This window comes from Carassius auratus, chromosome 38, assembly GCF_003368295.1.
Source record: "Carassius auratus strain Wakin chromosome 38, ASM336829v1, whole genome shotgun sequence".
Lineage (NCBI taxonomy): Eukaryota > Metazoa > Chordata > Actinopteri > Cypriniformes > Cyprinidae > Carassius > Carassius auratus.
The window spans coordinates 15387539-15531717 of NC_039280.1; the positions used below are offsets into that span (position 1 = coordinate 15387539).

Sequence of the window (144179 nt, forward strand, 5' to 3'; positions counted from 1 at the left end):
CCTCAGGCATCGGTGCATGGGGCCGCTCAAACCATTTCTATTGTATCCATTTTCTAAGCTCAGTCTGATAGGCCACGAAGAGCAATTGCGACTAATCATGTAATGGCAGATTAGCACCTGTTAACACCGTCGTTTTTTGGGGTTAAAATATTTTGGAAGAGCTGTGGACAAAAAGAATTTGGGCTGTAAGCAAACTAAGGCTCCAGGTGTCATTTATATAGACTGCTGTACGGATTGAGCTTCAATACATCATCCAGGGGTAATTGTGTCCGTTGTGTATTTGAGAGAATAACGTAAGCTAGGGTTAAAGTGAAATCTGTCATCATTCACTCACCCTCATGACATTGAACTTAAGGACATAATGTACTCTGAAAGAATATGCTTTGAGTGCAAACTGAATGTAAATGTTTTTAAGGATGTTTATGAAAATATATTCGCTTGAGTTTATATGAAATACAAATACTTGAACTTAAGAGTGCTTTTTTTCATCCACTTAAGTAGGATTTAATACATCTTTATATTTTTATTTTCACAGTTACTGCTATTGTCCGTGAAATATGGTTCCAATGTATTTCATGAAAACATTTATGGTAAACTTTATACTTTATTTCTGATGAAAGTTGTATATCATGATGAAGTTGAAAAGTCAACACTTCAAAAGAAAAGAAAAGTCAACAGATTATTTAAACAAAATGATTTCATGAAGTTGAAATGTCAACACTTCAAAAGAAAAGAAACGTCAACAGATTATTTAAACAAAATGATTTCAAACGGACTTTAAAGTAAAACATTTAAAAAGTGCACTTAAGATGCAAGTGTTCTGTGTTAAGAAACAAAAATTTGAAATGTCCGTCTTTGAGTACACTTAAGTAGCCTTTTATTTAATTAATACAAAACTATCTGCAAGTAGTTTTTTTAAGTAGTCTTAAGATTTGAAGTACACTACAAGTGCACATTTAATACAGTTAAGCATACTTCTTTTTACCTCTTAGTGTAAATACGTAATCATTGCTGTTCTAAATACTTAAATATAGTTTCATTTTACTTCATAAAAGAAATGTGATTAGCAGATACCAGATAATTTTGGAAAGATCCTGTCGAGTAGAACTAAAGTGTTTTTCATTTTCAAAGTCAAATTTTATTGATGAACTTTCACAATTACAGGCAGATCTCAAACGTTCATTAAACATACTTCTCATTTGCCAAGTCGTGCAAAGAGGTCATGAAACAAGTATTATTGAGACAAGAGAGGCTCCATCTGTCTCTGATCAATTTGTCTTGTTAATAAGTCTGGAGAGGAAGCCAGGCAGACTTTAATTTCTTTAATCCTCATTTGGAACATAGTATAAAAAGACATGACATTTCTTCAGTCTATCTGTCTGTCTGTTTTTATTTTCAATACTAATTATTATGACAAAGGCAACCTGTTCAGACTTCAATTACGTTTATCCAATTTTCAGTTTTAATTTCATCTTAGTGCCCCATGACATGACTTCACTGTACCATGAACTGAAAAAAAAAAAAAGATCAAAACCTAATTAAACCACCGACCTCCAACAATATATGCAATTATCCAATCGAGGAGCAGTTCTTTTTATAAAATGCCATACTTATATAAGTGTTAATAATAAGCTTTCATTATTTCAAAAGTAGTCAGCCTTTGTGTTATAAGTTTTAATATATTCTGTTCCATAGCTCTTTAATGGTGGTTCATACTCGGATTATGTTTTATTTATATTTTGCATGTTTTATCGGATGTAAATTAACAACACTTACGTTTGTAAATCTCGATGCTATTTTAAAAAAAGAAATGCAAACTCAAACTGTATTATATGTAATAGTTTTGTGCTGTGATGATATCTGTCAGAAAGTCTTAAGAGACTTATACAGCTTATCACAATGCCTTTGAGGATCCAAATGTTTCTTTCTTTGTCTCTGAAAGCTTTTCATTCACTTTAAGGCAATTGAGGCATCCCGGCACTTTTGCATGGTGTCGCGCTTGAATAAAGGCCACATGCTTCAACACTCTTTGAGTCATTGTTTGGGTGCAGTGCTTGGTTTAAAATGGTTTAAAATAGAGTCCATACCAATAGGTGCTAAATAAATGTCTTGCATGATTAGGCCACATATAGGCCTACTTTATTCAATGCCAAAGGCAAATAAATAAAAGCAGTTGTTAAATTAAAACCATGATTGAAAGTAGGATTTTTGCAGGTGGTGTATATTGTAGATGTGTTTTCTTTTCAGTTCATTTGAGTTTTGAGATGTAAACATAAGGGAGCAGCGGATGTTTACCCTGCGGTGAGATATTGATTTGCAGTGCTCAGTGAAACATGAGTGTGAGCACAAATGCACAGACTCCACTGCTTTTACTTTGTGTGACAATTCATTTTTAAAGGATGCCTCTCCCAAATCAATTTCAAATGCTGGTCCGTCATGCCAGAAAGCTGTACTTCTAGGTCGTTGTCACACTATTGTTTAATTTCATTGCATTGTATGTACGTCCTTTAACACTAAACACTCATATTTGCATCTATCCAAACTGGTTTTACTTGCACATTATGTTACACATGGGGAAAAAAAAGCATCTGGCAATAGACAAGAATAACTATATGTCGAAGAAAGGTTTTTGTCATGTATGTCATATGCTGCTTGTGTATTATTTTTGCAAGTGAATATTTTCTTTCGTGAAGGTAAATGTGTGTATTTGTCATCCTATAAAAGAAAGTTTTTTTTTATGTAAAACATTTGTTTTAGATATGCAATCGATTTGTGTTGTCATGATAGAAATTCCAAATTTTGTGTAATGTCTAATTTTTTCCCACGTTTAATATGCTGCATGTGAAGGAGAATATATTTGTATTATTTGTATATTTTTATTATATATATATATATATATATATATATATATATATATATATATATATATATATATATATATATATATATATATATATATATATATATATATATATATATATCTGTGTGTGTGTGTGTGTGTGTGTGTGTGTGTATTTCTAATAATAAAAATGTTGTACCCGTGTGTGTGTGTGTATGTGTATGTTTTAACATATACACTCAAATTATTAGTTTCCTTTAGGAAAGAGAATGCATTTATTTGATAATATATATATATATGATAATAAATATAGAACAATGTTTTAATAAACAACATTTTTTTAATTTGTGTAGATAATTTGACTAGTCTAATTTTGTCCCAAAATAAATCCTATTGTTCTGAATGTCATATGCTGCATGTGTATTTTATGCAATACAACTGAATATGATTTTCAAAGGATAATGCTTCGGTATGTGTTTTCTATTTTTTAGATTCAGCTTCTTTTTTTTTTTTTTCTTTTTTTTTTTTTTTGCAGTTGATTAGTTTTGTCATGATAGAAATGCTATCAAATGTTCTGTAATGCAATACCAAATAAGATTGCAGTTTATGTTTTTAAATCCTAGGATGGGTGAGTTCTTGTCTGTTTGTTGTCTAGGCTGAGGTGCAATGGGAGATATAAGGTTGCAATAGCTGTAAACCTGAGCAAGCTCCCCGTCACGTCTCTCCAGAGGGATGACTCTCACACACTTACGTAGTCTTTTGGCATCATTCCCTCGGAAGTACAAGGCATGGCACCAGGAATTCCCCCCCGTTACAGGATAGTGAGTGCCACTTGATGGAAGCCCCTCCAAGACTGTAGGTCAAACCGATCAGTGACAGGCCAACGAGAACATCTATATCTCCCTGCCTCCCGCGCTCACTTCTGTTGTTTAACGTTGCCATGGATCTGAGGTTGCGTTGCTATGCCACAAGGACATTGTGTTTTCAACCAGCCCAGTGTGGTGAGTGCTATTTGCTTTCAAAGCATGGGTTATTCATAAAAACAAATAATCATTTATTTTAGGTTTAATGAGACAAAGCAGGCTACACCAGAAAAAGCTTGTTTTATAACAACTGCACTCTTACATACATTATATTACAGTCATAGACTCCCTTTTTTTATAACACCACACAAATCTATTTACTCAATGGCTTTTTAGTTCATTCTTTAAAAAAAAAAAGTCCTAATTTTCAGAGCTTTTCTTCTTCCGTATTTATTTAGCTTTTCATCTGAAACTACTCACTGCTAGGTTCCGTCTCGTCGTCTTGCAACAACCTTTGACCCTTGACCTCTGACCTCAAGTGAATGGAATTCACAACAAAGATTAAAATTCCTCAAGGAGGAACATGCTCCTCTCATCATTAATACACTACATGTCCGATTTCTTTTTTTTGTTTTTTTTTTGTTTTTTTTTTATCACATACAATACAAAGTCCATTATGTACATCCTCTCGTCTGTACTGATGGTGAAAACAGGTATTTCGTTTGGCTGAGCGCAGTGGAAGTGTTTAGGTCCTCTTTTGTAATTCTCTCTAATCATGCAGTGGACAAAAGCTTTTTAAACAGTTGGTCGGTTCAGCGACAAAGTCTCGACATGTTATCGCATGAGTCCTGGTCCATTGTGAGGCTCCTTTCCTCGTGAAGCTTATTCCTATTCTGTCCTTTCAGAAACTATAACAAGTTCATGATGCCTCGGAGTCAAATGTGGGTTTGGCTAGACAAGAGCTTGAAATTCGGGTTGGGTTTTTCGGAGAGTGCTAGACGTTGGGACTTCATACTGGCCGGTCCACAGCATACTGGCAGGGGCTTAGGTTGGACACGGGGTTCTGCACGGCCGGGTAAGCGAAGTTGGCGTGCTGTTTGGCCTTGAGCCGGAGGCTGGCCAGACTGGAGTTACAGGTGTCTCTGTACATGTACGGACTGGCCGTGGTGGCATAAGGGCAGGCCGCTGCCGACACTGCCGCAGAATTGAGGGTGGGGCTGTTCAGGTTGTTCAGGTTTCCCAGGTTATTGAGGCCTGAGCCCGGCACCCCTGCCACCGCCGAGGGCACCATGGAGGAGGCCATGTTCATGGAAGGGATGGAGCTGGGCGAGGAGAACATTGGCTGGGACGACAGCGGGCTTACATTCATGGAGTTGAAGAAAGGAAAGCTTTTGGCTGACAGCGGGCTGCTGGCCAGGCTCTTGGTGGCCCAGTTGTTGTAGGAATATCCCGAGTACATGTCGTCGTAGGGCTGCATGAGTCCGTTGAATTGGGCGCCGAAGCCATTCTTGCACAGCTCGGCTTGCTGGTTCCTTTCACGCTTTCTCCATTTGGCGCGGCGGTTTTTAAACCACACCTGTTGGAAAGACAATGAGGAAGGCGTTAAAAACAGGGCTTACGACGGATGTGCATTTAATTCATGCAAAACAACACATTTTGAATACACATTCATAGTGTGCTCCTAATGCCAAATATAAAAGACAGAACTTTAATATTCCGATTCGAGCAAGAAAAGTTCCACCAGGCAGAATTTAAGTGCTTCATTTATTAAACTAATTTATTCACTTATTATGAGTTTCCCCGGTGAGAAATGTCATTAAAGAGCTTCCCTCTCATTTAGTCGATTTGATATCCTATTTTAAGGGGATATTGGGTGGATTAAAGTTTTAAGGTGAAAATTTAAATGAATATATTTCATTTAGCTCTCTGAGAAATTATAAAGCTGTTTTCTTGTCTGTCTTTTCCCTTTGAAAGTGTTCACAGACTGTAATTAGTAAAGAAACACAGGGGAGGAAAATAAGAAATTAAGAACTCCTTTGAATTATTTTTAATGCAATCCTTTATGTAAATGTTTTGCTTTAAAAGTAACATCCATTATATGACAGTGGCACCAAAAATGCCTTCCCCATAACTCATGGCATTTTTTAATATTAGGAACTTCTAAATAAATATGAGAAAGACATAAACAATCATTTATGTTATATGTGACTCAAAGTTAATGTCTTCACATACAAAATTAAAATAAAATCTTAATAACTATATATGATTTCTGCACTTGTGTGCGTAATTATACTTGTGATTCAGCCTGTTTTCTGGGAATATTTTATGACATCTTTTATCCAGTGTACTGTAAATGATACCAGTTTATATTGGGAGAGAGGGAATACCCTCCTCTGTGAATGTTCCACTGACACTTCGGCAATGGTGTTTAAAGGCTTCCAAAATAACTGAATGCCAAATATAGTTCAGCGGTCGGTGTGTTCATTCTCTATATTTTTGGCATACAGGTATTTCATTATATATTAAATGGCAAGAATTTGTACTTGAAGCTATAAAGTTTATTTATTGAAATATATGGTTCCATGAGGAACCTTTAAAATCTACAGAGCCTTTCAAATACACAAATGTGTCCCTGGACCACACAACCAGTCTTTAGTGTCAATTTTATGAAATTGAGATTTATAAAGCTAAATAAATAAGCTTCCAATTGATGTATGGTTTATTAGGATCGGACAATATTTGGCGGAAATACAACTGAATACAACTGAAGTCTTAGCAAAGTTTATTACTTATCAAAAATTTAGTTTTGTTGTATTTACAGTAGGAAATAAGCTAAATATCATCATGTAACATGATCTTTACTTAATATCCTAATGATTTTTGGCATAAAAGAAAAATCAATCATTTTGACCCATACAATGTTTTTTTGGCTATTGCTACAAATATACCCAAGCGACTTAAGACTGATTTTGTGGTCCAGGGTCACAAATTATCTTTATGATGGAAAACATTTTCTTTCGATTATTCTTCACACTAATTTTTTTTTATTATTTTAAGACCTGTTCAATGAAAAGTGCAAGGTGCTTTGCTGTGGAACCTTCATTCAGCATCTCCAAAGTTCTGTTGACTTAAAATTACAAAATCGTGAGTGAATGGTTAACAAATGTACATCCATCCTCTCAACATTGGTATAATGAAAGTCAAAACCAGCATCAATTGGAGAAGAACCCTTTGCAGTCATGTGTGGTCCATTGTGGGGGTTTTTAAAGTATCCTGGGTCAAGCTGGCATCAGGTCAGAGCCATGATTTAGGGTTTGTGAGTTTATTAGGAGCACATACTCTATCAATTGCGTAAATCAATATGACAGCAGAAGCATGCGGAATATGTGGCACAGGGTTCCAGCTGGGATTACTGAAATACATGCACAGTTCAGGAGGCCACTGACAGACATTAGGAAAGGGGTATCTCTACCTCTGTTGTTCTTTCAAAATAACAACCAAGACTGTGTGCTATGTGACCTTTCCTCTGGCCAACATGAATGTGATCCATTAGATGCGCGCCAGCCGAGGAGGTAGCGATTGTATTGTCATGCATCAGAACGGGAGCCCACCTGCTCTCTTTGTGAACATCACCCATCAAACTTCTGCTTTTTGTTGGAACAGAAGGTCACAAAACTTTTCTAGGCTTTTCTAAGCATGTTACATCACAGATCTCAGTTTAGCAGTATTCTGGAAACAGACAAAAAAAAAAAAAAATGCCACAGCCAATACCAAAGCCCATGTCTAGTGTTTAAGTGTTCCTGAAAATCCTGGAATAGCCCGGGCCTATAATTTATGTCCCGTGGTTCAAAAGGATGCCCTTTCATTACACACTTTCCAAATGCACTGTATAGTGACAGCATAGTGAACATAATTTCTTATCTTTGTCAGTCAGCGTGTCAACTCGGTGTGGTTTTGGTTATAGCATCTGCACATTTTTCTGAATGTACTATGTAGCTATGCAGTGGTTTAGCTTGGCAGGGACACGTACCCGTACTCTTGCTTCTGTGAGGTTGGTCCACACAGCGATCTCCTCTCGCGTGCTCATGTCAGGATAGCGGTTCCTCTGAAAGGTGGCTTCAAGTTCCTGGAGCTGCTGGCTGGTGAAGTGTGTCCTTTGCCGGCGCTGTTTTTTCTTTAAAGAGCCGTCCTCTGGGTTCGACTCATCTGTGTGGTTCTGATGGGACTTCTCTGTGTCTGTATGGGTCACAGGAAAAGGCATAAATAAAACACTCTTAAACCGGAATGGTTCCTTGAAGAACCTTTAACATTGTACAAAAGCTTTTATAGTGGATTTAAATTCTTTAGATTGTAAAATGTTCTTATAAGAAAAAAATAAAATAAGGAACCTTTATTTTTAATTATGCACATATACACAAGTCCCACTATTATAAAAATATAATAGATTACAAAATAAGATGTGGATTAACATATATGTGTTAAATACAAAAAAGCACTCTGTTTCTGTTTGGTTTGAAAACAGGACAAGATCAACTGCGGTGTTTTTTGTATGTCTGATGAAAATCATCCCACTGTGGTGTAGAGTTCTTCAAATTGCAAATTCAAGACCCCACAGAAAGGGCTAAATTAGCTGACCACATAATCCTGGGATCAGCCATTAGTGACAGGGCAGGTTTGGGGCTGTTTGGCAAGAGCTTAACTCTCTAGGAGCAGTTCGAACTAATCAGCAAGCTTTCCAGGACTCAGCAGGGCCTCTAGAAAACCACCAAGACATCATGCTGCCATCTGTCAGTCGACAGATAGGCTATACCCTTTAACTCTTTAAAACATTGTCTATTAAGAAGAAGGCACAAATTTTAAATTTTAAAAATAACAAGATCAATACTTTTTAAGTTAAACTAAAAAATAGTTTATTTGAGTTATTGTAACTTGACAACATGGCTGAAGGATGAAAGAAGAAATGATGAGAAATAAGAGAAACTGTGGGTTTGTAGGTAGGTTATCTCTATCCTTTCAGTGACAGAACGTGTGTAAGTAAATTAAGGAGAGGAACACTGAACCTTCAACACCGACCCGCTTTTCTTCAGTCCTTTTGTGTTAAATCTGTTACATATTGTTCATAAAAACAGATCAGATATATATTTATAGGCTAAATACCGTCAGAAGCAGTTGACTGAAAATACACGTGTTCACTATTCGTTCAACACCTCAACCAAAAACCCCGTTGTATTAAATTAAAATTAATATATTATTCAGAATGTTTTATTTTATCACTATGATGTTCAGACTGAATTTAAATTCTTGATTGGGGCCATGTTTTAAAATAAAGATTTGAGTAATAATAGTACTAATAATAACTTTTTATAAATAGAGTGTAAAGATGGCTAGATTTAACATCTCTTTTACTACAAAGCATGCGCTTTTCAGAAATGTGGTAAGGCTTCTGAAAGAGTAAAAAGTCTAAATAAACCCATAACAAAGTAGGCTGTAAATAAAAGGTGGAAATGCCTGATTATAATTAAATAGCTAAATCTAGCCTAATAGTGTTTAACTGAGTGAGTGGCGTTCACTATTTTTGTGCTGTTCATTATTTATTAACGGGCGACCGCTCTTTATAGCATGTTTCTAAAAATGTAAACGTTACAAAGCCACAAATTATTCGTGATAGATTTATGTTAGGCGCATAGCTATCTTCTAGCCTACTGATGTAAATTGCGATCAAACTCAAAACGTTGTTTTATTTTATTCATTTTTTTTACAGGAGACCTTCGTTGCTAGGTTTAAAATTATTAAAAGCAGGTTTAACATCGCTTACTCATTCTGTTAATATATTTTAACAGTGAACCTAATTTTTGCACCGACCTCCGCGTTGAAACTGTCAAATTGTAACGCGTTAGTCTGTACAGTTTAACACAGACTGCCTATAAGCCTATTAACAGTAATTTAAGTCGATAAATAGACGTTTTTCCTAGTTTGTTTATGAATACACAATCCTCTGTCATGCAGTGTCTCAAGTGTTTATCTCCTTCAGACCTTTGCTCTTTTCACAGGTGTTTAGGTTTATTCGTATAGGCCTACCGACTCAATCATTTGGATACCAAATTTGAGGCACAGAAATGAATAATTTATGCACCGTTCCATCAGCACGTGACTGGCTAGCCGGGATCTTCTCCTTCAAATGACTGTCATCAGTAGGCTTCACAATGCACACAGAAAGACTGTCCAACATCTGTAAAACGTAGACCTAGATTCAAATGACCTAAGATTATTCAAAACTACAACCAAAGATGCGGCGCTGTTATTACTAGCCCAACTCAACTCGAACACGAATTAAGTGGGGAAGAACGCAGTGTGCTCTAAAATACTCGACAGAACGAGCCTTCAGATGCTTCAGTCACGCATTTAGGTCGAAAAGCTGGATGTGGACTATATCTCAAAACTAGAAAATGAGGGTGTGCATAACGATTAATATTTATTTAACTCCCTACTTATTTACAAAATTGCTTATTCTGTACATAGCATATTGACACAGTCTTAAAAATAAGGGTTGGCATCAGTGGTTCAACAGAGAGCATTTATCGTCCAGGAAACCTTTCATTCCAAAAAAAAAAAGGTTCTTTGGATTATTAAAATGTTCTTCACACTAAGAAAAAAATATTTATTTTCAGAACTGTCACTGAAAGGTTCTTTATTTAACCTCTTCTTTATTCAATTCAATTCATTTTCAAGCTTAGACTAGTGTCTAATATATGAATGCGTTGTTGTGTTTTAATTAAAGATGAAGATGAACTGACCACTGTTGTCCTGGCCTTTGCATCCCGGATCATGCTGGGGAGTCCCGGAGTCTGAGAGAGACAGTGCCGGGCTACGAGCCTCACTGTCCGTTAGAAGGTTAAAATCCATCACCTCGACCGCCAGGCTCTGCGAACAGCACAAAGACATATTTACATTAATGATGATTCACCAATAAAGGTACACGAGCTCAGGCTATTGGCTAATACACATGAGACTGCATTGTTTGCTCAGGTTCACTGTGACGCAGCTCATCTTATTCTGACTTGTAATCACTAGGCCTAAATAAAAGATACTAAATACTTTTATGCATAGATTTTTTGATTTAGCATGTTCTGTTCTTGTTAATCCGAATTCCTTAAATATACATATAGCCTAATAATTCACGATTGATCAAATTCACAATTGACTGGAAACTCAAAGAACCCATTTAACAGAATAGAAATAAACAGGTTAAATGGATGGAAACATATGTTCTGTTATATAAGGTTGTAATGATGAAAAATAATTTTCACAATCTGACTGTCCGTTTATCATAAACAATGTTTTTGTCAATTGACTTCGATGTTATTATTATTATAAGGTCTATTAATAATAATAATAATAATAATAATACATCTTTATTTAGGCCTATTTATTTATTTTTACTGTTAATTTTTATAAGAATGGTACAAGCGAGACGAAAACAGTGTAGCCTAATTAAACATTAATAAATAAACCCATGACTAGACTAAATCAGAACAGCTAGATAGGCAACAATAAACCTAATCCACAATACGAATGATTTGCATGTTTCATCGTATCAAATTAGATGTAGTAATGAAGGCCAGCGCATTGTTTTGTGTTGCAAATCTCTAAAATGTCAGGCGGGGTTCATCCGTGTACAACTGTCTGAAGATGTTTTGGACACCGAGCAACAAACGTTGAAAATTACGTGAAGCCTCGTAATAGAGCCTAAAATAACAGCTTGTTTATTTATGCTACACCCTAGAGATTTAGAAACATAATCACTAGCCTACTGCGTCTTGAAATCTGTGATGTGACTGAATGAAGAGTGAAAACGGATTAGAATTCAGCAAAAAGCACTTAAACTCGCGCGCGTAACTGAAGGCTTTTATGATTTCCTGTATTTTGTTTGCTTTTGGATTTCACCTCTTTTGAATGACTCATAAATTGTTCAAATCGTAAAGGTTGGCTGATATTTGCATAAAATAAATATAAAAATAAAATAAAAAAATTGCCTTTTTCTCCACACTTTTGACCTCCATTTTTTTATTATTATAATTTGTTTTATTATTATTAAACCTCTTCATCATTACGAACTCACACACACACACAACATGCATGCTTATTCCCATTTTACAACAAGTATCATAGAGATAGCTGAAACGTATCTCATAGAGATACATGGAAATTTTCTTATACTCTATCAATTAATCAAAAAAGAAGCGCAGGTTTCTACTTTTCCCTGAATCTGAACAGCGCGTAAAAACGCTCATAATAAAAGAACGGATCGGTCAGGTTCACTTGCTTTCACAGACACCAAAGGGCAATAAATACACGCACATTCAGTTAAAATCTACTCTAAACGAGAGAATAAAAACATTGGTTAAAAACTAATTTAAAATGATAATCCACTGCGCATGCGACATGATAGGCCTGAATTTACTTGGCACATCCCTTCAAGTGGGCCTTTAATTTAATAAGAATAATAATACATCCTATTATACTTCTATTTATTCACATGTTTTTTTATTATTATTGTGATTCTGCAGTAAGTTTAAAACTGATTTTCAATTTTATTTTGTTATTTTTTTAGTGACAAGTAAATGAGCGCCCCTTTTCATCGCCCATTTTTCTCACAGTGCACTACTGTGCATGTACACCATGGCAACATTTCAGCATTATTCCTGCATTTAGGGAGTTAAATAAATGTTGATATTGGAGAAAGTTGTGACCTTAGTTCAGCACCTTAAGACCTGACAGCTCCCACAAGGACACGCTTAAAGTTCTACTTAAAACGAGCGACACAATATCGGCCATTATTACACAGCGTAAATTATGAACGCTTTATCAACATTATTTGAACCTAGGCCTACTGTATTCAACAATAGTGTCTCAATACATACACCAGACCAGTTATTCACAACATACTTTCGTTAGTTAGTGGAATATTAATGAAAAGTTAGTAAAATATTAATTCAAGTGTATGTTCACTATTATAAATGGAATTTCAGAACGTCACCACTTCTTTCTTTCTAGTTTCAAATACATGTCAAACCAATAAAACCTACTAAAACATGGAAACCTCCATCAATTCAGAAAGCAGATTTCAGTAACAAACAATGCCATATAGTGATCACGGAAGTGTTCAGTATTCATGAGGTGACAGACCCTGAGGATGTTGAGATTATCAGTTGTGATAAATAGACGACAGGCTAACATGTTATATCACTGATTTTGAACACTTTCTGCACTTAAAACTAGTGTTTACTGCAAATCACATTTCCAAGTATGTTTTGTTTTTAGTTGATAAACAGTGAAATTCTATTACATATTGTGAAAATACAACAGAATATTTTTAGTAGATATGTTATCAATAAAAAAAATGCAATAATTTAAATTGAAGAAAAGCGTGTTCATTGTATACATCAGACTGTTGAAAGATGTTCTGAAAACACTTAGGCCTAGATACTCAATATAACGAATACTTAAAAGAAAACATTTGCATAACAAATATGTGCTTTACCAAAGCAGGGTGTCCTGTTAAATTATAATGATTTGTTTCAGAGCACAGGACAGCATGCCATTTGATTTCACAGATTTTACAGATTTATATGATGCGGGCAAATTTAAATTAGTTAATTAATTCATATTCATCAGAAAAAATATGATTTTTTTCTATATTCTACATACATTGATCTAGCAGTACACTTTCTTGCTCCATGCACCTTGTTAATTATCAATCAAAATGTATTTTTTATTTATTTATTTATTTTATAAAATACGACCAAATCTAATAAATCTATGCATTTGAATCTAATTGACAATTGATGTAACTTGCCTTGTAAGTGCAGCTGGCCTGTGGGGAGGCTACCATGAGAATGCCGAATTACAATCTGAACTATAGATATACTTCAACACATACCCAGAGTGACTTTGGCAGGCTGCTCCGATGTTGTATCTTTTGGCCCGAGCTATAGGTGATGTAAACTGGTTATTTCATCCTAAGCAAGGTGTCAATGCACCCCCCACCCCTGCCAGGACTTATGACATTATTACATTTCAAACTCTATCAAGGGTCCTCTTAGGATAGTGGGCCAACAAGGCCAGTGATCAAAGACTCCATGCAAATGCCACAGATGAACTGATAGATTTCTTCAATGTAAAAAAATGGAGAGACCAAAAGGGAAAGTGACCAGGTTTTTCTCACCTTGGTTTATCTCATGGTTATGTATAGAACTGGCTTATGTAACCAATTGTCCATAAATATCTGGAGGGTTTATTTTCAAATTGTTAAAGGTTAATATGGACTACAATAATAATAATAAAGTATTTATGATATTTATGATAATTTTATATGCTATTATTATTATTATTATTATTATTATTTTAATTTTCTGTGAAAAAAAAGTTTGGCTCAAACTTTATGTCTCTTTTTGGAGGTGCACATCATGTGTTGATGCCAGTTGGAGAAAGGAAATGTAAGATGGTTTTGAGATATTCGTAGGCTGGAATGCATGTCAGTGAGGGGGGCAGTTCATATACACGACATCAATCTCATTAAAATATATATCTCTAATAAGAGAAGAGATAATGGAGGTAAAATCCTCTCGATTTTCAGAAGATTGCTGGGTCCATCTGTTGTTTCGATGGAGGCAGACATCATACATTTCCACGGGCTGCTGCATTATCTCAGGAATTATTCATAAACGCGTTTAGAATTAATTCCTTGGATTAAGAGTTGATTAAGATGTGTGTCACTTTGCTGTCTGAGAACTTATTAAGGGCCCACTCGAGCCGGCGGCAGATGGAATTTCTACCCAGTGTTTGTAGATGTTAATTTCTCCCCTCCTAACACCCATTTGCATTTGGCTGTGTATGTCTTTTCCTGCACGCACAGCTCCGATTATCCGTGTGCGGCGAGACGATCTTCGGGAGGAGATGCTAAGATCGGTCGGGTTTATTCCATTACACCGTGCGCACGCACTATTCACGTCCGACTGAGAGATAGATAGCTACAAATGTTTTTGGTAGGCCAAATGAAATGTGCAAACATCACACCCACAACCATTCTTGAGATGTTTTTTTTTTTTTTTTTTTATTAAAAAAAGTAGTTAAGGCTATATGTTTTTTGAGTAATTTTATATGACTGCAGCTGAAGCAAAATCATATGCTTGTACTTTGTGTATTATAGGCAACATGAGACATTATTGGCTAACCAAACACACGAGCGTCACCCATTCTGTGCGTCTGTGCGCGTGGTTTAACAATGTAATATATATATTAAATAGATAGCCTATGTAATAGATAATAAACTTTAAGATATCTAAATGTAGATATTTCGATTTTATGGTTGACTTTTGAGCATTTGTTTTTAGTTGAACGATATTTAGCGTTTCTAAAATTGGCTAAATAAATATTGTTGACAAATATTCAACAGCCATTTATCATAAACGATCTACAATTGAAATACTGGAATAAAAAAACAACTAAGACAAAAAAAAAAAAAAAAAGGATCCTAATCGGATGCATTTTTGATCTCACGTTTTTGATACTCTCACAAAAATGTTTCAGTCAATCTTGTTTGACTATTTCGCCGCATGTAAATTTGTATTAACAGGTGCGTTTGTCTGAGTATTTTTTTTTTTTTTTTTTTTGCAGAACCGAAATGCCCCCGAAAAACTGTATGAAACTTATTGTAATCTGCGCATGCCATTGTTCATTAATAACACATTTGTAAAGCAAACTGTTTTAAAATAGGCTATAGCTAATATGATTATTTTTTATACAAAATAACTGATTTCACTTGGCGCGGGTTGGACTCTCGGTTCTCCTACGGCTTCGGAGCACCTGCCACCCATCAGTTTGGGTAGGCTATATTGTATAAACATTTTCACTTAGCCTATAACAGACAATCCCGAAAAACCCATGTAGGCGATACAACAAAACAGAAAGAGAAATTCGGAGATATTTTGGCAGAGGTTTTATTTTACTATTGTTGTTTTTGTAATTCAATAGGCCTATATGAGTTGGCTGTATACAGTTGTAATTATTAAAAGATAGTCTTGACAAAAGTTTTACTAATCGCAGACAATTCAACAAATTTAGCTGAAGGCACAAACTGGTTTAAAGTCAACTTTAACAAAAATCAATATAAGCTAACAGAGTAGCTAATTTAAAACATTTAAAGTCTTCACAAGACAGCGTTTAACTTAAAAAAATGTATCCGTGTTACAAAGATTTAAACAGGGTTTGTTAAGTCAAAATAATAGCTACTGAACTAATGGAGACATCATGTAGCCTAGAAACTTGCTTCGGTGTTTTTTTTGTCAGTGTTAACAAGTCGAACAATAGTACTGATAATAGTACAATAGTACTATAATCTATATTTTAAATAGTATATAAATAGAACTATATTAAATATTTTAACCGTAAAATAAAAACAATTTAAGTATTCTAACCTTAAAGACAAGATATAACACATTTTAAAGTAACCTGTAACCCTATAGTTTAGCTTCTGTACGTGCTGCACTTATAGGTTTGTACACTCGGTTCAGCCGGACATCATCACATTAACTTCAGACAAATGACAAACGACACTCGCTCGCTCGTGTTTCTCCGCGGTCAAAGCTGGCTCTTCGTGAGCGATACATGTGCCACGATCCTTTCTGTCTAACGCGACAAGTCTGGACTCAGGTAGCCTGTTTTTGAGAGACTGGAAGGAGACAACATCCCCACGACTCCCCTGTCGCATGAGAGCACATATCATCAGCACCACAGTGATTTTTGTCATGCATCTACTCACATGAATCCCGGTCTAGTAGAGGTAATCCTCGAAAAATGGACAACTTTTTGCGTTTACGCGTGTTAGCTGCTTTTCAGAAACGACGCAGTCGTTATGTAGAAAGTTCCTTAGGATGAGCAAACGAAACGAGACAGTTTTCCCTTTCTCTCTTTCTCTCTCGGTGTTGTCTGTCATAAGTTTTTAGCGGAGAGTGAAGGTTAGATCCCCATGCAGAGGGGGACTGACTTTATGCTAAATATCTCGTGCGACAGGTCCGCAGCAGAAAGGAATGCCCACCCCTTGACTCTCTCTCTCTCTCTCTCTCTCTCTCACTCTCTCTCTCTCTCTCTCTCTCCAGACCTTTCTCTCTTTCTCACACAAGCGCTCGCTGAACATACACACAGTAAATCAGAACCTCGGTCAATCACCCCGAGCTCACTCGCGTAGCTTCTTCAAAACCTTAAGATTTAAAACATGAACATTCTTGTAACTCATCGCGGTGCGTGCTAATATATGTGTTATAAGGCGTCGTTCCTTGCTCAGTAGCCTAAATAGAACGTTTTGTCTTCTCAACATTCTTAAAATAAAGGTTCTTTATTTGCTTATGGAACTTTTTAACGGTCTGCGAAAAAGAATTCTTCAGATTATTACTTGTTCTTTTATTAAAAACTGTTTACTTCTGTCGAAACAGAGGTTGTCTTTTGGATCCTGTATTTTAGACTGAATAGTTCATACCAAAATCCATCTATTAATAAAAACAAAAACAAAAAACGAATTAGGCTAGTTTAAAGCAGATATTTACACTATAGATGACTCTTTCTTGAGGCGTCATGGTTTTATTTATTTATGGTTATTCATCAAAAAAATCTGCGTGATATATTTAGACTTTTAGCTTTTTCTGTCTCTTTAGGTAGAACACTATAGCCTACAAAAGGCTCAAAGCAGACACTTAAGTCTTAATAAATACGATGTATTAGGAGTTCACGGTTCAGCACCTAACGTTAGTTACGTACATTATCCTAGACTGTAGCCTATAGCCTAGCCTACTCTCGATGACAATTTGATACATAAAGCGACTATGTAGCCTTTAGATTATAATAATGTATCACATGCAACACTTGAAGTCAAACAATACCGCCCTCCTTGGGCAACATTTCTGAATGTGGAAAACACATGTGTTTTTCTAAAGATTCTGTATTTTTATTTTATTTAGTGGATATATGCTGTCCGTGTTAGGAAACAACTTTACCTTTGCAATATTTTTGAAACGCTGACATAGTGTACTGTAGGCTACAATCATCTGAAGCACTGTAACACAGTTAGTTCTTCTTCAGTTGCGATCTAACAATAAATATATGATTGGAAACGGCATTGCTTATTAATTGTCTCCAATGAACTGCACTATTTGCACTCTTGTAGGTTGTGACAGAAGAAAATAAGCCCGTGTTTGTGAACTCTCAACGCCTCCGTCTTGAGGACACCTCTCTTTCGTCATCACTGACACTCAACCAACCCTGTTTGGACTGACTTCGCCGAAGTCCCGCCCCTATTTTAATAATACGCTAACAGGATAACATTAATGTTACAATTATAAACATTCCAATTGGATTTTTAATGTATAACTGGCAATCTCAAAAGTATGCCATTGATGTGTGACTGTATATGTCCAAATAACGACATAACCTCTTTAAAACCCCACGGGAAGTAAGGTTCCAGACTCGAAAGATCATTGGCTGAAAACAGCTGTCAGTTGACAGGAAATATCAAGGTAGTGTGCGCCTGCACCATTTCCACGTCAGTAAATTTGCCTGTGGAGGAGATTACCAACCGGTGACAGAATACCTGTCTATTGCTTTTACAGAGAAACATCAGGGCATGACAACACTACGTGGAGCTGTCTAAAATGTAAGCCTTTATCCAACGCAGTTATTGAAGCATTATTATATGTCTGAACGCATTTGGTCGCTTGCTAAACTAGTTAGCCGAAATGAGTAGAAATGAATCTGAACGCCATTTTGGATTCGTGTGTTTTCATGTTTTTCTGATTTGACAGACGCATACACGTAAAAATAAGAACAGACTCTTATAAAACACAACGAGGGAGCCCTGAGGACACATTTAAAATGATTGTTTGTTCTGGTTAACAGCTGTAACGTTAGTCAGTGTGACAAACCGCTTGCTAGCTTGTTGACAGGATGGTTAGCTCCATCATCAACTGTGTTGTTTATTCATAAGTCTCTTCTTGTCTAAATTCATAGTTGCTTCTCGAAGTAGAAGATTTGTGGAAGACAGCTGAAGAAATGTGATGTGCAGGTCGCTTAGCATGCTATATTTTGTTATTGACAAGCTTTGCCAGCAGGCTCGCTGAGGATATTGGCCTACTGATCAATTCAGCTATAATCACTTCAAGACTCCTCATCAACCTTTGTACATCACATCACGTGGTGAAAAGAGAAAGACTGTTTGTAATGAAAGGATGCTGGTATTGTGAATGCTGCTGGAGATAACGGAGTGTCATGAAGAAGTGACTGGTCTGTAGCTTCATGAAGCCGGTTGTTTGTGTCCTTCTTCACTGAATGATCAAGGCCCTGTCGTTGGGATTTCTGCTTGAAATAGAGTAAACTATTTGTACTTCATTAGATGGGCTGATGTTTACGCACAGAGGTTTGACTACAGAGTGTGATTGTCACCAAACTTCTCTTCAATGTGTGTAGATCTAGAAGATGCCTTATGTAGACAGTGAATACATTTTAACCCTTACATATAAAATAATAGGCAGAATAAAATAAATTATTTTTTAACGGGCCAACTTGTTGAATCTTTAGTCAAAAATGTAGATCTTTTAAAAAATATTGCTGACTACTTGCATAACATGCATAAAGTTCAATTATGACTCAGTCTCCCATTAATGCTTCTTATCATGGTATTATGATGTGTAGTTTATGATCAAAGCTGTGTAGGGAGGCAAAATAATCAAGTAAACCATAGTTGTTTCAGCCCATTGCTTCAGTAGTATTCATCTTCAAATATTTTTAACAATATAAAAGTTATTTTTACTTTATAAAAATCAGTTAAAAAATAAAAAAAGGCTCATGTTGGGGGTTGTTTTTCACAGTTGTACTAAAAGGCCTGTTACTTGCTGAGAAATTTTTATTTCTAAAATATCACATGATTCTGTGGACTTTAGGGTAAAAAAAAAAAGAACGATTTAACACCTGTTTGATATTTTCCAAATGTACATTAGTTATTTAAGGTGAATGCTTTTGTTTGTAGCTTTCACCATACATCAAGAGTTTGCCTTCTTGAATGCTGATGCAAAATTGCCTTTGCCTTAGTTGATGCAATATGTATAGTTGTAAAACTGACAATCACAGAGAACATATTGGTAGTTTATGACTTTTTGACTTCCAGGTTTATTCACATATATTTAACACTGTTATTATGTTATATCTAGATTTCATAATGCCATGGTTTAGATGAGTTTCAGTTTCACTCTTCCAGAACATGAGCCAAATGTTTGTCTTTTTGCATAAACAAATAGATTTTTATGTGTTGGGTTTAATTTCTGTCGTTGCTATATAAATATATTTTCTGGTCGTAAAGCCTCATAGGTTTACTATGAGAAATACAGTAAAGTCTGTATTTCTAACTTTTTTTTATTTTTATTTGAGAGACACATCCTTCAAAAACATTGTGTTTTCTGTTATGTAGTGTTTGACCGATATGGGTTTTTTGGGGCTGATACCGATATATCGGCCAATATTATTTCCGTATATTATAGTACACTACCAGTCAAAAGTTTGGATACTTTCCCATTTGTGTGTCCAAACATTTGACTGGTACTGTATATATAGAATAAATTTAAATGTATGCATTTAGCAGACGCTTTTATCCAAAGTGACTCAGTGCATTCAGGCTATACATTTTTACCTATCATGTGTTCCCGGGGAATTGAACCGCTAACCTTGCTGTTGTCAAGGCAATGTTCTACCACTTGAGCTACATTCTTTCACGCATTTACGCTACTGTCTTCATACACAGACAAAACTTACAAGAGAAGTGTGACATAATATAGGGCAAAATGCAGTGCAAAAAGTAATGCAGGTTTAGTTTTAACACACATTTATTTTACCATATTAAATGATAAATTCTGGCTTAAGAAAAATTTTCATCTCAGTTTTTTTTCATTAAAATGAGGTATTAATATGGTATTTTAATCTCCGATCTGTTATTTATTTTAGAGTAAATTTAAAGTTAAAGTGTGCTATAATATGACATTAGCGATGCAATTTACACCATTTACTTCAATTTTAATCAGAAGCAATGAGAAACAGGTGGATAAAGACTGACAGTAAATGTTTAATGTTTAGAAATTATTTCCAGACATGTAAAGCTTTTTTCTCGTTTATGTGGGCCGTCTCAAGCATGGTTGCAATGTGTTCATCGTCAAACTCCAAAATCAGATTATTTTTAATTCATGAAAAATGCCATTATTTTATTTGACAAAAAATATATATATTATTTTATTAACAAAATATTTGTCTGATATATTTGTCTGATATATTTTTTTCATTGGATCAGATAATATTTTAAGTTGCTATATGGTCAAAGTACAACGTGCCCCTCAGATGTTAGTGTACTCCACCTATGGGGCATGTTGTCACTTTTAACTTAAATTTTTTGTGAGGGTAAAAGAAAACCGTATACACTAATTATGAAACAAAGCGACATATTTGTATTAGTCATGTAAAATTACTGTGGATAAATATATATATTTTTTTCGGTGATGGCTGATACACATCACGATGTTGCGCCGGCATCGTGATGTCCCCCCCATCTTTGAATGCACGATAGTTTTTTAGTTTCTCTATCACTTTAGGGATTCACGATTGCACGTACTCTGTTTACTAGGGGATGCACGATCATGATTTTTCATGGCCGATTCAGATTTTTTTTACAAGCAAACTGGCCGATACCGTTTTCCAATTTCTTTTTTTTTTTTTTTTTAATCTTTAAGCAACAAACAAGAAAGAGGGAAAGTGCACATGAACAAGATGTTTATTTGGTATTTAATAGGCCAAACTGGCTTTTGACTATTGAAAAACGTAACCGTAACCATCTGAAATTAACAGCAGTAACTGCACAGTATTCAATACAAACATAGATTGTACAGACATCAGCATTTAGCTTTTGTATTTGAATTGGGTTGAAACTACAGAGGACTGGCCTTAAATGAAAAGATTGTAACCATAACTGTAACCATGTGAAATTAAAGGCAATAACTTCATATTCTACAGCCCAAACAGCAATTCAATAAGAGTTTCTTAATCAGCATTCAGTATTTGTTTTAGTTTTTAAATTTGGTTTTAAATAATAAAAAAAAAGGTCTCCACCAGTGAGATTAAATAAAAGATTGCTATATAAATGGATTATTCCAAAATGTCAAAATCAAATAATGTTGGTGAGAATAAAACAAAGATGCAAAGTGTTTCATTCATCCAGTTAAAAAAAATAATAAATAGGGTAATGATTCACATCTATATATTTTTTTACTTGAGCCAATGAAAAATAAATAACTTGATGTCTTTTTTTCTGTTGACTAATCTAACGATTATTTTTTCGATTAGTCGACTACTCTAACGATTATTTTTATTACAATAGTTAATCTAATGTTCTTTTTTTGATTAACTAATGAATCCTTTGGATAACTTTACAAAAATATATAAGTACAACGTCTAATATAATATTTCAACCTTTATTCATTTTCAACCAATGAAGGTTGAAAGCTCAGCTAAGATGAAGGAACTGCTGATTATAGCTGTATATGGATTGCCATTTTGAAATAAATTTAGTAGCAGAGCTACTGCATGCGATTTTTTTTTTGCGCTTCAAATCCATTTATTCTTTGCTGAAATTTCCACGTCTTCATGGAGAGAGCACGTCATGGTTGCTTAGCAACGGCAGACATCTCAGGAGCGCAACTGCCCGAGCACTTTGGAAAGAAGGAGAAAGCGGCGCGACTAGCGTTTTCCACGCTTTTTTAGGCGCGATATGTGAACGGCCCCAACGCGTGTTCGAAATATGCGCCAACACAGACTTACTTTATTTTTTATTTTATCCTTACTTCAGGTGCTACGGCTGATCATACTAATAACTTGTAATCTTTACAAGAATATCAAAATCATGCAATGAGCAAGTCTGCTTTTATTAGACACTTAATAATATCACATCAGTTTGTACTTTTAGAATCGCCGAATCTGCTGTGGTCGTTCCATCACATCTGCAGCAGAGACCTGAATCAGGAAGTTGGTCACCAGATCACACTTTAACCAGTTAAACCGTAACACCTGATAGTGCCAGGATGTTTTCCTCTGAGGTGCTCGTGCATCGCAGTTGTGCTGTCGTGGTACATATCGGTTTTTCAAAGGGAACAAATGGCCATTTTATTTGGCCTCTGTTTGAAGTATTCCCATACTTTTGATAACAGTGGTCTGTCTCTGTTTTTGTGATAGAATGCAACGTTGCATTTCACGCACGTTGACGCATCGTTGCAGCACTAGTGTGGTACAGCAGGTGATTTTTAAATCAAATTAAGTCTATGTAATTTTAAGGTAAAATAAAAATAATCCTATACAGAACTGACGTTTACTTCTGGCTTTTCAAATGTGATTGAAAGTTCTAAATTAAAAAAAAACAAAACAAAAAAAAAACATTTCAGTTTTGTCACAGTTTAGTCCATTTAGTTTCTCATCCAACATGTGAGAAGTTGATCTGAACATCTCTTCACGGTCTACTCGTGTTCAGGACGCGGACCGGCACAGTATACGCTCGCGCAGCTTCAGTGAGCAGGAAAGAGGCTCTATTTGTGCGCCAGTACACCAACTGCTGACCGCTTCCTGCATTTCCAATGCTTAACGGCTGCCCATGTCCTGCGCACAGATTTCAAAATAACTTCCATGCAAATGACATGGCGAACGATTACAATGTAGTATGTGCACGCGGGCGCACTTCCGGAAAAACCGCCCCAAAAAAAGACCAAAAACCGATTGCCGATCACGTATTTTAAGCAAAAAAACCGGCCTGTTCCGATTTATGGCCGGTCAACCGATGCATCCCTACTGTTTACACTATGGTGCAGCAGTACTTACCACACATTTTACAAGATTATGTTTGCCTCTAGACATACACTCGATATGCGTTTGACAATTTTCCTGGAGCTGAAGGGATTCCCCGAATTTGGTGTGGATTTGCCGTGCTGTTACAGCGATGTTACAGAGTTACAGACTGTTACAGAGATATGGCCATTCATATCAGATATAGCTTTAGAGCATTTCATCTATGTAGCCACTAGCAAATAATAGAGCACACTCTGCTGGACAAACCAAGAAATTACACATTTTTTAAGTATTTTATCAGCGCGATATGTTCTGTAAGAATAATTTTCATATCCACAGTATATTGTTGACATATTCGCCGATACCGATATATCGGCGTCAGGTTCATATCGACCGTTAATATCTGCAAAACAATATATCGGTCAGGCTCTCCTGTTCTGCCTGTCTTGCCCCCACAAGGCACCATCTTGAATAATGAAATCTGAGCTGGTACTACCTGTCTGCTGCTTTGCCTGATGATTTGCACTGAAGATTACCTCCAGCTTTAAGCTCTGCTCTATAACTTGTGGTCTAGTTGCCTTCAGAAAAACGATATATGCTTGATGTTGAGTTGGTACTTGTGTGTAATCGCATTTTTCTAATTAAATCCTAGATTCACTATGGTGGACAAGAATATATACATCGTTCAAGGAGAGATTTCTGTTGTCGTTGCTGCTATCAAGAGGAACTCTAGATGGAGTACCCATACTCCTTTGGTAAGTTGTCCAATTTAGTAAGAACATGGTAGCTATCTGAATTTGAGATTTAAAATTATATTTAATGGCTGCTTTATGACCCTATTTTTATCATAATTCTTTAATATTTAAATTAGGAATGCACTTTAATTGATAAGCCAATAATTATGGTCATGTTATGGCTGATATTAAAATTCTATACCATTTTGTCTAAAGAAAGTGAAACTAAAACATTAAAAATCAGTCGTTTAAATCTAGAAGTGAATTAAGGCATCACAACATTGTAATGTGCAGTATAAAAATGTATTTAAAAAATATTTGCTTTAAGTAATTGTTGAATGATGGCAAGTGATAAGAGGAGAAATTAGCATGCATAATTAAATATCCAAAATCAACCTTTATAGAATATCAAATCACAGATTAATGTATAATCTGTAATATTGACCAATACATGATCTGGTATTCATACATAATGCATCCCATATTTAAATAAAATCTAAAGAAATTGTTAGCGAAATCAACTAGAATGATCTTTTTTTTCACAGGATGAAGAACAGGACCCACTACTCAACAGCTTCAGCCACTTGAAAGAGACCCTCAATAACATAAAAGGTTAGACATGATCAAAATTAGGATTACAGTAGATCAATTATCAACTAAGTTATTGAACAATGTGTTTGGACCGTTTATTGCCATTTATCTAGCTTCTTAATTGCTTAATATCAACTGTTGAAATGTCCTTTTCTCTATCAGTCTAATTAAACAGATTTGGTTGATATAAGTAAAAAAAAATAAACAAAAGGATAAGATGCATTCTGCCAAAGCACCATTTATTTTCCTTAATTTGAGACTAGGCTGAAGCAAGTCATGCAGGATCAAACTAAACAGACTCATACAGCATTCGCAAAAGAGCTTCTTTCCTGCTACAGAAGAAAGCGTATTTAACCAGGTGTAAATTAAATTTCCTCTGAGGAAAGTGATGGCCTTTTCAAATCAGTCAATATTATCTTTCTCAGTGTCCTACTGTTGGGCTCTTAGGGCACCTCATAATGTTTGGGGTCCTATTGAAACTGTCAGTGTTTGTTCATTCAAGTTATACAAATGCCTCCTAATGAATAGGACAGCTAAGGTAAATGTTATGCTGTTTTTATGTAATTGTTCCTCTGTTCAAAAATAAATTAAAATTCTCTCTTAATATGATGCTCTTTAACTTAAAGAGGTATTGTAATCATTTTATAACAGATTTTGAATGACAATTCCTACTATTTTATTTATTTTACTGTTTACAGCTGATAGGTGACTTTTAAAGGCATAGTGAATGGCCAAATAAGTTGAGAACTTTTCCACAATTCCTCTTTTGTTTTTTACTATACATTTCTCACTAATGACCACAACAGTGACCCCTATGGTTTGTTTACAGAATAACAGTAGAATCCTAAGGGCTTATGAGTTCAAGGAACTTTAATGAGTGTGATGACTGACTAAAACAAGCCCTTTAAGACTGTCTTTTGGGTAAGAGGGGCACAAACTCTCTCGGCTAACATGACTTCCCTTTGGTAGCTGAAAGTCCTGTTAAGCACGCCAGCCTGATTCATCGTGGTGAATTTCAGTGTGTATTAATGGAGGGGTGTGAGCTGATGAGATGTGCAGCAGCTCTCTACTCTGTCTGCATGTCGTCATGCCTCTGTAATGGCCAGGGAGTCCTCCCTCCGGAGAATAGTGCTGCTCGGAGATGGACAGGAGCGGCTGTGTCTGGACACAGGGAGAAATCGGCCAGACTCCCCTTCTGAACCATAGCAAAGACCTTGTTAGTTCTCTTGTGCTGTTGAGAAAGTGTTGACTTTCATTCAGCTACTTCACAGTCCCGCATAGATGATGCTTGTTTTCCAAGCCTAGGCACAATACCGTTCAAATGTGTGGGGTCAGGAAGATTTCTTATGTTCACAAAGGCTGCATTTATTTGATAAAAATCAGAAATATCTTGAAAAATTATTACAATGTAAAATAACTGTTTTACATTTTAATGCATCTTAAAATGCATCTTTTCATTACTTCAGTGTCACATGATCCTTCAGAAATCACACACACACACACCCATATATATATATATATATATATATATATATATATATAAATATATATATAATATATATAATATATATAATATTATATTATATATATATATATATATATATATATATATATATATATATATATATATATATATATATAAATTAATATTGTTTTTATCAATGTTGTAAACTGTTGTGCTGGTTAATATTTTTGTGGAAACCGAGATTCTTGATGAATCGGAAGTTCAGCAGGGTTCATTTGAGCGTTTGTTTTTTGTAATGTTATAAATGTCTTTATTGTAACTTTTGATCAGTTTGCTGAAAACAAGTTATTAATAATAAAAATAAAATGAAACTCAGTGACCCCAAACTTCTGAATAGTATGCTTGGATGCACAATAAGGGGTCAAGTTATTTCTGGAAGTATTAAAAACATTAATTTGGTTTTCAGACTTTACCATACTGCTTTGTTTTACTATTTGTATCTTAATAATCGATTCAAAAGAGTAAGTGCTTAGTAAGTGTGCATAACATTTTTTTTTGAGAAAGACAAAGTAAGTTGAACTGGGGTCATATTATATTGCGAGTGTTTTGGCTCATTGTTCTGTGAATTAAATTTATATGTCTCTTAAATGGTGTTGGGTGGACTTTTGTAGCCCAGCTGTCTTCTTAATGAAAGCCTAGTAATTCCATCACATTGTGACCATTTTATCTTCGCCAACAACAAAAGATACCGCTGAAGGAAATGTGGATTAGCCCCAAAAGTTTACTAGCCACTTTCACTGGCTTGATAAAGGTTTCATTCTCCTTCCTCTGCACCAGCCGGTTGATTGGCAGGCACATGTGCCGTATGGCGGCAGAGTGCAGCTGGAAGTATATCATCTGCAGTTTAGGTTGGGTAAATATAGCAGAGAGGCTTGTCAGCCCGAGAGATAGATTGTTCTGGGAAAGGAAGTGTTGTCTCTCGTTCCACAGAAAAAGTGTTCTCTTCTTGAATAAGGCCATTTTTGTTCCCTGAGTTTAGGATGTCAGAAGCGTGTGTTCATGCTACCTCACATACACGTACAGTACACCTGGTTCAAGCAGTTAGTGGGGTTTTTGTAAAATGTACTAAACAAGACTTAAAAAGTTTTTTTTTCTTTTTAGATTTGCATATAGTCCCCCCCCCCCCACACACAAAAAAAGTGGATTTGCAACATTCAACAAAATTACTTACTTATTGGTTGAAGAGGCAGATTAAATGGAATTTGGCTTTGCATTTCATTTTGTTATAGATGCCACAGGTACCTTACTTTTTTTAAGGACGTACTGAAGTCATCGAGTTTTCGATCCGTCTCTTGTCTTGGAATCTCAGGCATGAAGGTGGTGACAGCAGTGATCTATTTCTTCGGGTGTTATTTGCACAAGACTTACGGAGAGAGCTACGCTTAGTTGCTGATAAGCAGGCCGTGGCTGATTCTGCAGGCTTCTGCATTTTCTGCCCTAATTTTGGGGAAAGTTATATTGAATGATTCTGGATGTTGTATAATGTGGGACATGCTGCTTAAAGAAGTGTAATTTCCACTCCCTCTTGTTGTTCTAAACCTGTTTGACTGACTTTATTCTGTAAAATAAAATACTATTTTTACAGTGTCTCAGCCAGGGTTTGTCTATACAGTGGAAGTCGGTGGGGTCCAATGTGTAAAGAAACTCATACAGGAAGTATTTCGCTCTTAAGGATAGCTGGAAGCATTAACATGTAAGTCCAAATATGTTTATATGTTCTCTAAGTTTTAATAAAAAACGGATAAAATTATGGTAGCCTTTTTTTGGACATAAACATGAACGACAATAGCCCTCTGTAGGCAGCAGAAGCCACTTGGATGTTCTTGTTAATCCTGAACCCCTCTGGAATTACAAGCAAGCATCTTGAGATGACAAACGAATGTCATTGTTTTTCTGTCATCTGCTTTTAGACTCTCCTTTTTTTTTAATATAAAAAAACACACTGGTGTTGGAGAAATGAGCTTTAGATCTCGCGTCTAGCTTGTTGGACAGCAGCTTGATGGATCTATTGGTTTTGTGAGGGAGATATTCTAGCTCTGATACATGGTCTATTTAACATCAAATTGAGAACTGGGATTCAGTCTGGCGTTCAGTGATTCTCTGGGATGTTTTTGATATCCCAGAGAATGAAGATGTCTCACCTGCTCATAGTATTCACTTTTTATACACAAGTCAGCCTGAGCCTTAGTCCTTTAAAGCTTTGGATCTTCCTCCAGCCCTCCCCCTCCCTTCACGTCAAAGGTCAGGTTTTTTGACAAGTCTGCAGAGGAAGCCCGACAAACTAAATCCTCTCATTTTTATTCATACAAATACAGGTTTAAGGATGCCACCCGGTAGATCCAATACCAGAGCTTTGTTTGATTGACAACTCTCTCACTTAGCCTGTACTCCTAGCCTTTCCTCTCGTTTGGTTTTCAGGTGCTAAAGAAATCCCTCTTCTAATAGTTCCGACCACACCATCCAATGATTGGATAGCGTCTGAATTTTGTTGTAAACATCACAGTGATACTTTGATCACTGGTTCTTTTCAGGCACTTTCTGCAATCGCTTCCTCTCCTGAAAAAAAGGGCTGTGGATGAACTCTTTGACTGCGTCTTCTTGATTAAGAAATTTGCCATGGTTTTGACAGGTCTTGAGTACAGTATTTGCAAATTCTTGTCTCCATACATATGTATATTTGAAACTATACTTGACATCTCAACCTGCACATGTTAAATCTTTTCTGCTTGAATGGTTGAGAGTGTTTCCTCTGTCTTAACACACGCATGTAAAGTGAACGATAGCTCAAGGTCAAGTGTGATCTGTCTCTGGCTCACAGCTGTGCCTATGTGCTGGCGTCCCAAGAAGGGTTTCTCCCGGGGCACGTGGGAATATCCTGCTTCTTTGAGGACCTATGGACACTGCCATTTGATATGTGCATGTATATAATACCTAGATGATCTGTTAGAATGTGCACAGAAAAGAGTCATAAGTCAGATCAGGCTGACACAAATGCAAATATGTTTACTTACCACGGCAAATGGAGCAAATAAATTCCCTATCCCCTTCAAGGGAATGGAGAGGAAAGAAAACATGAGGGTCTGCCACTCATGTCCTTGGTAACGTCATCTGAGATTGCAAACAAATAGAAAGTAGAGTGTGTGTTCTCAATATCAGTGTGATGAATGCTTCTACAGGGATGTGTCACTTAGATTTAAAATTACAGAATATTATAGACCGAAAGCACAGTAAGGACTCCCACGACAGATATTAAGAAATAAATTAATTGTTTTTATTTCTTTACAACGTTTTCTTTTTTTTTGAGTTGATTAAAGTGGTAATGTAGTCAGCCTCACTGAAGGATGGGTCCCGATGATAGGCAAGTTGACAAGTCGTATCATCGGTAATTGGTCACTGGAGCAGCCTTGAGATTTGCCTCATGCTGACATTGCACCATATTTTGATACATACGTAATATCCGAGTTATTATCGTTAACCTCTAATGCGAAGCTGAAGGTTTAAAGACAGGGTTACTGTCCCGATGTGAATGTCAAAGAGATGAAATGACCTAACCTGGTGAATAGTGAGAGGTTCACTGGAAGGAATTTACAACTGCTGTCCCCTGAGGAGAGCGGCCTCCTTCCATTACGCCCAATCTCCCGTCCTAGGTTTCCATCAAAAACAATTCTGGACTGTCCCTGGCTCCTCTTCTCCACATTGATCTCCTGTCCTAATGAGAGATAAGAAGAGAACACTTGCTAATGTTTTAACCTTGTAACTAATACCACACATGTCTGATTTCTTTGATGTGTTGACAAGCCTAAATAATTGTCCTGAGTAATTTTTTTTTTATGATTAATACTGTCACAATTAGCATGGTAACGCATGCTACACACAAACACACACACACACACACACACATACACACATATATATATATATAATATTCCGATTTAACACGGTAAAAATATTTAACACAATTAATGCTGGGGCCAAGCTGACAGGGAGCTTCAGAAGAGCAGCAGTGAACTGTGATCAGATGAGATGTTATCAGGCCTTATGTCAGTAAAAACAAATTTTTCTGTTCTGTCAGCCATTGTAATGTGCTCATAGCAATGGCTCTTCAATCATATGCACAAAATGCTGTGGCATGTGCTATATATAATTTCCATATTAAAGCGCAAATGAAGCTATGAGCATACAACATCATAGTTATGTTGTCAATTAAGCCATGAAGTGTCCGAAAGGGATTTTAAAGTCTTAAAGAGAGGGTTCATCCAAAAATGAATCTCCTAATTGATATTGTACAGAGAGTGTCAAAGGTCCATTTGAGAGATAGGTGGTGGTAATGAAAGTCTGCGATCATCTGTAAAGCAAGAAGAAGACGCATCCTCACGTGCAGTTTATTAAATTAACAGTTGGATGTTTTGGCATGATAAATAGGGGCTAGGACAAAAAATGGACCTTCCCAAAAAGACTCTTCCAGATTCACATATAATAAACGTCATATTTGATAAATTAAATATGTGAATTACTTCTGTAAAGGAATGCTGTGGGATCTTCTGGGCTCCTTTTTCAGGTTTGGCCCCAATATATTGCAGAAGAGACTAGTTTGAGATGCCTAACAAAAAAATATTTAATTAAGCTAAGATTGTAGAAACACATGGTGCTCAGAATAATAGTAATTTATGATAAGAAGGCAAAAAAATTAAAATATTTTAAATAATTTTGATCAATGATTTTTTTTTTTTTTTTTTACAACTAATTAATTTCGTCATATATTAATACTTTTTCCATTTGGCTAAAAACAAAACATTTGGATGTTTTTATGCATTTACAAATAATTGGCAGTGGGTGTAAATAGTTTTTCAATTTCGTTATTCTTTGAATGTAACGTTATTATATTTTCCCCCCATTTTGTTTGTTGCGTGCTCATTGTAGTAAATGTAGATTGCATAGCAAAGGTTTTAGTGTAAGTGCAGCATAATTTTTTTAATAATGAAATGCATTACTTGAAGTCGTGCAGATGCTTTTCCGAAGGTGTGTTGAAGTGTTACTTTAGCTCTGTAAATCCACAGTACATGCTTCATATGTAAGTCATCCGTCCCTGTGGTAAGTTTAACACCCACAGCATTGTATTGGTGTCACTCAGGGTGGCAGTGTGCTCATCATGGCCTCTGTCCCGCAGTAATAAAATGCTCCATAAGTCGTGATGATGGATGCTTGTCTGTTCTTTGCCAAGTAGCAACCCAGTGCTGGTTAGTAGCTGTAAATCTGGCCAGTTAACAGTGCTCTAACCGGGGCCTGACAGTCAGGGCTTAGGCCCAGTGTTAGGTGGGGATGCAACTGTTGTCCTGTTTCAGAGCCTCTCAACAGTGTGCTGAGTTCATGGGGGGGCCCATTGCACAACTATTAATCATAGTCTTTGCTATGAAAGGCTCACAGGGCGGGGGTACATGTGTATGGAGGAGGTGGAGGTGACGTTGGTGGGGTGTTATGTTGACAGGAACAGAGGACAAGATGGAGCACGAGAAGCCGACCGACTCCATGAAGCTTGTCTGCACCCCCCAACCTAAACGTCTGACCTTGCCAACTGTGCTTTAGAGAAGAAACTTTAAAAGGTGTGTGAGCTGCAAGGTTAAAACAATTATTGGGGCCAGAGAAGTGAAATTATATACTGCTCGGTTTGAGAAATCTTCCAAGTGTGTTACAGGTTAAAATAAAGTATTGTAAGGTTTTGTTGTCATATATAAATTATGGATGCACTGTAAGTTTGTACCTTAATGGTTAGGGGTGCACGATATATATCGGCCGATGATTAATGCGCATCTTAAATATCGGCCGATAATTAATGCACATCTCGTCAGTAAAGCCGATGGAATTTACCGCTGATTAGAGAACCAGCTTTACTGATGAGATGTGCATTAATTATCGGCCAATATTTATTGTGGACCCCTATTAATGGTTACATGCCAGTATTAGAGATTGATTGATTGATTTTTGCAATTTACCACAATCAGTGTTATACTCAATTAATTTTAAAAGCACCAATAATTTAATAACGCTGTTAAATGTGATTTTCAGCAAATATCAGTATCATTTTTTTCACACTGAGCTTTCATAATTGGTTCTCACAAAAAAAAAAAAAAATCAAATTTAAAATAATTATCAGCCTATTTCAGCTCAAAATTTTATATCAACCTATAGGCCGAAAATTCAGCTTTTCCATCACACATACATTTGGAGTCATTTTTATTTATTTATTTCCCTATCACTTTAAAAATGTTTAAAATGTTACCAACCCCAAACTTGAATCAAATTATTACAATGTGCTTCATCTTGTTTTAGTTAACAAAGACATTGTCCATCCTACAGAATTGTAGTGACTTGATTATTATTATTTTTTAAATGTATTATTTTAACAACAAGACCATTTTGGTTTGCCCGTTTGTCTAATTTCCTGCTTCAATGATAGATCCTGTGTCACCTAAACGTACTGTAGTTGTTCAACACGGCACCGAAGAAAAATTGATTTGTACTCGAGACTCTCAAAATAGTCAAGCTCCTTCTGTAGAGAGTGCAAATTGACTCAAGTTACACTGGCAGCTTTTGTTGTGAGGTCTGCAGTAATCCCTCATCAGCGCAGCAGACGATGATTAGCAAACAAGACTGCTTAATTACTTTCTGCCTTCTGAATTAATATTACTCTCATGTAAACAGACGCTCTGCTGATTTGAAAGCAGTGTTTGTGTGCAGCTTGAAATGTCCTTCAAACTGGCTTTGAGGCATGAGATGCTCATTTAAGGGAGTTTTCCACAGTGGGATAAAAGGCAACATATTTTGCTTAAAAATGCTTATATTAGAAAGATTAAGTTTTTTTTTGTTTGTTTTTTTTTTGTCATTACTGCAATGCACATTTTATTTTGGTAATTTGTATTGTTTTCACTGGAGGCTCATTGCTGAAATGCAGATGGTTATTACAAATTGGTGTTTAGTCTCTTGTACTTTTCTGGTTGTGAGATGTCAGTCGTAATTGGCAGAAGTATTGATTGTTTTTGTGTGGCTGTGTCAGATTGTTCTTTAATGTTCTGTTAAGCATAATATTATGATGTGGTAATTGGTCCAGGGCTCGGACACTTGTGTTAGACGCCTGCTCATTTTGTTACCGCAAAAGGAGAGGGCTCTGGACCCTCATAAAGCTACACTGGGAGCCGAGGACATTCATAAACTGAAGGGTATTATGGTGGGTTTTGGGGCATTTCAACACCTCTGCCTTCGTCCCACAGCCCTTTGTGTGGTGACATGTTGACGGGACAGTTGGCATTTCCTAGACTAACAAAATGACCAGGTATCTGCAGTTTCTGCAAGTGCCATGTGCTAGTTTTTGATGTGCAAATCATACTGTTGCTATGTTTAACCAACAAGAGGCTGGAATAAATTTAGCAAAGGCTGAGTGGCTCAATTGTCTTTTTTTATTTTTATCAGTCTCCTGCCAGCATGGTTTTACATCTGATCAATCATTTTGAAGAAAGCACGTTTGTTTTCCTGTCATACTAGAGAATGTGCACCAGACATGCTCTTGTATCCTCTAGAATTCCTGTAAACCAGTAAGGTGCCAAGGTAAGACTAAAAGAATTAGTCTTTTTTTTTTTTTTTTTTTTTTTAACTGACTAACAAATCTAAATGCAGATGGCTGCTACAAAAAATAAAAAATGTTCTAATTAACTAATATAGAAATCATTGTAGGTCTATTCTGAAGGATCATGTGATACTGAAGCCTGGAGTAATGATGCTGAAATTTCAGCTTTAGATCACAGGAATAAATTGCATTTTAAAATGCATTTAATTACAAAACCGTTTCTAAACTCTGTATAATATTTCACAACAATTTAGCATTTAAATGTTTAACCAACCCCACAATTTCGAATGGTACTGTATTTGAAGCACACTTACCTGTAGTAATAGATAAGAAAATCAGCAAGGATGCGGTCACATTATCAAGGAATTAAAAGGGGCTTCATATAGTTTGTTTTGATTTCCAAATAAACCATCCACCCTGGAGGATCTTTAGGAAATTGGGTAAAAATCTTATGAGCAGTTTGGTCACGTCCAGAGCACTTTATTGTCAATCTCTTTTTAGTAAGCTTCCACATGTGAATGCCTGAGGCTAGAAAAAGATGCAAGCTACTGTACATGCGGGAGGCATAACTGTAGTTATTATCACACTGAATCTCCCTAAATCTGGCTTATCTGTAGGCCTGGTTAAATTAATACAAAGCCTCTCTGATTCTGACAAAAGTGATTACCTTTTGATGGATGTAAGAAGTATATCAGGTATTGTGCTTTCTGGTTTCTTACATCTGGTCAGTTTAAAGCCAGCCGAAAATAGTAATGCTAAAAGAGGAAAGGTGTGTGATTAACAGTGTCCGATTTCATTGAGGAGTGTAATGTTAGAACAAGAGTAGAGGTTACACCGATTTTATTGACAATGGAGAGTCTTATGATGTTGAGAGGGTTTGCTTTTTGCAAGTCTGTCAGGCTGGAGAAATCAAAGCGCACAGCAGACCAGCAGTAGACTAAGCCCTGGTAGAGGGGGAATGGTCTGGGATGGGGGGTTTGCAGAAATAAGGGCCAATATTAGTATTTCAGAGGCAGTGCCTTGCTTGTGTGGCGTTCAGATCTTAAGCCTAGGGCGTCCCTGTGCGAATCCCAGACTGCCTTTATGGACTGAGCTAATAAACCTCTCCACACACACGTGCACACACACACCCTGAACACAGCTGCTTGTTATTTCATGCCCCATAAGGACCCTGTGACCACGAACATTCTAATACACATTTCTAATTAAATAGGCATCGGTGTGTGTGCATTCAAGTCCAACTGTCTTGTTTCACTCCTTGGTCTACACACACACATACACACGCTCACATACACAAAGATTGACAGGCTTATTCGCGAATAAAATTCAAACCACTCTTGCTTTGGCAATGCTAGGACAAACACTTCTTCACTGTCACCCATATAGCATGCACGTTAAAGTCATCATTTTATGGGCAGATGAGATTTCATAGCAATTGTTGACAGTGTTTTGAGTCGCTGTTGTTTTTGCACTTTATATAGGCCTTGTGTTGATTCCATACATTCTTAAAGCATTTTGCGCAGTTTATTTTATTCAATGCACTGTTGAGTGAATTCCTGTTTAATTCTTCCTCCTTTATTCAACAACATTCTTTTTTGAGGAATTTGTCATTGTATCATGAAGCCATAGCTGTATTTGGATAAAGATTAAAGTGCATTATCGTAATCATGTGAAACTGATCAAACACGCTTTGCCCACAGGCACACTGCAGCTAAATGTGGCTGTCAATCCTCTGAGTCAGTAATCCCATTCTGTAAAAGTACTGTATATTTTAGTTATTTACAGAAGTGAAAACCACATTCTTCACACAAATTCAGACCTGAAAAATCACATTAGGATTAAAACTGTGTAGAATGTACAGAACCAGTGTTGCCAAGTCTATGGTAGAATTCCTGTAGAAATGGCGATACTTTCATACTGTTGCCACTGGTTGTTGTTTTAAGTCCACAGGTTGAAGCAAACCCCCACCCTCCCGAACATTATTTTGGTGAAACCTTGAATTCGATTTTGATAACCAGTTTGCCGTGGAACACAGTTGGGATGGTTAGGGGCATGATTGGGCTGGTTTGTATTGCAGACCTGGCTACCCTGTACATTGTGGTCTAGAGCACTGGTTCTCAACCAGGAGACCAGGCCTCAGCAATTTTCAGAGGGGGCCAAAATATGACTTATAAGTCGTATTAAATTAGTCAGAATGGTAAGGTATTTCTTATTTTAAATTTGTAAAATTTTTCCAGAATAAAAATGTCCTGATATATTACTCGCCCCCATGTCTTCAAAGATGTTCGTGTCTTTCTTTCTCCAGACGCAAAGACCTAAAGGTTTTTTTTTTTTTTGAGGGAAACATTCCAGGACTTTTCTCCATATAGTGGGCTTCAATGGTACCCAATAGGTTGAAGGTCCAAATTGCAGTTTTAATGCACCTACAAATAATCCCAGCCAAGGAATAAGGGTATTGTCTAGTAAAATGATCGGTCATTTTCTAAAAAAAAAGGATCCACTTTATATTAAGTGGCCTTAACTACTATGTACTTTTTAATTAATAATTTAGTACAATGTACTTATTGTGTACATACATGTTTTTACATTGTACTTATATAATAAAAAAACGACATGTAATTACATCTGTATTTAATTTCTGTAATTACATTTATAATTACACTGTTGACCCATACTTTACACCTTAACCCACCCTTAAACTTACCCACACCTCCAACCCTCTCCCTAACCTTACCCCATCCCACCTCAATAGCAGCAAAAGTGTTTTACAATACAATATGAACACAATAAGTACATTGTACTTTTTCTTCGATGTAAGTACATAGTAGTTAAGGCCACCTAATATAAAGTGGGACCAAAAAAAAAAAAACCTTATATAATTTTTATCCACAAATTCATTGCTCTGTGTTGCGCATCGGCGACTTCACAATACGTAATCATGTTGGAAAGGTCATGCACAGTTAGCTTTTTGTGTGAGTACTTAAGTTCAAAAAGGTAGGGTATGGTTAAAAAACTAGATCTCCTTTTCTCCTCCAACCTCAAAATTGTCCAACATCGTTGGTTTACGTTTTTTTTTTTTTTTTTTTTTTTTTAAAGGGCTTTTGATTTTCTTTTCGAATTCAAATTCCTTTGTAAACACTGGGCCGGTACTTACACCTGTGTCACGCGTGACTTTTTCAATGTGACTGCTTAATGCATGAGGTCGAGCTAGTGCAAGATAAGCAATTCCTGGAATGTTTTCCTCAAAAAACTTAATTCCTTTTCCACTGAAGACCGAAAGACATTAACATCTTGGATGACGGGGTGAGTAAATTAATAGGACATTTTTCTGGAAGTAAACCAATCCTTTAAAATCCTGGATGTCTGAAGAAGCCCAATTTTAAAAGTTTGATATCTAGACCTAGGAAAGTTATGTAACTTAATAAAATCTCATAAATCCGTTAACAATTTTATAATGAATTTTTTATATATAAAAAAAAAAAAAAAAAAAATTACACGGGGATAAAAGTGGCCAAAAGGGGAAAGTGTCCAAAATAACAGGGAATCTGGTGTCCTCGTCGTGCTGCAGGGTTTGTGTGGGTCGGGCAGTGTTCATGGAGGAAGGGTCCAGGTAAGGGGTGGAGTCCGGCGGCCGCACGCGCTCCCCTCCTCGGTCCGGGGCGTGAGGGGCGGGGGCTTCCTCTAGCGGCCGCATCTCTCTCGTCGGCCGCAGCGCTGGTAGGGGATGGACGGCCCGGCATCCTGGCCCGTCGGCCGTGTAAACGGGTGCGGTTCTCCTCCGGATCGTGGGTCAGGCAGCTCACGTCTCTTGGGGCACGGGAGTCCCTCAACGCACCCTTCCTGGACCCACGAGGACACCAGTGTGCATGCACGGGGAAGAGACCGGTCTCCTGAGGAGAGACGCGTTGGGCTTTTAAACATCGGCGGTGATGAGGCTCCATTTCCTTCAGGTGTGCCCCATCACACGCCGCCAGCCCTGACTCGTCCAGCGCCCCTCCTCTCACACACCCACTCCAGTCGGGAGCCTGGTGAAGGGCGGCGATTTAGGACGGGGTGCCGGTGACAATCAGGGAGGAGGCAGCTGACTCGTCACAATATATATATATATATATATATATATATATATATATATATATATTAGGGGTGTAACGATACGCGTATTCGTATTGAACCGTTCGGTAAGAGGCTTTTGGTTCGGTATGCGGTACGGAGTTCGATGGTATCCATCGAACTCCGATACTTCATTGAGGCGGCGAAAGTCATTACAAAACCGGAGGGTGCCATCGGGTTTTGGGACCAGGACGATTGGGCTGGACCACAGGCTCCGGGAAGGTTCAATTACCCCCAACTTGAGCATGTGTTGAATCTCTTCCTCAATAGCAAGCCGGCAAGCCTCTGGGATCCGGTAGGGCCGCTGTCTAATGATTGCTCCTGCTGGTGTCTTGATGTCATGTTGGAGGGTACTGGTCCGCCCGGGAAGGTCGGAGAAGACATCGGAGAACTGACCGACCAGGTGCTGCAACTCGCTTTCTGTCCGCCAGACAGATCCGGGTTCATGTCCACTGTTGCTGGTTCCACAGCGGTGAGGGCAGCGGCTTGGTCCCGGGTTCCTATCCACCGCTTGAGCAGGTTAATATGATACAACTGTGTGGGGTTTCGTTTTCCAGGTTGGACTATCCAATACGTCACTGGTCCCATCTTTTTTATGACCGTGTAGGGCCCCTGCCAGATGGCCAGAAACGTATACGCTGCTGTGGGTACCAGCACCATCACGCGATCCCCTGTCTGGAACTCCCTCGGCTGGGCCGGCCGGTCATAATGTCGTTGTTGAGCCTGTTGTGCTTTGGTCATGTGGTCCCGGACTAATGGCATTATGCGATCGATCCTCTGCCGCATTTTGGTGACATGTTCAACGACGGAACGTTGGGGAGAAGGCTGCTGTTGCTCCCAAGCCTCCTTGGCGACATCCAGTAGCCCCCTTGGCTGTCGGCCGAACAGCAACTCAAATGGGGTGAAGCTGGTGGACACTTGGGGGACTTCTTGAACTCAGAAAAGGAAGTATGGTAGCATTAGATCCCAGTCGCGCTTGTCTTCTGCAGCCACCCATCGCAGCATTTGCTTGAGAGTCCTATTAAAGCGTTCGGTCAGTCCATCCGTCTGGGGGTGGTACACTGACGTTCTGAGTTGCTTCACCCGGAGTAACCGGCAGAGGTCGGCCATTAGCCGGGACATGATCGGGGTCTCCTGAACGGTCAATACGGCTGGGATGCCGGCTCGGCTGAAGAAGAGGAACAGCTTGTGTGCGATGTTCTTGGCCGTGGCTTTTCGAAGGGGAATGGCTTCCGGATACCTGGTGGCATAGTCGACAATTACCAGGATGTGTTCGTGTACCCGGGCTGACTTTGGCAACTGCCCCACCAGATCCATCCCGATGCGCTCGAAGGGCACTCCTATGATCGGCAGCGGGGTGGGGGGAGGTGGTTTTGGTGAAGTCTTCTGGCATATGGGGCAGGCCTGATAGAACTGCTTGACTTTGGCGTCCAGCCCTGGCCAATGGAACCGGTCCAAGCTCACGGCACTTCTGGAATCCAACAGGTCCTTGAAGGGGTGGCCGTTGATTTTCACCATGGCCTCTGGGGCCCCTACTGGTAGGTGCTGATGTAATATACAGCTTGCCAGCCAGGTCCGCGCGGGAGTCGAAGTGGGCCCCGTGGGCATCGGCTCATCCTGGGGACCAGGGCCTGTCGGCCTGCTCATGGGCTGAAGGAGGCCCTCTGGCACGCGTTGTCCCTGGACCACCCTCTGGGGAAACGGTGGCGCTCGCTCTCCCACTTCCCGGCTTCAGCTCAACCTCCTCCACCAGTTCTAGGGTCATCCTGGGGTTCCTCATAGCGACCGCCTGACGATGGACGCGGGGCAGGGCGCGCAGGAGGTGGTCAATCACCACGCGTTCCATCACTTGGGCGGCCGTGGGGTCTCCCTCCATCAACCAGTGTTGTGCCAACAGTTTGGCGGCCTGGGCGCGAGCCGGCACCCGGGGGTGTGTGTGTGTGTGTGTGTGTGTGTGTGTATATATATATATATATATATATATATATATATATATATATATATATATATATATATATATATATATATATATATATTAGTTATGCCAAATTCTAAAATATTTTTGTGTATAAACTGTGAGTGAATATTTAAAAACAAAAACCTTTTTTTTTTTATCCTTGTTTGGAAAGTCATGGAGAACAGGAGAAGCCATGGCACTTTTAAATGTTGGCAATGGGTGTCAAAAAGGTTGAGAACATGTACAAACAACATGGCGGTTTACTAAAAATTGCATCATGTTAATGTCTCGGGTTGCTAATGTGTCTTTCATCAAAAATAGCTAACATCCAAACAGGATACATTCTTGGAAACCAAGTTTCTTATTTACAGCCATGAGACACCAAAACATTGCTGTGGTTATCAACATGACAACCATCACGGGTTTCAGATCGAGTCCGGTATTCGTACACATAAAGTATTTAGGGCATGTTGGAGCTGGAAGGGGACAGTAAGAATAGGGTTTGTGGAAAGATATATAAAACGTATTTAGTATGTTTCAGTATTTATTTTGATTTTTTTTTTCAGCTACAGTATATGTTGTGCATAGGCCTATGGCTGGCTTGAAATCATTCTTTGTGCTGGTTGGTTCAGTTTACAGAAAGCATTTAAAAAAATACTTACAGAGAAAATGAATGGGAAAAATAATTCTATCCCGATTACAGAAATGCCGTTGAGCTTATTTTGATAAATACCACACATTTGTAGCCTTCAGTGCTGAAAATTTGAGCCTCTGGGTCTCCACTGTCAAGCTGTGGCCATCACTCATTCCTTGAACCATCATCTTACTCTCTTCGCCTAATAAAAATGACTGCGCTCTTCAATTGAACGGGAGCAGATGGATTTTTCCTTATGCTTTCAACTTCAGATTTTTTTAAAAGACATGAGTACTATCGTAAATCACATAACAGATGTATGGAATAATTCAGTGTCTGTGTTTGATGAGCCTGTGCGTTCCCAGCACTTCATTAATCACTGTCCAGTGATACCCATCACTCTCAATTACTCTTCATTGAAATGCTGTGACAAAGCTCAACCGTACGATTAAAGGCCTTATGCCTGCTGTCGGCAAAGAACAGAACGCTGGCAAAGTCAATAACATTCAAGTGGCCTGGCATTAAAAAAACGCTCCTATTTTAGGCCAGCAGCTGAGTTTAGAGCAGAGCTTGTCATAAAGGTGACACGGGTCAGAACTTTCTTGTCGCCGTCGGGGGAGAAACAGACGCTCTCAGATGATTAAACAACTGCCAGCCATTCGTTTGAGGGGGTGGCTGCATAAATATTCAATCGAAAGAGGTGACATGTGCGGCCATTCTTTTAAACCTGTTGACGAGCCCTTCTTAAATAGAATCAGATCAGCGCCGCCGATTACAAATTTTGACAAAAGCCGTCATGCTGACAGGGACAGGAGACTGTGGCTTGGGCACAGCCCCCACAGCTGACCGGGCGACATGCTAACAACCCAGGACAACAAGGAGGTGATGACTGCTCTGAAAGCAAAATAGACCTGCTGGTACCCTGGTGTGCCAACATCCCTCCCCACGTGCTCTTGGTTTTTTTTACTGCCTTGCATGGTGTTATCCAGGCTTTGCCATTTAGTCTTCCACTCATAGACAAAGACTTAACCGCATTTAAAGATCTGGACATAAGGCTGAGTGATGTAACTACAAATAAAGTAATACAGGATTAGAATATCAATGATTTTATGTGTATATATGAGGTAGTAGTAGTAGTAGTAGTAACAATAATAACAATATTATTTAAATTTCAAAATAAAAGCTGGTTAAATTTTTGAAAGTAAACAACCATAAGTATTAGTATTGTAATTGTTGTTAGTACATAAAATATAATGATAATTATTATTACACATTGAAATGATTAAATATTTTATAGTTCAATAATCCTATTTTTCTTTATAGGTTTAATCTTTATAATTTGATAAAAATATTAATTGATTAATAATAATAATAATAATAATAATAATAATAATAATAATAATAATAATAATAATAATGTTTGTAATCCGATGCGTTTCCCCAGTTTGTTCTACCTGTGTTTTTAATGAGTTAATGCACATACAGTTTCATGGCCGGTAAATATATTTATGTATATTTAATATTATTCATATTCTGTAGAAGTCATTGGCCATTGGCAGGTATGGCAAAATGTTTTTAGGACCTATAGATTACCTATCTCAATCAAATAGTGATCATTGCATACACTTTCTGTCATTTGTTTCAAATTTAAGTCAATGTTTTTAGCTCTAATATTACACTTTATTACATAATACTAATCTAACACGCATATACCATATAATGATAGTCATTGTTACTAAATAGATTAAGAATGCTTAAAGCATCAATTAAAACTGTAAAATAATCAAGGTATTTTCCACGTTTTATCAAATAAAAATAGTGTTGATGATATTCATTTTCCTTTATATTCATTAATATAATAAGCATTACGAAAATACAATATTTATCAAATTGTTTACTAAACAAATTTTAATATTATAAATGTGCACCTCGCAATCGCATGGGAAAACCACATCTACCAAATGCACACATGGAAATGTTTGATAGTATGTTTAGCACCAGTCCTTCATGGTGGTTGTTTTTTGACTGACATGACTGTTCTGTCATGTCTCACCCCTCGTTCTGTTCTGGTATGTACAGGTCAGTCTTTAGCCATCCCACTTATGCACATAAGCCGGTGTTGGTTTTAAACTGTAAAAATTCCTGCTAAACTGGCAGTGCTGGCGTTGGTTATGAGTGATGAAATCTTGACCCTGAATTTATGACCTGGGAACATGCAATGAGTCGCTGTGTCTTGTTTCTTTTTCTCTTTAAAGAAGGCTGAGAGGGGGAGGGCACAGTGGGCTGAACTTCTGAACCAGTCGGCTCCCTTGTTACCATTTAGTCAAGTTTAGGTTGGGCTAATCCTGGGCTCAATGCACAGATTCCAAACTCAACAGCACAGATATATGGGTCTGCTCTCAATATAGCAAGCCAATAAACAACACTGTTCTTTTTGCAGGGTTGGGGAATTTGTGATGACCGAACAATGTAGAAAAAAACAGACACCGTTCAATCTTTAAGGTTCTATCATCCTGTAGATTTTACACTGATATTTTGTTTGGAAATTTTGAAATAAATCTCTTAATTGTTATTTTAATCTTATTTATTAACCAAAAAATATAATTTCAGACTCCATTCAGTTAATTTTAATCAATTAGGTTGCACCAGATCTTGAAGAAAGGCCATCATTGTAAGGCAAGGAAGAGATGTTATTTGATTATAGAAGGGCCCTAAGAAAGTTAAATGTTATGTTAATATTAATGAATAGTTTATCTTATGTAAAAGAAGAAACACAAGGAACTGATCAACCATGGTAAAAAGTCCCATAGGTCTCCATTACTTCTGCCTATGATTAGCCACCTCTTTGCCAACACTCTTTCGGCCATTTTCTTTTAAGGTGACAAAGGGGATAGCCAATTGTTTTTCTGTTTATCAGAGGTGACATGACCATTGGCGCAAGTGGGAGAGGAGGCCCACTGTTGCCATAGCTAAATATACATCCCTGACAGCTTCATAATAGGTTCCAGGAAGTTCAGTTGAAAATAAAAACAAAGCAACATTTCTAGCTGATTGGTTTTGAAAGGCCGTTTTTCCTTGCTGAATGGGAAAAATGTGGACTTCAGCATTCCATGGCAGTGATGCCAGTCGGATTGGATAGGCGCAGCCTTGCGTGTGCAGAACGAACGGGCCGAGATGGAGACGCAACAGACTGCAAAAACTCGATTTATGGGAAAGAGTTCTGTCCAAGGTTAAAAAAACAAAACAACACGTAAAACACAATGATTTGATAAGTTTATCAAAGCATTTTGTAATTATTCACAGTCCTTCTTTACATAGTTCATACGAAGAACACTACATTGAGTAGAACTGAATTGCTGTGAGGTTAATAAATCCATATAAATGTCATAATTTTATCTCGGGACTGGTTAAAAAAAAACCAGAGCTAGTTGACAAGTGTGAAAGGGAATGAGGGCCTCAATTATGCACTTATAAACTAAGCCTAGCAAAGCCCGTAATGTAAGCAACATTGTGTGAAGTTTAGTCTGAAACCTTCTGAGCATTGTTGGCATGTGGATTCTGATAGCGTTCAAGAGTGAGTTCTGGTAGCTAACTTTTTCCAATGTAATTATTTTTTTTAGACAATTTGCTTTTCTTTATTTTAGTTTTCTTACTACTTTTCATATAACATTTTTGTTTTATATTAATGGAATGAATGCATGTACGACAAACTGTATGAGGTGAATCCAGTAGTATATGAAAAGTAATTACTATTTAAAAAAAAAAGATATGACCAGGATGTTTATGCGAGATGTCGAATTGGATATTCAAGATATTTACTCATTCATTTTTATTGAAAAGTGAATAGAAACAAGTTTGTGACTCGTGTAAGAATTTTTTTGTGTGTAAAACATTTTAACAATGTCCATATTTACATGATAACGTTTTTACTCCGAAAATACTTTAAAAGACATTTTTTAAAAGGTTTCTCCCAGAAGAATTTTTGAATTTATAACGTGATTAAATTGAAAGACACTATATGATTTTTATCAATACTATTGTTGTTTCTAGTATGTTTTTGTATAGTGATTGCTTAAAGAAATGCTTTATAGTTATAAACAATGTATTGAAATGATACTGTTAATGTTGCCATTAATATAGCCATTGCTGCTGCTATGTCATTAAAACAAATAAATAAATGCATACGCATGTATACATACATTTGTAGGGCTGCAGCTAATGATTATTTTGATAATCTATTAGTCTGTTGATTATTTTTACGATTAATCGATTAATCGATTTATGTACTTATATTTTAGTTTTGCCCATTTTTCCCCCAAGTAACTTATTAATAAAGGGTCTTTATCATTTAAAAGACTTTTTAGACATTTTAACCATTTTGCATTGTCATATCCTCATCCAAAACAAACCTTGAGTTGTGTTTTATTATGTGCTAGTAATCCTTTGTCGAACTCTTCTGCAATCAAAACACTGACCCATATGTACTCTAGCAAATTTCACAAGGAGATTTCAAATAATGTTTTCACCATGGTTGTCCTTAGAGCTTCTAAAGTAGTTTAACATCCTGAACAAAGCTTATTAAACATCACTGATGGGTTTGTTAGCTGAGCGCTGACTGATGAAATGATACAGTTTGTAAACCAAAATATGCCTACTGTAAAGTTTGAATAACGACAGACAAAAGACACCCTGTCCTAACTTTTAATCAGAACGCAGAACCACTGTTTTTATTTTTAAACAAAGTAATTCGATTAGAACTACGTCAGTCTATATTAATCAACACATTCTTAGGAAATAGTAGGCTCACAGCAAATTATCAGAGCCACCTCAGTAAGAACTAAAGCTGCACTAGGTATACATAACATTAGCACAAAAACGTGATATTTTGAGCACTCAATTGAAAATCCACACAATGTATCAGTTGTACTTACAGGTTGTAGTTTGGGGAGCTTGTTAGTCGAAATTAAGAAGATTAAAAGCCAACGAAGATAAAAGCCAAGATTAGAGAAGCAGTCATTGATAAAATTACATGCACACAACAAAAAGGTTTGAATCGTATTTCTGTGGTGTCCTTAAACACAGCGTCTTCTCAACATTGTAAAACACCTTTAATAGTGTAAAGTGTTTGTGGGCAGGTCAGACTCTGTTCGTATTTTGCGGGCAGGCGGTGATTATCCAAATGTATTACCCAGTGACATACTGTATACTGGTAACAGGCAAAAGATTTGAAAATATAATGACTTGTTAAGGTGACTCTGCCTCAACTCTCTCTTTGGAGAGACATTATCTTTATTTATCATGCACTTTTTTGATTAACAACTTTGCAGATTGTTTTCATTTAAGGACAGGTACGTTATAAACTGCAAATTATGTAATTTTCTAAAAACCATATGACCTGCTCTTTAAAATAATAAAGTTAAAATTACATAATATTTCTACTTAATTTTTTTAAATACAAAAATTTAAATGGTGGCTTTCATATTTTTTTTATTTATATTTTTATAGATTTATTAGAGCAAATTAAACAACAGTAAAAAGTATAATGAATATGTTATATGGTGAATATATTAAGCAAAATACCCCTCTCTACAGTTTATTTTTTCTGGCTGACTTTAAAAGAGTTTATGGTCATGAATATGTTTGTGTTTGTTTCTAAGGTAAATGTGACGTGAGACGTTATTGTTTACAAGCTGTTATAGTGACGTCTTTGCATGACTGAAACACTGATTGAGTGATAACATGAGACAGGATACTGATTGTAAAGTTGTACTTTGTTTTTTTACTTTAATACTTACTTTTAGTACTTTGTACCGTTTTTTTTTTTTTTTTTTTTTGACTTCGGATGTTTAGTCATGATTATTTTGTGCTGAAACTGTGGAGGAGATGTTCACGCCCGCCTCGAGCTGCCGCATCTGTTGAACTTAGGCGCTACAGCGGTCTGTCACTCCACATTAATTGAAACCTGAGACTTTATTTCATATTAAAAGTACCAAAGCACAATGCTTATTGCGATTTATTGGATAGGAAGTGCTTTTCAATATTCCGTCAGTTAACTGAAAACAGGCAAGACTAATCGATTCTTGGGATTTAAGAATCGGTATTGTTTTGTAATAAGTTAAATGATTTATATCGAGATATCAGTATTTTTTTTTTAACCAGCCCTAATATTTACCGTTAAAAAGTGCATTGTTGCATTTTTGTTTACAATTTTAAAAAACATTTATTTGTTTTTTTTTTTAAACAATATGTGGTGGTCAATAACACACACTAAAAATGTTCATTTAGTGATTCTGTAAATCAAGTTAATCACCAGAGTTGGCTTGCGACTAGGAGAGCATGACCGATTGCTTGCGTAGTGCATAGACGTCACTTCTTGCTCTCCATTTGTTCAAAATGTTCTCATGTGAAAATGGAGCTTGAATGTTTACAAACACCTATCTTGCTGTTGCTATCTAGGAAGAATTTTGTCATGAATTCATAAAGATAATGCACTCCCTGGCCAGGGGCCCATGTGCTCAGCTGTCCCACATTACCACACAGTATGGTAGAAGAGCCACTTAACGCAGCACGGTTTAAAATTACCGCACTACTGGCAAACGGCTGCAGTATTCTGGTCCACCACCACTTCTGTAAATTGTGTTTGTATTTCTTTTTTGCTTCTCCGGTTTGGGGTAAATTATGTGCTGAGAGATGTTTTATGACAAACAGCAAGCCCCAGGGAAGTGCACTTTAGACATCAGTAGAAAAGGTTGAGATGGGATGGGAATTTGGCTTGAGTACTTTAGCTTTTGCTCTTCAAACTCTCAGCCCATGAACGGAAACTAAGAGGGAGTTGAGGCCGTGCACGAGTCTTCAAGTCCTTCCGTAATTTTTCTTCCCCGGAACAGCTCTTCTATCTTTGTGTGTATGCGTCTCTGTGCATTCCATTTTGTTTTGAGAGCCACGGTAGTTGAACCAGTTATAGCTGATGTCAGTCTCGGCCTGTGGAAAGCACATTGTGGTCTCTCACCCCTCTTTCCATGCCTGACTGCTTACAGTACTGCAGACATGCTGACCCACAGGGGAGTAATTTATGACAGTTGTCGCCTTGGTCTGATAAGCTGTGCAGGGCATTGCCCGCCACTCTCAGCATAGCATTTCAATATCCTGCTGGGAGTACACCCGATAGGCTTTAATGTTTGCCCACTGAGGAGACCCTGTGGTATCACTGCACAGCAATGTGGTCCCCGACCCGGTGTTGTTCAAAGTCACCAGCTGTTACCATGGAGAGAGATACTGGCACTAACAGACGTTCAGTTCCTTTGGTCTTGGTGGATGATTACACTCTGACTGTTCCTGACTATTTGCTTTTGTTTTTCCAGTATTACGGTTTCAGTGCTGTGTAGCCAGAACCATTTTTTGTTAAATGACAGACATTTTGTTAACAATTTTTTTCTTTCTTTCTTTATTTTTCAGATTTTTTCAAACTTAAAACTTTTTTTTATCGGCATCATAAAGATTTAATAAATATTGTTTCAAATGGCGTTTATTTTAACACCAGTTTTCGTTGCTCACATTTGTTTTATATATATATTTTCTTATTTGTTTTTTTTTGTTTTTTTAAGACAAATTTTTGTAATTGTAAAAAAATTTTTTTTTGTATTAAAATATTGTCTTATTCTAGTTAACTCAGTATCTGTATATCTCGTGAGCTAAGTGTATTGTCTCACACCCTAGTGTTGATATAATAATTTCTGAAGTGTATGATACAGCTTTCATTCTTCAGGTCAATCATATTCATGGGAAAAAATATCAGTTTGAATAAGGAAAGCGATAACTTTGCCATAATATCATTTCAAATGTTAAAGTTTGGTTATTGCATGCTTGTGTGCTGCACTTTATTTGTGCCATTTTGTTTTATTAGTTTATTAGAGTTTGAAAGATAATAACAAAATAGTTTAAGATCTCTGATCTTTAGTCCTTAAAAACCAAAAAAAGTAGTGCTTGAAAAGTCCTTGAAAGTCCTGGAATTTCGTTTTGCAGTTTCTGTACGAACCCTGTATTTAATGCATTATTTCATGGCTTGCCATCTTATTCAGTTCTGATTTGGAAGCTTAAAAGCAGCAAAGCACTGGTCACAATATTTTTAATTCATATATTAACACACTATATGAAGGCTTTTGCTCCGGTTAACTTTTCCCCCCAAAATTTCAAATAGTTTTGTACTGTTGCAGGTTGCATACAGTTCATGGACACTAGAGTGTTCTTTAGTCGTCATGAACAGAACAAGCGCAGCTAAAGACCTCAGATCCACAACTAATCAACACACACCCCTAATATATAAACACAGTCATTGTCTCTTATAATCTTTGTGAATCGGTCCACACAGGACTGATCAGTTCAGACCCTCCAGAGGTCTTCATTAATGCGGCTCTGCCGTGTTTGGGCTGTTCCTCACTAGGCCCTCTGCCCTCTCACTCGCTCTCACACACAGCAAACTGAAACAGCTCAGATTAAGATTAATCCTCCTTAATGCACCGGCTCATAATATAGTCATTAGGTGACTTGAGCCTAATCCAGCCCATCTAACCACCGTGCTTTCTAAAACACACACACAGGATTTGCTGTCAATGCTTGGAGGCTGAAAACACAGCATCACATATAAATACAGGCCGCTCTGACACTTAATACTGATTAATGCTTCGCTGAATGGTAAATGTAAATCAAGAGCTCGTGTTGAGCTGTGGAGTGTGAATGGACAGAGAGGCCTTCACTGGAAAGTAAGCGTCCATGTTAAATTAGGTGACTTCATGCTAATAAGAATAGTTCACCAAAAAATTATCACTTTTTCTGCTCTGCAAATTAAAGAAAGTCCGAAATGATTGTAACAAGGAAATAAGAGATGATGTGTAAGGAAGGACACAAGTGGCTATGAATCCCTTGCGCTTTTGCTTGTGTTAGTATCAAGTCAGACTGCAGTAGCAGCAACACAGCTGGCTTCTCTTAAAGTGAGGAGGCCGAGAGAGAGCTCAGCACCTTTGAGATTAATCCGCTGTACTCTTCTGTGAAGAGCTCTGCTGGACACCGGCCAGTGTCACGCTCCAGTAGATAACTCATACTGACAACTCCACTCTACCATCTGATCAAGAAAGTCAAGACAATGTCTGTCTCTTAAGCATTGTTGCAGTTTTTAATCATATTGTATGATAACGATGATGTCGGGGCTAGTTTAGTTGCCCCGAAAGCTTTGAATTGGCGTCATTGACCGTTTGAGTATTTGTATGCTCACTTTTATTAAAGTACAGTTTATTGTGCATATGTACCGATAAAACGAGAATGAAATTGGACTTTAAGTTCAGACCAAGCAATCAAACCAGTTATTGAAATGCCTACATTTGAGTCCGGCATATGCTGAAGCACTCAAATTGACACTGCTTTGGCAGGATTTCAAAGATTTAGGTTTTTATTTAGACAATGAAAATTAATGAGAACTCTTAACAACCTGAATTTAACTACACTACTGTTCAATGCATTGAGGTCAGTAAGAATAAAAAAAACATTTTTTTTTAAAGATATGTAAACTTTTATTTCGCAAAGATGCATTGTTAATCAAAAGTGACAGTAAAACATTAAGAATGTTACAAAATAATTATTTCAAGTAAATGCTTTTGTTATGAACTTTCAGTTCAGTGACACTGAAGACTGGAGTAATGATCACAGAAATGAATTACATTACACTTAATTTAACACTTATTTAACATTTTTACTGTTTGTGGTCAAATAATATAGCCTAAGAGACCCCAAACTTTTAAAAGTGAATATGTATTAGATTATTGCACACCATTCAACATTTGTTCTTCCCCTTGTATACTGACTCAAATGCGGTCTAATTGTAGGCAGGGATTGTTTTAGTATGCGCCACAGTGTCTTGCTAACACAGTAGCCGAGGCCTGTTGTCTAAATCTACAGTGCGTGGTTGCAGGATATGCTCTCACACCCCATGGGAATGCCATTAGTGTGGAACTGAAGGAATACAGCAGGTGAAACAAATAAGGGCCAGATTGTTTCCCCCTTTCTCCCTCTTGTCACCTCGCTTTTTTCCTTTTTTCGCTCCCCTTGTTCTTTTCCTCTTTCAGTCTGCTCTCTCTCCTTCATTCTTTCCGTGCAGTTGTGGATGATAGTAGTCATCAGGAGTGGTGTGAAATGAGCTCCGAGCCAGGGCAAGTGTGGTGATTTATCGTACCGAGCTGACCGCTCTCCCAGGCTTAACCCCTCGCTGTACGCAAGTCAACCCCCCCGCGGATGCCCGTACCTACCCTCAAGACACAAGAGGGTATCTGCAAGGGTACACTTTCAAAGGAGGCAACGGAAACAGAGGGTCTCATATTGGCTGATTGTTTTTCCTCTAAATAGAGGCGCTAATTTGGGGCTGCCTCGGCTGAAGGACACACTGGGGGACGTCTGAGCACTCAATTTCTAAATAAAAAAGGATAAGGATTGAATTTAATTAGAGAACCAAGCATGAGTGGATTGAAATTATTATGGGAAAAGAATGTTTTGCTTGTAAGTGATGCTAACAGTGATCATGTAGCCTTTTCTTTAGTTTAGTCTGATAATGCTCCAGACTTTGACTAAAATGTTACTTTAGTTTAGTTAAGACTATAAAGTAGCTTTTGGTAACAGTTGGGAAATGTTGTGAGATATCGCAGTGAATGCAACAATGAACAATGTCTGCTTCATGAAGAATTGCATTTATGCATCAGTTATATGAGTCAGTAAAAAAAAGATACATTTTTAATTTATTAATTTACATGTTTCATGTGCTTACCAAACAGAGTAATATTTATTTGTAGTGAAAAAGATTATGTTTCAGATGCATTCACAACTGACTCTCTTAGGGAACCGTGATTCAGGCATATATACATATTCGATTCTCGTGATTCATGTCCTTAGACAACAGAGCAATATTTATATGTATTTGTTTTGTTTGGAACCTTGATGTTTTAAAAAATGATATTTCTAGTAAGAGAGAAAGACTGGGATGTTTTCAAATGTGAACTCGAATACACTTAATTGCATCAGAACAAAAGAATCTCCATGTCTAGATACATCAGGCAAGTGGTGTTGTAAAATTTGTAGCAGCTTTACATGATTAGTGATGTATCAGAATTGAAACTCTTGCCACATTGTGATGGCCACATCATTCCGCTGCTGTGACACGCAGTAAATCAACTCTGGACACTACTGGGATGCTTCCTGAAGACTTCCCACCATAGACTTCTGGAGCCCAGGAAGTAACCTTCAGCAACACATTCCTCGGGAAGTGCTCGGTGGAGACACAGTCACACACGCACACTCAGCGGAACTTATCCGTATGCTTGCCATCTCTCAAATGTTTTAATTCAGCATGATAAAACATCCGTTATTTATAAGGTGATTGAGCGTAAAGTATTTTGGAGCACAAGTCCATCCATCATGAGTAGACAGCAAGCTGTGAAACACATTACTGTATGCTCCGGCCTGCTCTTCACTGCCCGGCTCCTCTCCTCTCTGTGGTCAGCCGGAATAATGTGGCTTCTGTTCAAAGTATGCAGCATAAAAAATATATTTTATTTGCAGGATAACAGGTGCAGACTAGGCAGGGAATGTGCACTAATGAAGTCATGGTTTGTGAATGCATCGTGTTTGGACTGGGGTCCTCTTGTTGTTTCCCCAATAAATTCATAATAATTGGTTTTGTACCAACTAATAAGAAATATTACATCAAGTGTTTTTTGGAAGTTGTTATAATACAGAAATTAATAATCTCATGTAAGGTACAAAGTGTACAAAACTGACAAGTTTTTATAATTCATTTTGACTTTTTATAATTAATATTATTAATTCAATTTTTAATATTATTAGTTCAGCATAATCTGAAACTATTTATCAGTTTACACTACTGTTGATATGCTCACCAATGTTGCATTGATCTTTTTTTTATTATTTTAAAGGTACCATAGAATGCAGAAATCACTTTTATACAGCGTTTGAATATGGAGTTAGAAATGTGTCTTTATTACATGCGAGAAAATAAAAGATCTGAGAGAAAAAAAAAAGTTTGAGAGAAAAAGTTATCACACTGATAGCAAAAAAACATTTCATGAGAGAAAAAAGAATATTTGAGAGAAAAAGTTTTCATGCCAATAGCAAAAAATAATAATAATTGAGACTAAAAAAAGTTTTGAGAGAAAGTATTTTCTCATAGAACATAAAAAAATATACATTTGAAATTTTAAAAATTATTTCTGAGAAAAAAAATCTCTCTCAAAATACTTTGAAAAAAACTCTCAAATATATATTTTTTGCTATCAGTGTGAAAATATTTTCTCAAAAAAAAAAAGTGTTTATCTCGAAACGCTTTTCTTTGCTCTTGATGCAATTTCTTGCTCTCATGTCAGGATTTTGCTTTCACTGTGAGAATTGTGTCATGGGCGGGGCCACGTTCCTATTGGCCAGTCGGGTGAGCATCGTCTTGTCTTGGGAGTCGAACTGAATCATTACACCATTGTTCGGTTCGTTCACCTGCATAGGTGCCGCCTCTGCCTTATGGCTGGTTAAGTTGAGCACGGACACTCCAATGTTTGGGCAAGATGATGACACAGCTGGCTGAGCAAGTTCAGTATCACTGAAGATTAAACATTAAAAAATAGCACTCATATTCATGAATGAATGTGTATTATATTATTTGCTTGCTAATTGCTAGTAAAGCTAACCAGCCATCATGCTAGGTAAACTTGCCAACTCACCTGGTTTATACTATGTTTAAATCAAATGCCAAATTAATGTTTTGATTTAGATAGTTTCACGCCTTATTTAGTGAGTAATGATTGATATACCGTTTGAAAGTGTCCCACCTAGTTTTGTTTAAAATAGTCTTTGTATGGTTGTTGCACATGTTTAGCTACACTGCATGTATAGCTCACAAACTCAGCTACACGGGGCTTATTCTAAATATTTTTTACCATCTAGTCGAGGTCTAGAGCTGACAAGGTAAATTGCAGGTCTAGGACTAACTCTTACATTAGCAACCCACAAATATGTTTGTGCCTGTACTGTCATGGTAATTATTTTTTCTTTTAAATCTTTCAAACGGTATGTCAATCATTGTCTAACGTTAGCTAGTTGTAGGGTTGCCACCTTCCATGCATACTAACGTTAGTTGAAAGTTGTGCGGGAGGTTGTAAGAACAAGCAGTTACTCTTCAGGTGCTTTGAGGCTAGCAAGTGCAAAGGTAGAAACTAGCTCACTACTCACCAAATAAGGCGTGAAACTATCTAAATCAAAACATTAATTTGGCATTTGATTTAAACATAGTTTAAACCAGGTGAGTTTGCAAGTTTACCTAGCATGATGGCTGGTTAGCTTTACTAGCGATTAGCAAGCAAATAATATAATACACGTTCATTCATGAATATGAGTGCTATTTTTTAATGTTTAATCTTCAGTGATACTGAACTTGCTCAGCCAGCTGTGTGTCATCATCTTGCCCAAACATTGGAGTGTCCGTGCTCAACTTAACTAGCCATTAGGCAGAGGCGGCATCTATGCAGGTGAATCGAACAATGGTGTAATGATTCAGTTCGACTCCCAAGACAAGACGATGCTCACCCGACTGGCCAATAGGAACGTGGCCCCGCCCATGACACAATTCTCACAGTGAAAGCAAAATCCTGACACGAGAGCAAGAAATTGCATCAAGAGCAAAGAAAAGCGTTTCGAGAGAAACACTTTTTTTTTTAGAGAAAATATTTTCACACTGATAGCAAAACATATATATTTGAGAGTTTTTTTCAAAGTATTTTGAGAGAGATTTTTTTTCTCAGAAATAATTTTAAAAATTTCAAATGTATATTTTTTTATGTTCTATGAGAAAATACTTTCTCTCAAAACTTTTTTTAGTCTCAAATATTATTATTTTTTGCTATTGGCATGAAAACTTTTTCTCTCAAATATTCTTTTTTCTCTCATGAAATGTTTTTTTGCTATCAATGTGATAACTTTTTCTCTCAAACTTTTTTTTTTCTCTCAGATCTTTTATTTTCTCGCATGTAATAAAGAATCAAAACTCACTCCATATTTGAACCACAGACTGTATATAAACATGGACATAGTGTCCGTGACGTCACCCGTAGACTCCTGAAGTGCGTTTTGAAGCTTAAAGTGTGCAGAGCAGGCCGTCTCCATCTTGGGCAGTGCGTCTCCACGCCACTCTCCCAGACAATTGAAAATGGGCAAAAAGGTGGTAGCTGGTTGCTGAAGCCACGCCCACCTAGCGGATGAGTTATAAAAAAAATCACCCCCCTCACAGTTGTCATGAAGGGCAAAATTTGTTATATAAACCAAAATAATTTTTTGCACCAGGCTGTGTAAACTTAATGTGGGGAGTCTATGGGACTGATTCCCTTTTGCAGCCAGTGGCCAGTCAATGAATTACAGTTTTAGTTACTTCCTTGTTGGCTTCACGAGAGACAGTGGGAGGTTGCCGCTCGGTTTGAACACAGGGTGTGAAAACAACCAGCCTTTAATGGTAAAAATCCACTCACTCATTGTTTTATAAACCTAGTAAATCATAACCAGTCTCTCCACAATAACGGTTTTAGGTTTCTCACTATGACGTCATACTCTGGGGAAAGTCCCGCCCATTTGTGATGTTCTTTGCCCTATTAGCATATACACAGCCCTGAGTGAGAAGCAGCGGTCTGCCATTACTGTTCTCTTGCTGTAGCTACTGGAGATACAATGTCAACGCCAAAGAGCCATTAAAAGTGTTGTGTGTTGGGATGCAACAACAAACACAGGAGTCACCATAGACCACTGAGGTGGTTAATTTTAATTTTTCAAAGGAAATGTCCTATACATTTGTGCTAACATTTTACACTGGACTGCCTGAGAAAGAGGGAACGATACCAAAGCTTCATGCACAAACATCCAGACTAAAGACAAAGTAAGCATCACGCATCATATTTTGTTTACCAAATGACCTTCTTGGCTCTCTGTAAGGCTAATGTTGCTAAAGCTACCATTTGGAACATTTGAAGTCAATAATATGGTCACCACCACCAGTTAAATTGTAACACCGGTGGTATGCCTGCGAGCCTGAGCTCTTGAAGCCTCTCATGGTTGCCAGGTTTTCGCAAACAAAACCTGCCTATTTGCCATATATCCATTATAGGGTTGCTTAAACCCAGGGAAAAAAACAGCAGAATTGGCAACACTGACTGCCCCGCACTTCTCTGAAAATGGAGGGGGGAGCAGCGGCTCATTTTCATTTAAAGTGGACAAACTCAAATAACAGCGCGTTTTGGCTCATACCCTAAAAGTGGCAATTTCAACAAGCTAAAAATAATTATTTTGAGATAACTTCATATACACAATCTGGGGACATCAAAGAAAAATGTAAAATACTGTATGAATGCATTCTATGGCACCTTTAAAATGTAAATTATTCTTATGATGGAAAAGCTAAATTCAGTCTTCAGTATCACATAATCATACAGAAATCATCTGATGCTCAAAAAACATTATCAACAAAAGAAACAAAAATGGTTTTGACTAGAGGTCATTAAAAAAAAATTGCTTCATGTACATCAGTTATTTATCTCCACCTTCTTCCCTCTGTTTGTCTTTTTTTCCCTCCATAAAGTAGAGTTCATTCTCACACTGGCAGCATTTCACCTCTGTCAAAACTAACAGCGTTTGAATCTGCTCAGAATGACTGGAGGGTGATTTGAACAAAGCCTCCTAGGTCAAAGGTCATCCTCAGCCCTGCTGTTTGTTTGTTTGCTTTTGTCACTCAAAATCTCTTCTGCACTTTTTTTTTTTTAATATCAGCCTCAAGGTGCAGCAAACAAAGCCCCAGCCGCCCCTTGAGTGCAGGAGAGAGTGATGAGGTGGAGGAGAGAGCAGAAAAGGCTGGGATTAGGGGTGAGGGCTAGCTAAACAGGCCCGTTGTTTATCTTTGTGCAGTGAAGGTAGTGCTGTGCTGTCACTTTCTCATTCTTCACATAAAAAACACACTCCTCCTCATGCTTTTGGCTCCCGGTCAGTAGTAGTTTAATGTAAGAGCACTTCTCCAGACCCCCTTCTCATTAGCTTACCTAATGTTAAGAGCTTTGATCTTGAAGAACAGGCTTCTTGATGCGTTGCAGCAATTAATGTTATTTATAATGGCCCACCCTCACTCCTTCTTTATCTATGCTTTTTACTTACAAACTACTTTTCAAAAATGTAAAAGTGAGTTGTTGTTTTTTAAGCCTCTTATGCTCACCAAGGCTGCATTTATTTGATCAAAAATACAGTGAAACAGTAGTATTGTGAAATTATTAAAATTTAGCAGCCCTTCAGTTTTCAGTGGCAAGTGATCTTTAAGAAATTATACACTAAGAAGAAAATAAGCATGAAAATGGTTAAGGTACTGTTCATTCTGCCAAATCATTATTGGTTAATTTTATGAACATGTCCTTCAACCCTAAAATACAAAATGCATAATTCTTAATGAGGAAAACACCTGTGAAAAAAAAAAGGACATTTCTTTATATTAACAGTATATAGGTCCCCTATTCTTACAGATTTTACGTAGTGTACTAAGTGCTGATCTGGTGCTCGAGAAACATGTATTATTGTTATCAATTTATAAATTTTTTTTTACTGGTAATATTTTTGTGGAAACAATTTGACAATACTTTTGCAATACATTTTTCAGGATTCTTTTTTTTAAATAGAAATTTTAAAAGAACAACAATGACTTTGAGTAAAAATCTTAAAATCTGTAACATTATAAATGTATTTACTGACACATTGAATGTTCTTTGTTGACTTTTGCTTACTTTTGATAAAAATAAATAAAAATAAGACTAACCCCAAACTTTTGAGTGTTCAAGTAGTGTTCAACTTTTAAGAGCTCTTGTTAGATTTTACCTTTCAAAGCTTTTGGGGTAGATTATGAAGGTTATATATTTTTAAGCTGTTTTCCTTTTTCTTGGCCAAATGGCAAAATCAGATCAAATCCTGTGAAATATATATGTCGTCCTTTCATGCTAAAATACAGCTTTGATATCATACAGTTAGGGTAAAAAAAGATTCTTCAATGAGTTACTTTGGAAGCTCTCTGAAAAGTTTTAATTTCTCTGGGGCTTTCAAATTGCCTGTTTAGGTTGTGGCGAGCATTGTTCGACGCATTTATAAAACACCACTGTGGGTTGTACCGAACGACCATATGGAGTTCCATAACATTGTTACAACCTAATTGCCCTCTTCGACAAGTGCCAATTTTCTTCAAGAGGCAGGAGAGAAAAGAGCAGGCGCGTTGACATGCGTCAAACTCCTCCCCGCAGATGGATCAGGCTGTGTTTGGGGCCTGAGATGAGAAGTCTCCCTGGGTTTGCCTTAGCCGTGCTGGCCTTGTTAGTTCGTCCCATCTCCCGCAGCATTAGAGCAGGCGGCTGGAAAGACCCGGCTCTAATTCCACTAGCAGATCAATAACCATCAGTGTTTGGTTTTGGGCTGCTGGCTTGGCCACAGGATGCTCCACCCCCCACCTCCCTTTGCTCACCCCCATTCGCAACCCTTGTGGGCTGAGAGTCGTTTTGTTCGGAGGTAATTTTCACCGTGAGCTTGTGAACTGTGTCTCAATTGAGTCTCAATTGGTGCTTGTCTGAATGGAGTGAGTGGGTTAGGAAGGTTTGATGCACATTCATTTATTCTTTTATTCAAAGGGTATAGAAATGTTACACACATTTCCAAGCTGGTTTTTGTATACGTTCTTGTACTTCTTAGTAGCAGTTGAAAGAGTTTGATCAGTCAAGCATAGCTGTTTTCAGCCTGACAGAAGACACTTGGCCCGAATGATTGGCTAAAATATGTGACACAGCAGTCTAACAAATTGAGTTATTAATTCTTTTGTGATTAAATTAGGCAAACACAAAGGCCCAGCAGGTCTAGCACTAAGAGTCAGCCACTGTTTGTAATACTGCTGCTATAGTCTGATCATTTGCTGCTCTGAATAGCGGTGTCCTACACACACACACACAAATTAGTCTATAAGAACAGTTGGAAAATTGTCTCCTCTTGTTTTTGTGATGTAATGTGGCTCTTATGGAATTCTGATTGGTCAGTGGTGCTCTAGTTACATTTACTAGAGTGGGGAAATGTCAAAGTTTAGGAAACTGGATAATTTGGTCATTTAGAATCTCTTCTGTTTTCTTTTTCATTGAGAGCAGATTAATATCTATAGTCTCTAAATAAGCCCCTACTAATGCTATATATTATACATACTGGGTGGTGTGTCCAAAATAATGGTGGTGTTACATTATGAGCCATTTTATATCATTGTATATGTCAAAATAGTTTTTTATTTTTTTGGCTTATATTTTAAATAATCTGGTGTTAATAACCATTTTAAATAATTTTCTAAATTTAATGATGATTTGAACATTTAATACCCTTTATTTGGAGCTTTATGTATTAAAAATACCTTAAAATAATAATTAAAAAAAATGTAATTTAATACATACAAATATTGTCTAATATCATTGATATTATTATTGTATATTTTCAGTGCATTGTAATAATTGCATTGGATCAAAGCTTCTGCTAAGTGCCTATATGTAAATTATTTACATTGATGCATTTAGCAGATGCTTTTTTTTTTATCTGCATGTGAAATAATAGATGAATAAGTTTGGCATCAGGTTCACATCAAATAAAGTCTTATAGGAAACACTGACTGCACATTGGTAAATTGGTAAATCATTAGATAAATCATTTTGCTGTTTTCATTGTTATTTATTCATAGTATAAAGGTTTTTAAAATCAAAGGGCATAGCAAAGCCAAAGAAGCAACAGATCTTTTCTGTATTGTGATGTACATATCGAAAATAAAACAACTTAGGTTTGGACTATCACGTTCAAAAATGGAAGTAGATGTAAATGGAAAGTCCGCTGAATGATTGAAGAAGCCAACTTTAAAACAATAAAACCTAAATTATGAAATGTATGTTTTGATCCTGAATTCAAACCCATTTATAAGGTGACATTAAAAGATTTATTTGGGATGCATTTAAGTCAGTTAAACACTGCTTTAATGTTCTTTCTCTCAATGCTGTTACAAACATTTATAGCTCAGACCCTCAACCGCTTAAACTGTGCTCTGTTTTAAGCCCTTTCTGCATCACTGCCAATTGATGTGCATGTGTAATGTGTGGCGGCAGCATCTTCTTCTCTAGGTGCTCCCAGGGGCCCAAGGGTTCGGGGCTATTTGCAGAGGTACCAGTCACACTCGGCTGCACAGGCCGGCTGTTAAACCAGACTCGGTCCACTCATCAGAGTTTAGAGTTTCAGTCAGCACAACAGAATGGGCAGTTGCACAATTCCCAATGAGATGGGAAAATTTTTTCCACAACTTGAAAATCCAATGAAATTTTTTTTTGTGTGTGCATAATTAAGCAATAAACATCATGAAAATGAGAGATATAGCCTCTCATAGTTTTTGCTAAAAGTTCTTCTGTTAGTTATGTACAGGCACAATTGAATCTTAAGGGAGATTGTTAGGAGCCGTGCCGTGCCGTTGCTCAATTCTCCGAGCTTGTTCTCCAAGGACACGCACATACTTGGAGACTCAAAACCCTTAGCCGGAGCATACATGGATGGGTGACCGACTTTAATCCCTTTTTTATTTTGGCCAATGTCACACAGAGGTCACCCTGGTTACTGTGTGATTGTCTCACCATCATGGTCCACCAGCTCAATTTTATTTATTTCCCTGCGTGGCCCCGGAGATTGCGCTGAAGTACAGAGTCATATTTAGCCTTTATTTAAGAAGATTGCTGCATGTGGGGGGAGGCAGAATGACAGGCCGCCAATGGCCGGCCGGATCAATACAACACAATTGAGTTCTCCAATCTCAGAGACTAGCTGCGGTGAAGGTGGCACTTACGGGGTGATCGCCTCTGATGAAGACTTTATTAGCCTCTATTGACAGATTCATTTGAGATCCCTCTCCCTTCATCGCCCCCACTTCACTCCAGACTCCCTCTTCCACTGTAAAGTAATATAGTCTAAGCCCACCTTTAAAAGTTTCTGGGGTTGATGAAACGCGTTAACGGTGGAGTTATTTTGTCCTGTGTTTTCGAAGGTTCGCCATCGTTTCTTCGACTTGATTTCAAAGAAACTTTTGTTATTCTTCTTTGGCTATTCGTGAACTCTGGTTACGTGGTAAGCACTTGAGACCCTTGTTATCAGATACCACAGCACGTCAAAGAGTTTTCAGTGTAGGAAAAGAGCATTTCTGAGCCTTTGCCCCATGAGAATACAAACAAAAAACGTCAAGTTCCCCAAAGAAAGTGTGCGAGGGAAGATTTGCTTTTGGAAGCGACTCTAGAAGCAGCCCTGGCCACGGATAAGACAAAGTGTGGAAATTTCCAAATGATTTTATATTTTATCTCCAAACAAGCCGCAGGCGTATTAGATATCACAAGCTAATACTCAGTGGTCATATGTGCGCTCTGTAAAATTGGCTGAGGCTCGACTCAGGCTTTGAAGTCACGAGTTGTTTTTTTGCGTCAAAGTAGCTGTTCGGGGAACCCTAATCCGCCCAGTATTGCTATGGCAAGCTTCGCCTCAGCTCGACACTCGCAGCAGGTTTTCGTGACTCCACTAATTTTTCCATTGTTATTTTACCTGGTTTGTATTTGGTAACCCTCGCCCCCTCTCGCTGGCGTTCTCAGAGGGGCTGTTCCCTGCGCCCGGGTGGATTGGCCCGGGGTGCTTTCCCATCCACAAATAAAGAGCTCGGCAGAGATAATGAAGTATGTTGCATCCTCGGCTGCAGCTGTGTTTTGTTGGCTCTGTTAGATTAAGGCTTTATGTGTGGTGGACTCGGCTTATTTCTTATAAAAGCTCATCAATAAACTCAGCGCTCCAGGCCTAAATTTGTATCGTGCAACAGGCCGATTATTTCTTGACCTCTGCTGTTCTCATCAGAAATTACTGTATGGGACACTGGAGAATGTATCAGATTTTTTTGTCATTAATAAACGCATGTTTTATGTACGCTTATTAAGAGTAGGGCTGCACAACCATATAATTTTGTAGTATGTGTATTAGATTCAGTATTAATGGTTTATTGGTATTACTGTAAAAAAGTTTGTAAATTGAGTATGTCTGGTAATTCTCACAGTAGCCAATAATTCATTGCACAAAACGGATTGAAAGTTGATCCTTGCTTCATGTCGACCTGTATTTAACCCTGCAAAGCCTGACATTAGAAATATTCCCCCCAAAAAATTTAAATATTATTCAAATATTAAATATTTTAAATATGCAGCAGTTTTTTTTTACCTTCAGACAAAATCGAACTTGTGAATGTGTTTGATTTATTATTTTTTTATTTGATAAATAATACTTTTATGTCTTGAATGATAAAAACGAACCGAAAATAAAAAGTTCAGAGGCCCAATCTGGCCCAAGCAGAACTTTGTAACTTGCTACAGTTGCTGATATTTATGTGGTCAAAAATGGATAATTATACAATTTCTGATAATATAAATCCATGACATCCTTAAAACAGTGTAGCAGACTGCTTACATAAAATGCATTTATCTCCCATTAATATGTCTTAGTAAGATGATATTTAAATGCTCCGTTTATGATCAGAGATATGTAGTTATTATTGTGGAGGGCAATAACGCAATGCAATAAAGTAGTGTTTATTGAGAGATGTGCAGAGAGATAAGAACAAGAAAGTAAACCTAAATTGGTTTAGAATCTTGAAATCTGTAAATATCTAGGAAAATCACTATAGATTTCACAACAAAAAGACACTTGAACCACAACCTGAAGTGGCACATTTTATTGTAGTTTATTTGTTAAAACAGTATGAAGTATCAAATCAGGTGATAGAACGCCCATAGAAGATTGTATACAAAAGGTTTGATCATTTAGAATCCTCAGAAATTAGTGTGTCTGTCAAAACATAATACAGTAGGCTTTATAGCCTTACTAAAAAAACATGTATCAATAGCAGCAAAGACCAGAAAATTACTACTCTTATTCTGTTTCTGAACAGCGCTATCGTTGCATTCTTAATGATGAGAGAGAGGCTTTAATTTTCCCAGCAGCTGTTCTTCAGCGGGTCCTCCCACCCCGGCCAGTTCAGTCATTTTCATTAATGCTAAATCCTACATCCTACACAGCTGCTTTAAACAAGAGCTTTTGGAAACAGAGTTGTAATAAGATCCCCAGCTCTGCCAAGGTGAATAAGAAACAGCCCTGGCTTTACCCGCTCTCTGGCTCTACCTTTCTTGCATCTGCACATGTATGCACACAGGCTTGTCATGACACACCTCTACTAAATCATTGTTCACGTATACTGTATGACACAAAATTCTTCTAAGCAAACTGAATAATTTGTCATATTAGCTGAAAATAGTAACTGAGTCGTATTTCATTCATGTGTTTATGTGAGAAGGTTGAATTGCCCTCCTCTGACCTAGAGATTTCTCTTTTGTCATTCCAGATCTGTCCGATGTGGAGCCCAACGTTTTTCTTAGACCTTTTCTGGAGGTGGTCCGCTCAGAAGACACAACTGGACCAATCACAGGCCTCGCTCTCACATCGGTCAACAAGTTTTTGTCATATGGCTTGATAGGTACGTTTTTATTATGCCTGAGAAACGGTACTTGATGTTTATTCTTCCAGAATGACAGATAACAAATCTTAAGCGTGATTGAATATTTTTAAAATATACTATACACTACCGTTTAAATGTTTGAGGTCAGTAAGATGTATATATTTTTTAATTTAGGAAAGAAATTTATTTAATAAGGATGCATAGAATTGATCAAAAGTGACACTAAATGCATTTGTAGTGTTACAAAAGATTTAGATTTCTTTAATAAAACTTCCTGAAAACGAAAATGTATTAAACATTAATATCAAACATTAATAACAAATGTTTCAGTTTTTGAATTTGTAATAATATATTGCAGTGTTGCTGTTTCTATATTTTTGATCGAGTAAATGCAGCCTTGGCGAGCGAGCATAAGAGACTTTTTTCAAAAAAGATTTTAAAAATTTCACGGACCCCAACTTTAACGGTGGTGTATACTGTAGAAATATGAATGCATATTAGCCTAAATATTGATCGCTTTAATAGTTCACCTATCATATGTGAATCACTAAAGAAATATTTAGCAGCTGATTCATGCATTGAAAATGAATGATGACCAGGAGCTGTCAGGCTCCAAAAATATACATAAGACATAATTTCATCCATGTATTCATATCTGTGTATTACCAATCATGATGTACCAAATTTTTATGAAAAAATTCAGAAAAAAGTAAACGACAAACAGCATATTTGGTTTGGAAAAGGAGGGTTTTTAGATAAATAGAATGCAATTTTGAATCCCTTTAATGGTGTCTCATTTTTGTTGCACTGTAAATGATTTTAAAATCACAGCTCGTTGGTCAATGTTAAAAACACATTTTTACATTACCAAGTGCACTTCTCAGTGGTGAAGTCCGGATGTAACTTGACCACAGTCACTGTTCCTGATGGCTGGACTGTATTTTCTCACTGACGCAGGAGAGCTTGTTTTGCAGCAGTTGTGAACGGCACAGACTGTCCTCTTCCTTGTTAGGGAAATATGGTCATATGCTGCCAAAGTGTGAAAGCAGCATTCTGTTCAAGATACAAGGCATCTCTAATTTATAAAAAAAAAATACTATGACTGCAGTTGTCAAGCAGCTTTATGCTTTGCACAACTAAAAGATGATTTTACAAATATTTAAAGGTGCTCAAAGTAAGGTTTCAGAATCAATGGATTTCTGAGATGAAGATATTTTGAAGATATAATTTCACTAAATTGCACATGGAATAAAGATCTAATTTAAATAAACAAGAGTTTCAGGGTTTAGAAAAATGTTAAAAAGCACCTAAATACTTTTTTACTTTTTTTTTTTTTTAAGGGTTAGTTCACACAGAAACGAAAATTCTGTCATTAATTACTCATCCTAATGTTGTTCCAAATAAGACCTTCGTTCATCTTCAGAACAGAAATAAAGTATTTTTAGATAATATTTTAGAGCTTTCTGGCTTTGCATAGACAGCAAGGAGATGAACAGGACCACGTTCAGGACCCAGAAAGGTGGTAAGGATATCATTACAATAGAATTTTCATTTTTGGTTGAACTATCCCTTTAAGATTCTACACTATATTATTAACGCAAGTTAATCATAACGGATTTCTGTCGGAATGCAATTGACAGTCAGACAGATGAAATAAATGAATCTGGACACTGAGAGCTACTGTCATTGTTTCTGATCCGCCATGATGCCAGCATCTCGTCAGGAAGGGTTTCTATGGCAACCTGCTCTCCAGACCTGCTCTCTCTTTACACCTGGGATAAGGCATACAATACATACATTTCCTACAGTACTAATGAAGCCATGCTCTCAAGCAGTATTAGCAGAAGTACACCTGTTGTAAATATAGCGTTTTTTTCTTAAAGCAATTAAGTATGCTTTTTTTTAATGTTATTGGCTTAATTTTCTTTCAGGTTAGGAAAATGCTTTATGAACTGAAAGAACACTTTTGAATATAATCAGTCTGTTTTTTTGAATAACATACAGAATGTAGTCTTTTTTTTCCTAGCAGAGCTTCAGTACTCTTTCTTGCACACATCTCTTCTTCTCTCTCTCTCTCTCTCTCACACACACACACACGCAGAGCTGTGCTAATCCCAGGTGAGCACTCCTGACGAGCGTGACATATTAATGCACTCGTACGAGTGTGTGATTAAATGACCTTTAGGTATGTGAGAGGCTGTGTGCTGACTGATGGGTTATGCTCATTCAGACTGCACTAATCTGCCATGAAGAGTGACATTATCATTACTGTCAATTAGCATTCCATAGACATACAGTACAGCCATACACTATAGGCCTTACATTAACAGCTCTGCTCTGATACAGGGCTCTTCACTTTGGATCACTGGTCTGTGTGGATGAGATGCTGAAGACTAACTTTATATTGCTGGGAACCAAAAATAATTGGTTATTATTGACAAATGTATTTATTTGTTTATATTTATTTATAAAAGTAATGATCATGAATACGATGTGTGGACTCTATGTGTACCACTCTATCTATCTATCTATCTATCTATCTATCTATCTATCTATCTATCTATCTATCTATCTATCTATCTATCTATCTATCTATCTATCTATCTATCTATCACATTTTAATATTTATTTATTAGTTTATTTACAGTTTTAAAATATTTGATTTCTCTTTTTATATATATATATATATATATATATATATATATATATATATATATATATATATATATATATACATACATACATACATACTGTATATCACCTGTAGAGGACATTGGGACTCAAGGAAAATGTATTAACTATTATTGTTGTTATTTCCCTGAACACTGAAATCATATTTTCTAAATATACATGAACCAAAGTGTGCGCATATGTGCTCAGATATAAAATGAAATGCATTACAGAATGTAGAAATCCTGTTTATATATTATTTTGCTAATAATTTATGTATTTATATGTTGAAAAGAAAAATTGTGTTCTCTAAATTAAATATATTCTTATAGATTATTTTTTTTTTTTTATTAATACAATATTGGGTAACACTTTAGAATAAGGTTCCATTAGTTAATGTTAGTTAATGTATGGAATTTTTAGTTTTTATACTATTTACCTGTAGTGTCTCCTCCACTTTTTTGTTTATTAATTGTTTGCTCAGATGTATATTTGGAAGACAAAATGGAAAAATCTGGTTTTCATGTCCAAAACCTTAAACTTTTGGTTTCTCTAAAAAGACTAAGACTCTAAAAAGTTTTCTGTAAGATGCATCATAGTCTTGACAAAACCCAAATGTCCTCTACATTGGACAGAAGTGAGCTGCTAGTCCTGAGAGCTTACTGAAGTCTCTTCGGAGAGTTGACTGTTCAACTCACTCAATGACAGTACAGAGACAGAATACTGCCATCTATTGGCCAGACACATGAAAACAGTCATATTCGGTACATTTTGAGGATTCATGGACATTCACCGGTCCTACATAAGCATACTGAAGTTGTGACCAGCTCTTTTTGATGTGTTTGGCAGTTTTGGTTGCCAAATGATCGAACCGAGCACTTTTGAAGCAGGAGTTTATCTATTTTCTCACCAAGAGTCACAACATCTGATTTTCATCCGTCAAATGCACCAGACCTGTCCTGCTGTTGGTGTACAGTGAGACCTGAGCTCTTCCAGCACACTGGGGGGTCTGACTTCCACCAAACACACACACACACCCCCACCCTGTGAATTTGTTTGGCGAGAACTAATTCCCCTCAATCTCAGGCCTGAGGTCGCTGGGCTCGGGGGGACGGCCGTATTGACAGATATCCAGATCCCACTTTTCCCACTCTCCCTTTCCCACTCTTCTTTTTCCCAGGCCGGTACTCAGACCAAAGGCTCACTTACACAGCCACTTATCTCTCTAAAAACTACAACAGCCGCACACACACATCAATGTACGTGGAGTGTTTAGTAAGATCCTATCTAGTTAAAAAGTTGGGACGGGCTTTTAAAAAAAGTTACATAATTTGCGACACGATACACCAGATTTCAAGCAGATCAAAAATGGACATAAGCTATTTTCTGCCAGATTAGTGCCCATGCACGCATGGTTTAGGGGTTAACACAGGCTTGCTTTTCTGCGGTGAGCAGTTCTTTCACTTAAGGGACACCCTGGTGTCTGAATGTACTTTTACTTAACCTTTTAGTACACGACAGCTGTCTGAACCTCTTTGATACTCTCATACACATGCACAAAGACCCTCCAGCCCCACCCAGACTTCAGTTATTTCAACAATGACTCTCCCGCTTGGCTGTGTAGACCGTGCCAAGTGAGGATTAGTATTTTAGATGACTTCTGATGTTGTGCTGAATAGACCGTGGCTCTTGTTTCTGTGGAGATGGGCCGTTTGGAAGGGGGTCCCGTGTTTATTGTGAGCCCGCCTCTTCATCGCTGTTCGGTTCACTCGTAGATTTCCACTCGAAACTTGAGTTGCTCAGTCACTGGGCCACGTCAGCAAGTTATTTAACTCTGTAAACAGTCATCTGTAAAAAGAAAAAAAAATAAGTATACTGATGTTTAAAGCCATTAAAATTTGTGTTGTCAAAGAGGAAAAACCTATGGACTGCAGCTTTAAATGTTTTCAATTTAATATATTTATACATGATTATTACTACTTTTGTATAAATTAATACAATGTTGTATTAACGTGTTTTGGAGAAAACTTAAATATTATGTAATCCAATAACTTGGAATTGTATTATTCAGTTTTTATACTATTTACCTGTAGTGTCTTTTCTTTTCTTTGCACTTCTAATAATTTTAAAGCACATTTACTATAAATATATAACAAACATATAACTAAATAAAAAAAACACATACTGACTCCAATCTTTTCAATTATTGTGTATATAATATAGTATAATAACATTTTATATATAGTAACTATATAGTAATTAAATTTATATGCACATTATTTAATAGTTTTTGTCTTCATTTATTTAATCCAGTTGTTTCTCTGTGTTTGATAGTGTCAGAACAGGCTCTTGTGGTAAAGATCGGAAGTGTTGGCAACAGTAACAGGGGGAGGGGCTTAGCAGAGGGTCAACACCACACAAGCTCCTCCCCAATATCTTGACAACATTTTGCATGACGGTGGTAGAAATGAACCTGGCTTCAACTAGTGTATTTGCCCTCCTATTTAATCACTGGGCAATTATTAAAGAGTTGGGCGATTTGAAGCCCTTCTCCAGACCTTAATAACTATCTGGCTTCTCACTCCGAGTTCAGAGTAAAGGCGCTCTCTCTCTCTCTCTCTCTCTTTCTGTGTGCTATTTGCCTGCTAATAAGTGGAATGCACTCTTGTGTCAAGGCTTTACCTGCAGTCACAGCCCCAGCCTCCTCCCCAGGCAGCCTGTGCTTATTAGTTAATGAAATGCTCTTTAAAGGCGATGGGAAAGAAAAGGCAGCCTGGCTCCAGCCTGCTATCTGGCCCTACTTGGGTTTCAAAACATCGTTGCCTAGACAGCCAATTTACCAAGCCATCCACAAAAGCGCACACATCTGGTGATTAGATGTCAGATTGCCGTTCGTTCTCTTCACCTGGAGCGTGGTCAGTTGAGAGCGATGTGGGGTTGAACCGGTGACCAGGTTAATTGTGTAAGATTAATCATGTAACCACGGTCATGTCATTATGACCCACGTACAGCTTATCTGGCTGAGAATCAGGAGCATTAATGAGAGAGTGAGGGGGAATATATTAGGATATTTTTAGTTTGTTTTAAATTTCACGTCCCTGTCCTCCACAGATGCCAATCATGAAGGGGCAGCTGAGGGCATCGAGAACATGGCTGACGCGGTCACACATGCCAGGTTTGTGGGCACAGACCCTGCCAGTGATGAGGTGGTGCTGATGAAGATCCTCCAGGTAATGCAATAGAAAACATTTGTTTTTTATTTTTTATAAATAATAATGATCGTGAATATTTTCAATAATAATATTCATTATAAATATGTTAAAAATTGAATAAACAAAAGATATCTAAATACATATATTTTTTTTTAATGATTGTTATTTATGGTTGTTAAATATTGTTATTTATCACTTAACCAAAGATGCATTTATTTGATCAAACATAGAGTAAAAACAATTCTTTTGTGAAATATTACAGTTTAAAATAAATCACATTTTAATGTAGACTAGTCAACATTTGAAGTAGGGCTGTCACTTTTGAGAAAAATCAAAATCGAACGGATATCGCATATCATGCAATGTATTAGAATATATTCTAATATCTATGTGCCCACCCCCCGCACATAAAAAAAAAAAAAAAGCCACCGTAACCTAAAGGAAATTCACTCTTTTTATTTACAATGTTCCCCGCGGTGGAGAACACGCGTTCGGAGCACAGACGTGCCTGGCTACTAGCTATTATTCGCTTGTTTTCGTCATGGGCCTACGCTACAATACGTCTAGAGTGCCCTCTACTGGATAAAATGGCAAAAAATTTAATAAAAAACAAACGGTCTAATCATAGACTGTAAAAAATGCGCTACACATGACATTTTAAAATCTGGATATTTTATTTATAGTTCAATTACGGATATTTCACGTCATGTTCGAATGCATGTTCGAATATCGAATAAAAAGTGACAGCCCTAATTTGAAGTGGATCAAAGCCTTGTTTCAAAGTTGACCTAAAACCAAATTGCGTTCTTGTCTTAGGACAACTTTGATGATCCACTTCAAGTGTTGACTACTATATTTAAAAAATATGAAAATTAATTTTCATCATCATTACTCCGGTGTCACATGATCCTTCAGAAACCATTCTAATATGATGATTATCACTATTGAAAATTATTCTACTGCTTATTTTTGTGGGAACCATGATGCATTTTTTTTCTAATTTTATTTATTGTAACTTTGTCTTATCTCTATTATACTTTATATAAACATCAGTGTATATATAACAAATAACATTTGTACTTGTAAGATAAAATTGCAACATATTAAAATGCAAAAATCTGTGGAATCAGATGATTAATCTGATAAACCAGTACTACACACTAGTCTGAAATGCATCCAGATAAGTGGCTTGAGTACAAGATTTTATTATCTTCTAATCATTATTATATTATTATTTCCAGGTTTTAAGGAGTTTGCTGCTGACTCCTGTTGGAGCCCATCTGACCAATGAATCTGTTTGTGAGATCATGCAGTCCTGTTTCCGTATATGCTTTGAAATGAGATTAAGTGGTAAGTGGAGTTAAGTGGAAACTATAAAATGTGTCTTTATTTATTTTCTTTGTGCTTTTCCCTTTTCTGTTGTCCTCTCAGCTGAGAGAGCATGGCTTTTGTAATGCCAAGTTCATGAGTTTGATCCCCAGGGGGAAATGTATGCTTACAGTGCATTGTAAATAGCTTTGTCTAAAATCTAAATGTTGTTCATCCTGAATCTTGAGCTGCTCAATATATGAATCTGCCTCCTGTGCTCTCAGGACTGTAATAAACCTCTGCTCTAATCCTGACCAAACAGAATCTGGACTCTGAGCCCCTGAGGTGCTGCTCTTGTCCTTTGGACTAACATTTCCCTTTCTTTCTCTCTCTTTTTTTCTCCTCTTGCTCTGCTCTTTTTTTCATCACAGAGCTGCTGAGAAAGTCAGCTGAGCACACGCTGGTGGATATGGTGCAGCTGCTCTTCTCCAGGTAACTAGAGAGAGAATGAAAGAGGGGATGTAGAGATGGGGATTAGGAACAGAGTCATGTTCTTGCTATTTCACATAATCAAACCAAACCTGAGACCAAACACAACAGGAACTGGGTCTGTCTCCGTAACAGGCTCTGGTTTCACTCTCAGGCCTCTCTCAATTAGCTCTGGAGGTTTCCGACTTCCCCCTCACACGCAGATAGGGACAGGTGAAAGCATCGGTCTCTGACAATGTGAAGCATTGCTAATTAGCAGGCCCACACAGAATCTGCTGCTGCTGGACCACAGTGTATGGGGGAAACTTTTAAATGTTTCTTATGCTCACTAAGGATGCATTTATTTGATCAAAAATACCAAAAATCTGCAATATTATATTACAATAAAATGCATTTCACTCCTGTGATGCAAAGCTGAATTTTCAGCATCATTACTCCAGTCAATCCTTCAGAAATGATTCTAATTTGCTGATTTATTGCATTAAGAAACGTTTCATATTATCATTGTTGAAACAGTTCTTTGAGTACAAAGTTCAACAGAATAGCATTTATTGAAATATGTATGTGTGTGTGTATATGTGTGTGTGTGTGTGTGTGTGTGTGTGTGTGTGTATGTGTATATATATATATATATATATATATATATATATATATATATATATATATATATATATATATATATAACTTTTTTTTTTTTTTTTTTACTGTGTAAGAGTCTTTACTCTCACTTGAAGTCATTTTAATAATTATTATAATTTGACACTTATTTTAATCAATTTAATCATTTAAAACATTTCTTAAAATAAATGAAGTTAAATAAACCTTACTGCCCCCAAATGTTGAATTGAATTGTATATATTTAACTGATTTAATGAATCATCAGTATGTCCAATAGAAAAAGCTCAGAATAGGAGCGTAGTAAATGAATTCTGCTAAATATCACCGCGTTCCCTGTAAATCAGTGTGGAAAATGTTGAAAAAAGTTAACATTTAAAACCTTAAATTATTCAGGATATCATTTGTCTACGCATGTTAGAATATTCAGAATATTAAATTCCAAGTTGATATTCAAAGAATATCAACATTTGTAAAGATATTTGTAATGATATTCAAATTTGTAACATGGCCATAAATGTCTAGATACAATTATTAAGTGCAGATATAGTTCACTGATATCATTATGGACTTGAAATGGCCCATATATCATAGTCCTGAACGATCCAGAAATATGTAGTTTTAAATTTTAGCTCTGACTAGTTCATATCTAACAAGCAGCTCTTTGATTGTGGTGTAATTGTGAGCAGAGGCCCTTAGTCTTCTCGTGCAGGTCATAGTTTACTGCTGTTCTAATGCAATAACATGATTATGGGGTGGCATTTATCAGAGGTGCGTATCCACTCGCATTAGACTTCCAGTCACATCCCGCACAGACGAGAGGATGAGACCGCGGAGCACATCTCACTCTACCCATCTGCATATAGATTAGGGACACACACACACACACACACACAAACACACACACACGTATGTATGCGCAATAAAGATAAAATCAAGAGATAAGATCTCTTACGGAATGCTTAATAAAAAATAAAAAACAGATCATATTTTTGCATTAAAAAGAAGCATCTGAATAATGTGTTTTGACCCACTTTTCAACTCGTGTAAACAGCCTCTGTTTGTTTTTATAATTTCACACACTGTAAATGTCCTTCAGTTGAGTAGCACTCATTAATAATTTTTAATTATAGCTGATAATGCCTTTTAATTTCAGAAATGCACACACACACACACGAACTCACAACCTGAGTTTGCCGCTCCCATTGTGCATGTTCTTATTGCCCAGACCCTCTTGTCCACGTCGCCTTCACAATGAGGGTGTGAAAGGCCTTAATAATGAGTGTGAGTATTTCTGTGTGCCTAAGGGTAATAAGCAGTGAGTGTAGTGTGTGTGTGTGTGTGTGGTCGAGAGAGCCAGAGTAATGAACAGCGGATCTTATTGAGTGCTCAGAAGGAGGCTTAAGCAGCCTGCTGAAAGCATTAGGGATGTTAATCTGTTGGACTCACAGATCATCCTATAATCAAGCCGGCAAGACAACTCTCCATTAACGCGGAGCAGAGTTAACATCAGGAGCCGTCTCTCCCAGCCTGCCTGTGCGAGCGCTGACATCTCACTCGAGGGAAAGCCGCAGTGTCCACACAACATGCACACATGCAGACAATGCGTTCGAGGCTGAGAACATCATCCATCTAATTCAGCTAATGAACCAGCGCAGGGGGTCAAAAGTCACGCCCTGGGAACAGGGATGCTGATCTTGCGGACAATATTTTCTGAATGAGTTAGTTAATCTGCAGTTTGGGAAACTACATGTGGAACTAATTTTGCTCCGAACACTTGGAAGATTTAATTTTCAGATGTTTTAATGCCAAAGCCACCAGAAAATGACAAAACCCTTGCAAGGGACCTCTTTTCTAAAAATATGAGGCAAATATGTCATCTTTAAAATTTCAGTGATAAAGACCTGTGTGAGGGGGGTATTAAGCATCATATTATAAATTAACTCCAAAATGTAATAAGAGGCTTTTATATTGCACTTATTTATTTATTTATTTATTTATTTATTTTACTTTGCATTAAATTAAAAACATTTGAATCTTAAAATAAAGTATGTAAATAGTTATTTGTTATATTTGAGAGTATTTATAAATTATTCCATCTAGTCTTTAGAAAGTAAAATAATGCATATATATAAGGACCAGATATTAAAACATGTAATGTTTTATATATAATATTACATGTTTTAATATCTGGTCCTTTTTTAAACCAACTGAATAACATTCCTATGTATTTTACATATGTTAACTTTGACAGCTATAAATAAGTTTTATAATGTTTTTTTTTCCCCCATTAAAATAAAAATCCCGACCCCTAAGCACCTCCTTGCAGCCCCTTAAAATCAAGTCAAATTTATTAAATTTTATTTTATATTATTTACATTCATTTGTACATATTGTTTCAATGCAGTTTCATTGTAATAAACATAGGAAAGTAACAGTTAATGTTGCAATGCTTAGCAATTATGAAACGTGAATTTTAGATGACAATAGTGTTAAAATATAGATCAGTTTAGTGTAGTATTCAGTTCTGCAAGTATGAATTTGATCAGTTATGAAACAAATTCAAGATTTGAATTCTAAGCTTGTCTGGAGTTTGAAAATCCCTGATTTTGTACATTAGAGAATCATTTTAAAATAAATTAGTAATAGTTAAAAAATGTCACTCTTCACCTCTATAACACTCATATAAATGAGTTGCCATTTATTCTTGCAGTACCTCTCCGTAATATTGTAATACTTGTTTTTCAGATTGCCACAGTTCAAAGAGGAAGCCAAGAGTTTTGTGGGCACTAACATGAAGAAGGTAAATATAAAACCCTCCCCAGATCTCCATTCTCCCTCCAGACCCTTTTCACCTGTTTCCCATCTGCCTTCCTCATTTCTCATTTACTTTGAGCTTCGTTACGTAGAGCTCTCCATACCCATAAGTGAGGTCAGTAGCTGTTGCATAATTATTATACCTGTGTGTGTGTCATCCATCAGGTCAGGAGATGGAAAATAGAAGGCTATGTAGAGAGAGTTAACTGTGTTTTCCAGCTACAGTTGGTTCTGTATTTGAAAGACCTTTGCTTCTTTTCATCTCAATTGTTTAGGGATCAGATTTTCTCTCTTCTCCTGTCTTTCATACCTGATTTTTGTTGTTGAGTTCATCCTGTGCCCATTTGCCTGTTCCAACTCGCAGATCCCAGGCTGTATTCTGGACACACAGGATTTTATTTATGCAGATCAGCCTAGAAACACCAATCAGACGGGCTTAGAGAGGGTATAGCACATTTACATGCATTAAAACAGCAGTTTTTATTGGGTTGCAGCTAGTGCATTTAAATACGCCGGGATGCATGGCTTTATGTTTGAATGCATGGTGGGGAGATTCGCTAAGGAATTAAAGCAGCCATTTTTCAAAGCAACAAAGAGGAGTTATCTTTTTATGAGGATATTATCAATCCAGTACAATTGAGGCTATTTTGACAACATCTGTGGCATGTAATTTCTTCCTGTTCGAAATGCTACTATTCAAGTTTCAAGACCAAATTTTGTATCACCCAAACTGAAAAATTAGCTTGAAAATTGAATATAATTTTACTATTACTTTTGACAGACAAAAAGCAGTTCAGAATGTTGTGCTTCATAAGATGATTTTTATGAAACATTTATCATATCGCAGTTCAATTTGAAGTCATTTCCAAATTAACCTACCAAATCATGCAGCCTTTTACTTTAAATAAGCAATTTAAAAGTAATAATTATACAAATTTAAAATGGTAAAAAAAAAAAAATCAACACACTTACAAAGACCAAATTTTATGTTTCTCTGCATGTCATATAAATGTGTTGTAAAATAATTATTTACTTATAATCTCAGGGGGTTTTGTCAAAGGGGTTTGGCTGGTAAAACACTTGGGGAACCCTTGGACCTTGTGCCACAGATGCTGTCAATGAAGCTTAACTTGTTCCAGACCCAAAATATCCCTTACATCTTCAAGTAGCTATTTCTATGGATGGTGGAAGTTTTTTGAAGTTGGAAATATTAGGGTTTGTAAATAATACTTCAAATGAGTATGAAGTGAATTTAGAGAGATGCCTCATTCTAAAGAAAGAATATTAGATGAACAGTCATGGGTAAACGATGTAACATACCTGTAGTTTAGTTCCAGCTTTATACTTTATGCAAATGCACTGAGTTGAGTTGAAACCACATCAGGACTTTAATTTTCATATTTTCATTTTGGTTCCATAGATTCATTTGAATGTTACTTTCTGCATTTGAATTTATATTCATTCGAGTGGTTTTTATTTTTTATTTTTTAAAGACCAGAAATCCTATTTGACTGCCATTTTTGCATGCTCTGTGTGTTCCTGGTCTGTTGATTGCACCTATTTTTTTTTTTATCCTTGGTTAGTCTCCCCAGTTAATAGGTGTTTGTTTGTAACGTACGCTGAGGTGCTACTCTCAGAGATGCATCGGGTTAATGTCGTTGAATGAGCGTGTTATTGAGTTCCTGATAAGGAATGTGTGTGCATGGATGTTGTCCTGGTATGCGTGTCGATTTCTCCCATGTTCACCCTGTGCATGAAGTTCTATGTGCTCCAATGTCATGCGTCTCCCTCGGAGCTTGTGACATGTCCATCACTAATCCCGGGGCCTGCCCCTTCTCTCCTGAGGCTTACAATATCTTATGGAAAAACAAACGAGTGCAGGTAAGGAAGAAGAGATCAGACTCACTTTAACCTTGTACAACCCCGTGTATTTAACTTATGACAGTGTTTTGACCATATAACAGGTCCAGGTTGGAGTTCTTTCTTTATTTTTTTTTATTCATTTTAGAATTACTGCACCTTCACATAAGCATAAATCATGAGAATAAATTTACAGTTTGCAGATTTATTATATTTATAATCTACATTAACAGTTTGTATTTCATGAAAAATTGTAAAAACCTTCAGGAAGTTTTTCTACAAAGCTGTTTTTTTTTCTTCTATTAAAACAACACACATTACGTTGTGGCACAGATGTTGTGTGAGTAAGTATTTATTCAGCACCCAGTGTGGAGAGAGCATGTGCGCAAGGTTGCCAGCTTGGAGAGATTAAGTAAAACACTGGGCAGAAAAATGTATCCATTTAAGAGAGAAGCTTTGATTAGGGAACTTAAACTCTTGACATCTGGCAACAACAAACATGAAAGCTTGTGGAGGCTTGTTACTAATTCAGGAGAAGGGAAATGTCCAAAAAATATTACAGACAATTATATTAAATTAATTGAGAAAAGCAGAAATTGCGATCTTGAATAAAGTACAATTAATCTTGCAGCCCTACTTTATGGGATTCTAGTTCTTTCCAAATTAAAGCCATTGAATAGACAGTCTTGTGTGGGTAGCTGAGTTGTGAGCCTGCAATCTGAGTTAAATGTGGAAGTTAAAACACGCTAACAAACTCTGTTTTCAAAAGCCATTAATACCACAAATGTGTTCGTAACCATAGTTTTTGCCTTAAAAAACGGACAAAGAAAGTAAACAAATCTTTCTCAGGAATCACATCATTGTGTTCTGTTGTTCTGTGTGTGAAGCTGCACTACTGTCAGATGTTTCTTCAAAAATAATTAAGTAACTGGTACCATTTTTGTTGCTTCTCATTTCTATACAAATAATAACATCCTGTAAGTAGATCACATTAGTTTTGCTGATTTAAACATGATCACCTCAGAATGCATAAAGACCCATGAGTTTTTTAATAATGTCATGACTATGTGTGTGCTTATGCACCATTTTGCGGTGTGGCAATGTTTTTTATGGTAATGTGAGGTTTCATGAGATGATGTTTTGGTCTTACGCTCCTGCCTGGTTCTTTGAGCAGTGAACTGCAGCGTTTGGCTTGATTTAACAAGTCTGTGTTTGTTTTGAAGCTAAAGATGAGAGCCGGGGGAATGAGCGAGTCGTCCAAGTGGAAGAAACAGAAGCGTTCTCCCCGCCCCCCTCGTCACATGGTACGCAGTCCCTCAGGACAGATGGATCCAGGCCAGTCCAGCACCCTCACCAACAACCTTTCAGGTATACGACATAAGTTAGATTCAGCTTCTGTTTTTAAGACATTTACATTTACATTACTAATGAAAGTTTGGGTCTGGAATATTTTTTTAAGTGTCCTCTTATGCTCTCCAAGGCTGCCTTTACTTGATCATATTTTCAGTAATATTGTAAAATATGATTAGAATTTAAAAATAAAAGAATTTATTTGAAATGGAAATCTTGTTAACACTTTACAATAAAGTTCCATTTGTTAACTCACTAAAAATGGAAAATATTTCTAAAGCACTTATTAATCTTTGTTTGTTAATTTCAACGTTAACTAGTGTTGTATTCAAATCAAAAGTTGCATCTGTTAAAATTGTTTAATAGATCTGAGCTAACATGAACTAGCCCGACTACGTCAGATTTCATACTTCTGCTCAATGAATTATGTACAGCTGTATTTTTATTAGCTAATGTAAACAAAAATCAATCATTGCAGTAAAAAATGTATTGCTTAGTGTTAATGTTAATGCAATAACTAATGCTAATAAATGGTACCTTGTTGTAAAGCATTACCAATTTTTTTTTAAATGTTCATTTTTTAATTAGCTTTTGAACTTTGCTATTAAACTATCTCTGTGAGTACGCTCTCTTACTTGCAAGACTTGAACCAAGAAGGAATAGTGAATACCTTCACTAAAATCTATTTATAATCATTCTCTGAACATTCAGTATATCATCCTGTTTTTTTTAATTTATGTTAAGAAGAATAGCATGTCCTGTCACCCTGTCCTCATCCCACTGTGTCCGTTTCAGGTGGAGTTCCTTTCATAGAGCAGCACAGTGGAGCTTCTTCCACTTTTCCTGGTTCAGACAGTGCAGTGTCCTCCATCTCCAGCCCCACCGCTGACAGTGGCTTAGACACCGGCTCTAAAACCACCTCAAAGGAAGATCTCACAGACCTGGAGCAGAGCAGCTCAACGGCCACCACTCCTATGACACCCTCCGCAGAGCCCGGCAGACTGGAGTCACAGGTATCCCTCAGAGCATCAATAAACTATCCCAAGTGCACGTGTTCAGAGCTTGATGGTATGGTGCTCTGTCTCATCAGTCTGAGGGCAGGGAAGTGGAGCGTGCTCAGTCGGCCTCAGTCGAGTCCATTCCTGAAGTCCTGGAAGACCGAGACTTGCTGGCCGACCAGTCGGATTCAGCATCGGTTCACGATATGGACTACGTGAACCCGAGAGGTGTCCGCTTTACACAGTCCACCCAGAAAGAGGGTAAGAGGAATAGTGTATCCAAAATTTAAAGGCCTGTCATCAAAAATGGCTTCACACCAGTTGGTACCATTGTGTTTCTCCAGGTGCTGCTCTAATCCCGTACGGTCTCCCGTGCCTGAGAGAGCTCTTCCGGTTCCTCATCTCTCTCACCAACCCACATGACCGCCATAACTCTGACGTGATGTTGCACATGGGCCTCCAGCTATTAAACGTGGCTCTAGAAGCTGCACACATCGCCCCCTACCAGTCATTGCTCTGTCTTGTCAAAGATGAGCTCTGTAGGCATCTCACACAGGTGAAACTTGGTTCTTCTCTAATCTAACTTGTGCATTTCTCTGATGTTTCCAGCTGCGGTAAATATTCTCGGTGTCTCTTTGTAGTTGTTGAGCGTGGACCGAATGAATCTGTATGCCGCCTCCATACGCGTGTGTTTTCTTCTCTTTGAAAGCATGCGAGAACATCTGAAGTTTCAGCTTGAGGTACGTGACTGAATGATGATCTGTCTGTGGTGAGAAATACGCTTTCTCAGATGTAGGAAGTCACTCTTCGTATGTCTCCATAGATGTACCTGAAGAAGCTAATGGACATCATTACCTCAGAGAACCCCAAAATGCCCTATGAGATGAAGGAGATGGCTCTGGAGGCCATTGTGCAGCTCTGGAGAATCCCCAGCTTTGTCACAGAGCTCTACATAAATTACGACAGTGACTTTTACTGCTCCAACCTGTTTGAGGACCTCACCAAACTGCTCTCCAAGGTGAGCCACTCCAACTCGGGGACTAGTGAGAAAGAAGTGGACCTGGAGTCATTGGATACCATTTGGTGCCTCTAGTTATGTAAAGTTTACCGTATTTTCCGGACTATAAGTCGCACTTTTTTTCCATAGTTTGGCTGGTCCTGCGACTTATAGTGAGGTGCGACTTATTTATCAAAATTAATTTGACATGAACCAAGAGAAATGAACTAAGAGACATGAACCAAGAGAAAACATTATCGTCTACAGCTGCGAAAGGGCGCTCTATGCTGCTCATTTTCCTGTAGTCTACACTGAAGACATAGAGCGCCCTCTCGCGGCTGGAGACGGTAATGTGAACTCCTGGTTCTTAATAAATGCGACTTATACTCCAGTGCAAATTATGTTTGTTTTTTTCCCTCATCATGACGTATTTTTGGACTGATGCGACTTATACTCAAGTGTGACTTGAGTCTATAGTCTTATAGTCTTATAGTCCGAAAAATACGGTAATTGCATTACCTTTTGATAAATATTTTGTGAGCTACACAAAGTAAAAAAATAAAAATAACAATGACATTATAATGGATTAAATAATTTACCAGTTGTGGAAAATACACTTGATTTGATTTTGAGAAATTATTTAATTAATAGTTATTTTATTTATAGTACCTAAAAACCTTAAAAACAATTATATCAACCTTGGATTGTGTTGTGATTCTGTGATTCGCCAATTTTCATAGCAATATTTACAACATTTAAGCAGTTAAGCTGCCATGGGTTGATGATTGCTTCGCCAATTTAAATTTTTCAAAGAAACCTTTTTACAAGCACATTGCTACAAGGAGTAGGCTACATACTTTAGCAAAATGCATTACACTGTGATTTATTTTTATCGATTTTTTTTTATTTTTTATTACCATTATTATTTTTCTACAGGAGAGATTTCACCTCTAATAGAATTCCCTGAATGTTTCTGACGTTATGATGAAGTTTATTAATAGTGCTTTTGTACTCCAGAATGCCTTTCCAGTGTCTGGGCAGCTCTACACAACCCATCTCCTGTCACTCGAAGCCCTGCTGACAGTGATTGACAGCACAGAGGCTCATTGTCAGGCCAAAGTGCTCAACAGCGCTGCACAGCAGGACCAATCAGAGTCAATGACAGTAGAAGGAGACACTTCGGTCAATACAATCACTGATTCAACAACAGGTGGGCAGGATCAAGAATCCCAAGCCCCTTTCACACTGCCATTCCGGCAAATACAGGGGTAAAGTGTTCCTGTAATTGTTCCCTGGTCGCTAGATTTGGCACTTTCACACAGCCAGTGATGACCCGGTATATGTGCGTGCTTTCACACACAACCCCTGAAGATCCCGTAACGACACGTGACATCAGCGCGTGACGTGTAATGTACGAGTCGACAACGCTTGGCACGTTATACTTTAACTGAAGCAAGCAAACGATCTCTGCGTCCGCGCGGAAAGTGAGGAACTAACTGATCTCTGCTTCATTACAGTTTGCACATATGTTTTCGTCGCGAATGTTGATCTTCCTTCAAAACAGCCGGTAAAAAAGTCGCGCGATAACGCGCGTCATCACTTCGATACCGAATTAGATCTGGCTTTTGTTCACACAGCGCTCGTTCCGGATCGATTACCGCAATGTTACTATGTCCCCGACCCGGGTTCGATTCGGTAATCAATTCCGGGACGTGGTTGCTTTCACACAGAAGGCGACCAGGCAATGTTACGGGAATATTGCGGGTCCGACGTGCAGTGTGAAAGGGGCTCCAGAGAGACACTAACAGAAGCGATGTAACAAATGTAGAAAAGATATGAGCTTTTTTGTTTCTCATAATGGAAAACTCTTCTTCCTTTGTCCACTGCTTAAAGAGGCTGGCAAATCTGCAGCCAGTTCTAATGGGCAGAATGCTGTAGTGTCAGACACCTGGACTGCCTGTCCTCCCACCAGTGGTCATCTGATGGCAGAGAAGATGAGATTAGGTAGACAGGACCTGGAGGAGACAGACACGGGTACCTTTCTGATGTTTTGCCTGTGAAATGCAACAAACATCCAAGAAACAATACTCACCGATTTGCAATAAACATTCAAGGATTTAAAGTAATCAGATGCTGCTTTGTCTTGATCCTGCAGAGAAGAAAAGCTTGAAGAAGCCTCATCGTTTCACTAGCTGTCTTCCAGACTCTCAGGAACTTTTAGAGATCAAGAACAAGAAGAAGGTGAGCTGTTCATGCGCAGTTATTTGCTTTACAAATATTAAAACCTTAAAATCTGTGCTAAAATTGCATGTTTTCATCATACTTCCCAGCTTCTGATCACGGGTACAGAACAGTTCAATCAGAAGCCCAAGAAGGGCATTCAGATCCTGCAGGAGAAAGGCCTGCTCAGCAGCCCCATGGACAATAATGAAGTGGCCCAGTGGCTGAGAGAAAACCCCCGCCTGGACAAGAAGATGATCGGAGAGTTTATCAGCGACCGCAGGAACACTGACCTGCTCGACAGTTTTGTCAAGTAAACCTCCTCTTTATAGCATGTTTTTTTTTTGTATGAGGGTTAGCCTGTAGTATGTTAAATCTTAATGTTAAGGTCATATTTCACACCTGAAGAAAAAAGAAATTCTGTTCTGTTTAAAATCAGTGAAACCCATTTTAGGCTTACTTTAAGAAAAATGGTCTAATTCTCACTACTAACAAACCACTAACTACGACTTTTGCATCATCAAACTCCTAATTTGCTGCTTACTAATAGTAAGGGAGTTGTTAGGTTTAGGTATTGGGTAGGATAAGAGATGCACTGTAGAATATGTGCTTTATAAGTACTAATAAACAGCCGGTGTTAATAATAGGCATGCTAATAAGCAACTAGTTAGTGAGAATTGCTCCCTAAACTAAAGCGTTAAAAGAAAAACAAGAATCTTATTATAATGTTGAATAAAATGTGGAAAATGTACTCTATTACAGTAATAAAAAAAATCAAATGAGAATATAACCACTGAATATTTAAAAGCATAGTTCACCAAACATCTCATCCTTGAAAGAAAAACACTTGCCCTCATGTAGTTCCAAAGTCGTCTTTTTCATCTTCACAAAACATGGTATTTGTAATGAACCCTGAGAAACTTCTCTCTCTCCACTGAATGTCAATGCAACTTTCAAGCATCAAAAAGTTCATAAAGAACAGTTTAATCCAGGCCTTCTGAAGAAATTATTTTATGATGTACAGATTTAATTTAGTTTTTTTTTTTTTTGTACTTAATAAGTGTCTAAGTATGTGTATAAATCAATATGGGCATGGTCCTAAAATAATAATAAATAGAGTAATTACAGGCTTAAAGTGAGTTGGTAGGACCATTAAATCAAGTAGTTGAGATGGTTGTTGTGTTACCAACTTCTTGTTTTTCCAAGTCTAAAGTCTGAGTCTAAAACCTGAAAATTGTAAGTGATCCTTTATGGAGCTGGAGATGATAATAATACCTTAAAGTTATGTTAAGGCCATCTCTATCTCTTCCTCAGCACGTTCACCTTCCAGGGCCTGCGCATTGACGAGGCGCTCCGCTTGTATCTGGAGGCATTCCGTCTTCCTGGCGAAGCGCCTGTCATTCATCGGCTCTTGGAAACCTTCACTGACAACTGGCAAGTAAGTCAGCTGCCACACGCGCACACAAGCACGGACTGGCAAGGACTGACATGAATATATATACACTCGAGCGGGAACACACACATATATATACTCTTTAAATAGGTTGTAGGTTCGCTGCAGTCACAGACACAAGCATTCTTACAGTTCTTCCATTACCACACTCCGAGGCAATCCTGGCCACCAACTGGCCCCATCATCAGGTAATTAGGGACGGCAGAACAGCAGTTCGTTTGGGATCAAGGACGGGGTCATTAGTCACGCAGGTAGCCGGGGTAGAGGAAAATGTTGCACCGCGAAGTGAGACACATCCATCTGGCCTGCAGAAAGCAGCTCGGGCGATCCGAGGACATTTCAAACACGCTCACTTACTGCATCTTAAAGGCAGCTCTCTGCGTGTGACCTGGAAAGTATTCGTAGAAAATTTCTTTTCTTAGGCGTCACTCTCAATCACAAAGTAGACATAGGGGGTTGTGCCCTCCCCGAAGCAGCGATGTATCGAAACCGGAATGGATTCAGTGTCTGACATTTACACTAGTCGGAGATCCCGGAGGAATTACTGTGCCCTTTTATGTTTTTCTAGAGGCGAATGATCTTCAGCGCGCTCCTGTAAAGATACATATTAGGTGATTTGATGATGCTATTCTTGTCAATTGTATGGTCTTGTTCTTTTGTGTGCAGAAAGTGAACGGTAATCCCTTCCAGTCAAACGACGCTGGCTTCGCCCTGGCTTATGCAGTCATCATGCTAAACACCGATCAGCACAACCATAACGTTCGAAAGCAGAACATCCCCATGACGTTGGAGGTGAGCCACACATGTTCCTGTTAACCACCGGGACATCCAAAAGTCATCCACATGTTTAGGGCCACACATGCAATCCCTTTCTGAGATATCAGTTTCAGCTTTATGACTTGACAGTTTAAGATCAGTGTATTACTTGTTATTTATGTAAGTATGTTATGAAACCATCTCTCTAGATTGGCCACATATGCAGAGTACTGTTATGTAGCCATGTCTCACATTTTAACGTGCTTCATACAGCTGACCTCGATTTAGTGGAGCTTTAAGCTCAGCCACAGCAGTCACACATTTACAGACAACATATTAATGATTTCAAAGCAATTTTTGCTTTTTGTTGTTGTTGTATATTCCACCTAACCACGTTTATCGATCATGATTCGCCGAAACTAAAGTTCTATTATTTTCAAATGTATTACAATAAGAAACTACTGGTGACTATCATGGAGCCCAATAAAAAAAAATAATGTTTTACACCAAAAGCAAAAAAAAAGCATCAGTTTTGAATTTTTGTCATTGAGAATTTTTATTTTATTTGCATTGTGACACTGACAGTTAATCAAATGTCATTACTGTAATACAAAAAAATTATTTAAAAAATCCTGTTTTCATTACCATAATAAAATAAATAAATTAATTAGTTAAAATAAAAAATTAAATAATTTATTCTGATGAGCTAAATGTGAAAAAAAATTTTTTTTTAATGTTTGGGGATCAGAAATGACAGTACAGATCTGTGAAAAGAAGAATATTACAAAAGCTTTCCGTTTCAAATAATCAATTATTTCTGAAGGTAATGATGCATGGACAAATATATTACATTTTAAAATATCTTACAATAGAAAACGTTTTAAATTTTAATAATATTTCACAATATAACATTTTTACTGTGTTTTAAATCTAAAAATGTGAGCATAAGAGATTTTTAAAAGCACAATGAATATTTTTTTTAAAGCATAAAATAAATTTTACAGACCCCAAACCTTTGAACACTGTGTATGTATATGTGTGTGTGTGTGTATACATGTATTGTATTTGTTGTTTAGGAATAATATTACAGTACTATAATTGTGTAAAGAAAATATAAAGTAATGAGTATAAAATTACTGTATTACAGTAATGATAATAATGGGAAATCCAAAAAGAATTGATGGAAATATGCTGGATTTTCACTTTCATGGTTCTAAAAATAGGCTTAAAACACAAGCAAAAGTAAGAAAAATTCCTTTAAATTTACCAAAAATTTTCTTTTGGTGTGAAATGTGTCCTGGACGTGTTTTCACGAGATTCACCCTTAGATACGTGGCTGCGGCTGATGGCATCTTGTCATCGGCGCTCGTCACAGACACCTTGAGTTTTCCATGCATTAGCACCAGCTCCATTTAAACAGATGATCACACAGATCTTCCTGCTAAAAGCACTGGTGTTGTAAAGGAATACAGGGAGCAGTGGGAATGGTAATCAGCAGGTATTCAGCCCGAGCACAGAGGGGATAAGCGGCGGCGGAGTGAAAGGCGAGCAGCAGGAGACGAGGCGGGACTGGGTTTTTGGCAGACGGCGCGTCCAGCTGTCTTGTCTCTGTGTCAGCTAGCGTGTGTGCGTCTGCTCCGGCGCCCCAGCCATGGAAAATGCAGTCCTGGAAAGACCCTCTGTTTACTCCTCTGTTTATTTCTCCTTCTGTTCATCCCTCTCTCGTGGGGCAGCTCAGGTTTCCCTTGCTTTACCTGCCATTAAGAAAGTATGCAGTAAAACAGTGGCCTAACGCCATCACTCAGCAGCGGCCGTCAGTCTGTTTATTTGAGCTGAGGTTGGCCTTAGACCAGCCTGCTTAAACACTAACACCTATTAAGTGTCACCAGCAGTAATAAACCCAGACCAATTATTGGATTTGAAAGGTGATAGTCGGAGGATGTCGCTGTAATTGGATGGAATGAAGGCATTTTAATCAGTTTCCTCCTCCTGTTTGTTGTTTGGTTTTATTTGTCTAGCAATTCAAGAAGAATCTCAAAGGTGTGAATGGAGGAAATGACTTTGATCAAGACATGCTGGAAGACATCTACAATGCCATCAAGTTAGTTATTGCTTTAGTGCTCAAATGCACTTTTCATTATCTCTTACTTATTGGACACTTATTATTATATAAAATATATACAATTATTGTTTTTGTGAACTTCAGTATTATAAAATCACATTCAGAAGGTTAGAGCTCAACAACACGGATGACCCAGAGACTTTTGATTAGTATACAAATCGCTCATAAAATTAACATTTGATTTTCTTTATATTGAATTTTGTTGCAAATTCTGATATAAATTTGGCACTACATTACAGTAATCTGTCTGGCTGACATACAGTATGTTTTGAGACTGGACATCATGTACAGATCAAATTTTATGCCACTCTTTGGAAGCAAAAGTTTGAGCTAATAAGTGTATTGCTGTCAAATTTCCAAGTATTATTACAAAGGAATAATAATAAAATATTTAGATTTTACATACATTTAGAGTGTAATACACTACCTTTCAAAAGTTTGTGTATAAGTTAGAGTAAGATTTTTTTTTTAATATTATTAAAAAGAGGTATCTTCCACTAACCAAGACTGCATTATATGATCAAAAAATAGAATAAAACCGCGAAATATTTTTACAATTGAAAATAACTGTTTTTGATTTTTAAATATTTTAAATCGTAACTCATTCCTGTAATGCGAAGCTGTATTTTGATGATCAGATGATCCTTCAGAAATTAATTTGATGTGATAAGAAAAAAAAAAATTCAGGAACAATGTAAAAAATCTTTACTTTAATTGTTGATCAATTTAATGCGTCCTACAAGTACAAATCCAAACAGCTTAAAAAGTCCTTCTTGTTGAGCTCTTGTGTTTATAATCTCATGAGGTTATAAACCTCATGTCTCTGGTCTTTAAGTGTATGGATATACTGATGTATACAATGGCTCAGATGGGATAAGCTGGACTAAACGCATGTGGTCCTGCAGGAACGAGGAGATTGTGATGCCTGATGAGCAGACGGGGCTGGTGAAGGAGAACTATGTGTGGAGTGTTCTGCTGCACAGAGGAGCCTCGTCTGAAGGGATGTTCCTGCATGTGCCTGAAAGCAGTTACGACCGCGACCTCTTCACCATGACCTGGGGACCCACCATAGCTGCCCTCTCCTACGTTTTTGACAAGAGCCTAGATGACGCTATCATTCAGAAAGCCATCGCTGGGTTCAGGTAAGACCTGCAGACTGGTAGACTGGATTTGTTTCATCCAAACGATTTTGCTGAAGATGCCACACTCGTGTTTCTTTCTTTCTTTCAGGAAATGTGCCATGATCTCTGCACATTATGGCTTCAGTGATGTCTTTGATAACTTAATCATCTCACTGTGCAAGTTTACTACTCTGAGCTCTGAGGTAAGACCTAAAGCATCCCTGATCAGATGCATTCAGTCTCCTGCAGCAGAGTGAACAGATCTGATTGGGATTTGTGTGCCTTTAGTCTGTAGAGAACCTGCCCACTGTGTTTGGCAGTAACAGGAAGGCTCAGATTGCTGCCAAGACCGTGTTCAGCCTGGCCCATCGGCATGGGGACATTTTACGAGAAGGGTGGAAGAACATCATGGACTCCATGCTGCAGCTTTTTAGGGCTGAGCTCTTACCCAAGTCCATGGTTGAGGTGAGATGGGAGCGCCAACATATCACTTTAAATCCCCGAACAAACCCTTAGATTGAAGGTAGTCCTAGTTAAATCAGGCAATAGTGCCACCTACTGTCACATTTGAAAAAATCTGTCATTCTTGTCGAAAGGTTGAGGACTTTGTGGACCCTAATGAGAAGATTTCCTTACAACGTGAAGAGACCCCATCAAACAGGTATATTGAAGATCATCTTTGAAAGTACTTCAGCTTTTTTTTTATTTTTTTTTACATTGACACGTGCTTCCAGGTTCTTTAGTGATCGACATTAAAAGCATTATGGCTCTAAAGATCTGTTATCCTCATCTTTTACATTATATAATGCATTGTTTTAGTTATTACATAGTTAATACACAGTTATTACATAGTTATTATACCTGTGAGTTCTAGTGAAGGAATATATGCTCTTTAGAACTAATTGAAAGCATTCTCACATCTGTTTTGTGAAATGAGACTTTTTTTTCTTTTTTTTATTGCTTATATGCACATTTGGCCACATAAGTAATGTGTTTGATTCTACAATGTACTAAAACATTGAAAATAATTGTAGAGATGCATATTATCAGTATTGCTTGGCTTCATTAGTGTTTCTTCACCGAACCATAATGTACCATGATGCTACAGAGATCAGATATGCTATGTAGTTGACGATGAATGATGAATCTTGCTGGAAATAGAAAAAAATCTTCTGGAAATGTGTGTTTAACCCACACAGTCATTGGTCATTTTCAGCTCAATTTCACTTATAATCTAAATCTAAAAGAGCTGTTTTGTGATGTGCCTGAAGGTCCTGGATGAATTGGTTAATTTATTCTTTTCTACTGCTGTACTTCTGTCAGGGGTGAGTCGGCTGTATTGAGTTTTGTGAGCTGGTTAACACTGAGTGAACAGCCTGGGCTCCGGGGCCCCTCCACTGAGAACCAGGAGGCCAAACAAGCTGCCCTGCTCTGCATAAAGGTACAGAACACACATTCACCTACTAAAGTCAGTCTGAATCATTACTCCATCTGAGAAATATTCTGTCCTTCACAATTGAAATCATTTTCTTCCATTCCTTCTTTCTTCACGTCAGCACTGTGACCCAGAAAAGCTGATTACCGAAAGCAAGTTTCTACAGTTGGAGTCTTTACAGGAACTCATGAAGGTGAGGTCCACTTAGAAAGGTTGGGTGTATACAAGAACGAAACCATTCTCTTTCTTTAGTGTATTACTTACAGTATTACTTTCAGGGTTTGTTAGTTATGTAATTTTTATGTTTCCAGGCTCTCATCTCGGTGACCCCGGATGAGGAAACATACGATGAAGAAGATGCCGCTTTTTGTCTGGAGATGCTGCTACGCATTATTCTTGAAAACAGGTACTGCACGTTGCATTACGTCATTGAAAAATTACTAGTCCATGGAGGCAGACGAAGATACGGCAGCTTGTAGATTTTAATAGAGAGATGACGGTGTGTTTGCAGGGACAGAGTATCATGTGTTTGGCAAACGGTACGGGATCACCTGTACCAGTTATGCGTCCATGCCAGTGAGAGCTGCTTCCTGGTGGAGAGAGCAGTGGTGGGATTGCTCAGACTCGCCATACGCTTATTGCGCAGAGAGGACATAGGCTCACAGGTACACACACTCCACACATACAGGTAGAAACTCTAAATTGGGAAGTGGTCCAGACGGGCAACTAAGCACTTTCTTCCCTCTCTGCACAGGTTCTCCTCTCTCTTCGCTTGCTGTTGATGATGAAGCCTCACGTCCTGTCCAGAGTCTGTCGAGAGGTGGCCTTTGGCTTGCACGAGCTGCTTAAAACCAATGCTGCCAACATCCACTGCACTGACGACTGGTACACGCTCTTTTCACTTTTGGAGTGCATCGGGGCTGGGGTCAAACCACCGGCTGCCCTGCAGGTCGCCAACACCCACCCAGACAATGACACAGGTGAATCGTCATTTCTAACCATTTGATCTGTTAATGCACCTCAAGACACAGCCGACTGTAGCCTAAAGTCCTTTTCCAGATGGGCTTATCTTGTGTAATCCTTTTGTTCCAGGTGCTCAGTCAGATAGCGAACTGAGTTCATATCATCAGAGTGAAATTAGTCTTGACCGGGGATATACGTCTGACTCTGAGGTTTACACCGAGCACGGCAAATCCAGAATACCTCGTTCAGCTACGGATGTGGATGTAGGGTGGCTAGTGGTAAGTGTTCGCATGAAACCCCAGACAGGAAGTCTGTTAGAGACACATCCACCCTCACTGTAATTATTATGCACATTGACTTGGTTAGACATATAACTTCTTTCTGTTTTGGGCAGGTGGGTAAAGATGATCTGGATGGATCTAAGGCAGCAGTGACTCCAGGTTCAAAGCCCATGACCTATCCTCTCATTAACCAGTACAGTTTAACTCTTGGTCAGGACACGGGTCTGCATGACACCAAATCCCTCATCAAGTGTGTGGATTCGCTTTCCTTCATCGTACGAGATGCCGCCCATGTCACTCCAGAAAACTTTGAGCTTTGTGTTAAAGCCATGCGAGTGTTTGTGGAGGCGAGCCTAAATGGAGGTATGTATCTCTTATACAACAAAGAACCAGAGTCAGAATTTAACCGGGGGTTTTGGTAAAAACGCTACTGAAATGAATAAAAGTTCCCTAAAATTCAATATACAAGATAAAAAAATCCCCCTGTACTCATTCTGGTTAAATTTATGATATAGTTAAGCAATATCACATAAGCATGTGTGCTGTTCTTCACAAATACCAGCACAATTATAGTAATGGTTTTGATCAAATCGATTGAGTGAATAATTCAATGACTCATTCATACAAAGTCCCTTGCTTCATTCCCGAAATCTTAATGACTCTAGGCCTCACTTTAGATGGTAGCTTATTGCCACTTAATGGTGTGTGTGTGTCTATATAATATATATATATAATCTCATAGCAGTATTAATGAAATTGTAATTTTAATACTTTGCCACCTCTGCAGTGAAACGATGGCTTTTGTTGATACTGATTTTATTTGATTGGTAACAGACCTATAGTGTATTTTTCTAATTAAAGTTACTGACAAATATATTTAATACAGTTAGAAATCAAATGCCCCCTGCTTACGCATGAAATGGTTATTTCTTGTATACTTTCATCGCTGAATATGGAGACCATTGACATTGAAACCTGCCCATCTTGTGGGATACAAATGAAAGATCTAATAAATATGAATTATCATCTTCACATAACCACATGACACAGCCATTGCTCCGTTTTACATGTTGCCACGTTAACAAAATATTCAGTGTTGCTACAGTACAAGTTACAATTTAAACACTGAAACTGCCATTCCAAACAAACCTATTGGAGGACATTTTATTTAAAGTTAAAGTTTGACTCCTTGGGGGATTAGAGTGTCTGCCTCACTTCCGTGGCTTTGTAATTGGATGTGTCAGTGCCTGTAAGCTCTTTAGTGCTGGATCTTGAGCTGTGCTCCACTGGTGACTCATTTAACTTGGGGGCAATTCAACCGTCTTCTGTGCCCTCTCCATTTATCCTTCACTCTGTCTCTCAGTTCTTCTATTTAGGGTGGTCGGCGATCTACAGTAGGCTTAGTCAAGACTCTTTCAGCACTCTGTAGCTCTGCTCTGCCATTCGCCAAGGCCTTTTCATGAGCTGGAGGCCTCTGTTTACATGGGAAGGTACCTGCTGTCATCAGGGGCTTACATGCTCACTTTGAGGGCGGCAGATCCCCGTTTTGAGTTTTGAACATCTAATGGATGCAGTACTGCGATAATGATATGGTAGATACCTGCTCTGTTCTTCTTTCACTGGAAACAGAACACTATTTTTTGCTGCAATCCCAAAATTGACCCAAGATTTGTCAGAGACAGGTTTTTCTAAACAGCAAATGAAAGGGTGTGAAGATGGGCAGTCACATTGAGAAAAGGTCACAAAAAAAAAAATCCGCACCTGTAATTCATTCTCATCAAGCGGGGCAGGCTTTTACCATGCTCGACAGTTGTGAGAATGGGGCGGTGTGCACTTGAAAACTTAATTAGATTTTCCTTGTTAGTCACTCTGTTGATTGTTTCCACGCCCTCCGCAGGCTACCGCACCCACGAGAAGAAAAAGAGCCACAAATATGACTCCAAATCCAGCCGGCTCCGAAAGAAGCCACGCGAGAAGGAAGGCACATCACGGAGAACCAAAGCGTCCAGTCAGCGGCCCACCCGTTCCCAAAGCGATGATGAGGAAGACGAGGGTGTGCCGGCCAGTTATCACACGGTGTCTTTTCAGGTTAGTCTGGACGTAAGTACAACAGCCCTTTCCCTAATTCCTAGATCTGTCCATCGTCATGTCTGCCGATCTGCTCGGTGGGGGTGAGCCGTGTGATCATTTCACATTTCAAACTCTACTGTAGAAAAAAAATAAAAGTTCATGCTGTGCTTTGAGGTTTGTTTAATTTTAGAACTTTTAAAATATTACTTGTCAACACTAATACCAGTACAATTTGAATTTCACCTTTTTAAGTTTTGATGCCACAGCAGAAACTAAAATGCTATTGAGCAGAGCTTTATTTAACAAGTTAAATGTGAATTATTAAATTACAAAACGAATTAACAAAATAAGTTAATTAAAAATAAAACAATAGTCCAAGTATTTCACAATTAAGTACACATTGATTTAAAGCAAGCAGTAATATGATAAAAAATGTAATTTTTAGGTTTCTAAAAAAGTATTCAATTAAAAAAAGTATTCAAGTAAGAAATTTAGAACCTGACAAAAAAAGCTCTAAAGATGTCTAATGTTTAATTAAACTAAGTTTTGACAGTATTGTTATTAGATATTAATAGATATTAGATATTAATACTACAATTGTATTGATTTTTTTTTCTTTAAATGTTTTTAATATGTATTTTTTATATATACAATGATATTACTGAATTTAATTAATTATACATATAGCCATATTTTGGTTATAGAAAATCAAGCCTATTTTTGTGACTTTTTTTTAAATTCATGACTACTTTTCACACATCCTAATTCTAAGTTTCTTACTTACAAAATCAGGTTTTTATTTCAGTAATTTTAGAAAAAATATGAATTATTTAAATAAGTGAAGAATGTTTGGAAAATCCAATTATCATAGTATTATGTTGTGTTGCTTTTAAAAATAATCATCTCTGACCAGGATGATTTTATTGCTTTATCACAGTAATGACTGACGGGTAGGGATGGGTACCGAAACCCGGTATTAAACTGGCCCCGGGGCTAAATTATGAAAGACCGCATTATCAGTAAGATCTGACGGTATCGGTTCTGCTTTCGGTACTGGAGGAAAAAAAATAATGTACTATGTATTTTTGCTTAATAATGTTGTCGTGCACATTTAATCTCGCCAAACATTTCTAATGTGCGATCATATTAAGATCATATTCTAATATGCAATTTTATTAAGACGTTTGTCTGTGAGATCTGCAAGAACTCGCATGCGCGCCGCGGAGGCTGTCTGTCAGTCACACACTCACACAACAAGAACGAGCACGTTACACGCATGACAGTACGAAAACTCCCGCTTAATACAAAGAGTGACAATGGCAGAGAGAGCAAAACGTTCCAAAGTGTGGTTATACTTCACTAGTTAATGCTGACAATATATATATATTTATTAGGGGTGTAACGATACGCGTATTCGTATTGAACCGTTCGGTACGACGCTTTCGGTTCGGTACGCGGTACGCATTATGTATACCGAACGGTTCGTTGGAGTAATTAATTATATTTGAAAAAAAAAAAAAAAGAGAGAGAGAGAAATATAATGATATGCGTTCAACAAGGTAGCCCAATAACCCAAACAACGTAACAGGCAACGCCCCTGACACTCCCGAAGAGGAAAAAAACACCATCTTATATGTTTATGTTAGGCTACTCAGCAGCAGGCGCTCGCTCACTCAGTACACGCTGAAGGCTCGTTGCAAAATAGCCAATGCGTTTAACAGACTAGAAATGAGAAGATCCCCCAATAACCAACAGGTCTGGTGTTTGGGTGCACTTTGGATTCCCTTTAAGCTATAATGGTGATGGCAAGAGAGTGGTGGATAAAAAAACAACGGTATGTCGCATCTGCAACATGACAGGGTACACCAGCGGGAATAAAAAAAAAAAAAAAAAAAACACCAGCGGGAATATCTGGGATATATGCGTCAGTACTATCTGGGAAAAGACGAAAAAAAGGAGAAACATGCACGCAGCAAACTATCCCTGCAGCATTTAGAAACTATAGCTTACAGGGAATCCAACCCAAACACCAGACCTGTTGGTTATTTTAGGATCTTATATTTCTGGTCTGTTAAAGGCATTCGACATTTTGCAACGAGCCTTCAGCGCGTGCTGAGTGAGCGAGCGCCTTAGGGGCCGTTCACATATCGTGCCTAAAAACGCATGGAAAACGCTAAGCGCGTCTTTCTCCTCCTTTCCAAAGCGCTCGAGCAGAAGCGCTCATGAGGCGTCTGTCTTTGCTAAGCAACAATGACGTGCTCTCTCCATGAGACGCGGAAATTTCAGCGAAGGATAAATGGATTTGCAGCTCTAAAAATCGCTTGCAGTAGCTCTGCTACTAAATTTATTTCAAAATTGCAATCCATATACAACTATGATCAGCTGATCCTTCATCTTGGCTGAGCTCTCAACGTTGTTACGGGAAAGGATGAAGCTGATTGGTTAGTTCTTGTCACATGACCCGCGGTGCGCTTGTGGCATTCTGAAAAGTTGAGATGTTTTTACATTTTGCTGTATCTAAAACGTATCGAACCGAACCGAACCGTGACATCAGTGTATCGTATCGAACCGAACCGTGAATTTTGTGAACCGTTACACCCCTAATATTTATAGAATTTTTTTTTTCTTTTTATAATTTTTTTTAAGCTGCAGCAACTATGAACCAACCAACTCCTAACACCTCTGGTCCAAGACAAGCCCATTGTTAATTTTACATAAAAAAATAAAGAAATGTTAATTTCTGTTCTCAACTTGTTCTTAAAATAAAACGCACACAACACAAAGTACCGATAAGAATACCGTTAAAGTACCGGACCGTTAAGCAGTATCGGTAAGAGTAGTAATACCGTTAAAACCTTAACGATACCCATCCCTACTGACGGGTTTTATGCCTTTATTGATAGAAATAGGCTCTTAAGTTTTAATTCAAAAAAGCATATTACAAAAATGGTAATTATTCAAATATAGCATTTTTTTCCTGTTGAAATATGACTTGACATGTCTTTGTGATGTTTGCCTGGGGAAGCATGTTTTCCCCATATTCATAACCTGTATAGTGCATATAAAAGCAATATCATGATGTCTGAACAGTATCAAATGTATAGCATGATTTTTGTGTGTTTTGTCATGTTCTTTCCACCTGTTTACCTCTCATGTCTCAGTATAGTGGTTGTAAAACAATCATTTTTATTGTCCCTATTAATAAGATGAAAGTGAGTCTGTTAGAAAAGCAAATATCAATTTAATACACCAGATATGCCCCTGAGTGTTCAGTGATTATTAAAACAGCCTGTTTGCCCATGTAGTTGTTAGACCTGATGCATACCCTGCACACTCGAGCAGCCGGCATCTACAGCTCCTGGGCAGAGGAACAGCGCCACCTAGAGGATGCCGGCAGAAAGATCGAGGCCGACTCTCAAACTCTATGGTCCAGCTGCTGGTGTCCTCTCCTTCAAGGTCAGAGACTAGCCAAAAAGCATATTAGCAAGCCTCAGTGTCTTTACAAATGTTATAATTTCATGTTATGTCTGATGTTATACTGAGTGCATTAAAGAGATTAAAGAGTTCACCCACAGATGTAAATTCTGCCATACTTACTCTTATGTCGTTAACCCATAAGACTTTCGTTCATCTTTAAAACACAAATTAAGTCATTTTTACTGAAATCTGAAATATTTCTGTCCCTCCATTGACAGTAACATAACATTTGATGCTTCAAAAAATTAATAAATAGATGATTTTTCATAGAAAGTTTTAGTTTTATTAGTTTTACGATGTCTTCATGGACTTTGTGAAGTGTCAAAGTGGTAGTTGTGTAGACTGTGAATGAAAGGACAGGCATCTTTCAGATTTAATTCATAACTATCTTCATTTGTGTTCTGAAGATGAACGAAAGTCTTCCAGGTAAGAGGGTAAATAGAATTGTCATTTTTGGGTGAACTATCCCTTTAAAAGATGTTATAGATGCTCTATAACTTGTGCGCTTTGGTCTTGTAGGTATGGCTTGGTTGTGCTGTGATGCACGGAGGCAAGTCCGCATGCAAGCTCTCACCTACCTACAGAGGGCACTTCTTGTACATGATCTACAAACTTTGGATGCAGTGGAGTGGGAGTCCTGCTTCAACAAGGTAAACTAGTTCTGTTTGGCTGCATAGTGTTAGTTTAACATGCATTTAAATTTTCAGGAAACTGCAGAAATGATGGTGATTTCTGTCTTTTTTTTTTAGGTCCTGTTTCCTCTGCTGACAAAACTCCTAGATAACATCAGTCCAGCTGATGTGGGAGGCATGGAGGAGACCAGGATGAGGGCCTGCACACTGCTTTCTAAGGTCTGGCCTTGGGCTTCTTTGCTTAATAATCCTAATAACTTCAACCTTATTTAAAGAGTGACTGTAAGTGTCTCTGTCTCCTCAGGTGTTCCTGCAGCATCTCTCTCCTCTGCTCTCTCTTCCCACATTTGCTGCCCTCTGGCTCACCATTTTAGACTTCATGGACAAGTACATGCACGCCGGCTCCAGCGACCTTCTGGTAAGATGCTCTCAGATAGCAAGGGATATTAAAGGAACCTGTTCTCAATCTTTCACCTTTATGTCATCTCAAACCTGTATTATATTAACAATGACTAAGAATTCAGTGTATTTTTGTAGCAAAGGTGTAGTATTGACTTGGAAAATTGTGGATTGTGCAGAACTCGCATGAATGCACTTTATGAAACTCTGATACTTGTTTTCTTTTTCTGAAGCTTGACAGTTTAAATGTGTAGAAAACAGCAGCTCAAATTTCTTTTAGCATTTTTCATACAAGAAAGAAAAACATTTGGAACTACATATGATATCAAAAATGCCTTATTGCGCTTAAACTGTCAAAAACAAACAGTATTTTGTCAACCACACTCAAAGTTCATGCAAACACAGTTGTGTCTTAAGTGAATGTAAACTGTTGAGAGAAACAGTTAATAAGAATCAATGTATATGAAAAAAAATCATACAATGAAGACTGCAATCTTGAAAAATAATTAAGATTGTGAATCATGTTCCTGTCTGAAATAAATTGTGATATGTTATTTTATCAATCACTCCTAAATATGTTCATAGTTTTACAGCAAAAAAGTGATTAAATCCTGAGCGCTGATGAGTCTGTGTGTAACTTTGGTGCACAGCTGGAGGCCATCCCTGAGTCTCTGAAGAACATGCTGCTGGTGATGGACACAGCAGGGATCTTTCACAGCGCAGACTCGCGTACAGGCTACTCAGACTTGTGGGAAATCACCTGGGAGAGAATTGACTGTTTCCTGCCCCATCTGAAGGAGGAGCTCTTCAAACAGGCTGTCATTTCAGGTACTGAGCACAAACATAATACTCACATTTAACATTTGAGTTCAACCATGCACAACACAGGTTTGGATTTGGTTAGCTGAAATCCTCTTTTGTTTTTGTTTTTCGTACAGAACCTGTGTGTAATCATCCTGTGGAGCCCGTCCCACCGCCTGCTGCCGTAACCCCAGCCTCTCCCCCTGTGCCAGCCCCCTCACCAGTGCCAGCTGCCCCGGCAGAGCCAAATATCCCCAGCAGACCCGAGTCACCTCAGGATACGCCCACACCTAGTGCCAACGGTGATCGTAAGCATCATTTAGACACATCTAACATATTGAATAGGAGTGGGTAGTATAATGTACTATGGGTATAGTTTTCACTAAAGGTTTACTTTTCGCTAAAGCTACATTTATTTAATCAAAACTGAATTTTTAAGCATCATTACTACAGTCTTCAGTGTCAAAGGATCCTTCAGAACTCACTCTAATATAAAAATTAGGTGCTCCGTTGTTATTAGTATTCATGTATCAATAATGGTTGTCATTATTAAAAAATCTAATATAAAAAAAATCATTAAAAAATCTAGATAGATTTTTTTTATTGTTTTACTGCTTAATTTTTTTTATATGATATAAATTTCATGCATTCTTGCTGAATAAAAGTTTTCTTTTACTTCAAACTTTTGGAAGGCAGTGCATAATGGTTTTCACAAATTAATGATGCACAAAATTCAGTTTATTCAACATTGATGACAAGAAATGTTTTCTTGAGCAGCAAATCAGCATATTAGAATGATTTCTGACGGATCACGTGATACTGAAGACTGGAGTAACGTATGGGATGAAATTAGACTCAAAATGATTAATAGATGCACTCAAAAATATCAGTGTAGTACATCAATTTTATACATATATCTTACGAACCACAAATGTCTTTCAGTTTGATTCGGGATTAAATGATTGTGCAGCGATTAGTACATATACAGACATGTTTGCAAATAAAAATGTTCTGTTCTGCATTAATATATCATAAATTGCTCATGCAAAAAGGAATCCATGCATATGTGGATCAGTTGACACTCGTGCATTAATTCACGTCTAGTTCGAGTCGATCTTGTTTGGTTCATTTGGATTTTCGCAGTTTTCAGCATTTCACTTCCCACACACAGTGCAATTCATTAACGTTTACACGATTGACAAAATTTGCTAATGTGTTTCACTACACTGAAACAAATCTTTTTTTCAGTGTAGAATTATATTGATGATAAAAAGAATTATATTGATGAATTGCACTGTGCCTTGTTTGTTAGTAGTTGTGTGTGTGTGTGGGACGTGAAATGCTGAAAACTGTGAAAATTAAGTCTCAAAATCCAAATGAACCAAACAAGATCGACTCGAACTAGACGTCATTAATGCACGTGTGTCAACTGATCCACATATGCACATATTCCTTTTTGCATGAGCAATTTATGATATTTTAATGCAGAACAGAACATTTTTTATTTGCAAACATGTCTGTATATGTACTAATCGCTGCACAATCATTTAATCCCGGATCAAATTGAAAGGCATTCGCTTGTGGTTCGTAAGATACATGTATAAAATTTATGTGGTACATTGATATTTTTGCTTGCATCTATTAATCATTTTGAGTCTAATTTCATCCCATAGTAAATTCAGCTTTGCGTCAACGCAATAAATTACATATTGAATATATATTCAAATATATTTTGAAAATACATTTAACAATTTCACATTATTAGTTTTTTTAATGTATTTTTTTTTTCTTTTTTTTTTTTTTTTACCATAATTGAACAAATATATGCAGCCTTGGTGAGCATAAGACTTCTTTCGAAAACAACAATAAAAAAGTAATTATTTTAATTATGTGGAAAACTATGCATTTATGACATTCTAATGGATAGAAAATTCTAAAGAACAGCATTCATTTACAATAGTTTTTACTGTCACACCAGTGCATAGTTTCTGAATAAAAACATTTACTGTATTTTTCGGATTATAAGTCCAACTGAGTATAAGTCGCATCAGTCCAAAAACACGTCATGATGAGGAAAAAAAAACATATAAGTCGCACTGGACTATAAGTCGCTTTTATTTAGACCCAAGAGAAAACAGAGCGCCCTCTCGCGGCTGGAGACGGTAATGTTTTCTATTGGTTCATTTCTCTCAGTTCATGTCAAATTAATTTTGATAAATAAGTCGCACCTGACTATAAGTCGCAGGACCAGCCAAACTATGAAAAAAATTGCAACTTATAGTCTGGAAAAATATATTTATTTATATACATATATATAATTGTGAACTTTTCTGCTCTCGTTCTTCTGTGCAGGATCAGATAGATCATCTCCAGTTCCTCCATCAACACCCCCAATGCCCACTCCAGCAAAGATGAGTCCTCCTGAGTCCCTGCGGTCTCCTCTGGGCCAGTCTCCGCTCATCCTTCAGCCTCTCGCCTCTCCACTGCAAGTGGGCGTCCCGCCGATGTCCCTGCCAATCATCCTGAACCCAGCTCTAATAGAGGCTACCTCACCAGTGCCCCTGCTGCCCCGGCCCAACACAGACTGACCCGCCCCTCAAACATCAGCCCAAAGAGTGCATCTGAAGGAGAGGCGTCTGATTTGACTGTTCTCCTGCACGTGTGCACTCACTGTAGCCCACACTATTAAATTATGTAACAGCAGGACCTGGAACAAGACCGCGTGAGAGGACATTGACATGCATGGTTGCCTGTCCTCTTTTCAAACATCAAAGCAACTCCCAAACCACTCGGATTTGAATGTCCTTCGGTTAGAGATGTTACATAGATGATCATATTTATTCAAAACAGGGAGGTGGTGCCACCCTGGAGGACAGATCATTATTGATGGGACTGGATTTCGGTCAGTTAGGTCAGAGTAGATTTTAATGTATCAGTACTCAGGCAGTGATCACAGAGAATGGCTGATGGGTAGTGTGTACCGCACACTGGGTTCAGCTAATGAAACCGTGAAAAAAGAAAAAAAATCGACATTAGTGTTGCAGCTTTTATCACCGCTCCAGCTAAATAAACCTGTACAGTGTGATGAAGAAAACATAATTTATTTTGACAATTCATATTGTTTCTTATTGTGGCTTTTACACTTTAATTATATAGTTTTGCCGTAATTGCTCCAGAGAAAAGAGTCAGAGATGTAGCCACGTAATGTTTGCCATTCATGGTTCATTAGTGAGAAAATTAAAAGCAGTTCACCCAAACATTAAAATTCTGTCATCATTTATTCACCCTCATGTCATACATTTCTTTCTTCTGTGGACCTTCTGTAGACCTTGTCAACAATTGACTTTCTATTGTATGGACCAAACCATTTCTTTAAAGGAAAGAAATGAAGAAGGAAAGTCATTCGGGTTTAGAACAACATGAGGGTGAGTAAAGAATGACCGAATGTTCATTTTTGGGTGAACTGTCCCATTAAGTCCAGTTCTTTTGGTTCAAAACAATCTAATATGGCTTGTTTGATGACACCACATAATTATCGTGCATCTCTAAAACATTCCAGACACATCCCTGATGTTTTCAACTAATTGAACCAGCTAAACTCTGTATGTCAGGTTTTATTTTATTTTGATGGGTATTTTTATTGGTTAGTTGTCTTAAAGAGAGGTGGTTTTGTTGCTCGTGTTAATGCTGTATCACTGAAGCACTTCTGCTCTTTGTTGCTCTCCCTTTCACGAATTTCTCCTGGACAATACATCATTTCTTCCAAATATACGTTTCTGCTGTTCTTTCTATTAACTGTATCACTTTATTGCGGTGATCTCGGCTCTGGAAAGTTTACAGACCACTTTTAGTTTGGTTTGAATTAATGAATGCTTCATGAGAAGTAGATCTCAGAAGAGAGTTATAAAATTCACTAATATAAAAGTATAATAGCTCTCAGACCTGCAGCTCCTTCCATCAGCCAAGACCACCCACGAGCAGCTCAAGTGTGTTCAGCGATCAGCGTTTGACCTGAGACGTATGCTGTTTGGATCAGTACCAAAACTGTAGGTTCGTTTAAGAATATCACTGTAGTTTAATGTAGATTGTCACTGCAGTGACCGCAGATCAACGATCACACCATCACAATCCTAAGAGATGGCTGTGAACAGATGGACATTTTCTTTTTTATTTTCTTTTTTTTTCACTTGTTGTATTGCGTTCTTAGATGCATCAGGAACTAATTCTGTAGTCAACAGGTAATTCAATGAAAATAATCTGTGTATATATATATATGAACAAAAGTTAATGTACTTTTTACAATGTAATAAATATATGGTAAAATATCCTAATCCTGTTTCATTGTTTTCTCTTGCAGGTCAATTATGTTTTATTGCTTTAATTTGAATAATTTAGGAGGCTAAGATCCAGAGGAGGAAAATGAAGTTCGGCCAAACTTGAAAATTCTGCTATTCGTTCACCCTCATGCCGTTTCAGACCTGAAGAAATGTTAAGAAAGGGTTTTGGTTTTTTTTTGTCCATACAGTGGAATTCAATGGTAACACAAACAGTTTGGTTACCAACAAAGTCAGGTTTGGAATGACATGAGGGTGAGTAAACGATGACAATTTCCATTTTTTTTACAGACTATGACAATCTCTTTAAGCTACATTGGAGATCCGATTTATATCGATCGCCAAGCTCATAAAGTTAAAAGCTAAAGTATTTAATAAGTCACGTGACTAGTTAGGGGTTGCCAGTGATGACATCTGATGCATCTAACGTTTCGAGAAGTTCTAGCCAAGGGAACTTTTGCAGCAGTTCACAACTTGCATTTCATTCTGTTCCTATCCACCTTATTTTTCCCCGTAAGAGCTGGTGCGGCTATTTGTAAATTTTATGTGCAAGGCTTCCGGTCCACTTACAGCTATTTTTAGCTGTACAATACATCTCGTTTTGCTGCTTGTCATTGCAAATTGGTGGTACATTTGGTACCAAACCTGTATGACTGACTTTCTTCTGTGTAACACAGATGTTTTTAGTCCACTCACTGGGAACAAAGGGAACCGAAACTGTTTGGTTGCCAACATTATTCAAGATATCGTTCATGTTCTGCGGAAGAAAGAAATACCCACAAAGGTTTGGAATGACACGAAGATGAGTAAATTAATTTTTGGGTGAAGTTGTGTGTGAATGGAAACTTGTATGGAAAAAGAGAGCTCAACCTGTGGTGTAAAACTTTTTTTTATTTCAAAGCAGAACAAGAAACACTTTTTTTTTGTTTTCTCGATAAACCAAAACGGTCAGAAACCACACATGATATCTAGCCAAAAACAACGGTCAAAAGTTCAACTCTGAACATGGAATGTAAAAAGATCATTCTAAGGATAAAAATGGCAAACGATGAAGATTAAGTTGATCTAGTCTAAATGAATGTCTTTACTTTAAAGGAGAACAGTGAAACATAAATGTGTACAGTACATCACTCACAAATATCCTTGTTTAAACACCTTCAAATAATCTGTTGTCAAAAACATATACCTACAACATCTTTCACCAAGCTGCACTACACTCCACTTATTACGCTCCTACTAGCCTTGATGCACTCTCCGCTAAAGCTCACGTTCAACTCATTTCACCTTCCCACGACGGCCAGGCCGACAAAACCAGTCAAAGCAAACTAAAACAGAGCTGCATCGAGGCGTTACACTTTCAAAAGAAATCAAACCCATGACTCCACATCACTTGGCGTCCATCTTTGCCATCTCCTGCAGGTATATCCCAATGCTCTCGCTGTCAAACAGAACAAAGTAAATGTTCTTCAGAGAGGAGGTGGTTGCTGAGACAAAATGGTTCGAAATGGCCTTCAGTATTAGCTGGGCTGCTGTCTGCTTTGGGAAACCATTTCTGGGGGAACAACAATCAAAGAGGTGAGATGATTTCTGGTTTCTAGGAACTATTTCTCACCACATTTGCATGGAAACAGAACTATTCACGATTGTGATGCTCACCGTCCGGCGGGTAGCGAAGGGAAGGCCACCGACTTGAGCTTCTTCTCCTCGGCAGCAGACAGACAGTTCTTGACTGTTTTCTCCAGCTGATCTTCGCACTTCTCTGAACCCCACTGAGGAACGTGACAATGGATGATGAAACGTGCTGCCATCCCATTGGCTTGACTCACAGCCACTGCAGAGCAGAGGGAATAAGAAAGACTCCAGTCAGAACAGCAGCAACAAGCACAAACGTCTTGCTTCAGTATCTACAGGGGATTTATTCCTGCTTTCCACACTTTTTGATCAAAGAATCAAAGGACTGAGCGAAAAGAGTACTTGTTTTGGCCTTATTTGCCATGGTATGTCAGGTAACAATCTTCGTAGAACACTTCTTGGTGTACAAATGTCTCCAAGCTATAAAAATCTTCAATTACTATTGAAGATTTCACTAATTTCCATGACTTTTCAGGTACGTTACTTTTTTTCCTATATTAAAATATTTAACAAGGTCATTTCCTGCCCCTTTGTACATTGCTAGAGCACACACACTAATCCGAGTCTGCTTGTGTCAAGAAATGTATGAGAATTCAACCTGATGCGACCTCCAGAGGACCCTGGCTTTTTCTCAGCTCCTTGACAGTCTCTAGGAAATCTTTTCCTCCTGCTTTCTCCAGAGCGTTACCTGTGTTACAGCACAGAAAATAAATCCGCTTTTGCCACATATTTCAACATACAGGAAAACTGACACTTGCTACACAGATCTAGCATTTTACTATCTAGCAAATCTAATTGACAATAACTTAATAGTAGCTAAAAGCACTGACCGATTCCCTCTTTCAGATCAATCTCTGCGTTTGTGGGATTGATGATTCCCTCCACTTTGATCGTGCCGATTTTGCTGATTTCGCTCTCTGTTAGGGACAGCTGATAAACAAACCAGTTCACACATTATTGCATTAAGTTTTAAATCATCAGTGTATCAGCAGATTTTTAAAAACCAAATTCAATATTTATTTTTTAATGAGTTAATCAATACATTTTACAATATATTTGCCGATTACCACCCTGCTGTCTAAGATAAAAAAATAATATCTGTATTGTTTAATTCTGTTCAGAATGACAATCAAAATCTTGATTCAACTACTCACTAGTTTAATCCAAGACTGTAAATATTAAAAGTGAAAAATATATGGAGGTAAATTATTAAATGTCCCTTGCATTCAAAGGTAAATAAACGTTATAATGTGCGCTCTAAGTGTTAAAATAAATTGTAAAATATTGAATATCTCCACCTTTTGTCCAAGGAACAAGCTTTTCGCGGAGAGAATAGTGAATCCCTCTCCTGGTCCGTCCTCCACTGTTGTGTTGGCATCTGCTTCTTTGTCATTCTCTGTGCTTTTCTGCAAGAAAGAAACCTTTTTCAGTATTCCTGCGGATAATCACGGCACCAGAGCAACACATGCATGACACTGCACGCACTTTGGGTTTGCGGCCTGGTTTTCCTTTGCTCTTTTTGCTGGGTTTCTTGATGGGTTTCCGGTTCACCCTCTTCTCCGGAACGGTCACCTGAGTCTCCACCTTCACCCTGCCTCCTCTCTTCTTGGAGAGCAGCTCGGGATGGATGCGAGGCAGAACGCCACCATTAGATATGGTCACCCCTCTGAGCAACTATTCAAGAATACAGAAAAACCAACTCATTAATGGCATTGCTACAAGGACTACAATAGTCAAAATGCAGATCCTAAAACATTTAGCAGAGCTACACTTCCGGTCAAAAGAAGCCTCTTATGCTTTCACATTAACCCTACCCGACCTCAGTCTATTTAACATGTAATTCATTACGTGGTTGAGTTCTTCATCATTGGCCACAGCCAGCTTGATGTGTCTTGGAGTGATTCTCCCCTTCTTGTTGTCTCTTGCCGCGTTTCCAGCCAACTCCAAGATCTCAGCTACAAAAACATCAGTGCAACAGAGACTCCATGTAAGTGTTCAATATAATGAAATGATTGCATAATGGAGAATCTGGATTCCCACCTGCTAAGTACTCGATGACAGCTGCCATGTAGACCGGGGCGCCCATGCCAATGCGATACTTATGGGTTCCTGTGCGCAAGTAACGCATCATCCTCCCGACAGGAAAAATGACTCCCGCCCGGGCAGAGCGAGACAGCTTGGTGATCTTTTTCTTTCCTCCTCTGGCTGACATCCTGCCTTTTCTGTGGAGACAAATCAAAGGTCTTTTGATCAAGGTAATGATCCCCGTAATCGAAACATCAGTCGTGCGAGTGACCGAGAGGACCCACCTCCTCTTGACTCACAGTGCCACTGGATGGAGAACCTACAGAGGAATCAAGACAAAATGATCCATTCATCAACATCTCTGAATGTAAACTCAACAGTCTCCATCTGCTTCAACAGATATACATTATTCACATTAATGACTAAATTAGTGATGAGAACAAAGCTAATACATGGGCACATTAAAAAAGTTAATGCTTTTTGGCCACAATTTAAGCTTAAAGGGAGGGGACTTTTCATTCCACTGACTTCTGATGAAGTCAAAACAAAGAGTTCAAATTTGTTTAACGCAGATCAGCAAAATTGCATAGCAAGATGATGTATGATCAAAAAAAAATGTAATCTGCACATCACATATTGACTACTTGGCTAAAATCAAAGAACACACACTTCAAAGCTGCAGGTGTGCACAGTGGTGGGAAAGTGGAGAAGATGGTATATTATTTGCATTTGTATGTTTATAACCAAAGACGATGTGCATTCCTTAAATTGTAGTGTTAATGCAGCGCTTAATAAAACACAATTGGGCTGCATTCGAGATTGCATACTTCCCTACTACATAGAATTCTGAATTCACAGTACTCATAAGAGAGCAGACAAAAATGACCTACTACTCCCAGCAAGATTCAGAAGATTTGTAAATGGCAGGGAAGGGACTCAATTGATGCTGGTAGGTCACGTGATAATGACAAACATGGCGAATGTAGTATGTCTAGATCATAGACTGTATAAAAACAGCTCTAGATTACATTCCTTGCCATTGTGGTGTACTCTCCCATCTCTTCAAGTTAACCCAAGTGTGACGACTTCTGCTGCTGAGAAACCCAGAAATGTTAAAAAGGTCAAATATTATTATACTTATATGGTAAGCGTAATATTTTAATGGTTATAGTTCCCCAAGTAAAAGTAAGTTCCCAGGTTAAGAACAGCAACAAACAGGTGAGATACAGAGAGACTGACATACACTGGAAAAAGAAACTTGGATTCCTAGTTAATACGTTTTATTTTATTTTATAAATTAATACAGTTTCTGTGTTCGTCTCAATGTCCAATCATAAGTTTATTACATATGTACGTTATTTGTTAAATATCCATGTAATTAGCAGGATACATCTTGGTGGTGGATATTAGGGAATTTTTTTTTTTTTTTTTTTTTTTTGATGGATGGATGAAATTTGACGTGTCCAGGACACATTCCTCAAATATTTCATGAGATTTACCCATATAAAAATCGTTTATAAGCACTGCATGCTATTCGTTTATGTTGACCAATTCACACAGTTTTATTTATTTATTGTGTGGACTACAAGAAGGCATGAAAACCACACCATTTAACCCAAACTACACAAACATGAGCCCCGGTCTGCGAATGGCTGTGAAGTGTCTCAGCCTGCAGCGAGCTCGCGATGCCGTCGCGAGTTAAAGGCGCAGCGCTTGTTTTAAGATAAACAGCGGACATTCATAAACACGGAGCGCGATTCCTCCCCGCTATAAAAAAAAGTTTCGCCTCAAATGTGTGATAAAAGACCCGCCTCCTGGCAGCAACAGCACGTTAACACCATTATATTAAGTCAGGATGCGGTACGTGATCGCGAGGCCATCGCCGAATCAGTGATTCAACGCGTAAAATCAAAGGCCTCGCCTTAACTTCGCCGCTTCTCCATTAAACGCACACAAAACACAGACATATCTGTATCCCGGACAAATTAGGTCGTGCACAAATTCTTAATCTTGGTTTCTAACCTCGCTCCTCCCACATCAACTCTCCCCCATTTTGTTTTTACCTCGTTGCATTTACATACAGTAAAACATCGCAAGCGAATGATGCGTTTCAACGCGACGCGACACAACTGCAACGTTGTTGTTCTAATCAACGCATCTGCACGCGAGTTGCGTTCAGCTTCGTGTTTTATCATGCGAACGCGGCGGTCGTTTCGTCGCGCGCGTCTCGTACAGTGTGCTCGAGCCGTATTCGCATGCATCGCATCGCGCGCTTATCAACTCAATATCTCGTGCCAATATTTACCTGTTTGTTCTCTACGAATGCGTCATGTACGAAATATATCAGTCCTCTGACCGGCGCAAAATAAGGAGGAGTTCCAAATTCCTATTCCCTGTCCTTGTGTTCTGAGTCTCTGCTGTTCGTTAAAATAAAAAAAAATTACAGAGGGAGAGAGAGAGACACCGCGAAAAACTACAGCAGCCAGTACCACCGTACTGTCGATGGAGGCAGGCTTTAGGCTACTGCTGCTTCTCATAAAAAAAAAAAAAAAAACATTGCATTCAAAATATGAAATACATTTAGAGCGCAGCCAATGCAATTCATGCTAAATGCACCTATAAGTGATTATATTATGCAGATATAATGCATTATCAGTCTCATCCAAGAGGCGGTTATTGAGAGCACCGTGCAAAAAGAATTCATCACAGACAGCTGCAGATGACTGGGAGGTTGATACTCACTGTAAAACCCTCTCTTCACCTGGTCTCTACGCGATGGCGTGTTGTTCTTCATTCATTTTCACCTCTCCTGGCGCCTAATGAACGCAGTCCGATGTGCGCTTTGAGAAATGCACCTGTGCTAGACCAAACTGGTTCTGCAGAGGGCAGTCAGAGATCAGAAGTCAGATGCGCTGGTGTGCTGCTGTGCTCCTCTAGGGGCCGGTGTTGTGTTATGTTGGGTTATATTTGCCCAGAGCCCATCAGACAAGGAATAGCGTTGCTCTGGGACTACCCAGAATCAAATCTAATTTAAAATGTACATTTCAAGCATGCACATTGCATGAAATATGTTTTTATTTTTATTTTTCAAATTCAAGTTACACATAACAGGACTGCGAGAAACATCTTTAATCAGACACACTTTGTTTTTCATCGTCCAAAATATCGCTTGTTGAAGGGGTTTTTAATCTTCTTGATGCCCTGGTTCCCATATATGATCATCCTTATGCATCCTTACTAGGTGTCTAGTTTTGATTATTCAGCAGCTGGAAAAATTTTTTACTGAATGTTCTGATTCTATATTTTTTCCTCTGTGTCCTTATCATAATAGATGTGGTGTGGACTTTATTAACACTTCACTGCTGATATTATCATTAATGTTACAGTTATTGTCCTTGGTGTGATCAGGCCTTTACTGTACTAGATAGTTTAACCCTATCCACAGAGACCCTTCTTACTCAGTCCTTTCTTAAATTATTTTGTCTAAAAATAAACAAATAAAAATTACTTTTGAAAGAAACCTACAAGGTTTTATGTTAAAACTGCTTCTGAAAACAAACACAATGTGTCATTTCTGAAGTCACCTGTGTTAAATATTTAGATGGTAAGAGACAGTTAATATATATTTGTAAAAAAATATTGAATATAAGAAAAGATATAGAGGACGGCTGAGTCTGAAATACCCAATGTGTGGCAGATTCCTTACACAACCACAGAGAGACTTTGAAAATGATTTCTTCAGCCCTATTTGGGGCAACTTTTTCAGGGATAAAGTGAGCCTTGCCTTCAGAACGGGCCCAAGAGGATTCTGGGAAGAATGACATGCATGTGTTTAGTCAGCAGAGCCAGACTGAATGATCTAAACACCTGGTTCCAGCAATCTAAACAAATAACTGGACCTGGTCTGGGGCCCTCAGCTCCAGCATCTCTGTGATATCGAGCTCAAACAGAAGTATGACGTCAAACTCAGTCTGTCTCAGGGCTGGCGGTGTTTAGAGAAATGACATCATCTTTAACTGAGGAAAACTACGTGAAATGTGCTGCTTCAGCGAACTGAAGACCAAGTCATTTTCCTTTATTTTAATAGTGTGAGTTGAACACAAACAGCATGCTTACTGTATTTGTGGGGAAATCGGACTTCTCAAAATATACTGTACATCTTACAGAGTATTACATCACATACTGTAAATTCCAACGTGTTACATGCGAAATGACGCTTCAGGTTTTTTATGTTTTCCATCTGTGTTTTCTTATAGCCGTTTGGTGTCTTGACGCTGAATTAATTTCCCCCACTTGCTTATTTTAGCAGTCGTCCAAGTAATATGCCACTGATATATTCTCTACAGGAGTGTGAGCATGTTATTTATCGTGGGAACCTGTCAATCTATCCCTATAGCACTGTCCATTATGCATATATTCTTTAATATTATATCATAAATTAATATTTTAAAAACTTTTTTGTGTAAGGGATGTTTCTGATGACGTGTCATTTTTTTGGGTCATTTAACAGGAACAAGCTGTCCTGCCAGTGGCATGACTAAAAAACCCATCAGCAAAAAATCCCCATCATGCAGCTCCAGCACGGCTACCTTTGCCAGGTATTTTTTGGCCTCAGACAAGCAGGCGATGGTGTGTCTCCCTCTCCCAGACCACAGTCCACAAAAAGAGCCACCCTTGGGGATGCTGTGAATAGCCCCCTTCTGTTTAACCCATCCCTCTGAGCTCCAGTGTCATTGCAATGGACCCTTAGAGAGTCCCAAGGCAGAAAGAGCTGTACGAGATAGCGAGGGTAACAGAGGAAGAGTCTCCGATTACACTTAAAGGGGGCTGCCGTGTCAAAATAGGCCTTCAGAGTGGCGACAAACCGTGGGCCACCGACCTTACCCCTTTGCCAAGCCGAACATTCCTGCCGGATATTTTTAGAGGTGGCATTTAAAGCTGGCAGAGGATCAACTGCAGGCAATCTGCAGTATTTCCTGTTCCTGTAAAAGAGGGAGGTCTGGGGCGCAAACGCCCACCCAGACAGGGCCTGTTTAAAAATAGACACGTCAACCACGTTTTACTTCAGTCTTTTATTTGATTGATGTGTAAATTAGAGTTTTGTTTATAAACCAGCACACATTGTGTTGTGCTGAACCAGAGCATTGTTGACATTGCTGTTCGATATCGAAAGAGATGAATTGTGGTCCTGGTCCAACCTAAACTAGGGTGAAATACACACACATGTAGATCTGCGAAAAGACCGGGACGGCTGCTTTGATCACTGTTTACGAGGAAAGCGCCAGAATGACCAACACGTCATCTGTCCAACCTAGCTAGTTAAGCCAGACAGTCTCAGTGGCTTGATTTGAAACAGGTTAGCCCAGGTAAGTCTATTTTAAAAGATGAAATATCCGTTAATATTCAGCAAGCGCCGTTTAGACCACGAGTCATTTGAGGGGAAGGTTTTATTTGTAGGTGAGGCAATATCTGTAACTTGATGTACCCCATCTTCTCTGAACATAACATACTGTTTGATCTTGTTGATGTTTATAAATGGGCATAGAATATTGAAATCTTGTGTTTCTCCCTGCCAATCAATCATGTTATTACTTAACAGTTAGGTTTGGTTATAACACATTATGCATTTTGTATCTGTAGTGCATTTGATTATGTATATTATTTTTTGGCCTATAGAGGTTACAGGAAAAGGATGTTGCAGGCAGCATTCGATCATGGTCTTTCCGTATGAGCACTACAGTGCAAAAATCACTAAGCCATGTCCCTGATAGTCTGCTTTTACTCTAATGGAATTACATATAGAGATTTAAATTTAATAACTTTTACAAATATTGTAAAATATATTCCTTTGATGCAAAGCTGAATTTTGAGGCATTACTCATTAGTCTATTTTCACATGATCCTTAAGAAATGATTCTAATGTGCTGATTTGCTGCTCAAGAAACATTTCTAATTCTTATCTGTGTTGAAAACTGCTTATTTTTGTATTTTTATTTTTTTGTGGAAACCGTGATACATTTCTTTTCAGGATTATAAAAAGTTCAAAAGAAACAGCATTTACTTAAAACAGAAATCTTATGTCATAAACCATCCCCAAATTATTGAACAGTAGTGTACACCAGGTTTTCATGTAGTCCAATTATTTCCACTTGCAAAAAACTGGATTAGATCCATCTCCATTTCATATCTGAGAACAAGTTGTCACTTATCTGATGCTCAATGTGTGCTCTGCATTAAATGACTCTGGCCACAGGGACACATGGATCACTGGAAGTGTGTGAAATGAACAAGACAGCTTCCCTGTTAACAAGGGCAGCAGCAGTTAAAATCAGCCCTAGTGTCACAGATGCTTGAATAAGTGCCTGTTTTTTTGTTGGAGCTGGGATAGACAGGATGGTGATGACAGCATGTTTCCTAAAGATAGTGTTTTCCGTGACATGGGCTAATTGGCGATGAAAGGCTGAACGTAACTGGCATTATCGGATCTGAGTTTATGATCCTCAGACAAAACTGAGAGTTTTATTGTCCTTTTCCATGATGTTCTGAGTAAAATTCATGCAAAAATTACTTTATTGTTTCCAAAGCATAAAATCTACATTCAAGATAGGATACTAATGTCTTTTTCATGACCATATGAATATGATTGAAAAAGTTTCACCTGTGAGTTAATCAACATTAGGTTTGCCAACTGCACCAAAGAAAAATTAAAATTTTTGTACCACATATGTTGGTTTTTTTAATTTCATTAAACTGCATTATGAACCACATTATAAACAAGAACTAATCATAACACATTGACAATATATGCCTTGTGTATTAAAACATTACAGAAATAGGTGGTAAAATATATTTGATCTTACACATACCAATTTAGCTACTGTCTTGGAAAATTATAACAGGTGTAATAACAAATCCCTCCCTCGTGTACAACCTACAGTACATTTTTTTTTCCTTCACCATATTAGACAGTTGACAACATTATGGGAAAAATATAACCCTTTTACGTCTTTTAATGTTTGTCCGCGTGTTCAGTGAATTTTTTGTGGCTAAAATCAAGTATTTTCAATAGCAATTCATGCATTTTGGAATTTCCTGTCCGGGCAAAAGATTTGCCCACTCAGATTTCGCAATTGATTCAGGCTAGTCATGTGGATTGAATGTGCTCACCAACAACATTCTGCTTGTTTTGAATATGACTTCGGTGCTTCATACATCACTACGCTATTGAGACAGGACTATGGACCTTTCTGCCAGCAAAATGTAATCGTAGCTTAATAATAACACACAATATATCTGAATATCAAATTATCTTCTCATAATAATGAGAACATTCTCATAAAAAAAAAAAAAAAAAAAAAAAAAAAAATATATATATATATATATATATATATATATATATATATATATATATATATATATATATATATATATATATATATATATATATATATAAAATAAAAAAACAGGAAAGTCGATGGGGACCAGAAACTGAATATTCTTCAAAATATCTTCTTGAGGGTATGTATGTAAATGATGGCAGTAATTTTCTTTTTGGGTAAAATATCACTTTAAGATCTCATAGGTCTCGATAACGAGAAACATTCTCATAATAAAAAAAAAGAGAGACTGGAAAACTGGGTTGGGTTTTCTGGGATGGTATGCAAATGGTTCAGGTAGGGATGCACGATATTGGATTTTGGCCGATATCGATATGCCGATATTTTCTAAATAATTTTGGCCGATGCCGATACCGATATCGATATATATACAAATATATACTGATATATTTAAACTTTAATTTTACTGAAGAGAAATCCATGTATGTCTTCTGTACTGATTCTACCATAAATTTATTATTTTACAAATGTAGACAGACATTCACATCTGAAAAACAGGTCAATTATTTCACTTGGAGAATATCGGTTTGGCTCATCGGCAGAAATATTCATATCGGCCGATACCGATAATGGTCATTTTAAGCTTTTATCGGCCGATACCGATGTTGTGCCGATATTATCGTGCATCCCTAGGTTCAGGTCATACTTAGAAGGGAGAGGCTATTATGTGAGTCAAGGAGAGCAAATCTAACTGGACGTCCATGACATGCGGAGTCCCACAAGGGTCAATTCTTGCACCGCTATTGTTTAGCCAGTATATGCTCCCACTAAGTCAAATAATGAGAAAGAACCAAATTGCAGACCTTAATTTCAGTAGTCATGTCAAAGCAGTAACTAAATCGGCATACTATAATTTAAAAACATTGCCAGAATTAGATGTTTTGTTTCCAGCCAAGACTTGGAGAAACTTGTTCATGCCTTTATCACCAGCAGGGTGGACTATTGTAATGGTCTACTCACCGGCCTTCCCAAAAAGACAATTAGACAGCTGCAGCTCATCCAGAACGCTGCCGCCAGGATTCTGACTAGAACCAGAAAATCTGAGCATATCACACCAGTCCTCCGGTCCTTACACTGGCTTCCAGTTACATTTAGAATTGATTTTAAAGTACTTTTACTTGTTTATAAATCACTCAATGACATAGGACTGAAATGTACTGCAGATATGCTCACTGAATATAAACCTAACAGAGCACTCAGATCATTAAGATCGAGTCAGTTAGAAATACCAAGGGTTCACACAAAACAAGCAGAGTCCGCCTTTAGTTACTATGCCTATGCTAAAACATTAGTCACATTTACATCTAGACTCAGAACCCATCTGTTTAGCTGTGCATTTATTGAACGAGCACTGTGCGATGTCTGTACCGATTGCACTGTATTTTACACATTCACTGTATTTTATGTCAAATCATTTTATATTTTTAAATGTTTTAAATTCATTTTTTAAAAAAAATGTAAAAACATTTTCAAAGTTTTTAATTTGCTTGTTTTATTTTATTTTTATTTTTATTATTTTTTTTGTTTTATATTTCTTCATGATTATTTTACTTTATTTTATGTAAAGCACTTTGAATTACCATTGTGTACGAAATAAATGTGCTATACTTGACTTGCATACAGCACCTTAAATAGTATGGACAAAAAAAGTGATTTTTCTGAATAACGTCTTTTGTGATTTATAGAAAGTTGTACAGATTTGGGACAAACTGAGGGTGAGGAAATGATGACAGAATTTACATTTTGGGAAGAACTATCCCTTTAATGTCTTAGTGGTTTGATACACAGAGGTGCAGACCGTTCTCCAACACTCACTTGATACCTGGAGGAGTGGGTCACGCAGCACATGTCAGACCTGGAGAAGAAGGCTTTGAATCTGGCCAGCGTCCTCCTAGCTTTGCATCCATCTGGTAAATGAGTCTGGCCCATAAATCAGGGGATCCAGCGAGATATGCTATCACGGGCTGGCAACAGAACACGCAACAGAAATGGGGGTCTGTTATGAAAAAACAGAAAAGTTACGACAGCAACGTATAGAATTGCCCTCAAAAATACAGATGTTTCTGGAAGCACAGCAGCTCCTTTCCCAGCAACAGTGTTCACTATCTGCTGAATCAATCAGTTCACCTTTTCTGTGTACCCCTGCACACCAAGCGCTTACCCAAGATAAACACTGCTATGTTGTGTGAAATGAGAGAGAAGTCAAGTCAAGTAGAATATTAGAACCTGAGCACTGATGGAGAAGCACAGGTTTGATTGCATGGAATGAGTCTACACTTATGGTTAAGATTATAAATGTTTTTGAAATAAGTTCATTGGCTGCTTCTTTTTTATTAAGCAGAAATAAAAACTATGGAGGGCCAAATTACTCAAAATTAAATAGTTAAATAAATGTTGAAATATATAAATAAACTGCGAAATCCATAATTAAATATATAAATGAATGCATAAATGCCAAAGCAAATATACAAATATTGATTTATATTTTTTATTGATTTATGTCTTAATTTATGTATTTATTTATTTATAATAATAAATAACATTGTCCTTTGAGTGATGTGCCCACAACCATAACCCCGAAAATTAATTGTGTAGGGAAGAAATGAATGAATAAATAAAGAATGAATGATTAAATACATAAACAAATGAGCAAATGAATGAATGAATGAATGAATGAATAAATAAGTAAATAAATACATAAATGAATAAATAAATATTTATATAATTTTTTTATGTTTTTATTTTTTTGTTTAATTAATTATGTATTAAACGATTATTTATATATTTCAACATTTATTTAATTATTTAATATCGAGTAATTTGGCCCTCCATAATAATAATAATAATAATAAAAATGATAATAATAATGTGAAATATTATTGCAACTTAAAATAACTTTTCTGTTTTAAAATATTTTAAAGTGTAATTTATTTCTGTGATGCAAAGCTGAATTTTTCAGCATCATTACTCCTTTGGGAATCATTCTAATATGCTGATTTGCTGCTCTGTAATTATCAAGTAAAACAGTTGTGATTTATTTATTTTTGCGGTAATTTATTTAAAACAGAGTTTCTCAACCAATAATCATAAATGTATTTTGATAGTGCAGAACATTTTTAAATGCAACTACTAATTCAAGTAATCATATAATCATGCAGATTAATATATATCTCAGCTGCGGGAAGTGAGGAGAAAATCTTTCCCATATGTTTTGTTGTTGATGTCAACACTAGATGACTAATTACGCTAAGCTATTTAGACACAAATTTATCTGTCACTGATAGAAGCCAAATTAAGCAGATGTAACGCGGGCAGGTTGTGAAACATGCCTTCATCCTATTCTTAGGCCTGTGTAGTTCTTGCAAATATTAATGTGTTTTGATGTTTAATTGTAAGTGTGTTTTTGTTTAGTTTTGGATGATAAACAGTTTTGGTACTGTTTGGAATCACCATTGAGGTCTAGAGTAAATTTGGCCACTAAAGCAAACCAGTTGAGACTCACTGTTGCAAAACTAACGGCCTGAAAGTGCTTTTATAGTACACTGTATAAGATATACATATCTCTATATTACAATATTCATATTCCTTAATATTTACATGGTACCTCAAAGAATGCAATATTTTGCCTTTTTTGTCAGCGTAGCTTGTGTCCATTCTTTGTAATCTGCAGTTATTTTTGTTGTAAGTATACACTTTTAATACAGTATACAAAAAGGTAGTGAAAGTTTTGTACACTAACTATGTCTTGACAACTCTGAAACGTCCTGTTTAGGCCCCTTGTTTATTGGCTTGTCACTTTGAAGGACAGTTACCGCAACAACATCACATAACAGTGTTGAATTTCAAAGACATGGCGGCATGCAGGCTGCTCATGTGTGCATCCCTTTGAAGCCCAAGACTAGTATTGGATACAAACAATACTGGATAAATATAGAGGCTATACCATTAGGTATTACATGGAAAAGAAGAGTGGAACCTCTGCACCTTTCACATATAAAACCCTAAAACACACCCCACCAGAGATGAGACTCATGCTAAGTTAAAAAATCTGTAATTTAATTGTAACTGTATATATAAGCAGTGTGTGTGTGTGTGTTTGTGTGTGTGTGTATATACATATGTATGTGTATATATATATATATATATATATATATATATATATATATATACTTACACTATACTGTTCAAAAGTTTGGGGAATATTAGGTGGAAGGAGGTGTGGGGCAGAAGAAATTTATATCTTTATTTTTAGCAATCATGCATTAATTAGATAAAAAATTACAAAAAGACATTATAATTTTACAAGGGATTTCTATTCTGTTCTTTTAAACATTTACTTTTATTCATTTGGCAGACGTTTGAATCCAAAGTTTTACAGTTGAAAACCACAACAAGCAATTATCATAAGATGCACATTGGCATGCACTTATTGCATACAGCTGCTGTGCCCCAGCATGCTTTTCGCCAAGGGCAGCCCCCTGCATCCACCTCCGCTCCCGTGCTGCATCTGCAGCAGCCTCCAAGTGGTGACGTAGAGCAGGGCGCAGGCAGGCTGCACCTCCCGGATGACCCAGAGAGAGGTAGCTGCTTTCTGGGGGTTGGTGAAGACACCTCTCCCTCCCCTGGAGGAGGGCCAGGCAGAGAATCTGGAAATCTCAATGAAAGAGCGGTTTTCTTTCTCTCTGGGTCCCAGGAGGGCATGGAGAGTTGCGGATGGCCAAGCACCGGACCTCACTCATCCTCCTCCTTTGCCAGATGGCAGCAGTGGGCGGTTCGAGAGTGTCAACAAAGGCCCTACTCACGCACCCTCTGCCAACCCATGGAACCAGGTGAGCCCTGCACCCCACACTCGCACCACACTCTGGGCTGCTCACAAGCCGCCCGAGTTGGGTCCCTGTGTTCCACCTCGTTTCCCCACTGCGGGTACGGCTGTGGTTCCACTGGTCCCGCTTATACGGTTTCTAAGTGCCTGGTCAGCACTCCTCAGCCCGTCTCACTGGCTTCTGCGGACCATCAGCCTCGGCTATGCGATTCAGTTTGCACGGCATCCCCCCCAAGTTCAGCGGTATCGGCTTCACTAAAGTGAAAGTGTCCGATACCCCTGTTCTGCCGGAAGAGATTGCAGTCCTACTGGCGAAGGACGCGAATGAGCCGGTCTCTCCAGCCGATATGAGGATGGGGTTTTACAGCCCCTTACTTCATTGTACCCAAGAAAGGCAGTGGGTTACAACTGATCTTGGATCTGCGAGTTTTTTTCTGCAAGCCCTTCATCGCCTACCGTTCAAGATGTTGACGCAGAAACGCATCTTCGTTTGTGTCCATCCCCAAGATTGGTTTGCAGTGAATGACCTGAAGGACGCTTACTTTCATGTGACGATTGGCTGATACTAGCACAATCTCGGGATCAGTTGTGCAAGCACAGGGATTTGGAAGTGAGCCTTTTCACACAGACACTGTGCAAAGTCCGGGAGGACGAGGAGCAAGTCTTGCTAGTGGTGCCGGATTCACCCACTCGGACCTGGTTCCCCGAGCTAGAGCTCCTCGCGACAGCCCCTCCTTGGCTGATTCCTCTGAGGTAGGATCTACTGACTCAGAGATGGGGCACCATTTGGCACCCGCGTCCAGACCTTTGGAAGCTCCATGTCTGGTCCCTGGACAGGACATGGAGGTTCTAGGTGACCTACCCCAAGAGGTAGTGAACACCATCACTTCGGCAAGAGCACCGTATACGAGACATGCTTATGCCTTGAAATGGAACGCCTGTTCGTCGAGTGGTGTTTTTCTCTCAGAGAAGACCCCCAATAATGCCCGATTGCGGTCGTGCTTTCCTTTCTGCAGCAAGGGCTGGAGTGAAGGCTGTCTCCCTCCACCCTCAAAGTCCAGGTTGCTGCTATTGCTGCATATCATGACCCCATGAATGGGAAGTCTTTGGGTAAGCATGACCTCATTGTCAGGTTCCTTAGAGGGGCCAGGAGGTTAAATTCTTCCTGGTCCCCCTCTATACCATCTTGGGACCTGACTCTAGTGCTTAAATCGCTACAGCAGGGCCCATTTGAGCCTTTGCATTCAGTTGAGCTAAAGTTTCTTTCATTGAAAACTCTGCTCCTGCTTGCACTGGCCTCCATCAAGAGGGTAGGGGACCTACATGCATTTTAGGTCGACGATTCATGCCTAGAGTTGGGGACGGCTGACTCCCAGGTAATTCTGAGGTCCCGGCCTAGCTACGTGCCCAAGGTTCCCTCTACACCCTCCAAAGACTAAGTGGTGAACCTGCAAGCGCTGTCCCTGTAGGATGCAGACCCAGCCCTGGCTTTGCTCTGTCCAGAAGGGGAATGTCGTCCCTCAGCAGAGGATGGCCCACTGGATTGTGGATGCCATCATCCTGGCTTATCGGGTTCCGGGTGTGCCCTGCCCGTTCTGGTTGCGAGCTCACTCAACTAGAAGTGTTGCATCCTCCTGGGTCTACACTGAGCCTTCGTGTAGAGCCGGTATTCTCCTTTGTTCACACCACAAACAGGTAGGGGCACTGAGAGGCATTGATTAGTGTCGGCTTGCTTAAACTGCTCCAGAGTGTCCGTACTGTAGACCCTGTAGAGATCCCCCATCACCCTAGGCAGCTGGACGCGGTGGAACGTCCGGCGCCAGGCCTTCATGATGAATCCGTGAGAACCATGGAAGGCTAGGTTCCATATTGAGACCTAAGCAGTACTCGTATGTGTATTGTCAACGGTATAGCCTTAGACCGCGTGTTTCTCCGGCAGACTTCTGACTTCCCAAGAGGGTTTTAATCACCTCAAATGTCTCCATATACACCTAAATGGATGCTATGTGTGCATTTGCTCCTTAAACCTCCTTTGGGAAGGATGGGGCTTCCGCAGCATCCCTGTTCCAAGCAGAACGGGTACGTTTTCCCAGTGTTATCAAATCTCACCCAGTGAGGTAGTGCTTTGACAATGGTGAGTGGAACTACTTGTTCCGAGCCCCAGCCTACACCTAATAGGGGCGCAGGCGGCTAGCACAGGGCACTGGAAGGGGCAGCATGCATGACGCTTTAGTAGGGATCCCATTTTTCGTCGGTCACCGATGTGGTGTTGAGAGTGACCGACTGAAAGGGGATGTCTCGGTTACGTATTGTAACCCTCATTCCCTCAAGGAGTAACCGAGACGTTAGATGCTCATGGATTCTAAACATCCTGGAAATCCTGAAAAAAAAGGTCATTGTATTCACAAAATAAGCTTTTTTCCTACTGGATATATTATAACGTAAATAATTAAATTGTCATGGCTTTTTTTTTTTTTCAGAAAACATATTATTCAGAAAGGATGAAATTGTTAAATTGTTAAAAAAAATTACAGAAAAGACTTTAACATTGCTGTTCATTTGAACTGTCTGTTCCTCAAAGAATAATAAAAAATAGGGTTTGCACAAAAATATCAAGCAGTACAACTGTTTTCATTAATAATGATGAGACATGTTTCTTGAGCAGCAAATCAGCATATTAGAGTGATTTCTGAAGGATCATGTGACACTGTAATGTAATGATAATACAAATTCAGCTTTGCTTCACGGGAATTAAATGCATTTTAAAATATATTCAAATTAGAAAACAGTTGTAATAATATTACACAATGTGTTTGTTTTTACAGAATAGTTTTATAAAGTAAATGCAGCCTTGCTAAACAACTCTTACCAACCCCTGCAAAGCAGTGTATGTCTTATTATAAAAATGTGTTGGTTTAGCTCAATTTCTATCATAGTCATTAGATTTGTATTTCGACACTCATAATGGCGTTTGTGGATGTAAATAGCTCACATTTGAGCAGAACGACTGAGGTCTGAATACGGAAACGAATGCTGTGACATGAGCTCCATTCATCGCATCTCCACTTTATTTTAGACGTGACTGAGCACAGTGTTTGTAGAGCAGGTTCAGTGACCTCTGGAGCTGCGCTCATAATGGTGTGCTGACCTGTTGGCAGTACAACCCGAGAGAAGTCCTTGACCCTGGGGAGGAAGAGTTTGTGTAAGCCCCAGGGCATGGTCTGTTTTCGATCCGCTGTGCCTTTCAGTTATGTATCGCCCCATTGCCTTTAATGGCTTTGGAAACTTCCAGATAAGCCGTGTAATAATGCTGTGTGTTTAATTCAACCAGAGGATGAAGATATGGATAAACGAATGTTGAAACGACACACCTGTTACTTAGTTGTATTAAGAATGGAGAATGACAGTGGAGAGGCTTTACAACTCCCATGTTAAATCATTGATCAATCCATCAAATCAAACCTAGTCCCTGCAAATAAAGGCAAAAGAATTGAAGCTGGTAGCTACTGGCTAGTAAGTCCTGCTTGTTATGATTTATGAATACAGCTGTGGAAGAGAGACACCTGTCCAGTCCTCCATCAGCAGACCCTCCTGTAATCTGACACAGCATGCTAACCTGAGTGAGAATGTCACCCGATGCACCCCTGAGGTCAACACGGCCATGTCTCCATGACAGACCTCTTCACCACGGCCTTGTTGCTCCGGCCCTGTGACACCCACTCACCTACTGACCTCTGACCTTCCCTAAAATATAAAGTGAGGTCCAAAAACAAAACAAAACAAAGGTTTAGGATTTTGAAAATAATAAGGAAAACACATGGTCTTGTAAATTAAACTATTTTTGCTATCACTATTTCTAGGTCTGTATAGAATAAGTACATTTCTGTCTTTGATCGTGTGACTCTTTGTACAGACGGCAAGATCGTCAGTTCGTGATGTTTGACACCAACTTTTCAATTCAGTTTAGAAGAATGCAATGTAATACTTTCTTTGGTAATGCTTTATTTTAAGGTGTCCTCGTTACACGTCACTATTATAATATTATGCATAATTACATGCAAGTAACCCTAAGCAGAACCCTAATCCTAACCATATAGCAAGTATGTTCAGTTAATAAATATTATTCTGTATTACACTGTAATAAGGACACCTTAAAATAAAGTGTGACCCTTTTTTTGAAGGTCATATTGTTACAGTGTAATTATGTAAATACATAGTAATATTAATTAAATACAAGTACTGTTAATGTTAGGGTTGCGGTTAGTTGCTTGTAATTATGCCTGCTTTACTGTTATTATAAAGATAAACTAAAAAAAAAACTACACCTTAAGATACATTTACATTCATGCATTTAGCAGATGCCTTTATCCAAAGCGATTTACAAAAGAGGAACAAAACAATTTGGGAATAGAGCCGACAATATTCATACTATAGTATACATAATATTCATATACAATGCCGTGTTTATTTGACAACTAAATTAAGTAATATAGTGTTAGTGGATGGAAAACAGAAGCATTTTCACCGGTGGTCTCAGACTTTTGGACCCCACTGTTTTGTGAAATGATCCAATGCTGTAATATAATGTTCTTTCATATGAAGACAATATACATGTTATGGATATCCATGGTATTCAGTATATAACCGTCAAAGCTGCCAAAGCAAACAAACGCAATCTCACGACTAACTGGTCTTGGACTATCTCAGCGCTGTACGGATGACAGATCCTTGAGAACGAGGGTGATTTGTGGATGTTAAGGGAAGGGTTGTGCTTCAGCGACCCTGTAGGAGGCCCAAAGTAGCTCTGCAGCCTTCACATGCCTAAAGATGTAGAGGAAGAGATCCACGGCCCAGGACATGTGACACCTCCAGGTGGTCACCGCATACTCTGACCTGAACACAAGGACTTCTCTCTGTGTGCTCAAAATGCTATAGCAAAACCAAAACCAGTCGTTTATTTGATCTCCAGACAAGCTGTCTTATTTTCAGTCTTTTATTTTTTTTAATGCAATATTGTTTTAATTTAGTATTGTTTACTAAAACTGATATTTCATTGTAATGTGTTGCGGTGACATTTTATATGTAAAACGATATTTTATACAACAGTTTGCCTTTTTTTGTTATATTTATACATGCAGCTTTTACGCTCTTACAGTATATTAAAGATTAAACTAAACATATTGCTGTACATCCAAAATTAATCATCCAAAGTTATCAAAAAAGAAAATTGTAATGGATTATTGAAAAAAAGTGTTATTGATTGGATGCTGAGATGTGGGGGGTTCCAAAAATGAACTGTTAAAGTTGACCATGGATGTTTAAGCAGACTAAATGAACCGAGGAGAAGATTGTTGTTTTCACCAGAAGACAAAGGAGTTATAACATTTTGATTAAACATTATGAGGTTAAAAAAAACAAACAAACAAAAATAAAAAAAAACATATCGTCATCGTTCACAATAAGAGAAAAATATAGGTGATTTTCATGATAGTTAAAAACAACAGGACTTGAGAAATACACTTTACATGATCCATATGAAATTTAACCTATTATTGTTATTAATATCTTAATAGCAATTTTTCAATTTACATATTATGGCTAACCTATAAGATATAAGGAAACTCTAAATAACAATAAATACTATAATGGTATATAAACAGTACTTATATAACCCCCCCCCCCCCCCCCCCCCCCCCCTCAAATCAGAGCAGAGAATGTGAAGAAAAGACTAAGTCTAAGACTGTGTACATCTGAATAAGTCAGTCCATGGCTATTCATGGTCCACTGTCAAGCTGCTCTTTTACCATCCTATTTTTAAAGGATTGATTTAATTATAACAAATTGGTGCTCATTTTATTTTGCAGTGCCGTGTTTTGAACGGGGAAAAGAGTGAGTGAGTGTATGAAGATGTGTGCAGGCCTTTCCTCTTTCCACATCGAAGCATTTGCCTGACGTTTACAAAGAAGAGGAAATGTACAGAGAGAGCAAAATACTGGATTAATAGTTTTGGGATTAAGTTCTGACCTGATCACCTAACCCAAACATCTGGTTTGCATCTGGTTTATTTGATTCGTTTTGTGTGTTCCTCCTCTTCCGAAATGCTGAAGGCAGATACACGGATTCTGGAAATGGTGTTCCCACTAAAAACAGTATGCTGGTGGGACAGATGTTAAAACGGTTTTTGAAGGGCCTGTGTATGACTAAGTTACCCCAAAGCTAAAAAGGGAAGATCTTCAAGCAGTATTTGAGACTATAGCGATGGTAGAAAGCAACTATAGTGCAACTAAGCTAGAAACATCTTACCTTTTGTATAAATTAGTCACATGTTCAGCATCACAAATTTGATCAAGTTTAAATCAAAAGAGTAAAACATCAGATTTGTATTATGTTTATAGACTTTTGGACCTTCTCAAAGACTTTCTATCAAGTCCTCACTTCTTCTGCTGGTCTCTATGGTGGTTTACTATGTGGTTTAACCTCAAAAGCCATTATGTCCTCTGTAGATTTTGCCATGTTCCCTGTGAGTTTTCCCTCTCTTCATTCTCTCTCAGGAGATGCAGAGCGGCACTGGTCCGCGTCACCACAGTTATCTTCAGCACAGCTCAAAGCTCAAATCCTCACCACACTATAATTACATTCTGGCTAGTCTTTCAAGGGACGTGCTCACTTGAAAGCTTTTCTGTTCTTTTTGAAATGATATACTGCCTGTACTGCGACCCTCAGAACTAAGAGGGAGATGAAAGGTCCCGGTCAAGAATGGGACCACAGAAGACCAGTGATATCACCCTGATCCTGACCAATGCCTGCAGGAGAACTGTGCTAAAGTTAGGCTAAGTTGGGTTACACGCAATATCTTGTAGATGATTTAGTTTTGCTTTTTGGATGTTTTCTTAGATGACAGTCCCATTTTTAACTTGTAGTACTATTAAAAATATTGTTACATTTTATTTTATTTTATTTTGTTGCTGTTTTTAATAGGTCACTATTAAATCGCTTATACTGTAGAATGATGTCTGAGACAATAGTGAAAATTATTCTGTTTTGTATTATTTTCTACATTTATTACAGATTTCCTTTACATTATAAGCATGAGAAATAAAATCATTTACATGAATGTTAGAAACTTTGCTAGAATGCTAGAACTTAAACACATTAAAAAGCATTTTATTAATTGCAATAAAACTGAAAAAAAAAAAAAAAACTTTAAAGCTGTCCAAATGAAGTTCTTAGCAATGCATATTACTAATCAAAAACCATAACAGGCCATAATTCATTAATGTGCCATGCATAAACCACAAGTTTAAAATGTGTTGCAGAAAGTTATGCAAAATATGTAAGCACTAAAAAAGCAGCAGAGTTATGCAGGTATTTAATAGACTGGCAGTGTCTTAATGCACTATGTAAGACTATATCCGAGTGAATCAGCCAATGAGACGCTGAGCTTGCATGGCTGAAAAGTGTCTATTTGGAAACGAGTAGAACATTTAGCTCCGCCCCTGCGCTTTGAAGTGTCTCATGTCTCTCATACCACACATTGAAGACAAGCCCTTGAGAGAGGTGTGAATAACTGTCGCGATGAAGAGATGGGAAACGGATGTTCAGACCTGCAGCATCATCTCAATATGACACTGACCCTCACCAAAAGACATGTCTACCTGCAGTAAACTGATGAACAGCTTGTTACTTTTCTCTTGAACTCTTGAACATTTTACAACCTGAGTGTTGCTTTGCTTGCTGCATATCTGAAATGGGTGTCTTTCTGGGTTTGAGTAACTTAGTGTGCTCTATTAAACAGAGCTAGTCAAATGCACCTATACGAGACACAAAGCAGCCATGTAAAATGCCAAAGTTAGAACGTATTTTACCCAGTTGCTGTTCACTCACTTACTCATAACGAGTCATAATTACTGCACCTTTCCTGTAATCTGAATATAATTAAATCGGTTCCTAATTAAATCATGGTTTTGCTTGGAAAAGGATTTTTTTTTCAGCCCCTAGAAAGCCCATTATGCTTCATTTCCACAAAACTGCGTGATGATGAGTGTTTCGAAAGGAATAGTCCAAATGCAGACATGCAGCAAAGACAGACATCTCAGCTCCCGAAATCAAAACCACATCCTGGATCTAAAAATATTGAAGCATTTATAGCACCTACTGTATGCTCTGTTAGATGTTACACATGTCACATTAATCCAGCGAAGAATTAGTTTTCAGTGTTTTGAAGAGAGAGATTTATTTAGCTCTTTGTGTTTGTCATTTTGCAAGCAATGAAAGTTCATTAGGTGAATTTGGCTGATTCATTTGAAGCTGAGTAATAGCAGAGCAGGAAAATGTGTATCATAAGTAATGTGGCAGATGTGCAGGAGTGATTTGTAAGTAGGTAGGCCAAACAGACAAAGTTAGTATGTTTATCACTGAAGGAAAGGCAAATACAACTGCATAACTTGCTTTATTCTGTCATCTTGAAATTCGTCAAGGTTTTGTATGTTTAGTTCTTGTTTCTTTCTTCTTTTCATATGCATGACTTGTAAAACCATATGTGTCTGTTTAGCTGCTGATGGTAGATATCATAATTGCACCATCTGGACCCCCCGAAAAACGTCCTTTATTGACCTTTATTGATTGATTGAACTCTCAGTTTGCTGCTTAAGGTAGCTGGTAAGTTTAAGTATGGGGTAGGATTCATCGATCTAAAATACGCAGAATAAGGCATTAATATGTTTTTTTTATAACAAAACAAACAAACAAAAGTATTTGCGAAAATATGCACACATTTAAAAAAATATATATTTTACATTTATAATTATATTTTAAAAGCATTTAAATATATATTTTCACCTCTATATATTTCAGTTGTCACACCTGAAGAAAAAATTAGTTGTCTATGATACATGTGAAAATAAAAACATTTGAAAAAACTTCAGCAAGGAACATTTAAAATTATGTTATTTAAATGTATGCTCCAAAAAAAACATGAAATATCGCAATATATTAAATATTAAACATTTGCAAATCATTATAAATCTACATTTGATCTATAGTAGGCCATGCACATTTGTATTTAACCTAAATGTAGTGTACTAAAATGTGTATATATATATATATATATATATATATATATATATATATATATATATATATATATATATATATATATATATATATATATATATATATATATATATATATATATATAGCCCCTGAAATAAATTTAGAAGTATATTTTGGTATATCTTTGTGAAAGATCCGTCATAAGCATGAGCAGATCACAAGAAAAATAATGAGCCCATAGCCACAAAACAGGGAGCAAAGTGGTCTTCAATTGTGATAGGTTTATTAATTCTTGCTTATGCAAGATAAAATGTGATCAAACCTCATTAGAGAGGAAAAAGACCAAAAATGGTATTCCATGTAGATTACATCACAGGAGATTCACAAAGGACATAACGGGGCATGATCCTCTTTTAACTGGTTTTAATGTTTTAACCTTAAGCCAAATAACTAAGCTTGTGCACTGGCTCAGTAAAATGACAAATAAAGATTGTAAACCAAACCAATATAGTAATGTCCTTTTATTTGATAAACTGCAAAGACGCATTCTGTCCATCCACTGCAATGGTCGATGATCAGTTTCAATAGGTAACTTTCTACCAAGAAGGTAGTACCTGAAGGTATCCAAGGCCCACTTTACTGTCAGGCACTCCTTTTCAACGGTAGAATACCGTACCTTCCTTGGATACAACTTTCTACTGACGTACGCCACTGGATGTCTACTGTCTGACTCACACCGAAGGAGCACTGCACCAATGCGAATATCAGAGGCATCTGTCTGCAACACAAATGGCTTTTTTGAAATGAGGGCATGGTTTGGCACACCTCCTGGATGTGATGGCAGACCTCCTTCAGATGTTGGAGATGTTGGTCCCAGGATGAACTATACACAATAATGTCATCCAAGTATGCAGCTGCGTAATGAGAAAGGCCAGACAACACCAGATCCATAAGCCTCTGAAATGTAGCGGGAGCCCCATGTAACCCAAAAGGCATAACAGAGAAATGGTAGAGACCCCAAGGAGTGCGGAATGCAGTCAGTTCTTTTGCCTGTGCAGTCAAAAGGACTTGACAGTAACCTTTACAAAGGTCACTAGTGGTTATCCATTTAGCATGGCCTAGGCGATCAATCAGTTCATCAATCCTGGGTGTTGGATAGGAATCGAATCTAGAGACGCAATTAAGATAACGGAAGTCCACACAAAAACAGAGACTTCCATCCTTCTTTGGAGCCAACACCACAGGACTACACCAGTCACTTCGAGAGGGTTCAATGATGTTCATACTCAAAATTTTATCCACTTTTTTTGGATTCACAAGTGTTTTTCAGGAACACGATAACTCCTTCGAGGCAATGCTCCATCACAAAGTACTATGTATAGCACAACAGCACCTGCGGTAAAAAAAAAAAAAAAAAAAAAACTGACGCGCGCCCCTGGGTATAACGGCCTACATATTAAAATCGTCGGGTTTAAATCGGGCTCGGGCTCATAATTACAGTGTTGGGCCGGACCGAGTTCGGACACAACGTGCTCGGGCTCGGGTAGGGTCGGGTTTGATTTGTTGGGCCCGATCTAAGCTCTACTTTGAACCGACTGCAGTCGCTCTGATTTATCCCATAGTACAGAGTTGCAATAGTCTAATCTAGATGTAACGAACACATGGATGACTTTTTTGAATGTCTGTGTGGAAAGGAAAGTTACTTTAGCCAAATGTCTAAGAGTAAAAAAGCATGACCTAACCACACTGTTATCTGTTGATCAAACTTTAGACTGGAATCAAATAAGACACGATAGGTTCATTATTTCATTTAATTAATTAATTTAGCTTTACTGTTTACAACATATATTTAGCATATATTTCAAAAATATTTTGGCCACAATTTTATTTTTGTCATATTGCAAGTATTAATAAAACAGCCAGTATGCAAGCAACATGCAACATGTTTTCCTAGTTGCTCTAGTTGATTGACTTGTTTGTTTGACTAGAGCTAAAATTATTATCATTATTACTAAGACTGCATTATTAATTAAAATAAAATCTTAATTATGATGCACTTGTCAGATTGCAAAGGCTGCAAAATAATTAAGTTAATGTGTTTCAGAGTGAGGCGTGGTACTGTGTGCATTTACACATGAACCATTCATGATCCAGTGTTTTCAGTGGCTTGCATTACATTTTGGTCAACAATAATTTTAGTGAGACATTGTGTTGTGTTTTCCCTCCATGTGTTCCATGTCCCATGTTGATTGTTGCTATCATTCCATGCACCCGTGTTTCCCCAATTATCTTGTGTTTTTAAGCAAAAACAGATTTAAAGAGGCAGGTAAATCAAAGATCAACAATGAAACATCCTGTAAAAGAGAAGCTAATAAATGAGCATGTGAAGTGTAGTCTGGTAATGAGCTGGACAGTGACGCACTCTTTCGCTGCTCTGTGAATGCATGTAAACATGAATGGCATAAAAGTGGGCCCGTGTCTATCTTTAGGGCCTGTTCAGCTGCAGGCATAATACTCCCACATGCCTGGAAACTATCAATAACACAGCTCCAGCACTCCAAAGGGCTGCTCCTGTCCCCCTCGGAAAGGGATGTTTGTGTTGCCTGTCCACCTTCTGGACAAGTGTTCCCCGCTGAACCTTTGTGAGCACACTGCCATTTAATGGAAAGCAAAATTAGTCATTCCCTATAGATGGAGTTATATATGGACCACAAGTGCATTCAGAAAGCCTTTCACATTTTCCTCTTGTGTGATGTCATGCTATGAGTTTAGTAAACTAAGTTTGTTAAGAATATAAAATCAAATCCATTTGCTCAAATAAAAATCTTTTGTAACATTATATCTTTATGTTTGATCAATTTAATGCATGCTGGCTAAATAAAAGTGTAAGAAAAATTTAATTGAATTATTTTAGTGTTTATTATCTTTTTCTTGATCATAGATGGCACCAATAAAAATGTGTATGTATATTTATTTATTTATTTACCCATTTTTTTATTGGTGCCATCTATAGATCTATATATGTACACCTGTATGTGAGTCATATAAAATACCCTTTATTTGAATCAGTTATAGTATTATTCAAATTTTATTTTTTACGTTTTTTAAACATAAGTTGATTTAGTTACAGTATTTTATATATATATATATATATATATATATATATATATATATATATATATATATATATATATATATATATATATCGTATAAAACACATACAAACTTTGTTAAATAACTTGTAATTTTAATGTATTCTAATGTTGAATTTTAAGTTGTGATAATTAATTGCAGCACTTGTTTTTACTGTATACTGTGCATATATAATTGCTACATGTATACACTGATATAATTTGTACATTTACAACAGTCAAACTCATGCTATTAGTTGAACCATTGTTGCTGTGTCAGACAACTGTTTCCTTTACACTTTATTCTACATAGAAGAAAGTACTTTAACAGAAAAAATGACACCCTTCACCTTTTATGCAATAAAAGAAGATATAACGACAGTACTAAATACTGAGAGGCACCATCATTCAGATTACTGTCATCCAGCAGTCTGCTGAGGGTAATAATACATACCTTTACAGTGCACACTATTTATTTCTGTCCCACCCTATCACCAGCGCTGGACCCTTTCTCTGGACGCCCCCTTCCTCCCATCACTGCTCTACTTCCTCCTCTCTCAGCTCCTCCTCAGATCAGATTGCCGTGGCAGCAAGGCTGCTAAAACCATCAGGCCGGCTTGTTGGAGGGAGAATGAATCTCATCGTAATAACAGACGTCAGCAGGTTTGAGGAGGAGGTCTGAGTTACCTGCCATAAATCACCTGCCCACCGGCCGCCCAAGTGTCCAGTCTGGTGTGGACGGCGATGTGTAATCTGCACTTCTTAGGTGCTGTACTGAGTGCCGTATGATTTAGTGTGAGAAATTCAGAGAGACATCCTGTTTGTCCTTTGTTTCAGATTAAACATGTTAAGTTTGTTGTTCAGCCGGAGAACTGTTGCGAATGATAGCAGAAACTCACAGTCCATTTTAAGAGGTTATGGTACTTGTGAGATCAAAGCTGCAAACCAGCAGAATCAAAGGATGTTCAAGAATAAAACTGATTCTGCTAACCATCTTTATTAAAGAAAGTACAATCTGGAAACAAGACGATTGAAATAGCTGGTCAATTATGTTTTTTAATAGCCAGTGGGATTATTATGAAATATTTAGTGTGAAACGTTTGATCAGTGAGATTTATAAAAATCATACTCCACTGTTGAAAGGTTTTGTGGCCAGTAAGATATATTAATGAAGTCTCTTATGCTCACTAATGCTTTAATATCTATTAGAATATATTTTAAAATCTAATTTATTCCTATTACTTCAGTCTTCAGTGTCACGTGATCCTTCAGAAATCTTTCTAATATGCCGACTTGCTGCTCTTTATCATCATCAATTTTGAAAACAGTTGAGCTTCTTAAGTTTTTGTGGAAACTAATACATTTCATGTATTCAGTGATTAAATAAAACAGAAAAGAACAGCATTTATTTGAAATAGAAATCTTTTCCAACATTAGCAATGTCACTTTTGATCAATTTAGTGTGTCCTTGCTGTACAAAACCATTAATTTAAGTAATCCTTTAAATTGTACTGCTTTCATATACGTAACTTTACATCAGAATCAGAAAATGTGTATCGACATTATATTAACAATGAAAATGTAAAAAGAATTATAATGTGTTATTATGAATCATCATGTATGAATTTGTAGTAATGTGAGAGAGATTTTTGCTGAATAAAAATTTAAGTCACAGTCCTTACACAAATCAAATCTATGGATTCAGATTTGTAACATATTGTGAGACATATATTCTACTCTTATGGTTTTTATTGTCTTTTTTTGGAGAATGACAGCCCATTTAGAGCAGCATTAACATTCTTTAAAATATCTCCTTTTGTGTTAAACAAAAGATAAAAAAGACAAACAAGTACATTTTAATTTTTTGTTGAACTATAAGCCTTTTTGAAAGAAAATCAAAATATAAATATATGCGGGTTTTTTTCTTTCTTTTTTTTTTTTTTACATATTCATACGACAGTAACTGCAGTAAGTGAAGTCTCAAAACCGCAGGTTCTTTTGAAGTCTGACCTGCTTCCACTAGCCACAGGTGCTTGTGTGAACCAAGGACAGGTTTACAGTGAAAAGGGCAAGAGACTGACCACACTTCTTCATAAAACGCTTGAATCCAAATGCTCTTTTTTTCTTATAAACACAGTTGACATCTGCAGTGCATTTGAAAGGCTGAGTTCTTTGAGAAGCAGATGTGTTCGTGCATAAACATTGAAACATTAGAGCTGGTCTAGGGTGGGCTCAGGCTAGCCATGTCTGCTTCATCTGAACACTTATTTACTTTCCGTACATCTAAATCTGCACAGAAGTGTAGGCATAATTCATTTGGCCACAAAACTGGCTTTATTTATTCTACAAGAGTAGAAAAATAATTCCAACAGAAGCCAAAACAGCTTAAAAGCCGGCCTGGAACAATGTTTGAATGGATCAGAGCGATTTCTCCTCTTTCTCACTCCGCTCTTGATACACTCCAGGTTTTTCTTTCTGAAATCGCAGTAGCTACTATTTCAGGGACATTGCTCACATCACACATGGAGACTTCACATTTCGAGACACAAATTACTAACACACTTCAGAGTGTTCACATAACGGTTTCTTTTGACTTTCCATTATACCTGTTGAAAGCATGCCACAGATGACCAGCGAGCTGCTTTGTATAGTCTAGAGAAGAACCTGAAGATGAAACCTGTCATCAACAAGTGCCTGGATCACACCGGAAAGGAATTTGCCAGTACTTCACGTCTTCAGAGAAGAAGAGGAAAAAAAAGTGTTCCCATGTGTATAAACTGATGTTGTTATGATAGACGTGGTAGGCCAGTCCATTTTGGAGATGGGTGTTTCTGAGTGGATCATGACTGTTGAAGTATCAAAACACACTGGCGCAGGCTTTTAAAGAAGGCTGTACTTTTATTAACAGTCAGAGCACAATCCTGGAGCGGGATGCTGCCGCCCCTGTCAAACCCTGTCAAAACATTGCTCCTCTCTGCTTCGGTGTGACTGGCATATTTTGAGAAACAAAGGAACAACACAGACCACACATGTGGCCCCTGCTTTCACTAGACTCATAGTAGCTGCTTGAAAGAGACAAAAGTGATTAAAGCTAAAGACCAAAAACTTACTTGAAAGGGGTGGTGTTGCATTTGGGGCTTAGTGTTCAATACGAATTGGATTTTTTTTTAAAAACACCTCCATTCAACACACGCACGCACACACACACACACACACACACACACACACACACACACACAAAAGATAGTGTTCCTACCCAGTGAAAAATAAATGGGAATTTATTCTCATTATGAGCATTTTCTCATTAAACTGTCATTTTAAAATACTAATGAAATAACAAATGATCTCGGTAAAGACATTCGCCCAGTGGGCAAACACAGCATCCTGTCTGCTTCTGAGAATGAATGTATTCTCTATTCATTAAAGCTTGGACTTATCTGTCATCCATATTACTTGTGCTGACATCCAGAGCCTGCCAGCTGTTTTCACTTTTCCTCAAAAGTAGACTATTTAATGCTTAAGCATACTGCTTTCTCCTGTGATCTCCTAAATAACCGATGGACAGCATCCAAGTCATCCTGTAGGCCTTTTGAGCTGTTAGAAACAGGGCTGCATACGTCCCACAGCTGAGGACAATCACAGCAACACACTCTTGGCAATCAGTATTTATAGATAAAGGTGGCATGGAGCTTTGGATGCTTCAAACAAAAGTCACTTCACGATGTTAAGCTTTTAGGCAAAACGACACAATTATCCCAACATACTGGCAATGCTTGTTAACTGTGTTTTCAAAAAAACATTTAATGGTTTAACCCTGAAGGAAAAATGCTATCCGTTAGAAATCCAGTTTACTTAATGGCAGTTGCTCAAGTGGTCCCTGAAGTATGCAATTTATAATATGCCATCTTTGCTCATAGTCACAGAATGTTTTGAGCCAATCACCTAAACTATAAAATCCTCATGTAGAATCACATAACTCAATAATAAGGAAAGCCTGCTGGCCTGGGATGAGAATGAGCGAGTTTTGGGTGAGTTGATGAAACTCATGTCCTTTGGGGACAGTTCTGCACTGCCACTAAACACCGACATTTATTGGTCTTGTACATAAATTTGTATGCCTTTCATACATAATTGTTTATTTTATTCTCCAAATGTATTCAACTTTAATGCAAATTCTGCTGATTTGAATTGCATAAACTAGTTGCAGAACTGCAGGAACATCAATAAGAATGTGTGGAAAGCTAAGCAGTAATATTTTGCATCATATGCCATTATTTTCCAGCAAAAGTAATGTGCTTATGAATTTATGGAGTTACACAAGATAAAGATGTGTAATTTCTTGCATGTTGCAATTTTGTATGTATGTATGTATGTATGTATGTATGTATATCAAAATATTTAAATTTGTAATAATTTTCCTAATATTACTTTTTTATGCATCTATGTATGTATTGTATTTTCTTTTATACTTAAATGCAGCCTTGGTGAGCATAAGAGACTTCTTTCAAATACAGTGAAAAAAAAAAAAAAAAATCTTACCAACCCCAAAACATTTTATAATAAGTGCACATTGCTAAAAAATAGAAATTGATTGTTCTGTCATAGTGAGGCCAGTGAAAATGTTACACTGGACTCTGCTGACATCACTTGACCTTCTCAGTGTTTGATGCTGATCGCTGAAGCAGCATGATTGATCTGTCTTCACGAGGAGCAGCGGAAGCCTAAAATAGCCCTAGAATGGAATGTCTGTTCCTCTCTGCAACAACGGATGGAATCAATATTTGAGCATAATCACACAGGACATTTATCACTATCATATGAAACCACCTGAACTTTGAAAAGCAGAACATCTGCCTCTAAATTTAGCTCAAGACTGTAAGGACAGTGCAATAGCTAGTGCCCTAATGCATTCAGTCGTCACACAAATTCACTTTTAGCGGTTTCGGTCTCCAGATGCATGTGTCCGTTTACGTGGTTTCTGATTAGGCTTTAAATCACGTTGTAATCATAAATTATTCTTTACAGATTCCAGCAGAGTTTCTGCTTGACTTGAGTTGGGAGGAATGACAGAGAGTATGGATAGAGCAGAGCAGTCGGGGCAGATAAAACACTCCGCTGCATCCTCTCATGTTGTTTCTCAAGTCCTCGTCTGAAAAAGGCATCAGCAGTCTCTCTGAGAGGACTATAACCCATCCAGGCCCAGCGGGACTTACGCAGGGTGCCTTTTCTCACATATCCCACTGAGAGGCGGAGCAGCATTCTTCTGATGTTTTCGAAAACAAAGTAGAAAAGCAGATTGGCTCGGATTTGTGTGGAAAAGAATCTCTGGTTATCGACGGTGTCTGTTTATGATGGTTATATCAGCGAGTAGGAACTGAAGTTATGAGCAGATCCATACAGAACGCTCTGCTGAATTTGAAATCCTGTCATTGTACACACCCTTTGACCTTTGCTTAGTAAATACTACTTGATAAATACAGCTCTTCTATGATGAACATGTCTTTAAAATCATATTAATATGTATAATAATCTTTAAGAAATCTGTTTCACTGCTTACTGAACTTATTGAACATGTTCAGTGTTGAAAAATGTCTTATTTTCATCTCTTATAAGGTTGCATTTAATTAATCAGAAATGTAATTTAATGGGCCAGCTGCATAAAACCGGCTGAACAACCTGAAAATCAATGCGCAAGCCACGCCAAATGTTGATTAAATTTAGTAAAAAGAAAAGTTAATTGATAAAGAAAATCTATTTATGACATTATTTTCAACAGCATCCTCATTTTACAGCATTTACAGCATTACAGTAGCCTACTGTAACTTTGCAAGTAGGTTTACTGAAGTGTCTTGGAGACATTAGGTGCGTTTACACTTTCACTTTTTGCTTCCATCGCTTCCATTTTAGTCGGATCGTGGCAATTCAATCTGATTGACGTTTTTACATGTGACATTTTTATTCTGATTGTGCTTCTAGTCCTATTATAGGGTCCATGTAAACGCAGCTAATGCCACAGTTCCTCTGGATTGAGTCTGTTTCAGTTTGTTCTGTTTCTTCATTTTATGCCAAACAGACTGGATGATGATGGTGAGATCAGATATCTGTGTGGAGCACTTGCTACTGTCAGGCAAACATTTCACTGCATCATTACAATTAAAAAGTAATTAAATTAATGTTTGGAAATGTTCAAAGTGTAAAGAAAATGTTACTCTTTTACTTGATGTTACACCAAATGATATTCAAATTACATTTAGCTGCTAACACACAAAATCTTTACTTGTCACACAATTTCGGAATCCTAACACTCAAACACCAGAACCAAGAAGGTGTTTGCAAATGAGATGTGTTTGTGATATTTGGAATGCAGTGCTTTATTTTGCAAGCGATGTGAGCCACTTTATATTTTGTGCATGCAAATCCTGGATTTTTTGAAAATATAAGCATTTGAAAAAAAAAACTGTAAGATCAATTTAAAAATAATTTCTTGAAAATGGTACAAAAGTTTAAAACCATATAATACCAACATGACTACAACGAGTAAGAATTTGGCACATGTGTTTTTTTATCCTCATTTTAAAAGATTTTTCCATTTCTTTAACCTAGACCATCTTAGATGTCATTGATCCATGTGCTTTATGATATTGGCTCCAAAAAGTCTATGGTTTGGCTTTCTTGTGAAATTCTTGATATGGTCCACAAAACCAGCATAAGGTATATGCCCTTCGATAATTAGCTGTCAGGTTGAAGTTTTTTTCAAAAAAGGAAGTCATTTACAAACCAACAGGGTACGATATGCTGCTGGTCTTTATGAAGAGACCTTCTCATTACCCCCCAATCTTTACAGCGAGACAGATCAATCCAAAGAGCGGGCTCTTTCTCCCAAAAACCAGCTGTCTGTCTTTTGTTGGGTTTCAGTCTTTTTTCCGCAGCAGGGAGTTGGGGAAAGAATGGCGGGATGCTCCCTCCCCTCTTGCCCTGATGGGCTTTGCAGGTTTGGGAATCAGGAGAGAGAGCGAGAAGGAGATGTTTGTTGTGTTAGTGAGGCTTTGCGGCTGGGAAAGTGATCAGGACACATGATAGGGGATGTAATGAAAGCATCTTCCTCTTGCAATGCATCGTTCTCACTCTCTCTTCCGATCTCTTTCTCTTGTCTCTTGCACGACACACCTGCTGTGTGTCTCATGTCTCCGGCTCTCTCTCTCATCCTGATTTTCACTTCCTTTGTCTCCGTCCTCCAACACAAGTCCTTCCACTAAGGCAGCACTTTGAGGTCTAGCGCCATTTTAGCTTAATTTGCAGCATTTGTGGTCTAATTAACTACAAAATATATATTTAGACTCATCCCTCAGTTTTCTAAATCATGGTTACTAAAAAAACATGTCTCTAGCCTCCACCGTTGGGATGGAGCTTTTACATTTAACAATTCTAGTTAGATTTTTCACAATTCAGTTATTGGTTATTGAGTGGGTTTTAGGGCTAACATATTAATATTTATAATCTAATTAGACTGCATTCAGCTCAAACTGTGCTACAATACTATGTGAGCGGAATGTTTGTAATTAAATTAAAAATAGATTTCTTATTTCACTATGTTTCTAAAATGCTATTGACAAATAATGGGTCTCATTGTGTAAGTACACAAAGATGTGTGTTCGAAACCTGTGTGTGAACATATTCAATAATGAATCTGGAATCAACAATAACTTTTGTACTAATATTTATTCTAACTCTATTGAAAACTGCACAACGGACACCACACAAATGCCAAAATCGCCTACTCAGGGTAGCCTTATAATTGTTTAAAAATACAATTTTATTGTTAATTGGCTTCATTCAGTTCTGGTATTTGTTTAAAAATGGAACTGGAGTGGAGTTGGAGTGGAGAAGAATGGAGTTCTTGCCACTCTATGGCGTCACATGATTTCGCCTTTTTGCATGATATCAAATCGAAATTATTTCTGGTCATATTCATCATTATATCACAAATGCTGTGGAATCGCTAGAGCTTAATCTGAACACAGAGGACTCCAATTATTCCGTTTAACTGTCAATCAAGGCCTTGCTCTTTCACCTCCTCTTTTTGTGTCACTTGAAAGAGCATGGGATCAGAGAAAATGTGGATGTAAGGTCAGCAGTGGGCGGCCGTATTTATAGCCTTCTCTGCTTACCGGAGGCAAGGCAATGGCACGGCCAATCCCACAGTACATAAAACTGTCATACACCAGCTGATGGTGATGAATAGCCGATCACCGGACATTAAATAAATCCTTAAAATGAACATTATGTAGATGGCCTGGGTGTAATATCCTACAAACCATAAAGGGAAGGTCAGAGCTCCTAAAAAAGGCTATTACTTAAGATTTTTACGACCTGTCCAATAAAACCACTATGGCATTTTAATGTGGATTTCATCTAATGAGAATGTGGCCCTGCGTTCCCTGTGCCCGGGGATTGTTTTATCCATCCAAGCCAAAAAGAATTAAGAATCTTCAAACCACTCTTTATACTCATTGACCTGTAATAAAAAGGTTCATGTCTGTTGTAATAATGACTTGAATCAGTAAGCAAATTAGGGAGCATTGTAAAACATGTGCTTTTTTCAGTTAACGGAGCACTTGAGAATAATCAGTCCATGGTGTTGATTCCAAAAACCCTTTGGCTCATGAAGTCACACCGCCATTAAGAACATGTTTATCATGAGATTCCAACATGATCAAGGCCTAACTTGCTTATTTCACTTAGAGAGCCTTTCAACCTCAAAATGACTCATTAGACCCATGTGTTTAATGAATATGGAGGATTTTCGAGGATTCCTGCTCACATTGCACCCTTCATTTTCGCCTGCTGGGTCAGTTTTGTTTTCCATGTGCTTTCCTGGGTCAAGGGGAACAAAGATGTGTGTGATGGAATGACAGCTCTGAATGAAATCTCCATCTCCATCTCCTGCCTTCACAAGCTCATTGTCCCCTCGGGGGGTAAAGAGATCCTCCTGAGGGCCAAAGTCCTAGTGCCCCCTATAAGTGCTTCTTAAGCTTCCTGCCATGGCCCGGCTTTGTTCTGCTGTTGTGAGAACAGGGGCTGCACACAGAGCGCAGTGCCTGCGAGCATATGTTCTTCTAATTTGCTTTGATAACTGCCAGATGATGAGGCCGGGGCCCCTCCGAGTCTGTGCCGCGAGGGCCAGGATGGGCTTCGTCTGGAAAGAGGGACGGTTGGGAGACTAGAGATCTGTTCCTGGAATGAGGTCCCACTTTCTCTTCCTGTGACATGGAGGCTGTTTCGGTCACTTGTCTGTTGGTGAACCTGCATCTCTTGAGGGAATGTTTCAAGGAACAAGAACAAAATGCTGATGCTGTAAAAGATCTGTCATGGATTTGGAAACCATAGTGGAATACCGCATAGAATTCTGACTATAGATATAGTTTAAAAGTTTGGTGTCAGGATTTTATTTTTATTTTTTTTTTCAGATAAATGAATTCTTTTATTTTGCAAAGATGCATTCAACTGATCAAAAGTCACAGTAACAACATTCATAATGTTACAAAAGATTTCTATTTCAAATAAATGCTGTTTTTAAACTTTCTAATAATCAAAGAATCCTGAGAAAAAACAACAACCATTGTTTCCACAAAGAAATATTAAGCAGCAAAAATGGTTTTCAGTAATAATAATGTTTCTTGAGCAGCAAATATGCATATTATAATGATTTCTGAATGACTCCTGAAAATTCAGCATTGCCATTACAGGAATAAAATACATTTAAAATGTTTTAAACTGTCCTTTATAAATTTTAATAATATTTCTGCATTCATGACCAAATAATTACAGTCTTGGTCAGCATAAAAGACTCATAAAAAATATTATAAACTGTAGTGCATATATTTATTTATTAAGAGCCTCAAAACTTCTCAAAATCTTCCACGTCACGTACCTGTCAAACAAGTAAATGCCATGCAAAGAGCTTAACTTTGTTTAAAGAACATTTTCATGTAGACTGAAAATGTCTTTTACAAATTGCTAAAAGCCACCCAGTCAGTTTGGAACTGACTATTTTTATCCAGCTATCACCATTTTTTTGAATGCAATGTACACGAGACGGTCAGAGAACAAATAGTGGGTGGTCTGAAGAACGAGACTAGTTGACTCCACGCATTATGGAGAGAAAGTATTAGTTACCAAGTTATAAGAGAGATTATGAGAGCAAAACTATTCTGAATTTTAATATCATATTTTGGTCACTTGCTAATTAGACTGATTTTGATATAATTAAATATGACAAATTAAATAAATTTGACCGTATTACTCTCATAGACATTAGCTAATTTATATAATTACTATACTGAAAGTGAAATCACTGAATGAGATTTATAGATGTGGTTGAATTGAAAGTTTTATAATGTTTATTCCTCGCTGTGACTGGGTTCAAATTAATTGCACACAAAATGCAGTGCTTATGTGTGTTATAGTTTTAGTTCCTTCACTGGTCATGAAACTATTACTCAGTTGTCCAATATATTCAGCTGATTTCAGATCTGCGCTCTAAAGTCCATCCGCTCTGCAGAGATGTTTATTTTATGTATGGTACCTCTGTGCACTAATGGTATCATTTGTAAAGCGGGTTGCTGGAGCTGCTGATGTGCTTTTTTTGAGAAAAAAACTGAAGTGCTTCCATAACTCACAGCGAGGGGCTCATGCATCTCTTCACTCTCGCAGCTGTCTGGGCAATTACGTCCTGCACACCATCACAGACATACACAGAGCGGAGATGAGATGGCAAATTTTAGCAATCAGTGACATGTCTCCACTATGTAATTTAGTGCTAATGTCTATTTCAGAACTGAGTCAATCGGCTGGAAGGCAAGGTCACGTCATCCACAGATGAGAAACAGCAGATGATCACTGCAATTTAAATTGTTTAATTTTCATAATAGACAAAGACAACTTAAAGTTAAAATCTTTCTTTTCTATGTTAACATTTTAATTTACTTCTTTTAATTTTTTGTTTATTTGAATTGAAAAATGGCAGTTGTGCAATTGCATCTCTATTTAAAATAATACATTTGCAGATATTGTTTTGCTAGCATAATTTTATACTATAAGTGATATTCATCTTATATGTGACCCATGACCAAAAAACCAGTCTTAAGGGTTTTTTATTTTTTTTTAATTGAGATCTATACATCATATGAAAGCTGAATAAGTAAGCTTTCCATTGGTTTGTTAAAATATGACAATATTTATCAGAGATACAACTATTTGGACATCTGGAATCTTAGGGTGCAAAAAAATCTAAATATTGATAAAATCGCCTTTAATGTTGTCTAAATAAAGTTCTTAGCTCGATTAATGCTATTCTTGTTAAATTTTATTCCTTAAACATTAAAATAATTTATCACCATTTCTACATACAATATCAACAGAACAACTATATAACATATTCAAATGAGTTCTTAAAGGAACATGTGAGACTGAAGACTGAAGACTGAATGATGCTAAAAATCCAGCTTTGCATCACAGGAATAAATTACATTTCAAATATATATTCAAATAGAAAACAGTTATTTTATACTGTAATAGTATTTCACAATATCGCTGTTTTTACTGTATTTTTAAACAAACAAATGTAGATTTAAATACTTCTTTCTAAACTATTAAAATATCTTTCCCACCACAAATTTTTTTAACAGTAGTGTACATCCTGTATATGAATGGCAAATTATATTAAATAATTCTTGAAAGCAGAAAAAATTGCATGCAATGATAGATTGCCATTAGATTTTTCCACAGAAATGACCCGACAGATGAACCTCCTGTGCATGTGATCATTTGAAACCATGACCAGGAAGCAATTAGTTAGGGCTGGAAGTCTGGACTGCAGGTCACCCCGACAGATATTTCCACTTAAGCCCCGTCTCAGGAGTGAAGGGCTGTGGGTTTCGTGCAATGAGGTTTCCGTAGGGTGGAGAAAAACAAAAGATGCTATAAATATCCACTGAAACGGCCACACTGCCATAGATAAGCAGTGAAGGAAATCACTTATAGCACGATGTGTCACTGCTACTATGTAATGTCAAGTTCAGCTCTTCTTCTGCGGTCCTGAATGGGTCATACATTTTTTACACAGTAGCCTATAAATCTGTTTTTGTCTTGGTAGACACAGAAAGCATTAAATATATAACAGTAAGCAGAGGTCATAATGTTAAAGCTGTAAACGTTAAGCTGAATCTTAGGGGGAAAAAAGTTTCCGTCCATAATTAAACGACAGAAGCAAAAACATTGTATTTTACAGGACTGAATATAGCTGTCAGCATGGTGATAAAATGTGAAAGATTTCCCTTCTGTTCTTCTGTCCTCACAGGACTTCACTCAGCACTGATCCAGAGGTGGTCAGACAGTTGTGAACCAGGATATGGGAAACAACAACGGAGGCAGCCAGATCCAGGCCATTAAATGCTTCATCAAATCAGTTTTGAGGTAAACACTGCACAGAAGGGCAGTAATAATGACACAGCTCTCTGCTGTGTTTTTAATCTCTTCCTAAAAATATTTACCAGTCCTCATAATGGTTCACAGAATCTGTAATGAAAGTCTAATGTGTTGAGAAAGTGCCAACTAAAATATTTTAGGGGATACCAAACATACTTGGTCACTAATAACTGACAGACACCACTGAGAGCTGGAGTGTCTAAACATGTGGTCACATACCCTAAATCTGTGAATTTTAGGGAGCAAAATATACTTATTTTAATGAAAAATTTTCAACCTAGGCTGGAAAATATGTGATATATATATATATATATATATATATATATACACACACACACACACACACACACACACACACATATATATATATATATATATATATATATATATATATACACACACACACACACACACACACACACATATATATATATATATATATTTATATACACACACACACACACACACACACACACACACACATATATATATATATATATATATATATATATATATATATATATATACACACACACACATATATATATATATATATATATATATATATATATATATATAAAATGTGCTTACTGTAAACATAAATGCAGTTTCCAGTTGAAATGAACACTGGTGACATAAAATTACCAACAACCTTTATCCCTTTTCATACAAATTTTAATTACAGGACCATATGATAAATTTATAGACATATTTTAGTGCGCAATACTATGTTATGTCATTTTATCACTGTGCTTGGTTTGAAAACTAAAACATTTGGATTTTTTTCACCACGTAACCAGCCCGATATTGCTTTTCTGAAATAGTAAACTTGCTTGTTAGCTCACCTGGTATAGCATTGCACTTGCGATGTGAAGCGCTTAGATATGAGTTCTGTAAAACACAAGTCAAGACTGTCAATAAAATAGCTCGAATCCTCATAGAAGGAAGCTTAAATGGCATTTTTAAATGCATTTTTATCTTATGTTTGCTTTTGCTCATTTAGTTTCTGAGCTGCCATGATATGTGCATTAACCAACATAATAAATGCCACGTGTGCTGTGATTTTGGAAAATGTGATAATCAAGAAATGCATTCCATGCACAAAGAACATTTTCATACATACTGCATTATCAATATAATACTAGTATTATACAATTCATAGTCAAATGACTAAAATTGCTTTTACCTTTAAAGAGAGAAAACCAAGCTTAGAGTAGTGAAACGGTTATATGGTGTGTGTGTCTGTGTGTGTGTGTGTGTGTGTGTGTGTGTGTGTTGGATAATAAAAATGTTGGGGGTTCATTGAGCTGATGTACTTATCTAAATGACCATATACTGTCTACAACGGGTGATAAACTGGCCATCACCATAATTTTATTCTCTCTACAATACCATTTTATCCTCTTTTATGTTCTTTATTAACCGTGAAAGACATCATGAGAGTTTTGATTCATTGGTGTTGTGTCAGATGTTTGTGTTTGTTTGGCACTTTGTTATCGGTTCCCACTGGATACAGATCATTTCCACTTGAACCATTTGAATGTAGTTCAGCTGTGCTGCTGTCTATTCACCATCCATCTAGTTAAGATAACACAAACATCCCTTTAGATATTAAGAGGATAGAAGAGTGTGTTTGGCCTTTTCAAGAGTGTGTTCATCAATCTGTTCACATCTAGCCCCCTCTTCATGGATACTTGATGAACATGATTCATATCAAGTGGAGAGAATGTAACGCAGAATAAATGTTATAGTAATAGCTTCATTATTAAATGTCATGAATGCCCGTGCTTCATAATTTGAAGTGTGAATAAATTAGTTTAGTGTTTAAGGGTGTATTTTGTTTTGACTAAGCTAGTATGCATATACAAATGAATTCACATCA

The 144179-nt window shown here is 37.5% G+C and overlaps 3 protein-coding genes across 11 annotated transcripts; 1 reads left to right on the forward strand and 2 right to left on the reverse strand.

Annotated features, from left to right (window-relative positions):
* Nucleotides 1-3876: 3876 nt before the first annotated feature.
* Nucleotides 3877-16693, reverse strand: pitx3 (paired-like homeodomain 3). The gene is made up of 4 exons (XM_026224406.1): nt 16463-16693; nt 10437-10563; nt 7673-7878; nt 3877-5218 (listed from the first exon to the last, which is right to left on the reverse strand). The coding sequence occupies exons 2-4, from the start codon at nt 10543-10545 to the stop codon at nt 4652-4654; spliced, it is 882 nt and encodes a 293-aa protein (XP_026080191.1). The 5' UTR covers nt 10546-10563; nt 16463-16693; the 3' UTR covers nt 3877-4651.
* Nucleotides 16694-18211: 1518 nt separating this feature from the next.
* Nucleotides 18212-101750, forward strand: gbf1 (golgi brefeldin A resistant guanine nucleotide exchange factor 1). Of its 6 annotated transcripts, none has more exons than XM_026224410.1 (41): nt 18212-18346; nt 24209-24311; nt 24836-24902; nt 63260-63391; nt 69155-69273; nt 70497-70605; nt 70995-71055; nt 74416-74470; nt 76330-76365; nt 77568-77712; nt 78490-78707; nt 78785-78953; nt 79037-79248; nt 79334-79432; nt 79516-79710; nt 80707-80899; nt 81583-81723; nt 81845-81930; nt 82020-82222; nt 83224-83347; nt 84029-84154; nt 86137-86219; nt 87146-87382; nt 87471-87564; nt 87650-87826; nt 87958-88022; nt 88685-88802; nt 88918-88989; nt 89108-89202; nt 89308-89461; nt 89551-89776; nt 89889-90037; nt 90154-90403; nt 91938-92128; nt 95416-95566; nt 96107-96237; nt 96337-96438; nt 96524-96637; nt 97269-97446; nt 97557-97727; nt 99772-101750. In XM_026224410.1, the coding sequence occupies exons 2-41, from the start codon at nt 24216-24218 to the stop codon at nt 100005-100007; spliced, it is 5580 nt and encodes a 1859-aa protein (XP_026080195.1). In that variant the 5' UTR covers nt 18212-18346; nt 24209-24215; the 3' UTR covers nt 100008-101750. The 6 variants fall into 6 exon arrangements, with proteins under 6 accessions (XP_026080195.1, XP_026080192.1, XP_026080198.1 ...); XM_026224407.1 differs by having other exon boundaries at nt 91938-92140; nt 99772-100007; XM_026224413.1 differs by lacking the exon at nt 76330-76365.
* Nucleotides 101751-102626: 876 nt separating this feature from the next.
* On the reverse strand, nt 102627-108299 carry macroh2a2 (macroH2A.2 histone). 4 transcript variants are annotated; one of them, XM_026224416.1, is made up of 11 exons: nt 107716-107910; nt 106301-106504; nt 105695-105729; nt 105426-105607; nt 105234-105340; nt 104871-105059; nt 104684-104791; nt 104216-104315; nt 103984-104073; nt 103410-103584; nt 102627-103305 (listed from the first exon to the last, which is right to left on the reverse strand). In XM_026224416.1, exons 4-11 carry the CDS (start codon nt 105595-105597, stop codon nt 103140-103142), a joined length of 1107 nt encoding a protein of 368 aa, XP_026080201.1. In that variant the 5' UTR covers nt 105598-105607; nt 105695-105729; nt 106301-106504; nt 107716-107910; the 3' UTR covers nt 102627-103139. The 4 variants fall into 4 exon arrangements, with proteins under 4 accessions (XP_026080201.1, XP_026080200.1, XP_026080199.1 ...); XM_026224415.1 differs by lacking the exons at nt 106301-106504; nt 107716-107910 and adding an exon at nt 108153-108299; XM_026224414.1 differs by lacking the exon at nt 106301-106504 and having other exon boundaries at nt 107716-107926.
* Between the last annotated feature and the right edge of the window lie 35880 nt (nt 108300-144179).

Excerpts from the sequence above, each read along its gene's own strand:
- pitx3 (XM_026224406.1), bottom strand. The coding sequence starts at position 10,545 with ATGGATTTTAACCTTCTAACGGACAGTGAGGCTCGTAGCCCGGCACTG. Across the intron at positions 7,879-10,436 it reads CAAAGGCCAGGACAACAGTG|ACACAGAGAAGTCCCATCAG; the intron begins GTCAGTTCATCT and ends TGACCCATACAG. Across the intron at positions 5,219-7,672 it reads TCACAGAAGCAAGAGTACGG|GTGTGGTTTAAAAACCGCCG; the intron begins GTACGTGTCCCT and ends TCTTTCCAACAG.
- gbf1 (XM_026224407.1), top strand. The coding sequence starts at position 24,216 with ATGGTGGACAAGAATATATACATCGTTCAAGGAGAGATTTCTGTTGTC. Across the intron at positions 87,565-87,649 it reads TTACTACTCTGAGCTCTGAG|TCTGTAGAGAACCTGCCCAC; the intron begins GTAAGACCTAAA and ends GTGTGCCTTTAG. Across the intron at positions 87,827-87,957 it reads TACCCAAGTCCATGGTTGAG|GTTGAGGACTTTGTGGACCC; the intron begins GTGAGATGGGAG and ends TCTTGTCGAAAG.
- macroh2a2 (XM_026224415.1), bottom strand. The coding sequence starts at position 105,597 with ATGTCAGCCAGAGGAGGAAAGAAAAAGATCACCAAGCTGTCTCGCTCT. Across the intron at positions 105,341-105,425 it reads TGTCATCGAGTACTTAGCAG|CTGAGATCTTGGAGTTGGCT; the intron begins GTGGGAATCCAG and ends ATGTTTTTGTAG. Across the intron at positions 103,306-103,409 it reads CCTTCGCTACCCGCCGGACG|AAATGGTTTCCCAAAGCAGA; the intron begins GTGAGCATCACA and ends TTGTTCCCCCAG.